This window comes from Myxine glutinosa, chromosome 12 (genome assembly GCF_964187855.1).
Source record: "Myxine glutinosa chromosome 12, kmMyxGlut1.1, whole genome shotgun sequence".
NCBI classification, from domain to species: Eukaryota; Metazoa; Chordata; class Myxini; order Myxiniformes; family Myxinidae; genus Myxine; species Myxine glutinosa.
This window is the reverse complement of record NC_136272.1, coordinates 34,576,730-34,720,908: the sequence shown is the minus strand read 5'-3', so window position 1 is coordinate 34,720,908 and position 144,179 is coordinate 34,576,730. Positions and strand designations below refer to the sequence as shown.

General features: G+C 45.8%; 2 protein-coding genes across 6 annotated transcripts; both read left to right on the top strand.

Annotated features, from left to right (window-relative positions):
- Positions 1-12,209: 12,209 nt before the first annotated feature.
- On the top strand, positions 12,210-22,360 carry RPL31 (ribosomal protein L31). The gene is made up of 5 exons (XM_078766736.1): positions 12,210-12,258; positions 12,733-12,846; positions 14,197-14,322; positions 22,083-22,195; positions 22,288-22,360. Exons 2-5 carry the CDS (start codon positions 12,734-12,736, stop codon positions 22,317-22,319), a joined length of 384 nt encoding a protein of 127 aa, XP_078622862.1. The 5' UTR covers positions 12,210-12,258; position 12,733; the 3' UTR covers positions 22,320-22,360.
- A 6,200-nt stretch (positions 22,361-28,560) lies between these two features.
- On the top strand, positions 28,561-133,705 carry LOC137437967 (TBC1 domain family member 9). Of its 5 annotated transcripts, none has more exons than XM_068132767.2 (20): positions 28,561-29,152; positions 34,126-34,233; positions 48,316-48,434; positions 57,532-57,757; positions 66,902-67,169; positions 69,842-70,049; positions 77,320-77,535; positions 84,830-84,973; positions 89,365-89,515; positions 93,661-93,875; positions 96,585-96,702; positions 96,921-97,206; positions 97,498-97,627; positions 112,934-113,032; positions 115,928-115,999; positions 118,554-118,800; positions 119,146-119,211; positions 125,662-125,783; positions 127,875-128,114; positions 132,586-133,705. In XM_068132767.2, the coding sequence occupies exons 1-20, from the start codon at positions 29,035-29,037 to the stop codon at positions 132,967-132,969; spliced, it is 3,537 nt and encodes a 1,178-aa protein (XP_067988868.2). In that variant the 5' UTR covers positions 28,561-29,034; the 3' UTR covers positions 132,970-133,705. The 5 variants fall into 5 exon arrangements, with proteins under 5 accessions (XP_067988868.2, XP_078622851.1, XP_067988869.2 ...); XM_078766725.1 differs by having other exon boundaries at positions 28,708-29,152; positions 112,937-113,032; XM_068132768.2 differs by having other exon boundaries at positions 28,708-29,152; positions 112,937-113,032; positions 132,583-133,705.
- The last annotated feature ends 10,474 nt before the right edge of the window (positions 133,706-144,179 follow it).

Here is a 144,179-nt window from a genome sequence, read left to right as displayed (position 1 = left end):
TTTGGAGGGGAAGGACAAGGGGGGAGATCAGGAGTGGAGGGGCAAGGGGGGGGATTAGGAGGGGAGGGGCAAGGGGGGAGTTTAGGAGGGGAAGGGCAAGGGGGGAGTTCAGGAGTGGAGGGGCAAGGGGGGAGTTTAAGAGTGGAGGGGCAAGGGGGGAGTTTAGGAGTGTTGGTGCAAGGGGGGGGATTTGGATGGGAGGGGCAAGAGGGGAGTTTAGAAAGTGGATGATTAATGAAAGACGAACATTGATAACAAATTGGGTTTGTTGTGATTTTCAAGTTAGCAATCCGATTCAGAACGATGGAGGAGGGATGGAATGAATGTGAATTTAGACCATGTAGTGAGGGAGACGTATAAGATATATTGCTGTTATAGAGACTTTGAAAAAGCATTTGACTCTGTGCGGCAAGATGGCTTATGGAGGGCACTTAAATGATTCGGCCTTCGTATTAAAATCACCAAGCTACTTCAGGCACTACAAAGCAAGTCAAAGAACGAAGTGGCAGTGAATGGAGATCTGACTGATTGGTTCAGTACGACAGTTGGGGTCCGTCAGGGATGTGTGATATCACCCCAGCTCTTCAACTTGCTGCTTGAACTTGTAATGCATGATATGCCGCAAGGGGTTAACATCCAAGGAAAAGTTATATCAAACCTACGATTCGCAGACGACATTGTCTTGCTACCAGAGACAGAAGAAGACCTGCAAATCCTCGTAGATTGTGTTTACAGCAGCAGTAGTGATCTGGGCATGAAGATCAACATCACAAAAACAGAGGCACAAGTCATCAATAGGCACCACCCAAATCAATTTAACATCATATAAACGGCAAAGTTTTAAAACAAGCTTGGGGATTTATTTATCTGGGGGAAGTCGGGGAGGGGAGAGGGTACAATATCACAGGATGGAACAAGCACCGAAGACATCAAGCAAGGGATTGGTAATGCACTAGGAGCATTTCAGCAGCTACAGAGTACTTGGACGGCAAAAGACATCCAACGTGACACCAAAGCTGAACTGTATAGAGTCCTGGTTCTCATAATCTTGATGTACGGGTCAGAAACTTGGAAATTAAAGCAAGAAGATGAACATCGGCTCCTTGTTTTTGAAATGGTATGCCTCAGAAAAGTAATGGGAGTAACTAGGCTGGACAAAACAAGGAATACTATAATAAGGGAAACTCTTGGAGTAAAATACACAATAACAGAGAATATATCACAAAGAAGGATTACATTCTTTAGGCACATTCAAAGAATGCCGCAGAACAGACTTACAAAAATCCTCATACAAGAAAGAGTAAATGGCACCAGACCAAGAGGAAGGCCACCAAAAAGGTGGATGGACTACATCAAAGCAGATTGCAGGGCCAGACAAATAACGTCACAGGCGGAAGGAAGCACGAACATTGGCTCAAGATCGAAGTCTGTGGCGACGGATCATCATTATGGAACAGATGGCAGAACAGGGAGCAGCAGTCGTTGCACCTGTGTCGACCCCTTAACTAACTAACTAAGATCAGTTAGATGTGGTTGATTGGGCCCAATGCTTTTTTCTCCAAGGTCTGCAGGTACAATTATGTTTCTCACATCATTCCAGTTGTATGTGCACTGACAACCCATACTGACTGCATCCAAAGATTTGAGAGAGTCTTGCTATACTTGAGATGACACTGCGTCGACAGCCGAGGCAGGCAGTGGTGGCTGGGCCCGACCTTGGGCAGTTGCAAAATCCTGCTGTGAATCATCCGCCGGAGGTTGAAGTCGCTTACACAAAAAAACTTCCGAAAGTCAATTTTAACCTTTTTTTAGAATCAGTCCTGTTCCCTCTCATGTCATGTGCAGTAGCTAACGGCCAATCAAGCTTGAAAAAGTATGCAGCCAATCATGTCACTATGCAAATACCGCCATAATCTGTTGTGACTGCAGGGTGGGAATCAGCACAGTTGGGTACTGTTTCACTTTGCTCACGTTAGGTTTCGCGGGTGCATATAATTTTATCTTTATCTTTATCTTTCTTATCTTTATCACTTTATCTTATAATATCTTTATCGCGGGTGCATATCTTCACAGTGCCTTGTGAAGGTTCCCATGCCAAAGTTACGGCATCACAGAACGACCTTGTTCAAGAGGGTTACAAACCTTTTATTTCAGAGGGGTTTGTGTCACTGGATGGAGACCTAACGAACCAGAGACCTGTTAGGGTATTGAGGGACACAGGAGCACATCAATCTTTGATGCTTGAGGGCATTTTGCCATTGTCAGAGAAGACGGCAACTGGTGTTAGTGTTCTTTTACAGGGGGTTGGTGGCTATGTTAAAGCTCCACTTCATGTCATCCATTTAAAGTCTGATTTGGTGTCAGGACCGGTCACCATAGGTTTACAAGCCACTCTTCCTGTAAAGGGAATCTCTTTTGTTATCGGGAATGATTTGGCTGGTGGTCGAGTTTCTGGTAATCCGATGTTTGTTGAAAAGCCTAGTATGGAAAATAACACCGCACAGTTAGAGCAGGAGATTCCGGGTATCTTTTCATCCTGTGCCACGACTCGTGCTATGGGTAGGAAGCGCTCTGAAGAGAAGGAGAAGGTACTGACGTCACGCTTTGCACAGGCACTTCTTGTCGAGTACCCTGAAACTAAGTGTCAGCACACACAAGTCATGAATGGAGGCAATGTTGGCAAGCTCTTTGTAGGTGGACTGAACTTTGACACAAGTGAAGATGTTCTGAACTCTATCTTTGGCAAATATGGACCACTCTTGGAAGTGCTGCTGATAAAAGACAGGGAGACGCAAAAGTCGAGAGGGTTTGGCTTTGTCACGTTTGAAAACACAAAGGACGCCAAAGATGCAGAAAAGGATTTGAATGGCAAGGATTTGGATGGTCGGACCATAACAGTAGAGAAGGCAGGCCATGGGCGCCGAGGGGGCTACAGAGGAGGAAAACGTGGAGGTAGTTTCAGGGGTGGCTATGGCTCCCGGGGTGAGAGTTGTAGTTTTGGTGGCAGCCGCAGTCGTGATTACTACGGAGGCTCCCAGCAGCAGCAGCACAGTTTTGGCAACTCTCGACGGGATGACAATTACGGTGGTAGCCGAGATGGGGACCGCTACTCACGTGACTACAGCACCCAACTCTACAACCGTGATTATGATTTTTATGATCAAGAGAAGAGTTTGAAGCACTGAGTGCTCAGGAGCAGCCGAGCCAAGATTCCTACATGGATGAACCCGTGAACTCCACGTTCCTAAATGCTTCCATGCAGTGAATACTTCCAGGCTTCCCCACCCAACCACCATGAAACCTGGCTCTCAGCTCGGCCTCCTTCAAAAAGTGCTATAGATTTGCTTTGCTTTGGATTTTTGATCACAACCCCTTAACCTTCATTCAAAAAATGAAAAATACAAATCAGAGGTTGATGAGATGGAGTTTGGCTTTGCAGGAGTTCAACTTGGAAATTGAGCATGCAAAGGGCAGGGACAATGTCATTGCCGATGCTTTATCCAGAGTGAACTAACTTTGGAAATTTCTGTAGGTTGTTTGGAAGTTTTGTTGCTTTATTTTGGGAAATATTAATTATTGTTGTTCACGTGAATTGACCATTTGGGTGTGAGTTTTACTTTTGTTTGTTAAAAGAGTTTTTGCCTGCAAAGAAAGTTTTCACTATGTTCAAACTTTCTTTCTTGAGGGGGGGAAGTGTTATGGATTCGTCACTTCCGTTGTTGTGGTTTTCATCCACTGTAAACATTTTTGATTCCATGTACTATTATTGTCGTCGTTTAAGGGAAAAAGAGCTTCCTATTTTCAAAAGGTAAAAAAAAGTTAATGTTTTAAATGAAACCGGAACCGGACAACGAAGAAGAGGAAGAAGAGGAAGAGAAGGCGGAGCGAGTGAGTCGGACAAGAAGCCTAGCTGCTTCGAGGTCTGGAGCGAACGATTGGCGAACGAGAGTCACGAGTGAACTTTGGGTTTCCCAGGAAAGGGATTCCTGCGACAGAGTTGTCATCGCTGTGACAGATAAACCTGCGTGTCAGGTTTTGCGGTTGATTCCGAGGAGAATCATCGTAGTGCCGTTATGCCTCGAGAACGGGCCGTTGGCCATTTTGACTCGTGCGCTTTGCGCTTCGCTCAGGGTTTTTCACTTCGCTTCAACCATTTTCACCACATTCAGACGTTAATCTGGTGTGCGTGTGTAACGTGGCTTTTGAGTGGGAAATCTGCGGTTCGCCGATTGAGAGCCGTCAAACGTCCATACCTGAAGGTGTGATTGCCCCGTCGCTTCTCGAGGACACCTTCGCCCATCTTTGGGCAGTGTAACTGCCAACCCAACGGGATTCTGGTCTCAATTAGACATCGTTCTGACGATCGCTGGAGCGGATCGACTTTGGCTTGATGCCGGAATAGAGACATTGGGGAATGTTCTTCTTTTCGCTCACTTGTAGCACAGTGAGTTATATTGTGCGAACCTGATGGTACCATCATAGGAAAAATATATTGGTGGTACAATTGATTACTATTGTTGTTGTACTGTTATTCTTGTGTGATCTTAATACAATACTTGTTTGTTGGTAACAATTGGTGTGGTTTCACCATTGATCTTTGACATACAGAATAACACATCTTTCTGCCGTGACTCCTCTCGGGGCTCGGAGGTACACAGTGACCGGGGTTTGGGGAGGAGCACCCAACACTATTCAAACCTTTACCATATTCAAACCTTTACCTGATTCAAACCTTTACCTGATTCAAACCTTTACCCGATTCAAAGCTTTACCCTATTCAAGCATTTACCCTATTCAAACCGTTACCCTATTCAAACCTTTACCCTATTCAAACTGTTACCCTATTCAAACCTTTACCCTATTCAAACTGTTACCCTATTCAAACCGTTACCCTATACAAACCATTACCCTATTCAAACCGTTACCCTATTCAAACCGTTACCCTATTAAAACCGTTACCCGATTCAAACCTTTACCCTATTCAAAGCGTTACCCTATTCAAACCTTTACCCTATTCAAACCGTTACCCTATTCAAACGTTTACCCGATTCAAACGTTTACCCTATTCAAACCTTTACCCTATTCAAACTGTTCCGCTATTCAAACCGTTACCCTATTCAAACCTTTACCCGATTCAAACCTTAACCCGATTCAAACGTTTACCCGATTCAAACCTTTACCCTATTCAAACCGTTACCCTAATCAAACATTTACCCGATTCAAACCTTTACCCTATTCAAACCGTTACCCTATTCAAATGTTTACCCGATTCAAACGTTTACCCGATTCAAACCATGACCTGATTCAAACCTTTAACTGATTCAAACGTTTACCCGATTCAAACCATTACCGGATTCAAACCATTACCGGATTCAAACCATTACCGGATTCAAACCATTACCGGATTCAAACCTTTCACAGATTCAAACGTTTGCCGGATTCGATTTTATTTAACCCGATTCAGTCCATTCAAACCATTGCCCTATTCACGTCTTACATTATGTTTCTCAGGCCTTTACAGGATTCGAAACATTATCGGATTACCATCGTCCACAATTTACCCGATTTATGCATTCGCATCCACCAACCCCTACCACCCCTCCCCCCCCCCCCCACGCACACACCTCACTACTCCACTGCATACACACACATACACAAACAATCTACACAACGTTCTCTGTAATGAGGACCCAGGGGTGTGTTCAGTTAGCAAGCACCTTGCGGTAGCTGCTTACAGTGAAGCCAGCCAAGCTGGTAGCCAAACAGCTGGTAGCCAAGCATCCGGGAGCCAAGCAGCTGGTAGCCAAGCATCCGGTAGCCAAGCATCCGGTAGACAAGCATCCGGTAGCCAAGCATCCGGTAGCCAAGCATCCGGGAGCCAAGAATCCGGTAGCCAAGCATCCAGTAGCCAAGCATCCGGTAGCCAAGCAGCTGGCAGCCAAGCATCCGGTAGCCAAGCAGCTGGTAGCCAAGCATCTGGTGGCCAAGCATCCGGTAGCCAAACAGCTGGTAGCCAAGCATCCGGTAGCCAAGCATCCGGTAGCCAAGCAGCTAGTAGCCAAGCATCCGGTAGCCAAGCAGCTGGCAGCCAAGCATCCGGTAGCCAAGCAGCTGGTAGCCAAGCATCTGGTGGCCAAGCATCCGGTAGCCAAGCAGCTGGTAGCCAAGCATCCGGTAGCCAAGCATCCGGTAGCCAAGCAGCTAGTAGCCAAGCATCCGGTAGCCAAGCAGCTGGTAGCCAAGCAGCTGGTAGCCAAGCGCCTGGTAGCCAAGCGCCTGGTAGCCAAGCCCGTGGTAGCCAAGCCTGTGGTAGTGAAGCAGCTGGTAGCCAAGCAGCTGGTAGCCAAGCAGCTGGTAGTCAAGCGCCTGGCAGCCAAGCGCCTGGTAGCCAAGCCTTTGGTAGCCAAGCAGCTGGTAGCCAAGCGCCTGGTAGCCAAGCCTCTGTCAGACAAGCCTCTGGTAGCCAAGCAGCTGGTAGCCGAGCGCCTGGTAGTCAAGCCTCTGGTAGACAAGCCTCTGGTGGACAAGCCTCTGGTAGCCAAGCAGCTGGTCGCCAAGCGCCTGGTAGCCAAGCCTCTGGTAGACAAGCCTCTGGTGGACAAGCCTCTGGTAGCCAATCAGCTGGTAGCCAAGCGCCTGGTAGCCAAGCAGCTGGTAGCCAAGCGCCTGGTAGCCAAGCAGCTGGTAGCCAAGCGCCTGGTAGCCAAGCAGCTGGTAGCCAAGTGCCTGGTAGCCAAGCAGCTGGTAGCCAAGCGCCTGGTAGCCAAGCAGCTGGTAGCCAAGTGCCTGGTAGCCAAGCAGCTGGTAGCCAAGTGCCTGGTAGCCAAGCAGCTGGTAGCCAAGCAGCTGGTAGCCAAGCATCCAGTAGCCAAGCGTCTGGTAGCCAATCAGCTGGTAGCCAAGCGCCTGGTAGCCAAGCAACTGCTAGCCAAGCATCTGGTGGCCAAGCATCCGGTAGCCAAGCGTCTGGTAGCCAATCAGCTGGTAGCCAAGCGCCTGGTAGCCAAGCACCTGGTAGCCAAGCGCCTGCTTGCCAAGCACCTGGTAGCCAAGCATCTGGTGGCCAAGCACCTGGTAGCCAAGCATCTGGTGGCCAAGCGCCTGGTAGCCGAGGCAGCTGGTCGCCAAGCGCCTGGTAGCCAAGCAGCTGGTAGCCAAGCACCTAGTAGCCAAGCATCTGGTGGCCAAGCGCCTGGTAGCCAAGCAGCTGGTAGCCAAGCGCCTGGTCGCCAAGGGCCTGGTAGCCAAGCGCCTGGTAGCCAAGCAGCTGGTAGCCAAGCACCTGGTAGCCAAGCAGCTCGTAGCCAAGCGCCTGGTAGCCAAGCAGCTGGTCGCCAAGCGCCTGGTAGCCAAGCAGCTGGTAGCCAAGCACCTGGTAGCCAAGCACCTGGTAGCCAAGCAGCTGGTAGCCAAGCACCTCGTAGCCAAGCACCTGGTAGCCAAGCAGCTGGTAGTCAAGCACCTCGTAGCCAAGCAGCTGGTCGCCAAGCCAGCCGTTCTTTATCGACGGTTTCAAATGTTGTGCTTGTTTGGGTGCTTCAGCTACTTGGTGAGCGCTCTTGCTCTTCAAGAACGTTGGTAACTGAACACACCCAGAATATCTAACCCAGAGATGGGGTTCAATTGGTTATGTCTGTCTACCGATATACTATACTGTGGTGCTGCGCACACACGACTCGATTGCCAGAGAGGTAGGCCACAACGCGTTGGTACAACAAAGAGTCTTTATTCAAAGCTCGCACTTCAGCACTGGGCGGGCTCGAGCTTAGAGCCCGCATATATGTCCCGAGGCCACGCCTTGCCCCCGGGCGTGGCCGATCGGCCGATAGGCGGGGCATGCATTACAGTTGCCCGCCTGGATGTTCGCGCCACCTGCTGGTGCGCTGAATTCTTGTCCCTTGTGTCTGCCACACGCGCCCCCCCCAGAATTCCCGCACACCTGAAGGGTGAGTTTGTGGGGAAGCCAGATGACCCGGCCGAAACGCCCCCTGGCGATGCATGCAGGGCTGGGGGGGTAGCGGGACGGTGGGGCTGGGGGGTGCCGGGGGTCTGACCACCGGGGGGCGGCCTCGACGCGGAGGCAGAGCTGCTTGCGGGGGGTGGTCCAGATCGAGGTGGGCCGGCTTGAGGCGGTCCACGGAGACACGATCCGGGGCACCGCCGATGTCGATGGTGAAATATTTGTCCCCGGTCTCCAGTACGCGGAAGGGCCCGTCGTACGGGGGCCGTTGCGGTGCCCGGTGGGCGTCGTGTCGGACGAAGACGTACTCCGCCGTGCGAAGCTCTGGGGCGACGTGGGAAGAAGGGCAACCGTGGTGTGCCGTCGGCACCGGGGCGAACCTCCGGGCGGTCTCCTGCAGTGTGGAGCGCTGTTGCGCCGCGGACCAAGGAGCCGTGGAGTCGGGGATAAATTTGCCCGGTACCCGCAGTGGTTGCCCGAAGACCAGCTCCGCCGAGGACGTGCGCAGGTCGTCCTTGGGCGCCGTCCTGAGGCCCAGCAGGACCCAGGGTAGCCTGTTGGCCCAGCTGCCATCACAGAGGCTGGCCCGGAGCACGGCCTTCATTGAGCGCTGAAAGCGCTCGCACAGGCCATTGGCCTGGGGGTGGTAGGCCGTGGTGCGGTGTAGTTTGACACCGAGCCCTTGCGCCACCGCGCCCCAGAGCTCCGATGTGAACTGGGGGCCGCGGTCGGACGAGATGTCCGAGGGGGCACCGAACCGGGCAACCCAAGTGGCGATGAAGGCGTGCGCCACATCAGCCGCAGACGTCGTCGCCAATGGCACGGCCTCCGGCCACCGTGTGGTGCGGTCCACCATGGTGAGGAGGTGTGTGAGCCCTCGCGTGGGGGGCAGAGGTCCCACCAAGTCGACGTGAACGTGGTCGAACCGACGCTCGGGCACCGTAAATGGGGCCAACGGGGCCTGGGTGTGGCGGTGGACCTTTGCGCGCTGGCACGCGAGGCACGTCCTGGCCCAGTCGCGGACGTCCTTCTTGAGGCCATGCCAGACGAACATCGCCGCGACAAGCTTCTGGGATGCCTTCGTGCCTGGGTGGGACAGGCCGTGGATGGCGTCGAAAACTGGGCGCCGCCAGCCAGCGGGCACGATGGGGCGAGGCCGGCCGAGGGAGACGTCGCATAGGAGGGCCGCGCCCGCGGCGTCGAACGGCACCTCGGTGACGCGGGGGCCCGTGACGGCGGTCCGCAAGGCCTGGACGCCAGGGTCGGCAGACTGGTCCTCCGCCATCTGGGTATAGTCGATCCCGAGGTGGACCGCGTGCACGATGGACCGGGAAAGGCAATCCGCCACTGGGTTGTCTTTACCCGCCACGTGACGGATGTCCGTCGTGTACTCGGACAATGCAGAGAGGTGACGCTGCTGCCGTGCCGACCATGGCTCGGCGACCTTGGCCATCGCGAACAGAAGGGGCTTGTGGTCGACGAAAGCCGTGAACGGGCGGCCCTCGAGCAGATGGCGGAAGTGTCGGACCGCCAGGTGGAGCCCTAGCAGCTCGCGGTCGAAGGTGCTATAGCGGCGTTCGTGCGGGCGAAGCTGCCGGCTAAAAAACGCCAGCGGCTGCCAAGCACCATGCACCCACTGCTCGTGCACCGCGCCCATCGCGTAGTCCGACGCATCGGTGGTGAGGGCTATCGGTGCATCGGGCGCCGGGTGCGCCAGCATGGTGGCGTTGGCCAGGGCCAGCTTTGCGCCCGCAAACGCCGCGGCCATCGGCTCCGACCAGGCGACGTCACCTTTGCCCGGCTTGCCCCGGAGGGCCTCGTGCAGGGGGCGGAGGAGCTGAGCGACGTGGGGCACGAAGCGGTGGTAAAAATTTACCATGCCCAGGAATTCCTGGAGCCCCTTGATCGTGCGGGGGCGAGGGAAATCCCTGACCGCCTCCACCTTGGCCGATAAAGGGACGGCCCCGTGCCTGGTGATGCGGTGCCCCAATAAGTCGATGATGGTGACGCCGAAACGGCACTTTGCGGGGTTGATGATTAGGCCATGCTGGCCCAGGCGTTCGAAAAGCGTGCGGAGGTGGAGCAGGTGCTCCTCCCGGGACATGCTCGCGACTAGGATGTCGTCCAGGTAGACGAAGAGGAAAGGTAAGTCGCGCAAGACGCTGTCCATAAGCCGTTGGAACGCCTGGGCCGCATTCTTCAACCCGAAAGGCATTCTCAGGAACTCGAAGAGGCCGAAAGGGGTGATGACGGCCGTCTTCGGGACATCGCCCGGTTGTATGGGGACCTGGTGGTAGCCCCGGATGAGGTCCACCTTGGAAAACACGGTCGTGTTTGTCAACCGGGCAGAAAAGTCCTGGATATGCGGGACCGGGTAGCGGTCGGGGGTGGTGGCATCATTGAGCCGGCGGTAGTCCCCGCACGGCCGCCATCCCCCGCCGGGCTTCGGCACAATGTGCAGAGGGGAAGCCCAAGCGCTGTTGGAGCGCCGTACGATCCCCAGCCACTCCAGCGTGGCGAACTCCCCTTTCGCCACCGCGAGCTTCGTGGGTTCGAGTCGGCGTGCCCGGGCGTAGACCGGCGGCCCGACTGTGGGTATATGGTGCTCCACCCCGTGTTTAACAGCCACCGCTGAGAAGGTGGGCCGCGTGAGGGCCGGGAAACTGGCTAGGAGGCGGGTAAAGTCGTCCGCTGCCGGAAGTGTGCAAACTAAACTCGCCGGGACGGACAAGGTGTCCGTGATGAACAGGAGGCTGCCGGAATGGCCGACGCTCAGGGCCGCTAATGAGCGCCGGCCCGGTCGTTTCCCGACCCGTCAAAGGAGCATGGCGGGCGACACGTTTTAGCCTTGCGGCCGAACCTGGCGTGTTAGTAGCACCAGGTTTGCGGCGGTGACGGCCTCTGCGGCCGTGGTGGTGGCGGCGGCGGTAGTGGGCGGGGCGCAGCAGCGGCCACGAGGGAAGCCGGGGGCGCTGTAGCCTCTGCCCCGGGATCCACTACGGCAGCACCGTAAACCGACCGCGTGTCGCAGGCCGTGAAAAACTTGTCGGCCTCTCCGGCCAGGTCGCGGGGTTCCTTGATTTTGGAACCGGCCAGCGCGAGGCGCACCTGTATCGGTAGCTGGCGGAGGAAAAGCGCGCGAAACAAGAAATCCGGGCGCTGGTCTCCAAGCAGCGACAGCATGTAATCCATCCGGACGGATGGTCGTGTGTCGTCGAGGGCGGGAAGGTCCAGGAGGCGGTCGGCCCGTTCGATCTCCGTGAGCCCGAACGTGGCGAGGAGGAGATGTTTAAGCGCCTCGAACTTGTTGTCGCCCGGCGGGCGCCGAAGGATGGACACGACTCGGGCGGCAGTGCCGGGCCCGAGGGTGGCGACCACGTGGTAGTACCGGGTCTCGTCCGCCGTGATGCCTCGAAGCTGAAATTGGGCTTCGGCCTCCACAAACCAAACGTCGGCCTGTGCTTCCCAAAACTCCGGGAGTTTGACAGCGACGGCGTTGGTAGCCATGGCGCGTTCGGGGGTCAGCAACGGCTGAACCAATCGGGGTCACCAGTGTGGTGGTGCGCACACACTACTCGATTGCCAGAGAGGTAGGCCACAACGCGTTGGTACAACAAAGTCTTTATTCAAAGCTCGCACTTCAGCACTGGGCGGGTTCGAGCTTCGAGCCCGCATATATGTCCCGAGGCCACGCCTTGCCCCTGGGCGTGGCCGATCGGCCGATAGGCGCCAGGCGGGGCATGCATTACAGTCTACAGACTACAGTTCTGCTTTCCATTTGTTGGCATGCGCGTCGGTGGGCACCCGGTTTTGCACCCACGGGCACACGTGGGCACGTGTTGAGTGTCTTTTGTGACACCCCCGGGGCCTGTCGCCCCCAGTAGCACTCCCCCCAGGAGTCATTTCAGGCCCTTTCCTGGGCCCCAAACACACACATTCCTTCAGTTGTATGGGTGTCGTGTCTTCTGGACGTTCGCGCCACCTGATGGTGCGCTGAATTCTTGTCCCTTGTGTCCTACCGCTTGAACCTTTAGCACCCTCGACTGTGCAAATCGGTTTTAAAATTCGTTAACAGAAACGGGTCAAACAATGTCGAGTTTGCCGATTCCTGTCGAAGTTTTTTCGTGCGTGGTGTCTATCGAGTCTTGCACCTTTGAAAACGCCTTCCAGAGGCAAACACGAAGAAGAAGAAGAATCATGTCATCGGTGAATCGGCTTTCGAGAAATCGCTGGTTTCAGTCATCCTTCCCCCAGAATGCATTGCGCCTTTCTTTCCGCCATTGATTTTACGCGTTGAGGTAATGTTTTCTGCGCCTGTGCAATCGTTCTTCATCTTGTTTGTATTTCTTGTTTATTGATGTCTTTTTTACACGACGCAACAGTGGGCTTTGTGGTGAATGGGTTGTTTATACTATTTGTATGATTGTGGTATTCATTCGGGTAAATGACGCACGATACCCCTGTAGTGGCTAGCTCTACTGAGTACTGAAGGCCTTCGTGTGTTTTCCCGATTGTTCGCGCTTGTTCCATTTTGAGCTTCATTAACGTACCGGAGGTGAACTTTGAGTAGTGTTGCAAATTCGTGTTACCGGAATCCACTTCCGTACGTCCGCAGGTGGACAGAGAACACGGTGGTGTACTCGGCCGATGGAAACGGGTCTCGTAGTGTAGGATAAAAAAAAAAAAAAAATCCACAAACACCTCGAAACGACCGATGCGAATGGACGACGTCGATGGGCGACTTTACTGTGCACACTGTACTCTTGTTGCAGAATGGCTCCGACAAAGAAGGCCAAAGTGGGTGAGAAGAGGAAGGCTCGTTCGACCATGAATGAAGTGGTCACTCGCGAGTACACCATCAACATCCATAAGCGCATCCATGGAATGTACGTATGGAATTGGGACCCGTGGGGCTCCATTGGATCTTGTAGGTCATTTCTGCGCCATCGGTTGGTCGGTATGTGGGTGGTACTGGCAGGTACTTGCTGGTGTTTTGTATTTTCACTTCTGCTTCATTTTATAAGTATAACTAGAAGAGAGTACCCGTCGCTTCACTGATGGACCAATTAGTCATCTAGTCCCTTGCTGCTGGAAAGATGTGTGGGGGCAGAATGGGAGGAGGAAAGATATGCTGCATATGCATCATTTGGAGGGGGAGGGTTTTGACAGGCCCTTCCATTTTGGGGGGTGGGGGGGGGGGAAGGCAGAATGGGAGGAGGAAAGATATGCTGCATATGCATCATTTGGAGGGAGGGGGTGACAGGCCCTTCCATTTTGGGGGGTGGGGGGGAAGGCAGAATGGGAGGAGGAAAGATATGCTGCATATGCATCATTTGGAGGAGGGGGGGTTTGACAGGCCCTTCCATTTTGGGGGGGGGGGGGCAGAATGGGAGGACGAAATATATGCTGCGTATGCATCATTTGGAGGGGCAGGGGGAGAGTTTTGACAGGCCCTTCCATTTTGGGGGGGGGGGGGGGGAAGCAGAATGGGAGGAGGAAAGATATGCTGCATATGTATCATTTGGAGGGGGAGGGTTTTGCCAGGCCCTTCCATTTTGGGGGGTGGGGGGGAAGGCAGAATGGGAGGAGGAAAGATATGCTGCATATGTATCATTTGGAGGGGGAGGGTTTTGACAGGCCCTTCCGTTTTGGGGGGGGGGGGGGGGGGGGAGAAGCAGAATGGGAGGAGGAAAGATATGCTGCATATGCATTTGTGATGTTGAGTTTTAAGAGGCACTTCTGTGTTCTTTCTGATAAAATCTCCAGTCACTTTGTTGATGTTTTCTATACGAGAAACACCCACTCCCTTCAGCAGCATTGACAGATCCATCCCCCCCCCCCCCCCCTTTGTATTTTCTTCTCTGCTCCGGGCACTACCATCACGTATGCAAAATTTGGTGGTGCGGGGGCCGCCCGTGTGTGTGTGTTTTTTTTTTTTTCTCTCTGATTTTCAGGTGTACACGCACACATACATCGAGATAGTTTCTTGTTTCAAATACTTGGATTTGTTGCTGTTATATCTTGCAGTCCTGTGTTGTTTGGCCAATTTTGTGGCTAAAAAGACTATTTGGATTTGGCAAAGCATTTTTGGACAAAATGAGCCAAGTTTCATACAATTTTCAATCAACCCCATACTTTACAACTCAAATTTTTATTTATTAATTTGCATTTTTTTCTATGAATGATGTCAAAAACATCATTCTCATACATTTATTTATTTTACTCTTCTTTTTCAGGGGGTTCAAGAAACGTGCTCCAAGAGCTATTAAGGAGATTCGAAAATTTGCAATGAGAGAAATGGGAACGCAAGACGTACGCATCGACACACGGCTGAACAAAGCTGTATGGAGAAAAGGCATTCGGTACGTCCTTGTGTGTTTTTGTTTGTTTGTCCAAATGTGGAAAGCAGGTTTTCCGCTTCCGGTCCCTCGAGCGACGGGGCTTGCTTTGATCTCTCCACGACATCAAAGTTTGAGTGTTTTCCAGTTCGTTTCTTTGTCAAATTTCCGCTGCGTATTTTGTTGTGTATGTGTTATTGTGTGTTTCTATTTGGTTTTGGTTTTGTAATTGTTGCAAATTTGTGTGTAATTAGTCGTTTCTTTGTCCGCGCCTCGTGCGGCCTGGTGTCTCGTGCGGCCTCCTCGTCTCGACTTGTGCCCCGCCCCCTATATTCTCGTTTGTTCTTTCACCTCTGCTCCTGCTTTCTCAAATCCACGTTCTCACTTAGAGACTTTTCCCAGATTGTTTTCATGGTTTTGTTTAAATATTTATTTAAATATGTTTAAACCGCAGCGGTGATCCCCTCCCCCCCCCCACAGGATTTCCATGTTTTAAACGTTTCCCAGTGTGTACCCTGGATAAGAATAGGTACGCCGTATCCCTGCGTGTCGTAGGAGGCGACTAAGAGGGTTGGCGTCAGGAAGGGCATCCGGCCATAAAAAACATTGCCTCAAAAAGAGAACCATGACAATTACAACTACATGTGGGCAGGGTACAGCCCGAAGTGGAGATCGGTTTCTGAGGTTTGGGACATGGAATGTAGGGACAATGACAGGGAGATCAGGAGAAGTGGTGGAAGTATTGGTCAGAAGAAGAGTGGACATATGTTGTGTGCAAGAGACGAGATGGAAGGGAAGTGGTGTGAGAATGGTGAAGGGTAGGCAGGGACAGAAATACAAGTTTGTGTGGCAAGGGTGCCTGGAGGGCGTGAATGGTGTTGGTGTCCTGTTTTCTGAGGAGTTTGTAGACAGTGTGGTGAGTGTGACTAGAGTGAGTGAAAGGTTGATGATGGTGAAAATGATGATTGGAAAGCTCTTGGTGAACGTCATCTCGGGATATGCTCCACAGGTTGGTCGGAGCGATGAAGAGAAGGACAAGTTCTGGTGTGCGATAGAGAAGCTGATGGAAAACGTGAAAGATGAGGAAGTTGTTGTGGTAGGAGGAGACCTAAATGGACATGTGGGAAGGAGTATGGATGGTTTTGACGGAGTTCATGGGGGTTACGGATATGGTGTGAGAAATGGAGAAGGTGAAAGGATTTTGGAGTTTGCTGATGGAGCTGATTTGTTGATTTGTAATACTCAGTTCCAGAAAGAGGATAATAAGCTTGTTACGTACACGTCAGGTGGGTCGACGACAACCGTTGATTACCTGATGGTGCGTAGGCGAGATAGGGGGCACCTCCGAGACACAAAGGTAATCCCGGGGGAGGAGGCTGTTTCACAGCACCACTTGGTTGTCTGCGACGTAAGGGTGAAAGGTGCGAGGAGAGCTCGGCGGGTGAAGTAGCAACCGAGAATGAAGGTGTGGAGGTTGAAAGAGGTGACAGTAAGGGAGGCATTAAAAGAGAGGCTGAGTAGGGTCGAGGATGATGTGGTTGAGCTTGAAAGTGGTTGGATGTCAATGAAAGCTAGTCTGTTGGGAGCCGTTGGTGAGGTATGTGGATGGACAAAAGGACCACCGAGGCACTCGGAAACATGGTGGTGGGATGATGAAGTTGGAAAGAGGATTGACGAGAAGAGGAAGAAGTTCAAGGAGTGGCAGAAGGCGAAGGGTACGGGAGCAGAAACAGCAGAGCATGAAAGTTATAAGGCAGCCAGGAAGGCTGCAAAGAAAGAGGTAGCAAAGGCGCAGGAGGCATGTAGGAAAATGTTCGGAGAACGCTTGGATTCGGAAGAGGGTCAGAGAGCGGTATTCAGGATTGCAAAGCAGATAGCGAAAGAGAGGTGTGATGTGATGGGGGTGAGCTGCTTGAAGGATGAAGTGGGACAAATCGTTGTCGACCCAGATGGAATTAAAGGAAGATGGAAAAGATATATGGAAATGCTGTTGAATACAGAGAAAGAATGGGATGGCAACATAGAGAGTAACCCAGTTTTAGGACCGGCAGAGAAGATAACTGAGAAGGAAGTTGAGGAAGCGATAAAAGCAATGAAGGGTAGAAAAGCGGGAGGGCCGACGGGAGTTGTGGGAGATATGTTGAAGGCAGCAGGAAGTTGGGGTGTGAAGAGAATGACAGAGATCTGTAATCTGGTGGTGAAAGAAGGCTGCATTCCAGTGGATTGGGAACTGAGTACCCTCGTCCCTCTATACAAGGGGAAAGGTGACCCTCTGGAGTGTGGCTCGTACCGAGCGATAAAGTTATTGGAGCATGGAATGAAGGTATTGGAAAGGGTGTTGGAGAGGAGGATAAGGAAGAAAGTGAAGATCGACGAAATGCAGTTTGCATTTATGCCAGGAAGAGGAACGACAGACGCGCTTTTCATTGTGAGGCAGTTGCAGGAGAAGTACATGGAGAAGAGGAAGAAGTTGTTTCTTGGGTTTGTTGATCTGGAGAAAGCATTCGATCGGGTTCCACGCAAAGTATTGACATGGGCATTGAGGAAGTTAGGAGTGGAGGAATGGTTGATCAGAGTAGTGATGGCAATGTACAAAAGAGCGCGCACAGCTGTAAGGACGAAGGACGGGAACAGTGGTGAGTTTGAGGTGAAGGTGGGAGTGCATCAGGGGTCGGTACTAAGTCCACTACTATTTGTAGCTGTGATGGAGGTGCTGGCTCAGAACGTAAAGGAGGGTTTACTGTGGGAGTTGTTGTATGCAGATGATCTGGTGTTGATTGCGGAAAGTATGGATGGACTGAAGGAAAAGATGAACACGTGGAAGGAATGTATGGAGACAAAAGGTCTGAAGGTGAATATCGGAAAGACGAAGGTGATGGCAAGTGGTAAAGCATGTGGTGAGGTGGAAAGAACTGGGAAGTGGCCCTGTGCTGTGTGTAGGAAGGGTGTCGGAGTGAACTCCATTCAGTGTACAATGTGCGCTGAGTGGGTTCATCAAAAATGTAGTGGTCTGAGAGGGTCATTAACCAGTGTGGCAGCTACAGTCAAATGTAAGGTGTGCACAGAGGGAGCTGCAGATGGAGGAAATGTTGAGTTGGATCTTGGAGACGGTGTGAAGCTGGAAGGTGTGAAAACATTTTGCTACCTCGGAGACATGCTGAATGGAGAAGGTGGATCAGACTCGGCAACGGTTGCTCGAGTGAGATGTGCATGGAAGAAGTTTCGGGAATTGAGTGGCGTGCTGATGATGAGGGGAGTGTCGTTGAAGCTGAAGGGAAAGGTGTATGCTGCATGTGTGAGAAGTGTTATGATTTATGGGAGCGAGACATGGGTAATGAACGTAGAGCAGCAACGAAGGTTGGAAAGGGTGGAAATGCGAATGGTTCAACGGATGTGCGGAGTATCGTTGAGAGAGAGGAAGACAAATGATGAATTGCGAAAGATGATGGGAATAGAGCCTGTGATTGATGCTGTGAAGAGGAACAGGTTGAGATGGTTTGGTCATGTGTTGAGGAAGGATGAAAGTGACTGGTTGAGAAGAGTGATGGAAATGAATGTAGAAGGAAGTAGAAGACGGGGAAGACCGAGAAAGACTTGGCTAAAGATGGTGGAAGAAGAAATGCGGGCAAGGGGGTTAACAAGGAGAGATGCAGAAAATAGGGCAAAATGGAGAAGATTGTCATGGGGACCGCAATGCTAACCCCTGCTCTAGCAGGGAAAATGGCCTTTAAAATGCATGTGTGTGTGTGTGTGTGTGTGTCCAAATGTGGTGGAATTAGTCAGCAACTCCCACTCTTCACCCCCAGCTCCTCCTTGATCTGCAAAAAGCATGCATTGGAACTTTGTCTCCACAACTTAATATACCACACTCAAACATCCTCCAGCATTATTATTACTAAACTGGATTAATCAGCACCTGAAATTGTATTACAAGCCAAACCCTCAACCCCTCCCCAAAAACCCAAAACTTTGGCATGCCATATTTGTTAAAGTGCAACCACCGGATTAGTAGGAGTCTCTGAAAGCCACAGAACGTCCCTCTACTAAATGCAATGTCAATCAACCAGTACAGGCTTTCGAAGCATTTTGTTTGTAAATGGCAGATTAATTTTCAATCATTCATTTTTGGGCCGTCAATCCGTGTGTGTGTTATAGGTTTTCGTTACCACGATAACTTAAGAATGACTGAAGGGATCTAAATCAAACTTTGTACCGGTATGTGTAAAGATGAACCGATTAGATTATGGGGTCACGATGTCAAAGGTTATATGTTATGTACCGTGAGGCAAAATTATGTTACAGAGCTAACTTGTGAACCAGCGATGGGATTTTGACCAAACTACTTAATTGGTATAACCTTAACTTAATTAACTAACTTAATTGGCCTTAACTTAATTGGTTAATTGGTATTAAACTTTGATTTGCATAAGATTATGTTATGATGCAAAAATGAACTGATAACATTTCAGCGTCAAAGGTCAGAGGTCATGCTCGGTAAAAATGTGATCTATCTATAATTCCAGTAATCTCTGTGTGTGTGTGTGTGTGTCTGTGTGTCTGTGTGTTTGTTTGTTTGTCTGTGACCGCTGTTTCTCGACAACCACGGGTCCGATATACTTGAAACTTGCCAGGTATATTGCTGGGGACCTGAGGATGTGCCTTTTCAAGGTTTCATATTAATCGGACAAGTAGTTACCGAGCTATGGCGATTTAACCGTTCGCCGTTCGCTTTGGCTTTGCGAATGGACCAAACCATTTCATGTAAATAGAGGGGGGGGTTCTACCGTACTCGCAAGCCGTTCGCTTTGGCTTTGCGAATGGACCAAACCATTTCATGTAAATAGAGGGGGGGGATTGTCACCGTACTCGCAAGCCGTTCGCTTTGGCTTTGCGAATGGACCAAACCATTTCATGTAAATAGAGGGGGGGGATATAATTTTAGATATATATATAGTACGGGCATGCCCTAGTACTTAAGAACAGCTGAAGGGATTTAAATCAAACTTGGTGCAAGTATGTATAATGATGTATTAATTCTGCATGTGCGCGATATAATGATGTAATAATGTGGGCAGAGGCGTATCGGTTGATGTCGCAACGTCGAAGAGTATTTGTAGTTATTTTTTTCAAAGGATAAATGTCTAAATGAAGGAAACGCCGCTGGATAAATTCTGCTCCCCCTATCTCATCCCCCTTACATGTTAGTCACTTTGGGGTCTACCTTTTCTGGAGCTTTATGCAGTTCAAATACCATAATCTTCCTATTGTCACAAAACCTTGCTGGCATCCCGAGTAACAAGTGGGGTCGACCTAGCAAACACTCTGCCATGTGCAACTCATCTCAATGTTCCAAGCATTATTTAGCAATACTGGAGAAAGGAATGGTTACTGGTGTTTGACAATTTTTTTTTTTTTTTTGTATACAAGATCGAGGCTCGTGAAAGAGCTAACATTAATCACACAAAAAGTCAAACCGACACATAAAACATATAATAAGGGGAGCGGTAGACAAGATGGGGGGAGAGGGGGAAGGACACAAACACAAAATTTGAGAGCAGGGACATCGAGAAACCTGTGGGAGAGAGGGGGCTTGGGGGGGGGGGAGAGATATAAAACATATGGACACTGCAAGGACTCCCAGGAAAGAAGCTCGAATTTCAAAAAAGTGTATCTGGGGTGAATTAGTGGCGGTAGAAAAGATCAAGGTTTTGGATGGGGGAAGATAAGAGATGGTGGTGAACAGCTGTTTTAAAGACCTGGAGGGAGGAGTGGGATTGAAGGAGGATTTACTGGGATCGAACCTATTGTGTGAGAATGCACGCAAATACATGTGCCTTTTTATGCCTCCACCCCCAAAGGTGGCCGGAGGCATGTTTTCGGGTTGTCCGTCAGTACGGGCTAAACCTCATTTTTCTCAGCAACCACATGTCCGATTGAGGCAAAACTTTCAGGGTAGGAGTGACACCCATGCAGAATGTTTTTTATCATAATTGTGACGTTATAGGTCACGTAGTATGGCAGCCACCTTGGATTAAAACAACAACAGGCATTTTAAGGCCATTTTCCCTGCTAGAGCGGGGGTTAGCTTTGTGGTCCCCATGACAATCTTCTCCATTTTGCCCTATTTTCTGCATCTCTCCTTGTTAACCCCCTTGCCCGCATTTCTTCTTCCACCATCTTTAGCCAAGTCTTTCTCGGTCTTCCCCGTCCTCTACTTCCTTCTACGTTCATTTCCATCACTCTTCTCAACCAGTCACTTTCATCCTTCCTCAACACATGACCAAACCATCTCAACCTGTTTCTCTTCACAGCATCAATCACAGGCAATATTCCCATCATCTTTCACAATTCATCATTTGTCTTCCTCTCTCTCAACGATACTCCGCACATCCACCGAACCATTCGCATTTCCACCCTTTCCACCCTTTCCAGCCTTCGTTGCTGCTCTATGTTCATTACCCATGTCTCGCTCCCATAAATCATAACGCTTCTCACACATGCAGCATACACCTTTCCCTTCAGCTTCAACAACACTCCCCTCCTCGTCAGCATGCCACTCAGTTCCCGAAACTTCTTCCATGCACATCTCACTCGAGCAACCGTTGCCGAATCTGATCCACCTTCTCCATTCAGCATGTCTCTGAGGTAGCAAAATGTTTTCACACCTTCCAGCTTCACGCCGTCTCAAAGATCCAACTCAACATTTCCTTCATCTGCAGCTCCCTCTGTGTACACATTACGCTTGAATGTAGCTGCCCCACTGGTTAATGACCCTCTCAGACCACTACATTTTTGATGAACCCACTCAGCGCACACATTGTACATTGAATGGAGTGCGCTCCGACACTTCCTGCACACAGCACATGGCCACCTTGGATTAAACCATATAATTAAAACATTATTTCTCAGAAACCGCTGAATGGAAAATTTGAAACTTGGCACATTGTCAAGTACTCCCAATGGGGAATAAAAGCATGGCAATGATGACATCATCGGTGAAGTGGTATACCAGCCAAAAATGTTTTAATCAAATTCCTTATCCTAAAAATCTGAAATTATCTGAACCTGATCTATGACACATTTGTATTGAAGTATTAAATTTATGACATCATAGGTCACATGGTTTGGCAGCCATATTGGATTTAACCTAGAACTGTAAAAAAAATCTTCTCCCAAACCACCAAATCAATTGACTCGAAACTTGACGTGTGTCATTGACTAGGCATGGTGATTAAAACATGACCACAAACACGTCATTGGTCACATGGTTTGGCAGCCATATCAGATAGAAAATAAACCTCATCGATCAACACGAAATTTCACAAACGTGATCCCCTACCCATACATATGCAAAATGCACATCTTTGAAGGTCATGTGGTATGGCAGCCATATTAGCTTGAAAGCCGATATTTCAAAAAATCCCTTCTCTGAAACTGCTTCACTGACAGATGTGAAACCTGTCATGGCTGGTGAAAATGTGATACTTGAAAACAGCTGCAGGGATTTAAATCAAACGTGTTTATTTTTAGGGCAGTGAACGAGGGCATCTGCCCGTTGTGTGACTATGCGGAGGCATATTGGCGACAGTCACATTGCTCTAGTTGTATTTGGTCATGATTACAATTACTTCTAAAAATCGGTGTGTTTGATAGCTTTTATCACTCGTTCGTCGTGTTGAATTGTCAGGATAATTATTTTGGCAATCGCATACTTTGGCATCTTTCATTATTTTTGCATTTGTCATGCTTTTGTAATTTTATGAGCATTGTTTCATGTTCTTCAGAAATGTCCCGTATCGTATGCGTGTGCGACTTTCGAGGAAGAGGAATGAGGACGAAGACTCTCCAAACAAGCTCTACACCCTCGTTACTCATGTGCAGATCGACACGTTCAAAGGTGATTCCCTGAAACAGATGTTTGTTTTTTCTTCCGCTCTTTAAAGAGAACGTTTTAATTGGGTTACCTTTTGTTTTTTGTTTCATTCACAGGTTTGCAGACTGTCAACGTCGATGAAAACTGAGCAAGCATCATTAGATTGTCAATAAACACATTTGAAATGTCCCCTTTGTATTGGCTGTTGTCGGGTCTTCATTCATGATTTTTTTTTGTAAAGCAAAGTAGGCTTTTTTCCTGCATCTATATCATCTCACTGTTCCACATGTTCATCTCGCTATGAAAGTCCAATGGAAACATTGCATGCTGGTGATGCTACACATGGGATGACGGATGAGGTTCAGACAACTCGCTTTTGAGCGGTGTGGTTTTGGTTCGATTCCTGACACTGTTTCAGCAGCACCAAAGTTATTGAGTGAAGAGTATATTCCAATGATGTGTAGTCAGGGCCCTTAGGGATATTTTGGGGCCGTTTGGTTCAAATTCTTCCAAAAGCACCAAATTTGGCCCAGATGTTGCCCATGCCATACTCTTTCGATTTTTGATGGGTGCCAAGACGGGCGTCCTCCCCCCCCCCCCGGGGGCCCCATATTGGCGAAATATTAAATGGCCACCACCCGGATTAGAGGAAAATCAGTTAAATAACCAAAAGGGTTGGAATCATGTATGATACCACTTTTCAGGGGTTTTCGAGGTCGAGGAATCCAATTATGATATTTTGATGATTCGAGGTCTAGGTCAACCCTCAAGGTCATCTTAAAGGTCATTTTTGAGTCAAACATGTCGGTTTTTGAGTTTTTTGTCAAGATTTATGCGAGGTTCACCATTTTATGTTTCTGGGTTGGGTAATCGAACTCTGACCTTATTTTTGACAATTAGAGGAAATATTTACATGTCTATTTCCTAATTTTCAGGCATATGCAGTTCATCAGTCTAATTACAAAGGTACGGATTTTGATGTTTTATGAACTGTATGCCATATCCTTGTGTTTAATTTTTGTGCGATCATGATCCGGGTTCATGTATACATGATTGTATGCATGTCATAAATATGACGTCATAGGTCATGTGACCTGGCGGCCATATTGGATTTTATGAAAACCTTAAAAATGGATCCCTGCCTTCATTTTTCGATCGATTCATTTTGAACTTTGACCACTTATAGTACGCCATGTGATTGGATGCATATCCTAATTATGACGTCATAGGTCAGGTGACATGGCGGGATGGACCGGTATGGTCCCCGGATCTTGGCGCCCATCAAAAATCGAAAGAGTATGGCATGGGCAACATCTGCGCCAAATTTGATGCTTTTGGAAGAATCTGAACCAAAATATCCCTAAGGGCCCTGACTAGGGTGTGTGTGTGTATGTACAAAGTCCTAGGCTTGTGTAAGGGCAACATATAAAACACAAAGATATAAACAGAAAACACATAAAACATGTAATAAAGAGAGGGAAGCACAACAGTGGAAAACAGGGACAGTGGTAGATCTGTGGAATGGAGAGGGGGGGGGGGGGGGAGGGGGCTGGTGGGGTACACGGTACAAAACAAATGGACCCTACGAGAACTTTCAGGGTAAAAAACATGGAATTTGAAAAAGGTGGATTTGGGGTGTAGTTAACGGGCACAGAAAAGATCAAGGTTTTGGATGGGGGAAGATAAGAGATGGTGGTGAACAGCTGTTTTAAAGACCTGGAGGGAGGAGGTTTGTTCCAGAGGCGGGAGGAAAGAGGAATGAAAGAGTGAAGGTGAGCAGAGTCTTGATTTTGGCTGTTTCACCAGAAGAGGGTTGCTGGCAGATCTTGTGTGATGCAGGAATATTTGGGGGACCACAGAGAGCTGGGGGAGCAAGCCGGAGAGGAGTCGGTAGAAGCCATTTCTTTGTCAGTAGAAGATTTTGTATTCAGGATTAACTAGCTGAGCAATCTGGGGCAGATTGTGTCATTTTGAAAGTGCTGTCATGAGATAGATCAACTGGTGCAAGACCATGCACTAAAGGTCGAGTTCATCAAGGTTCTGGCAGAACCCTAAAACTGAAGGTGTCCGCTAGAATCTTGGAGAGTCAAAAACGGCAGCTTCACTCATAATTAATAAATTAACAGATGGTTTGGGGATAAAACGAGAGAAAAAAACATTTTCGAGTACAATTATCTTCGGATGGATGCACGAACATCATTGTGTGAATTTATAGGAAGGTGGGGATTCCAATGCAAAACGTGGAAATTAAAAGAAAGGAAGACAGGGAAGTTGAAGAACTATCTTGTCACGTGATATCCGGCTCATGACAACTGGATCTCATCGATACGTAATGACGTCATTGCGCAACATCTGTCCAACAATAATTGAAGACCATATAATTATAACCAGGCTAAGTCACATTTTATTTTTTTCCCCCGTTTTTCACGTTTTTCAAAATATTTTTCACGTTTTTCTCGAAATGACTAAAATGTGACAGCCTGGTTATAATTCTATGGTCTTCTTACACCTTTACTTCGGTGATGGCACGGGTTCTATACATACCTCCGTGGGTGATGGGCGATCTCGGTATTGTAGATTGCATATTACCTCAACTGTTCGAATATTCACAAAACAATTCGATAATATAAGAGATCTACACAACCAGCAGCCCCATAATTACTAACACCGAGGTGATTAATAATTACAAAAATGTTACACCGGATGGAAAGAGTAATTGACACGTAGCACGGAGTTTAAAATGTAAATCGTGGTTCTGAGCGTCACATCCCGTACTCTCACGAGTAGTCCGGTGTATTATAATTTATACACTGTACAGTACTGTACAACCGACTGTTTATCACGGAGGTATATAATATGGAGAGCCAATTGGCCACCTCGCAGCATTAGCCGCCGTGAAGCCACCGGAAATAGTCTGGCGGCCATATTGGGAAGCCGATCGTAAGCCTGTCAAAGCAAAGGCGTGGCGCACTGATGATGCAGCTGGAGCGAATTTTAGGACCGCCGACTATTTAATTAATATAGAATACTAATATTTGAACTGATATTCGGGCTCAGAATCCCGTTCTTTAAGGAAATGGTGTTCATTAAGTTTGAAGTTGGTTCTAGACGCATTTTTCCTGGGGAATCCAATGGTTTAGAGCTTGTTTGAAAAAAAAGTGCCCAAAATTACCGCTCGGTGTTCTTTATCGTTCTTCTCATGACCCAATCACCCACTAGTAGGAATAAGAATCCTGACATGTTACACCCCTGTTTAACTCCTGTCTTCACCTTGAACCATTCTGTTGTTTCACCTTGGTCGACGACCGCACATTGAAAGTCTTGGTAAAGGGCTTTTACAAGGTTCACTAATTTTCCAGGTATGCTGTATTTCTTCATTATGACCCAGACTTTCTCTGGGCAAGGAGTCGAAAGCTTTCTAGAAATCTATAAAATTGAGGTACATCGTCGTTTGCCATTCTTTGGCTTGTTCTATAATATTCCTCAATATAAAGATCTGATTTGTTGTCATGTTATATGATGTTACTTAATTCAGTCATTATATTGTAACTAAGATGTGTATGTTTCTATTACCGAGATGTTAGAAACCACGCAGATATAATGATAACCAGAGTTTATTCTACACTGACATGGGTCAGCAACACATCAACAGTGAGTCAGTCACATAAATGACATGAAACGCTGTCATGTAGTTAACCCACACAATTCACAGTTAACCCACAAAACACACCCACACCATGTAGAGATGAGGTCGCTCTTATATTTCAGCTTGCTCTGGTGTTGCCTCACTGGTGAGCAAACAGGACCAGTTTGCAATATTTTTTCCTGATGCGCTCTTCCTTCATGTCATCATCGAGTGTTCTCACAACATGATGGAAACGTATCTTGCTGTATGATTGTGATACAGAATGTATTAAAGCAAACACATGGTTGCTGTCTGCCTCACAGTCAAACATGTGCCGATCCAAGGAAGCAAATGTAGACCGACCGACCTCAGAAAGGACAGAAGTGGAAATTGCCACTCTTATCCCACTTTCACGAGGCATTTTGCCATTGCTTACAGCCAGGAGCCTCTTGACACAGCGTTCAGTCGCCTCACAGACACGAACAACACTGTGCGAGGGAACTATGAGGCCACCCCTGTTCTTGGTAACAATCACAATCAGGCTGTACATTGGTGTGGTTTGCCATTCTTCGTTGTTACTGGTCAATGCAGAAAGACATTGGCTACACTTCAGAGTCTTCCTCACCATCCTCACCACATAGCCGGCAATATAGCCAACACATGACTCTGTAAAGATGGAAAGTTGCTCAAAATTTGGAATATCCGCATAGTCGTGGTCCTCTTTTGCCGGCGATCTCAACTCCAGGTCGTATCGTCTGGCCACCAACATGTCGTGACTCTCGTCAGGCACAGCCTGCTTTGCAACGCACTTGAAGGAAGCCGCATTCAGGATTCTGGTTGAGTCCTGTGCAGAACAGTTCCCACTTGCAGACTTGATGTCATGTCGCATCAAGAGGCGCTTATATGCGGCAACAAACTGCCGGGCCGTTGGGTTATTCCCACTTCCACATGCAATGCGGACCGCTCCAAAGAAAAGTTCAATGTGGTCTTGGCTCATTTTGTACGTGAGCAGGTATCGCAGGGGAGATGAGGCAGGTTTGACATATGTGAAATACAAAATTTTGACACTCTCTATGCAGATCATGAAACCAATGAAGGGGGTTTTCAAACGCGTATTGGTCATAACTTGACCATTCATGTTTTTGATGTTGGACAAGTAACTGTAGGCAGTATCCAGGAATGGCAGGAAAAGTCCTTCTCGTGATGTCATGAGTGGTGCCTTGTAGTTTCGTGCCAATGGATTGCGAGAATTTAGAATGTCAAACAGTTTGTCCAATGTTTCAATGTATTGGCAGGTAGCCTCACTGCCCTGAAATTCTGATAGTTGCAAAGTGTCCCTGCAAAACCGAATTGCATCTGCCACACTAGTGCTCAATGTCTGAGCAGCTGTGTCCACCTTCATGACATTGCTCTTCCACTCGATGTGTTTCCGGGAGAGCTTATTTCCCAGACGCAAGCCTTCCCTCTTCTGCAGATCAAAGAGTGCCTGGATGTATTTCCACGCGATGACTTTTTTGTTGCCATCCTCCATCATTTTCATGGATCCAAGACAGTTTCTTGCAAGTTTAAGCATGTGACATGCATCGAGTACAACACAAATTTTCTTTTCGGGATTTGCTGGGTGGGGAAATGTTGGTTTCACATTCTGCGGCGTGATGTCGGCACCTAGCTCACGTAACATTGTCAAATGAGCGGACGGTCCATCGCAAGTTAAGGAAACCACCTCTGCACCGATATCATGCAATTTTAGTAGACATTGTGTCACCAAATTCGCCTGTTCCTTCCCCGACAATCCATTTATCATAAAGTATGCTACAGGCACTTTCCAACTGTCATTCAGCTTCCATTCCCCGATTCCGATTCCCCGATCGACGTGGGAGCCCCAGCTCCTTCACTAGCAGACAAGACAGCTGGCTTAACGTTCGCCAGGATGATCAGTCGCCCTGCCCGTGAAATACCAGGATCGGGATTCGTACCAGGACCCTGAACAACTTCCTGCCCTACCTACTGCTACTGCGAAGTGGGAAGGCAATGGCAAACCACCTAGTGCTGTAATTTATACAACCCTCATTTGCAGTTATTGGCATCAGATAGCTAAGGAAAAATAACAACTATTGAACAATAAACTTCCAATTTAGTTGCATGTTCGAGTCCGGTGTATTGTATTACTTGCCCTGATGGATGTGGACGAATGTTACAATCGGCTTCCCAATATGGCCGCCAAGCAACTTCCGCTAGCTTCAGCTGACAGCCGTCATTGGCTCTCCAGTTTATTATATACCTCCGTGCTGTTTATATAGGGGGGGGGGGCGGCAGGTGGGAGATGGCATTTGGTGCTCCATTCACATTCACGCTCGTGGCATCACAACGTCTCTGATTATGCGGTGTATATGTAGCGCAGGTTGTAAGTGCCGAATGACATCCTGCATCCAAATTTAACCATGGCGTTCTAATTAGTCACATAAATCCAAACCTAATAAAAATTTAATTGTCAACAAAAATCTTAACGATATCAAGACACTAAAAGCACAAAAATCTGTGTGAAACCACGTGAGCACTTTGACCAATCAAAAGCTTCGCTCATCTCAGACCGCAGTTAGACAAAAGGTCATTCAGTAGTATTTACTATTTTTTTATTACCAGTCTCAATCAAAGCTACTTACTATATTCTGTTTTATAAATCGTTCTTAAACATAGTGACAGTTTTATAAATGCATTCCAGTTTGGTTTGGTTCAACTTTTTTTATTTTGTGCCTCGAATTCCATTGGTGTAGTTAGCAGAGGCGTTACAGGTCTCGGAAAAAAAAGGAAAAGCTTTTTTTTCGAAAAATGAAACGTTTTTAATGTTAGCGAGGTTATTTAACGTAGTTTTTCGTTTACCAACCCAGAGAGATAAGAGCGATCATAATTTGTTTTCAAGCCATCAAGGAACCCGAAGGGAAGGAAAAAAATCTCTGTGGACCAGAAGTCTCCTGGTTGCGTCGTTCCAGTCGGCGCGTTTTGTTTTCACGGCGTTGATCGTTATTTTTTCTTCAAAGTTCAAGCAGGCGCGAGATTTGGAATAAATGGAGGTTTAAGATTGTACGGTGAGGATATGGAGAGGTGAAATTCAGGATTTAACTGTGGAGTGTTGTTTGTCTATTTATTATTTTCTGTTTGAGTTGCCTCACGCGGAAAAAGAAGAAATCCACGACGTACCGGCATCTTCTGCGTGACTGTGAATGACTTACCAATTATCATGTGGATCAAGCCAGAAGAGGTTGCTCCTGGGACTGCCTTGTGGGTAACAGAGGACAACAACGAGTTCTTTCGATTACAACGACGGAGAGGCCACGGTGAAGGCAAAGGGCTGGCAGGCGAGTCTTTTATTAAATGAAATTGTGAATGGACACCATCCATATGGAGATGATGGCCGTTGGATTGATGGTGAATACGTGTTGTAGTTTATTCCATAGCGTCAGGCTGTAGGGGAGAGCGGGGCACCTTGAACAGAGGGGCACCTCGAGCCAGAGTCCTTAATTCCTTTAGTATAGCTCCCTTCACATAGATGTCTCTAGTCCTAGTGTATGATCATCTCGTGGCAAAACTTTTTGGTTTTGCAATATTACACTTTTTTTTTTTCTTCGATTTAAGACGGCAGAAGTAAATTTAATAGGGTAAGTTCTTCTTAATGTAGTACGACAGATGCAGCAGAAAACTTGGGTCTGTCAATTCAAACTGACAGTGTAAGAAGTCAGTCTAATTATAAAGTAATCGATTCTTTATCGTCTATGGACATCTAAAATGAGAATGCAATTTTGTGTAATTGTGTTGCATGGGGCACCTTGAACCTGCAAAGTTGGGGCAGGTCGAACCATGATTAAAGGTCCCTCACCATATGTATAATTCTTAACATAAACATGAAGACTCGAATGAGGGCTACTGAGAGGAGTTCGGAGATGATCCCTTAGAATTAGCAAATCTAGCGGCAAAGAACCAGAAACAAGTACAGATGCATTCAAAGTACACCCCCCCCCCCCCCCCCCCCCCATGCCAAATAATTAAATATCCCACAGCGCGGCATTGCCACCGTGCAGCACATGGAGACTGTATTTGGAAGGAGAGGTGTACAATAATTGCTTGATTAATTGTGTAATTAAAATCAATAAATAACAATCGTAAAATAATTTCTTAAATAATTTCTTAAATAATTTCTTAATTTTAAATAATTCTTAATAGCATACCTGAACCACCAGTGTTTCATCCGAAGCTGTAACTTTTTGAAAATTAGTCATTAATCCCCCCAATTTTTTGGGGATTAATCAATAAATAATAAATCGATAATTTGATTAATCAGTAAATTAAAAACATCCTTTATCGCCGCATCACTTGGTCACTGTCATGTCCGAATCTTTCAGCTTCCTAGCTACAAAGATGGCTGAGATATCGTCCGGACAAACAAACAAGAAAGAAACCGGAGTGAAAACTGAGTACTCCCTTTCAGCGCACGTCATTGCCGAGCCCCCTTCGGTGCCCGGCGATGACGTCATGCAGCGTCTGGAGATGGAATAGGAAAGGAACGGTGTACAATTGGGGACTTTGTGCTTGTGAAACCGACGCCTATTAATTCAAACAAGGGGGTCCATTATGTTGGTCAAATTACTGAGATGTCATCAGACGAGTGAGAAACTTCATACAATGTAGACTTCTACAGACAGTCAAGAAAGTGACTAGACGTGTTACGAAACCAACTATTGAAGACAACTCCAAGATTGTGAGAGGGGACATTGTCATGTGCCTTCCACAACCCCTCACTACAGATGATACTCAGAGGGTGGCATCCATGATGCAATTCGGTGAAGATCTTCGGAGTATAACGGTCAATAACCATATAATCGATCTTGGGACGTGTGTATGAAAGAAGGTTTGGATGTTCCCGTCACATGTGACCATCCTCACCCCTCTTGCTAGGCCAACTTGATGCATGACAGGACATTAATCAGTTTGGAGTAAAAAATATGTAACATTTAAATACGTTGCACTGTTTATCATTCATTAAAACTTTGTAATTACCTTAAATTATTGTCTTTTTAACTCAACTGGACTACCGTCCAGTTGAGTTCATCACAAACTGAACCCTCTGGCGTCCGTCATCTGTCGTCCGTTAACTTTTCGACGTTAACACTCCAGCGTCCACAAATATCAACCGATTCTGATCAAACTTGACATGCAGCATCCTTACCCCAAGGAACAGGTTGGTATTACATTTCAGCCCGATCCATTGCAAAATGGCGGACTTAGGCGACCATTTTGTTTTTGGTCATGAAAATGACGTTAACACTCTAGCGTCCACAAATATTAACAGATTTTGATCAAACTTAGAATGTTTAACCCTTACCACACAAGGTAGGTTGCTATTGCATTCCAACCCGATCCGTCACAAAATGGCCACCATAGGCCGCCATATTGTTTTCAGCTCCGAAACGACGTTAAGACTTTAACGTCCACAAATGATTATGGATTTTGATCAAATGTGATGTGTGAGACTCTTACCACACAAGGTAGGTTGCTATCGCATGTCAACCCGATCTGTCACAAAATGGCCACCATACAAGGACCTTAAAATTATTACACAAGGTTGTTGGCTTTTCATTTAAGTCAAATCTAGTACAGACAACTGACCTACTTTAAAGTTGTCCAGTCAGTTCAGTTGAGTTCTGCTTCCCTGGAAGCTCTAGTTTTATACTTCATTGGTGATCCCAGGGCATGGTTCAACCTACTCCCTTGCAAGGTTCAAGGTACCCCACGCACGGGGCACGTAGAATCATTTCGAATATTATTTTTAAACATTAAAATTGGCTGTGATGGAAAAATGCTGATTACTGTTGCCTCTGGCAGAATATACCTTGAAGTCAAACCTTATTTTTGGCCCATAATGGAAGTTTCACTTCTTTGGCATTAAATGTTGTGCAGTGCAGAACAAAAGGTTGAAAAAACCTGTGCAAGGTGCCCTGCTCCCCCTGACTTGAAGCAGTTGAATATTCCATTGGTCCCGTCACCAAGTACGTGATCTGTTCCAGCAAAAGATTCGAGAATTTTTTTTTTTTAACATCAAAGAAAGCTCATACTGAAAAGCGCGCGCACACTGACACACACACACACACACACACACACACACACACACACACACACACACACACGCACACTGACGCACACGCACACGCACACGCACACACACACGCACACGCACACACTGACACGCACACACACACACTGACACGCACACACACACACTGACACGCACACACACGCACACACTGACACGCACGCACACACACACGCACACACACTGACACGCACACACACTGACATGCACACACACACTGACACGCACACACACACTGACACGCACACACACACTGACACGCACACACACACTGACACGCGCACACACACACACACACACACACACACTGACATGCACACACACATTTGACACGCACACACACACTTGACACGCACACACACACACTTGACATGCACACACACACTTGACACGCACACACACTGACATGCACACACACACTGACACACTGACACACACACACACTGACACGCACACACACTGACACGCACACACACTGACACGCACGCACACACAGACACGCACACACACACACACACGCACACGACTTAGACAAGACAAACACGGCCACTGAGCTCTGTGGAAGTACCGTCACTTCCCGGGGCACCCTGAGTCTCAGTGACGTCACAACAATGGCGCCGCGTTTCTCATTGTACTCAGCGGGGCATTTCTTCGAGGAATTTCCTCCTCCCCATCAAATGCCAACTTGTGGTTGTTTGTCCATGCTCTTAACTGTTTGAATGCTGAACATCAAGCAAGAAAGCAGCATGTACTCTTTTTGAAGTCTTTGGTGTGGCTCTGCCTGATTTCCAACTGCTGACCTCCCAGATTCAGAGTGGACCAAAGATCAAAAATTCTAATCAAAGTGCTAGCTAATGAAGGCTACTCCATGTGGCAGATTGCAGCCTCACTTCATGTTTTGGTAGGGGCTGTTTTCAAGCTTCAAGGAGGAAACATGAAACCGGTATTGGTGGGAATAGAAGTGGTCGAGGAGGTAAGCCCAAACCCTCCAATTGAAGAGGGGGAGGTGTTGACAGGTTTATGTCTTCCTTTGGATAGTTCGGGTCTGATCTGCAGGCTGACGTTTCCCCACGCATTTTGATGGGCCTTAGTTGATTCGCTAAAACGTGCTCACCGGAAGCGCAACAAAGGAAGTTTGGAATCTGGCCAGTGTCGCTCCGTCTCCAACGTTTCTCTAGAAGTACTATTCCCGCACCAATTTCAGGGGGCTAGAGCGCAGCTGTCCTCCGAGCACATCCAGCAACTGTCCTTATGTGGCAAGACTCCTGAGTTAGATCGTCTGTGCCAACATCTGAGCTGTCATGTCACAGGTTGTCTGTCTGCAAGTTGGGCTGCTTCAAGCCACATGACGTCATACTCATCAGCCACACGTGACGTCATAATCCATGTAACGTATGGGGAGTGAAGATGAGTAGGGGAAACCGCTTTTTACACGAGCGACCCTGACAATCACTGTTTAGAAATATGGAGCCATCTAACTAAAATGCATGTATTTAATAAAATCACAAACTATAATTAATTAGTCCCCCCTTCCCCCTCGAGTCGTGTACATTGCAATGTTTTCTTGTATAGCGCTTTTGCGAAGGATCGACTCAAAGCGTTTTTGCAATTAGCAAAATGGGCATAACACCAGTTTTTCTGGCTGAACCATCTGAAACTCTGCAGGCATAAGCGTAGCAAGGAGCGAGGCACCTTCCTCGGGTGCAGTTTGGGTGGGTCTGTGGAATTATCTGTTGTGAAAGTAATTTTAATTCTCAAAATGATCATAAACCTCAGTGGAAAAAGACAATCCTGCTCTCCTGGGAAACCAAAAGGATGATTGGGAAGCTTTTCACTGTAGGGTGGAAGTTTTTGTCCAAAGTTTGAATTGCCGAACTTTACCAAACTTGATAAGTGGTGTCAGGTGTGGGTCCCATTTCATCGGTCCATACCTTGGTGAAAGTGTTTTGTCTTTTGGACATAAAGCACTTTATTGAGGGCTTGTGGGTTTTGTCTTGCTCAATGTGCGTTGTGTTATAAAAAGTATTTTTGCAAAACACACACAAGGATTCTCAGCCTCACACTAGCTGTCAATCCCATATATTTTCACAGTGACGCAGGAGGCAAGGCACAATCAATACGTGCGAGTTGTACATCTGGAAAATGGTTTAATAATGTGAGTATTTAAAAAAATGCTTTTAACAGGTCTTCTCGTGGGAACTTTGGATGCCATGTTGGACTCTGGAGCAAAGGCAAGCCCCTACAGGATAGTGCACGAGGCAGGGATGCAGAGCTACTGGGCCATTGCCACAGGTTTGCACAGTTGATTGAAGATGTCTTTTGTTTTCATATTTTTTTGTTCTTTTGCAATGGGTCAATGGAAAAGCTACTGTGTATGCCTCTCACAGGCAGGGCAACATCTAAATGTGTGCAAAAGGTTGAAAATTGGTGTTGCGGTCGACACTTCCTTCTGTGGGTTCATAGGTTTCATAGCGACTTCCTCCTTTGTCATTGACTATTCTTGATTTTCTCTGACTTGATAGTTAGACTCTCTCACACTCACATGTGTGTGTGTGAGAAAGAGTGAATGAAAGAGTGAAAGAAAGAAAGAGTGAAAGAAAGAAAGGGGAAGAAAGAAAGAGGGGGAGGAGCAGGAGGAGGAGACTTGATGGATTATTTGCAATGTTTCCACAATGTGGATGAATTAACTCAAATGACAGTTGTGGATGTACAAGATAAGGGGAAAGAGTGCTTGGCAAATTTCCAAAGAACTGTCTCGAAAAAGGTTAAGTGCAGATACTTCCAACAGGAAAGGCTAATGTTTTTGCCAATTATGAATACAATGGACCAGGCCAGAGAAAAAGGAAAATGCACAAAACCTGTAACGAGGACATTGATGAACCGCTTTTAGCAATGCAATGGCCGTGTCGATTAATGTATCTGGGCCGTTATCGAAAGATGAGCCGTTGAAGTAGTTAGCCAATGATTTGGGCAAAGCTGACTTCGGTGTTTAATCAATGGCTTGTTGGACTTCTTAAGTCAATGTTGTGTTTGGCACTGTATCGGGTGAGGTGGGTGACAGACAGCAAAGTTGTTTTTAAGTGGGAAAAACCGATTTCCTACACTAAAAGGAGTACGAGCCACAAAATGTGTTCCACATTGATGCGGGCATGTTTTTCTGCACACCTATAGAGTACTGTATATAGATAAGACTTTTCCATGTCAAGGGTGAAATTTGTTGCGGTGGGAGAAAGTCGGAGAGACTAACTTGGTTTGTGTGAAAATATGCTTGGTGAGCAGACCCAATTTGATTGTGATTCAAGAAATTCAAAAACGCAATATGATTGAAGAACGTTAAAACATTTCTGCCTGTGATTTGTAACGCAAGTAATAAGGCTTCAATGACAGGTGCTCCTTTTTATTACTGACTCAAACAGTTGTGCAAAAAGATTGTCTGACAGAAGCACAGGATGTTCTGTTCTTTGGAAATGCTCCACCACACCCGCAGCTATTACTGAAGAACTTCATGCTTCTTCATCAGTTCTTCCCACCCAACAGATCTGGCAGATTGCAGCCAATTGATTGGGAGATTACCTAGTTCCTGAAGCTGAAGTAGGGCACATGGCATCTGCGACGCATTATTGATGCAGTGAAAAATATGACTGACTTCTGCTGTGCCAGTCTGCAGGACAGGCACAGCAGTTTGACACAGTGATTGTCGGGTGTCTTAAAGACAGGCAGAGTATTCAAACTTTTGTTTCAAGGTTGTAATGACAATTACTAGGAACTAAATGCTAGTAACACCAAGGATTTTTTTTTTTTTTAGAATTAAAAACAGCAACCGATTATCCCTGTTACCTTTGCGAATCAAGACATTAGCATTGTGCAATCATACAAGTATTTTGCTACCGTCATAGATAACAGAATTGCATGGGCAGATCACTGTGAGGCACTTGTGTCAAAGGGTCAACAACGAATGTATTTTTTGATGAAGCTTGGATTATTTAATGTTGATCTGGACCTTATGATTTTGTTTTATACCTCCTCCATTGAAAGTGTCATCCTCAATGGATGTATTGTGTGGTTTAAATCTCAGGAAAGAAGGCATGCATAAACAGCAAAGGGTAGCTGACCAAGCAGGTAAAATTCTGGGAGAAAAACTCGACTTGACAGATATATCTGTTGTATTGTAACTTAGGTTAATGACATGATACAGGTTGAGCACTATCCACTGAACAATCGCTATCAATGGCTGAGGAAGAACTGTCTCGGCAAAAGGGAAAAGACCAAGATGTGAGGTAAGGGAAAAGATGTGAGGTGAGATGGGAACTGAGGTCAAGGAAAAGACTGAGATGCCTCCGATGCAGAACAACTCGTTATTTTAATTATTTTGCTCCAATTTCTGTGAGCTTTTAATGAATCGTGATGATGAAGGGTTTTGCATGTCTTCGGTATGGGGGAGAGTTGGTTGGCTGATATTATGTGGTCGAGGTTCTGTGTTTTTATTTCTCTGTTGACGAAGTCCCCGGAGGCATTATGTTTTCGGGTTGTCCGTCCATCCCTCCGTCCATGATAGTTTTTCGTTACCGTGATAACTTGAGAACGGCTGAAGAGATGGAGGTCAAACTTGGTACAAGTATGTGTGATGATGTAAAGATAAACTGATTAAATGATGGGGTCAAGAGGTCAAGAGGTCAATGGTTCCGTTTAGTAAAATTTTGTTGCTGCCTAACTTGTGAACCAGTGATGGGATTTTGACCAAATTTGGTACAAGCATCTATTATGATGCAAACATGAACTGATTAGATTAACTGATACATGATGTTGCCTGGAGTGCTCATCTTTGCGCACAGCCAAAGCGCACTCAAACGGATCGCCAATTTCGACGCTGCAAGTGCTTTTGGCACCTTGAGTGGTTGGTTGTTTGTTTTGATGTTTAATGCTTAATGATATACCATTTAAATTACATCTCGGAGAATATACATTCCATATTATAACACCTGCTTTATTTTATTGAGCTGCATTTAATACAGGCATATCTTTTGAGAGAAACTAAACACACTAAAAGCAGCCAATACACTGTCCATGTCCTGGTTCAAGTTACTATTCACCTCCTGTGCATGCACAGCATCATGAACATTAATTATCATGAACGGTTGTCGTGATAATTAATTCCCATTGTTAATGCATCACAAAATCTAAGGCACGATTATAGTCTCATTGCGATTATTGCCCAGCACTAGTAGCATCCATAAATATCACAGAACGACGTTGGAATTCTTTGAATACGAGTGCTCTCAAATAATAGTATAATTTGACAAAAAAGAACAGCAGACATATGTTATGGATTCGTCACTTCCGTTGTGGTGGTTTTCATCCACTGTAAACATTTTTGATTCCATTACTATTATTGTTTTCAAAAGGTTTATTGTTTATGAACTGTTTTGAAAAGGTGAAAAAGTTAGAGTTAAAAGAAACCGGAAACCGGATCGGGAACTGGACGACGACGACGATGAAGAGGAAGAGGAGAAAAAGAAGGCGGAGCGAGTGAGTCGGAGAAGAAGCATAGTTGCTTTGCGGTCTGGAGCGAACGTTGGCGAGCAAGAGTCACGAGTGAACTTTGGGTTTCCCGGGAAAGGGATTCCTGTGACAGAGTTGTTATCGCTGTGACAGATCAACCTGCGTGTCAGGTTTTGCGGTCGATTCCAAAGAGAATCGTTGGACTGCCGTCATGCCTCAAGAACGGGCCGTCGGCCATTTTGACTCGCGCGCTTTGCGCATCGCGCAAGGTCTTTGCTTCGCTTCAACTGTTTTCACCGCATTCAGACGTTAATCTGGTGTGTGTGTGTGTGTGTGTGTGTGTGTGTGTGTGTGTGTGTGTGTGTGTGTGTGTGTGTGTGTGTGTGCGTGCGTGCGTGCGTGCGTGCGTGCGCGCGCGCGCAATGTGGCTTTTAGAGGTTAATTTGCGGTTCGTCGACTGTGAGCCGTGAAACGTCCATACCCGAGGGTGAGATTTCCCAGTCGCCTGGAGGGCGCCTTTTCGCAGCTTTGGCAGCAGGACTGTAACTGCCAACCCAACGGCATTCTGGTCTCGATTAGACATTGATCTGTCGATCGCTGGAGCGGATCGACTTTGGCTTGAAGCCGGAATCTACTTTGGCTTGAAGCCGGGATTAGAGACATTGGGAATGTTCTTCTTTTCGCTCACTTGGAGCACAGTGAGTTATATTGTACGAACCTGATGGTACCATCATAGGATATATATGGATTGTACTTTTGATTACTATTATTGTTGTACTGTTATTCTTGTGTGATATTAATACAATATTTGTTTGTTGGTAACAATTGGTGTGGCTTCACCATTGGTCTTTGACATACAGAATAACACATTTTTCTGCCGTGACTCCTCTCGGGGCTCGGAGGTACACCGTAACCAGGGGGTTGGGGAGGAGCACGTAACACATATAAAAATCAAGATTCATGGTTTAAAAGTCGGACCACTCTCGGACCAAAGCTATTCCTGAAACGGTTGGGGAAATGGTTTAATACTGCGGTACCGACAGCCAGAACGTAGTGGTTCGAACATGCTAAACGCAGGATGACTGGAATCTTTAACAATATTTGAGACTTTGGCAAAACATCTGGACATGTAGAATGTAGATAACCTCAAATGCAGGTAGTTCAACACCAATGATCCTCTGAGCTGCACGAACAACTCTTTCCAACAACTTGAGGTCGTGTGCAGTGATCTTGCCGAACCAAACAATAATCGACCCCATTAAAATACTTCCAATAACACTGCGGTAAAAGTCCACTAAAACGTCACTATGCATACCAATTGTTTTCAGCAGTCTATAGAAGTACAGGCGCTGCTAGGCCTTTTTAATGATACTTCCAGTATTCAGATTCCAGGACATATCAGATGAAATCTAGATGCTCAGGAATGTGAAAGAACTCGGTCTCGACATCTAGACCATCGATGCTGATAGGAGAATGTGTAACACGAGACTTCCTAAAATACATGATAACTTGCTTCGTTTTACGAACATTCAGTTCGAGATATGAACTGAACACCATTCTGTCAAGTTCTGAACTGCATCTCTGTACGCCGTTTCATCGTCATTCCTGATCAAGCCAAGTAAGGTCGTGTCATCCGCAAATTTTGCCAGGAAGTTGTTTTCCCGACGAGCAACATAAGTAAAAAGTGAATACAGCAAAAGACTTAAAACACAACCTCGAGGAGCCCCCGTGTTCAAAACAAATGATGAGGACATACGGCTGCCAATTTTCACTACGTGTGACCTGTCACTTCAAAAGTCCAAAATCCAGTTACATATAAAATGGCATGGTTCAATACCGCGAAGTTTCACAAATAATTTAGAGGGAATAATGGTATTAAAAGCAGAACTGCAGTCAACAACAAGCATCCAAATATAGGTATTGCACTTACCCAGGTTATGCTCCCTTCTTCCCTTCCTCATCCCTCCTCGTCCCCCTCCTCCTCCTCCTTGCCATTCTCCTGCTCCATTCTCCTCCTCTTACCTTTATAAGGGTTGAGGTCCACCAAGCTTCTACCCTGCCTTGACCACGATATTCTTCCACTCCCCTCTTTCCTCAGACGACTCTTTCCACTCTACAACCACCCCCACCTTACTGATATCCCTCCTCACACAAGCCTCTCATCTCAACCACGATCTACCTCTTTTCCTCCTACCTTGCTCCCTCAACCTATCCGCTCTCTTCGCCATACTCTCTTCCCCCATACACACCAAGTGTCCAGCCCATCTCAGCCGGCATTTAACTAATCTTCCCCTCAAAGCTGATCTGCACACCAATCTCCTCCCTCAGTTCATCCATTCTTATTCTAATGACCCTCTTCATTCCCACAATCCTCCTGACCCAGTTGTTCTTGCAAACCTGCAGCCTCTGTTGTTGTATCTCTGTCTGTGCCACCATTTCTAGACAGTAAAGGTAGGCCGGCATTGCACACATCAGAACCTTCCCTTTCATTTTTTGTTGATATTGTTACGTCTGTGGGGGGCTAAACAATGAAATACTGTAGCCAAGATAGAATCGTATAAATTAGCATGCTCCGAGTGTTGCGAAGAAGAAGAAGAAGAACCCACCTCAATGTATATAAGTAGTGTCGAATGTCCGGGTAAGATCATATATGTCTCCATACGAGGGGTGGAGCTATGCTAATTAAGTAGGGCTTGAGGATAAACGGCACCACCTCCACTTGCCGACTTCCGCTTCCGGTTCCTCCGGCGAGCGTCCATCGAGCTCCACTTCGTCAAAGTTAAGTATTTTACCATTCGTGTCTTTGTCAAATTCCACTCGTTATTTTATTGTGTATGTGTTACAGTGTGTTTCTAGTGAGGTTTTGTTTGTAATTCGTGCAAACTTAGGTGTAATTAATCGTTTTCTGTTCGTACCGCGTGCGCGGCCTAGTTCCTTGAGGCTTCCCTGCCCCCATTGGTATTTTGTAAATTGAAGTTCTTTCCTTTTCTGTATTGCTTTTCTCTTTGATTATCTTTTCTTCACTACCTCGCCCAAACATCTTACCCTTTGTCTAATCTCTAATGTTTTACCTCCCCTCCAAAAATGTCTTGCCTCCCCTCCAATCTCCTCCTCACCCCTCCCTTTCAATTCTCCTCCCTTACCCCTCTCCTCCTAAACTCCACCCTTGCCCCTCCCCTCCTAAACTCTACCCTCGCCCCTCCCCTCCTTAACTCCAACCTCGCTCCACCCCTCATAAACTCCACCCTCGCCCCTTCTCTCCAAATCTCTCTCCTTATAATCTTCCCCCTCCCCTTCAAATCTCCCCCTCACTACTCCCCTTTAAACTCCCCCCACCCTCTCTTTTAAAACTCCCCCTCACCCCTCCCCTTTAAATCCTCCCCTCTACCATCTTTCTCCAATTCTCCCCCTCCCCCTCCTCCTCAAAGCTGCCTCCTCCCCACTTCCTCTGCCCTCCATCTCATACCTCCACCTCCTTCAACCTTATACTTTGCTCTGTCTCCCCCCTCAAACAACGCCTCACTGTGCCTCATCCTATCACCATCAAACCTTTTGTCCTCCTCATCCTTCCCTTTCTCCTAGCACTTCTGCAATCTCTGACACACTATCAACAGCTCTCCCTACCTCCCCGTCTCACTCCTCATCTTACCCTATCCCTCCCCTCCCCTGTTCTGTACCCGATGTTCCTCCTTGCTCTTCCTTAATGGTATGGACCTCAAACATCCAGGGCCTTCGCTCAAACCTGATTGATCTCTCCATACAGGTTGCTTCTGACAAACCAGACGTAATCTGCTTAACATAAACTTTCCTCCTTCAAGATGTCTCTGATTCCTTAATATCTCTTCCTGATTAGACCCTCCTCCAGTATGATAGACCTGAGCCTCGTTCTGGTGGTGGGGTTGCTATCTTTATCAAACATTATTTTCCTCACACTCCTTGCACTGCCCTCTCTCCACCTCACCCCCAGGAGTACCTCTGGCTACGGCTTCCCCTCCGCTCCCACCTTTTTGTCCCCCGTCGCACCATGGAGCGAAAGGGGGACTATGGTTTTCCCCTGTGTCCATGCGTGCGTGCGTGCAAATGTGCGTGCGTGCGTAAGCGAAGGACCGAATTCTAATTTGGTGTGTGGGTGCAACCCACGTCAAAATCCAAGATGGCCGCCGCCATGTATGTCTGACACCATGTATGTCTGAACCTTGTGAGCGGAATATCTTGAAAAATAAGAGAAATACCAACTTCTAATCTGGTGTGTGGGTGTGTCTAGGCATAAGGAAGAACGCTATTGAAAATTGGGTCGCCACGGCAAAATCCAAGATGGCCGCCACCATATATATGTCAACCTTGTGAGCGAAATATGTTGAAAAATAAAGGAACTACTAACTTCTAATCTGGTTTGTGCGTGTATCTATGCATAAGGAAGAACGCTATTGAAAATTGGGTTGTCACGTCAAAATCAAAGATGGCCGCCTTGCGTCTTCCACGTTGTCAACTCGCATCACTTCAACGACGGGGGACCTAGGCGTAACGCTTGTGTTCTGTACCGTCCTCCAAACAGTGATGACTCCATTTACATCTCGCTGTCTGACAACATGGACCAACTTCTATCCACTCATCCCAACTCTCTCTTCCTCATGTTTGGCGACTTCAACTGTCATCATGCCAGCTGGCTGGGTGTGGGTACCTCTTGCACCAGCCATGGCACCTCAGCAAAGGACTTCTGCGACTTACTGGGACTGACACAATCTGCAATTCCCCGACCAGAATTTCCCAACAGAGCATCTTCTCTTCTGGACTTTGTTTTGACTAACTTCCCTGCAAATGTCTGCTGCTCTTCTTCTGCTCCAATCGGTTCTTCTGATAATTTGCTTGTTAAAGTGGACATCTCTCTGGCCATTCTCGGAGAGACCTCCTCAGCGTCGACGAGTCTGGCATTTCATTCAGGCCGACTGTCATGGTCTTCAAGGAGCCATCAATCATCTGGACTGGTCTGCCATCTCTATTGCTTCTGACATCGACACTTCCTGGGAATCTTCCAAAGTAAACTGCTTTCTCTCATGCACAGATTTATTCCATTTCGTCTTCAGATTCGCTCATGAACATGTCTTTTAATCCTGAAAAATCTCACACTCCCACTTTGTCTCTCTGAAAAGACTGTCTAGACAACCCTCCCATCTACTTTCTGAACAATCCTCTTGAAGAAGTTCTGTCACTGAAGCTTTTGGGTCTCGTTATCTGCCATGATCTTTCCTGGGAAAACCACATTTCCAAGCTGGCCTCCAAAGCCAGTAGCCGACTGGGCATCCTCCGTCGTGCGAAGTCCTTTCTGGACACTTCTGAGCTCCTCACCACATACAAAGCTTTCACCCGCAGCTCAATGGAATACTGTTTTCCCCTCTGGGTTAGTGCTCCTGCCTCACACCGAGCTCGGCTTCACGCGGTTGAAACCAAAGCGTTCCAAATCATTGAAATCTCCTGCGATGAAGCCGAATCTGAGGGCCTTTCTATCTCTCACCGCAGGCAGGTTGGTGGTCTTTCTGTCTTCTGCCGACTCCTCTCCGGCCTTGCTCCCCCTGCTCTGTCTGTGCTCTGTCCCCCAAATATTCGTGCAGGATGCACAAGATCTGACAGCAACCCTCTTCTGGTGAAACAGCCAAAATATAGTCTTTCTGTTCACCTTCACTCTTTCATTCCTCTTTTTTTCCTGCCACTGGAACAAACTCCCACACTTTCTTCAATCCCTCTCCTCCCTCCGGGTCTTTGAAACAGCTTTTCACCCTCATCTCTTATCTTCCCACATCTAAAACCTTGATCTTTTCTACCCTTGTTAAAACACCCCAAATCCACCCTTTTCAATCTCCAACTTCTTTCCTGAAATTCCTTTAAGTGTTTATTTGCTTTATACCGTGTACCCCTCCCTCCTCCCCCAGCCCTCCCCCTTCCACAGGTCTACCGACGTCCGTTCTATACTGTTGTTGTTCCTGTGTGCTTCCCTCTCTCTCTCCCCCTCTTGTCTCCCGCTCTCTTCATTGTGTGTTTTATGTGTCTGTGCATGTTTTCATGTTCAATGTGTCAGCTCTTACACGAGCCTCGATTCTGTATCCAAAAACAAACAAGCAAATAAACCCCCAGTGTGTAATTGCCCTGTGATTTTTCCCTTCACTGTTATTGCATCAAAAAGAGCCGCCATTACAACAACAATCGCACTGTAAATGGACTCATGCGCTCACAACGCTACCAGGGCTATCCAACACCCAGCACATTTTCCGATTGGCACGCAAGCCCCGCCTCATTTCCTTTGACGTCATCCGAACATTCTCGAACGACGACTGGACTCTGCCCCGCCCTTCCCCCCATGGAGGCCACTCATGACGAGGAGGCCACTTCCTGGCCTTTATGATTGAGTAGCGCTCAGTGATTGGACAGAGAGTTGACATCATCGTGGAAGATTCGGGAGAGCAGGAAAAAATAATTTGGTCTCGCCGTTTTGTCTCTCTCTCTCTCTCTCTCTCTCTCTCTGTCCTGGTGCTGGTTGGAGGTAGTCGCATTTCCTCCTTGTTCTGGCTTGGTCGCGGGCGTGTGGTCTTTGATTCGTGTGCGCTTTTGGGAAAGGGCTGCTGAGAAACAGCGGTTCGGAACAGTCGTAACTACAAGGCACAGGATCTACGTCTGCGATGGACTGAATCTGCGTCGTGTTTCCTCTCGACGCCGAAGAGCGACTCAGTGCCATTTTGTGCGTTTCCCGCGTGGTGGTTTGGAGGCGACGAGCGACCGGTGAGGCTTACCAGCCATTTGGGGACAAAAAGCTGAGTGCCGGCTGATTACCACAGCATCATTTATTTTTCTTTTACTTTCGTTTTCCCCGTGTTTGTATACGAGTCTGAGTGGAGACGTCTCATTTTGGAATTTTAGTTTTTACCTCGCCTTTCATTGTTGTTTGCATTTATTTTCCTGAAATCATTATTTGTCGAATTTTACTTTCCTTGTATTGTGGATTTTGATGTCTTGTCTTTGTGTTTGTGGGTTCGGGTTAACCCCTGCGTGTGTTCTGATCAGATGAGGCCTCAAACCTTCCCCCAGTTGGGTATACGCCTCGGAGTTAAAGCTCATTTTGTCCATTCGTCCTCTTGGGGTCTTAACCCCGGGGACACGACAATATCTTTGTCTGCTATTAATCCGTACACACCTTTCCTCCTTGTTGAATGCCTCAACTCACATATCATTCCTTGCCTTATCCAAAGCTCTCTTTGCTGCTTTCTTTTCTCCCCATACAGGTGCAGCAACCCTGCATCTGACTGCCTTGCTCTATCCTTGATATTCTCTGTCCTCTTGCAACCTTCATTCTTTACATCAACTGCCTTGGCTACTTCCTCTGTCCAACATAACTGGTTTCTATCCCCCGATGATGCACCCTTTCATTATGTAACAAAACTTCTGCAATTTCCCTAAACGCTTCTCCGTACTTCTTCCACACCTCCAAACCTTCCCGTTCTTCGCTAAGTTGCTTATACCTGGCCCTCACCCTCTCTTTGTACTCTACAGTGACGTCGCCCCTACACGTCCCCTACATAATAACCTTCTTACCCTTGCTGTGGGGGTGGGGAGGGGTGCTGTCTATGGCTGGTGCTGATTGGTTATCTTTAGGTTGGATCTCAGAAACGGTTATGCAACATTGGTTGCGCTCGGCTGACTGACTCAGGTCTGTTGCGTGATCTACGGCATGGTACTCACACATTTCTTGTCTTTCGTATGATAACACGACATTGGGCCTGGAAACCAGCCAGAAGTTCTGGGGCGACTGAGGATTGTGGTCTTTTAAGATGCGCCATCCTCTTGGAGTTATCCGGAGGTGATGTCCTTCACAATACTTTCAACAGTGTTAAATATTACAGCAAGTTGCAAATCTACTCTGAGTCTGATTGCGTCATCTTCGTACAAATATTCTTATTTTCCCGGCACTCTGTTTGCACCATCTCACGGCACCTTGGTGATGACTTATCCGATCTGGATTTGCTGCGCAGCCCGTTCAATAGCTCAATCGGGAGATTTTTCAATTCCAAATTATCTGCACAACTCACCCGAAACTCGATCAGGGTGAGGGTAGCACCGTATCACTCCGGGTTTACCCCGCCACCCCCCCCCCCTTTGCCTTCCTATCCCATACATTATTCAAGCGTCTCTAGAATCTTTTATTTTTAACTGTCACAAAAATAGTTTGCAAATCTGGCCAGATAAAGTGAGCAGGAGGTAAGAAGAAGAACATAAAGGTAAACCTAATGGAGGAAATTATAATGAGGAGCTGGAGATCGATTGGGCATGTACTGCGTATGGAAAACACCATCACAACAGTGATTCGCTTGAAGGTTGAAGGAGAGTTGGACGACATATCGACACCCTGGCAGTGTACAGTGGAAAAAGGGCGGAGGGAGCCAGAAACCACCTGGGCACCGGTCAATGGGTGCAAGACAGACAAAAGTGTCATGTGTTCCTGATGAGGCGCTATACGTCACCAAGCATGGCGGGATCTTAAGGAAGGAAGGAAGCATCTTCTCTTCTTATCTCCTCTTATCATCTTATCTCCTCTTATCATCTTATCTCCTCTTATCATCTTATCTCCTCTTCCTGTTCAGGCTGGAGTTCCCCAAGGCAGTGTTCTGGGCCCTGTGCTTTTTCTGGTCTTCATCAATGATCTCTCTGACTCTCTTGAAAATCCTCTCCATCTCTTTGCTGATGACTCTACTCTCTGTCGCTCCATTCTTCATCCCTCAGATCAGCAGTCTGCAGCCTCCTCACTCTTTGCAGACCTGGACAAAATCACAGACTGTGCAAACAAGTGGAACATGTCTTTCAATCCTGACAAATCTCACACTCTTACGATGTCTCTCCGAAAAGACCGACTGGACAACCCTCCCATCCACTTTCTGAATAATCCTCTCCAAGAAGTTCTGTCACTCAAGCTTTTGGGTCTCACTATCTGCCATGATCTTTCCTGGGAAAACCACATTTCAAATCTGGCCTCCAAAGCCAGTCGCCGACTGGGCATCCTCCGTCGTGCGAAGTCCTTCCTTGGCACACCTGAGCTCCTCACCACATACAAGGCTTTCATCCGCAGCTCAATGGAATACTGCTCTCCCCTCTGGGCTGGTGCACCTGCCTCACACCTAGCTCGTCTTCACGCTGTTGAAACCAAAGCGTTCAGAATCATTGGAATCCCCCGCGATGAAGCTAACTCCGAGGGCCTTTCACACACTCACCGCAGGCAGGTTGGTGATCTTTCCGTCTTCTACCGACTCCTCTCCGGCCTTGCCCCCCCAGCTCTCTCTGGGCTCTGTCCCCCAATTATTCCTACAGGACGCACAAGATCTGCCTGCAACCCTCTTATGGTTAAACTGCCAAAATCAAGACTCTCTGCTCACCTTCACTCCTTCATTCCTCTTTTCTCCTGCCTCTGGAACAAACTCCCTCACTCTCTTCAATCCCACTCCTCCCTCCAGGTCTTTAAAACAGCTGTTCACCACCATCTCTTATCTTCCCCCATCCAAAACCTTGGTCTTTTCTACCCCTGCTAATTTCACCCCAAATCCACTTTTATGAAATACCAACTTCTTTCCTGGAAGTCCTTGGTGTCCTTGTGTTTTATACTTCTCCCACCCCCCACCCCCTTCCCACGCCTCCTCCCCCCAAGTCCTCTCCCTCCCACACATCTCCCGATGTCCCTGCTCTCAAATGTTGTGTTTGTGTGCTTCCCTTCTCTCCACATCTTGTCTACCGCTCCCTCTTTTTATATATTTTGCTTGTCTGTTTGATTTGTTTGTGTGATAAATGTTAGCTCTTTCACGAGCCTCGATTCTGTATACAAGAAAAAAAGAAAAAAAAAGAAGCAAGTGAAAGATGTTCTGTTTATTACCCTCGCCAGAGGAGAGGGTATTTCATTTGAGTCTTTCTTTGTCTGTTTGTCTGCCCCTGTTTGCTTGTCGGCACAGAATAAGTATGATTTTCTCTGCAACCGTTGGTCCGATTGAGAGGTATTTTTCACCATATGTGCACCTCTACCCATAGAATTTGTCAATGATAATTATGACGTCATAGCTCACGTGGTGCGGGCACCATCTTGGAAAAACCGAAAAAATTTGCACCTCTATATCTCAAAGCCCTGAATATAAAAAATTGAGACTGGCTCATTGTAAATAACTCTCCATGTGGAATAACATATGTTAATGATGATGATGATGGTTTTTATTTATTTATTTATTTTTATTTTTTTAATGATGATGTCATAGGTGCCTCCATTATGACATCATAATTCAACAAGTACAAAACTTCATCCGATCAAGATGAAATTTCTTGAGCATCATCTCGGGATGGAGAAAAAAAAGAAAAAAAAGATGTCATCGTTCCTGTGGTTCGGCCTCCATCGTTGTTTCAACACAAAAGCCATAAAAACCACTGAAAACACGTTCTGGCGAGGGTCTGCAATCTCTGATTACTCTTTCTAGTTTGTGATTGTAAATCAGTCTTGAAGACTGCCTTGCTTTTTTTCTCATTGTGAGCAAATGGATATTGGATGGATGCTCTGGTCTCTTTCCCAGCATATGTGAACCTGTACAGTAAGAGCACTCGTGTATGAAGACATTATGAAGATCCTTTGAGTGGTCTTTAAAGAGACTCTGGACTGTATTTGGAATTTTTATGTGGTCTGAGTGCTCAGTTGACAAATATATTTAGGGATAAGCTTTTTGATGCAGAGGTTCTCATACTTGGGGGGCATTTTTTGAATTTCCCTTTGCTTGGAAAGAATCTGGTTGTTCCAAAATCTATGCTTTTTTTTTGACCCACAGTATGGAAATGCTGCATGTTAACGCCACCTTACTCCCTCAGGTGGGACCAGGGAGGAAATTGTGGTTCACTGGACATGGCTTGAGCAGAATCTTCTCCATACACTCAGCATCTTTGAGAGCAGTGATGATCTTACTGAATTTATCACTGGAAAAATAAAGGTACCCCTTGACATTCCAATAAAGTTGGCCTTTTTATTTTCATTTTACTTTTTCTTGTCACAGGTCTACAAGAGCTATGCATGGTTGTGGTTCTTTTTGTTTGTTGCTTTGCCTCAGTTGTTGCTTTGCTTGTTTGTTGCTTTGCTTGTTTGTTGGTTGGTATGCTTGTTTGTTGGTTGGTATGCTTGTTTGTTGGTTGGTTTGCTTGATTGTTTGTTGGTTTGCTTGCTTGTTTGTTGGTTTGCTTGTTTGTTGGTTTGCTTGCTTGTTGCTTTGCTTGTTTGTTGGTTTGCTTGCTTGTTTGTTGGTTTGCTTGCTTGTTTGTTGGTTTGCTTGCTTGTTTGTTGGTTTGCTTGATTGTTTGTTGGTTTGCTTGCTTGTTTGTTGGTTTGCTTGTTTGTTGGTTTGCTTGCTTGTTGCTTTGCTTGTTTGTTGGTTTGCTTGCTTGTTTGTTGGTTTGCTTGCTTGTTTGTTGGTTTGCTTGATTGTTTGTTGGTTTGCTTGATTGTTTGTTGGTTTGCTTGCTTGTTTGTTGGTTTGCTTGTTTGATGGTTTGCTTGTTTGTTGGTTTGCTTGTTTTGTTGGTTTGCTTGTTTTGTTGGTTTGCTTGTTTTGTTGGTTTGCTTGTTTTGTTGGTTTGCTTGTTTTGTTGGTTTGCTTGTTTTGTTGGTTTGCTTGTTTTGTTGGTTTGCTTGTTTTGTTGGTTTGCTTGGTTGGTTGGTTTGCTTGTTTGGTTGGTTTGCTTGTTTGTTGGTTTGCTTGTTTGTTGGTTTGCTTGTTTGTTGGTTTGCTTGTTTTGTTGGTTTGCTTGTTTTGTTGGTTTGCTTGTTTTGTTGGTTTGCTTGTTTTGTTGGTTTGCTTGTTTTGTTGGTTTGCTTGTTTTGTTGGTTTGCTTGTTTTGTTGGTTTGTTTGTTTTGTTGGTTTGTTTGTTTTGTTGGTTTGCTTGTTTTGTTGGTTTGCTTGTTTTGTTGGTTTGCTTGTTTTGTTGGTTTGCTTGTTTTGTTGGTTTGCTTGTTTTGTTGGTTTGCTTGTTTTGTTGGTTTGCTTGTTTTGTTGGTTTGCTTGTTTTGTTGGTTTGCTTGTTTTGTTGGTTTGCTTGTTTTGTTGGTTTGCTTGTTTTGTTGGTTTGCTTGCTTTGTTGGTTTGCTTGCTTTGTTGGTTTGCTTGTTTTGTTGGTTTGCTTGTTTTGTTGGTTTGCTTGTTTTGTTGGTTTGCTTGTTTTGTTGGTTTGCTTGTTTTGTTGGTTTGCTTGTTTTGTTGGTTTGCTTGCTTTGTTGGTTTGCTTGCTTTGTTGGTTTGCTTGTTTTGTTGGTTTGCTTGTTTTGTTGGTTTGCTTGTTTTGTTGGTTTGCTTGTTTTGTTGGTTTGCTTGTTTTGTTGGTTTGCTTGTTTTGTTGGTTTGCTTGCTTTGTTGGTTTGCTTGCTTTGTTGGTTTGCTTGTTTTGTTGGTTTGCTTGTTTGTTGGTTTGCTTGTTTTGTTGGTTTGCTTGTTTTGTTGGTTTGCTTGTTTTGTTGGTTTGCTTGTTTTGTTGGTTTGCTTGTTTTGTTGGTTTGCTTGTTTTGTTGGTTTGTTTGTTTTGTTGGTTTGTTTGTTTTGTTGGTTTGCTTGTTTTGTTGGTTTGCTTGTTTTGTTGGTTTGCTTGTTTTGTTGGTTTGCTTGTTTTGTTGGTTTGCTTGCTTTGTTGGTTTGCTTGCTTTGTTGGTTTGCTTGTTTTGTTGGTTTGCTTGTTTTGTTGGTTTGCTTGTTTTGTTGGTTTGTTTGTTTTGTTGGTTTGCTTGTTTTGTTGGTTTGCTTGTTTTGTTGGTTTGCTTGTTTTGTTGGTTTGCTTGTTTTGTTGGTTTACTTGTTTTGTTGGTTTGCTTGTTTTGTTGGTTTGCTTGTTTGTTGGTTTGCTTGCAAGCGTCATTTGTTTGGTTGTGTGTGTCTTTGTTACCCCAGACATGTGAAGCGAAAAGTGGGGTTAAGTAATTGCTTCGTGCCAGTCCGTTTGTCTGTCTACAAACGTCGGAGGAACAACTTATTGAAATTGAATGTTTTATTTTGAACACTAATCGGAACATGAATTGGGAAAAACGAAGCTGCAGATTAACCCTACTTTGTTTCTGAATGCGTCCTGATTGCGCATGCGCACAGAGGTTTGAGATTTTTTTTTACTCTGCCTGCCTGGCAGTCATACAAAATTGAAAATCATTCCAAACAGGAAACTTACTGTGAAGGATGTCATAAAGGACACAAATGGGCACAAATAGCTAATAATATAATGTGCTAGCATGTGGTGTAATTGACTACCAAGTCAATGGCGGTAAAATGACAGTCAATTCCGGAATTAATTATTTATACGATCGTTACAATCTTTATTTTATTTTATTTAAATTGAATTATACTCGTGAACACGGTAGATCACAAATTGCTGTCTTTGCACTTTTAAAACCCTTCACTTTTGCAGTCGTTGGGCATGTTAGATAGTGTGGTGTATAAGACTGTTTCAGTGGCTCTAGACCTCTGGAATTTTTTAAACAATCTTTAAAATCATAATTTAATTTAAATTGAAGTACACACTTGAACACTGTGTGGGGTAACGTGTTCTATGAACTCTCTAGTATGTTTGTTTGCTTGCATGCGTGGAACTGTAAAATTTATCTATGGATCAAGTGATTTTATGAGCCACAACCTGTAAAAATCGTGTCTTTGGGACCTGCACACCTTGCGCCCAAATTTGTGTGTAGGTTAATCATCGCTGGAATGTTGGATTGAGTCTTCCCAAATTATAAATGATTCTGTTCTGGTAATGATTCAGAAAATCATTATTGCGATATGTTTAAAAAAAACAAAAAACGTTTTGTACTGAGTTCTATAAGTAAAGATATTGTTACCTTGGTATATAATACAAACAAGCATCTGGTGCCAATTGTCAAACCAGGTTATCTGAAGTAATTAGCATTCATTTAACTGGTTTACAATTTCCATTGTGTTTGGTAAAACTAATTGCAATCGATGCTTGCTTGCCAATGCGCTTGGTAAACAAGTTTTCGTTGTGACAAATCGTCTCAGTACGAGGTCTGAAACTACCATTGTTTTAATAAATTAGATGTAAATATTTGTAAGGTGTGTCCCCTCCCACTTTTGCCTACGTGACTTATGGAGGTAGGCAATTCAAGTGTACCTTTCTCTCTCTTCCTGAGTTGCGATCGCCTTACAAGTTAATCTAATAAATAGTTTTTTAAAAATGGCATATGGAATTGTCAACGTTCTCATTAAATCTTTCAAAAGAACGATAATTAAACACTGAATCAAATAAAGCTTATAGCTTATTAGGGTTTGATAAAAGTTAGTCTAAAGTGTAAAAATCCTATAAGCTTATTCCAAATATCTGCCACGTGCATGCAGTCCGGAAGGCTAGCTATCTCCGACTCTGATCCAATATTTTCTCAGTAAAAATCTTTTGTAATGGTATGTACAGTATATAGGTTTATACCTTTTACACTGCACAATATATATATATATAGGTTTTGTAATGTAATGTTATAATGATATTTGACTTAATAATGTTAAAGATAAGTTTTGCGGTTCGCAAAGATGAATTTGATGTGCTTGTTTCTAAGATAATATTTAAAGTTTAATTAGTAAATATATATAAAGTTTTTTGTGGCAAGCACAAAACCTTTTTGTGGCAAAAGTTTTTGTTGAGATCTCGCGAGATCTTTGTCGGCGAGGTCACGTCTTTTCGAAGCTGTCCATGCGCTCACGCTTTCGAAGTTAAGTAATTTTTCACAATTGTGTTTTTGTCAAAACTCTATCTATCTTTCAGTGTGTGTACCTATAGTGTGTCCTTAGTAAGATTCTCAGTGTTAATTTTTCATACCTGTATACAAAATCGTCGGGTAATTCGTGTCGCGTATTTTGAGGCCGAGAAGGCTACGGTGTCCTACCTTGAGGCTTTGTTTTTCTCTCAGCGGTCCGTCGATTGTGCTGCAATTACTTTCGTTCTCTGTTTTTGTCTCAGTCTTTCACCCCATACTTCCTTGTCTAAAATCTCAACTCAAAAAAAAAAAAAAATTGTTTTTTATTTTTTCGTTCTCTGTTCTGATTCGTTGTTCTGATTCGTTTATTCGTTGTTCTTATTTGTTCGTTCGTTCTTCGATCACGTGTTTCACCCCCATTTCCATTTTCCATTTCCCCAGATAGTTTTCACTGCTCAATTTAAAAATGTTTAAACCTTCCCCTGAAGAACTGTATTCTGTCATATATTATAACACCTTTTTCTTCTTCTTCTATAAAAGGATGCTTTCGACTTGCTCACCAAATCTATTCATTCCAAAAAAAAAATTGCATCTCTTACAGTTCCTCTTTTATACATTCCCGAAACTCTCCTGCACTCAACCCCTCCTCCAGCGTCCTCAAACGTATTTTTGACTCAAAGGTCACAAGAAACTCATTTTGCAATAAATGTTCATTTCCCATTAATCGTACACTTTCTAAAATCCAATCTCACCCCTCTCCTCCAAATCTTCCCCATCACCCATCGCCTCCAAAACTTCCCCATCACCCCTCCCCTCCAAATCTTCCCCATCACCCATCCCTTTCAAATCTCCCCCCTTGCCCCTTCCCTCCTAAACTCCCCTCTCACCCCTCCTCCTAAAAGCGTCCTCCCCGCTTCTTCCCCCTTCCAACTTTCACCTTCATCTCCCCCAACCTTCTGCCTCGCTCTTCCCCCTCCTCAAATAACACCTCACTGTGCCTCACCCAATCACCATCAAACCTTTTGTCTGCCCCATCCTTCCCTTTCTCCAAGCTATTCTGAAATCTCTGACACACCTTCAACAGCTCTCCCTACCACTTCCTCCTCTTCCACATCTTACCCTACCCCTCCCCCCCCCCCCTGTTCTGTATCCGATGCTCCCCCTTCTCCTTCCTCTTCATTAACGGTATGGACCTCAAACATCCGAGACCTTCGCTCAAACTTGACTGATCTCTCCATACAGGTTGCTTCAGACAAACCAGACGTGATCTGCTTTACAGAAACTTTCCTCCTTCATGATGTCTCTGATTCCTTGGTATCTCTCCCAGGTTACTCCCTCCTCTGGTATGATAGACCTGAGCCTCGTCCTGGAGGTGGGGTTGCCATCTTTATAAAAAACACTTCCTCACTCACCTTGCACTGCCCTCTCCCCACCTCACCCCCAGGAATACCTCTGGCTGCGGCTTCCCCTTCGCTCCCACCTTTTGTTCATATGTGTATTGTACCGTCCACCAAACAGTGATGACTCCATCTACATCTCACTGTCTGATAATATGGACCAACTTCTATCTACCCATCCCAACTCTCTCCCTCATATGTGGTGATTTCAATTGTCACCATGCCAGTTGGCTGGGTGTGGGTACCTCTCTCACCAGCTATGGCTCCTCGGCAAAGGACTTCTGCGACTCACTGGGACTGACACAATCTGTCAATTTCCCGACCCAGATCTCAGTCAACGGAGCATCTTCTCTTCTGGACTTGGTTATGACTAACTTCCCTGAAAATGTCTGCTGCTCTTCTTCTGCTCCAATCGGCTCATCTGATCATGTGCTTGTTAAAGTGGACATCTCTCTGACCATTCTCAGAGAGCCTCCTCAGCGTCGACGAGTCTGGCATTTCACTCAGGCCAACTGGCACGGTCTTCAAGCAGCCATCAATCATCTGGACTGGTCTCCCATCTCTACCGCCTCTGACATCAACTCATCCTGGGAATTCTTCCAAAGTAAATTGCTCTCTCTCTCATGCACAGATTTATCCCATCTCGTCTTCAGTTGTCATACCCTTCCTCCCTTCCATGGTACACGGAATCTTGTGGTGAGGCTGTTGCCCAGAAACAACTTGGCTTAGTCTCCTGGAAAGCAAATCCAACGGAAGGAAATCTCATTTCCTTTTACAAAGCCCGAAACAAGTGTGTGTCCACCCTCAGGAGAGCCAGGAAACAATATCTCTCCGTTCTCAAGACCGAACTCTCTTATCTTTCTCCCTCTTCCAAATCCTGGTGGCGTCTGGTCAAATCTGTTTCTGGTGTTTTTTCCCCCTCCACCCCCTCCACCCCCTCCCCCCTCACCTCAAACGGCTACACGGCTACACGGCTGACTCAAGCTGAATGCCTCAACGATGTGTTTGCCTCTAAATCTTGTGTCCCAAACCCATCCCTCTCTGTGCCCACCGTACCCAGTCGTACCCAGCTGCTCCTGCACTCTGTGTCCTTTCCTCCTGACAAGGTGGAAAAGTTTCTGTCAACCCTCGACTCTGATTCTGCAACTGGACCTGACGGCATCAGCCCACGGGTCCTAAAATCCTGTTCTTCCGCTCTTTCACTCCCTCTCTCTGTTCTCTTCACCCTCTCTTTTGCTCAAGGTCATCTGCCATCTACTTGGAAATCAGACAACATTACCGCTTTGCACAAAAAATGTGCAAAAACAGATCCTAGCAACTACAGACCAATCAGCCTTCTCCCAATTATCAGCAAAGTCATGGAATCCATCATTGCTTCAGATATGAAATCTTTCCTCTTCTCCAATGGCTTGATCTCTGATCATCAATTTGGTTTCAGACCTGGTCACTCTACTCTGGACATGCTGCTTCTGCTTTCTCAACAATGGATGGAGGTCCTCAATGCCAAACAGGAAATTAGAGCTGTCTCCCTTGACATATATCGTGCCTTCGATATGGTCTGGCACCCCGCTCGGCTCACCAAACTCTCCTCCTTTGGTATCCATGGAAAGCTCCACGCATGGCTGGCGGACTTCCTCTCTAGTCGTAGTCAATGTGTGGCCCTGAATGGGTTTCTCTCAACTCCTCTTCCTGTTCAGGCTGGAGTTTCCCAAGGCAGTGTTCTGGGCCCTGTGCTTTTTCTGGTCTTCATCAATGATCTCTCTGACTCTCTTGAAAATCCTCTTTATCTCTTTGCTGATGACTCGACTCACTTTCGCTCCATTCCTCATCCCTCAGATTGGCAATCTGCAGCCTCCTCACTCTGCAGACCTGGACAAAATCACAGACTCAGCAAACAAGTGGAACATGTCTTTCAATCCTGACAAATCTCACACTCTTATGATGTCTCTCCGAAAAGACCGACTGGACAACCCTCCCATCCACTCTCTGAATAATCCTCTCCAAGAAGTTCTGTCACTCAAGCTTTTGGGTCTCACTATCTGCCATGATCTTTCCTGGGAAAACCACATTTCAAATCTGGCCTCCAAAGCCAGTCGCCGACTGGGCATCTTCCGTCGTGCGAAGTCCTTCCTTGGCACACCTGAGCTCCTCACCACATACAAGGCTTTCATCCGCAGCTCAATGGAATACTGCTCTCCGCTCTGGGCTGGTGCTCCTGCCTCACACCTAGCTCGTCTTCACGCTGTTGAAACCAAAGCGTTCAGAATCATTTGAATCTCCCGCGATGAAGCTAACTCCGAGGGCCTTTCACTCACTCACTGCAGGCAGGTTGGTGGTCTTTTCGTCTTCTACCGACTCCTCTCCGCCCTTGCCCCCCCCACCCCCCCCAGCTCTCTCTGGGCTCTGTCCCCCAAATATTCCTACAGGTCGCACAAGATCTGCCTGCAACCCTCTTATGGTTAAACTGCCAAAATCAAGACTCTCTGCTCACCTTCACTCTTTCATTCCTCTTTTCTCTCGCCTCTGGAACAAACTCCCTCACTCTCTTCAATCCCACTTCTCCCTCCAGGTCTTTAAAACAGCTTTTCACCACCATCTCTTATCTTCCCCCATCCAAAACGTTGATCTTTTCTACCCCCGCTAATTTCACCCCAAATCCACTTTTTTGAACTACCAACTTCTTTCCTGGAAGTCCTTGGTGCCCTTGTGTTTTATACTTCTCCCACCCCCCCCCCCCCCCCACCCTTCCCACGCCTCCTCCCCCCAAGCCCTCTCCCTCCCACACATCTCCCGATGTCCCTGCTCTCAAATGTTGTGTTTGTGTGCTTCCCCTTCTCTCCCCTTCTTGTCAACCGCTCCCTCTTTTTATATATTTTGTTTGTCTGTATGATTTGTTTGTGTGATAAATGTTAGCTCTTTCACGAGCCTCGATTCTGTATACAAAAAAAAGAAAAAAAAGAAAGAAGCAGAATTGGGAGAATCCTGGCGCCGTGGAGCCTGGTGCGAGCAAAGGAAGGACATATCTTCCTCATTAAGTATATTTTAATATGCATTTCTCAATCTCTCCTCACTCAGTGGGATATCCCTCACTCGAACATTTCACTCGACCATTTCACTCGACCGATCACATTTTATCCCTCGATCTTTGCTCACTCCCACCCCAATATTTCATTCGACCAATCCCCACCTCCCTCATCCCTCCCACCTTTACTTTGCTCAACCAATCCTACTGCTCTCCTCCCCTTCTCTTCATGCAACCAATCCCATCTATGCTCCTCCCTCTCCACTTTCTCCTCCCACTTCTAGCAAGTATAAAAGTAGTGACTAAACTTCAACGGTTAGGATTTTCACTTTTTCTGTATGTTGATATTGTACTTAGGATTCACTTGGTTTGTTGACTCTGTCCGTTGATTTTCACCCTAGGATAAAGTGGGTTTGTCTATACTGTATGTTGACTGTATTCTATGCATGCTGCTATTTGGTATGGCATTTCTTTTGTCCATCTCTACTGTACCAGGATTTTCACTTAGGACTTTGATCTCGGATTTTGTTGTGAATCTTGCAGTGTGCTGTCGTGCTTTGTAGTATGTTCTTCTTGGTTTGATGAGGGTTTAATGTTTCTTGCTGTGTATTTCCTTGTAAACAAAAGTGATATCCTCCTTGGGAATTACAAGTTTTTGACAAAAGTTTTTGGACATTGAATTCTTGATTCATCTATTACATACCGTTAAAATATCTTCAACACACGTCTTTGGCTGTTTTTTTTTCTGTTTTTTTTCATTTAATTTTTTTTCCCTGTAGTTTACTTTATGTGCTTGTGCTCCCCTGAAGCAACTACATGAGTCACATGGCCAATTTTCATGGCAGAAAGAGTATCTGTATAATGCATGATGGTTTTTCTTCCTCTTTTTTTTTTTTCTCTTCGGTATTGTTGAAGCTGTGCTTTGTTTTTGTGTTAGGGAATAATTGCAGAAGAGCAGCATGGGATGAAGGGAGAGGGAAATTCGGGAGAACGGTTCCGGGAAGCGACCATGCGATTCTGCCACCTATTCGCCATGCCTGAGGCAGAGCGCCTTGTTACATTTGTTTCTTGCTCTTACTGGAAGGGTCGCGTACCACGTCATGGGTGGCTTTACCTCAGCCTTAACCATGCCTGCTTCTACTCCTTCCTGCTTGGGAAAGAAGGTGTCTGTACTTCCCTTTATCATTATAATGCTTTATTTTTTGCCATTTTGATCAGCAATTCTTTTTTCATGATGAAATGTAATTCCGATGAAAGACGTTTGACATTAATCAACTGTTTGGTAAAGTCATAACAATTTATATAATTATACTTCATGATGACAGAAAAATTATCACAATACAGGTGATGGCAAAAAAAAGTGATGAAATAAACCAATTGCTTGAAATGACTAAAGTTTCACATTGCCTTTTCTCAATCCTCTTCCTCCTTTTCCCTTTGCCCATATCTTCATCCAACCCCTTTTCCCATATATCCCAATTCTTTCCACAATCTTGTGTCCTCTTTAATTTTTTATTTCTCTATCTTACCCTCTTCTTGCTTTGATCAGTTTTGATTCAGATATATTCAGTAGTTTGAAATTACCAATTTGACACTTACTTGAATAAATACTAAAAAATAAATTTGCCCAAAGCCGAGCAAAGCAAGGTCGACGCCATTTATTCCGGATACAAGAAACACCCTGAAACCCATGCCGACAGAAAACTGACATTTTGGAATGCCGGCCACATTTTCCATCGAATTATCATGTAACTATGGAAATAGTCTCTATGGGTAGGTGCTCCTATGTTGAAAGTTTCGTGAGCATCGCTCAAGCGGTTGCGGAGAAAACAAATTTAAAAGCGAATAAAGATGAAAAAGTGAGGGCCTCGGCCGATGCTCCACGACATGGTCAAAAATGGTTGTGGACCCCTGTTACTAGTTAAGATTTTACAAAATGATAAAATAAGTGGAGGCATTGTAAAAATTTCAAAATGTTATGATTCAAACATACATTATACCTTTCCAACCCCCCACCAACTGCGACTTATGACCAACTGTCCCTTCAATCCATACAACTGTTCATATATGGCCCGAATACCCAGCTTTGGTCCCCAAACTCTGCATCGTTGGCACGAAAGCAGTCATGGGCTGCAGTGAAATAGCTCCAGCACATACAGCACACATGAACAAGATGATATATCAGGCATTCCTCTATTTACGCTCGATCTATTTGCACTTTTTTAACTTGATGCCAATGCCAAAGCACCGAACACTTTTCTATTTTTGCTCCGTTAGTTTCTTATTTACGTTTTTTTCATGCGGTGTAATTTCGCCAAGCCACACCAAACATCTTTGCTGCTCTCCTACATTGTGCACTCCACCCAATATGATCATGGCCCATGTGTTGTTCCATATACACTGGGAAGCATCAGGCCAAGGACGCTCCAATCGACCTCACTTGCACCTTGTCTGTAGTATCATGTGGTATTGCTTGATGTTTGTTGCGTGCTTTTTCATGAAATCGTTCCCAAAACCCTTCATCATGAGTAGAAAACGACCAACCAATACTCCAGCAGGTATTCCTGCTGAGAGGGCCTGTAAAGCCTTTCGTATTATGTCTTTAGTATTTAATTTGGGTTATCTTGGGTCAGTTGGTGACCGAAAATTACCACCCAGAAATGCATTCTAAATTTACAACATTATTCCTATGGGAAAACTTCTTTCAAGTTGCACTATTTCGAATTACGCGAGCGTTTTTGGAGCATAAATAGGAGGCCCAGTGTATTCGACTTGGATTCAATGAGTTATCGAAGAAAATAGCAAATTCAGCCCTGTCATACTGCTTGCAAAGAAAGATGGGAGCAAATTCGGCCCTGTCATACTGCTTGCAAAGAAAGATGGGAAATGACGAGTAACGGTTTTGATGGATGTCTCATTTGCTGTCTGAGAGGATTCGCTCTGTAATCAAATTTGTAATTATACGAGGACGGCATAGTCACAAAGGCCAGAGTGAGGGTGCTTGTGAGTTTGGTCCGAGCAGAGACAAGTGGAGAGCTTGTCTATATACACTATACAGTACATATTTCAAAGTGTTTGTGCGTTTGTACATTACTCTTTCATGGCTGTACCGTAGCACCGAGAGGTCCCAAATTTTGGGTATAGGTACTCAGTCTGGGCAATGTTTTATGCTATCACACGTTGACCTTGACGTCCGTTTTGAGGAACCAAAGGATCTATAAAGTGTATATTGGGATATGGGGTCTGGCAGTGCTGCTGCAGGCAAAAGGTAGCCACCAAAAGACCAATAACCCCTTAGCTTTTCAATGTCCAACACGTCCTGAAAGCACTGGGGGGAAAAGCTCACCCTGCCGGGCAGCACCGAGTAGCCCTCGCCCCCAGTTCCTGGGTAGCGCCTGGTAGTTTCACAAAGCAATTTAGCTATTCTCCAAATTATCTGTTTAACTATTTTAATGTTTGCTTGTGTGATGGCAGTTGGTTCCAAGTGAGAATGATTAGGATTGCTTGCCAATTCATGGTTTTTAACTTTCTGCACTACTTAAAAACATGGATGTAAAGGACATGCATCACTAAATTGTGTGGACAGTTTCCTGGACATTTCAGCTCGCCGCAGCTACTGTTCTGTACTTGGCATGGGAGTGTATGCGATGTGAAACTTTATGTGAAATGCGATCGATTTTTAAAAATCAGAATTTGAGCAAATCTGTTTCATTCGTCTGTTAATATGCCTCCCCGATTGACAAATCTGCAATTTGAATTTCATTTGAGGTTGAAATGATTGCGGGAGATCGCGTTATAGTGATGACGTCTTGGATGGACATCCTCTTCTTCAGTCGCTCATAACTTTGAGTGAAATACGATCGAGTTAAAAATAGTCAGAATTTGAGCAAATCTGTTTCATTCGTTTGTTAATGGTGTTCTTTCTCTTCACAAGGAACTTAATTTTATTCCTGCCTTTCCATGATTCATCCATACGTGCTTTTGGTCAATAGATTATGCAGATATATTGGGCAATAATCACTGACTAGTAGTGATGCCAATGTTAGGCTTGAGCAATTTCAGCAGTATGTCAATAAAATCAATACAAACAACACCAAACAAATTATGATTAGATGCCGTCTCATGACAAACCATGTCTGCTCAAATATTGTCTGGTCAAATCTGTTTCTGGTGTTTGTTCCCCCTCCACCCCCTCCCTGACCTCAAACGGCTACACAGCCGACACCGCAAGTGAAAAAGCTTAATGCCTCAACTCTGTGTTTGCCTCAAAATCTTGCATCCCACACCCATTGCTCTCTGTACCCACCTTACACACTGTGTCCTTCTCTCCTGACAATGTGGAGAAGTTTCTGTCAAACCTCGACTCTGATTCTGCAACTGGACTAGACTGCATCAGCCCACGGGTCCTAAAATCCTGCTCTGCGGCTCTTTCACACCCTCTCTCAATTCTCTTCACCCTCTCTTTTGCTCAAGGTCATCTGCCATCTGCTTGGAAATCAGCCAACGTTGCCGCTTTACATAAGAAAGGTGCAAAAACAGATCCTTGGAACTACAGACCAATCAGCCTGCTCCCAATAATCAGCAAGGTCATCGAATCGATCATCACTTCTGACATCAAATCCTTCCTCTTCCCCAATGGCTTGACCTCGGATCATCAATTTGGATTCAGACCAGGGCATTCTACTCTGGACCTGCTGCTTCTTCTTCTTCTTCTTCCGTGTATCATCAGATGGCCAGGTCAGTGTCGTGCAGCCATGCCCTCATCTCTGGTCCTACGTCGAAGAGGCCGGCTTCTGAAGGTGGTCTGTATAGGGGGCAGGTGGTAATTATGTGTTCGGCAGTCTGCTCATGCTCGCCGCACTCGCACGCGGCGCTGTCTGCCAGGCCCCACATCTTCAGCGATGATTTGAAGCGGCTGACCCCCGTACGTAGATGGTTCAGCAAGGTCCATTGCAGGCATGGTAGGTCTTCTCCTACGACGCCACCTCCTGGGTCCCAGATGTAGCGGTGGATGCGGGTGGGCCCGGCCGTTTCCCACACCTGCTTCCAAGATACCGCCAGCCATGCGCTTCTAGACAGGTCCTCAGGGATAGAACTGAGCATCTCTTGTGCCGCCTTGTTGTAGGGATGGCGGGACTTGAGTCTGCTTGGAGGCGCCACTATCGTTGTGGTGTTGTGCAGGATGTGCCAGTCGTGTTTCTGGGCATTCCTTGCCAGGGCGAGGGTAGCAGCCTCCCGTCGGAGGCCGGCCGGGGCGATTCCCGCTAGGACTGGCAGGTGGAATGCCGGGGTGGGCTTCAAGCAACCAGCTACAATGCGGAGGGCGTTGTTAATGGCAACATCAACCTTTCTCACATGTGGGCTTCTGCTCCAGGCTGGGGCGCAGTATTCGGCTGCAGAGAAGACCACGGCTTGCGTGGATATTTGTAGGGTCTTGGCGGAGGCTCCCCAGGTCGTACCAGCAAGACATCGGATAAGCGAGACCCTTGATGTTACCTTGGCCTTAACTTCTTCTAGGTGTTGCTTGAAGGACAGTATCCGATCTAGGCGTACACCGAGGTACTTTGGGGCTTGCTGGAACTCCAGGCGTTTGTTGTCAACGAACACGTCCAGTTCCCTTTTTGCTTCTCTGTTGTTAAGATGGTATGCCGCTGACACTGTCTTACCAATGCTGAGCTGCAAACGCCACCTCCGGAGATAGGCTACCAAGGTGCCCATGTCTTGGTTGATACCGTTTTCCATCGCCTTCCATGTTGGTCGTCGCAGCATGATGGCCAGGTCGTCCGCGTAACCGTACTTTCTGGATGTTTTATCCGGCAGGTCGTAGATGTAGATGTTAAACAGCATCGGCGAGAGAACAGAACCCTGCGGGACACCATTCCTCAGTCTTCTGAGCCTGCTGCGCTGGCCGTCGCTGATCTGTAGGACGAAGCTGCGGTTTGACAGCATCTCCATGATGAAGTTCACCATATGCCGGTCCGGGATTGTCCTCAGCAACTTCAGGTGGAGTCCACGGTGCCAAACGGTGTCGTATGCAGCTGTCAGGTCCAGGAACACTACGCCAGCTTTCTCATTGTCCTGGAAGCTGTCTTCGATATCTTGTGTGAGTAATGTTACCTGGTCCACTGTTGACCTGCCACGACAGAAACCGGCATGTTCCCGCGGGAGCTGTGGGTCCACCACTGGGTCGATGCAGCTGTGGATCATCCTCTCCAGAATCTTAAATGGGACGCAGAGCAACGAGATCGGTCTGTAGGACTTGGGATCTTCCGCAGGTTTGTTCGGCTTTGGCAGGGCTATGACGGAAGCATGGCGCCAGGTCTTTGGGAGCTTGGACCTCCGGAGGCACGACGAGAAGAACAAACACAGCCAACCAGATGTTGTTGTGCTCTGGTGGATGACGAACTCCGGATGGATGTTGTCACGGCCTGGTGACTTACCCGGCTTGAGTTTGCTCATGGCCGCACTGAGTTCGGCTGCTGTGAAGTCTCCAGAGAGATTGGCATCGGTGCTGGCCGCCCTGGAGAGAGGACACCTCACGCAACGTCAGGTGGGCAAAGTTTTTGTCTGCATCCGGGAAGCGACCGTTCTTCAGGAGCTGGGACGCAATGGCGTCTGCTGTCACCGGGCACCTGAATGGCATTGTGTTTCTGCCTGTCAGCTGGTTGATGGTCTGCCACGCCTTGCGACTAGAGTGGGTAAAGTCGATCGACTCAACTATTTCAGTCCATCTGGTCCTACGGGTGGCATCCAGCTTTTGGAGTAGTGCTGTTGCAGTCGCGTCCACTTCTTCCCTGGAGCTAGCCTGCTGATGGTCGCGCAGGAGCTGGCTGCACTCCTCGTCCCAACCCGGGATGTTGTTCTTGTTAAAGCCACACGGGATGTTTTTCTTGGCTGCACCTAGGAGAACCTTACAGTAGGCTGCGTATGCGGCGTCCACATCAGCAGCTTCTGGGTTCGGGAGACAGGCTGTTCTTCTTTCCGTCTCTGCAGCAAACGACTGCCAGTTAGACTTCTGGAAGTTCCATCTCTTGACAGGTCTGTCCGCTACCGGCTGCACCAGTGATGGCACTTTGATGATGGACGGTCGGTGGTGTGAGCGGGGGAACCTGTCAATGACGCGTCTCTCAGGCTTCGGGTCGTTGGTGCGGCACACGGCTGCTGCTTCTGCTGTCTCAACAATGGATAGAGGTCCTCAATGCCAAACAGGAAATCAGAGCTGTCTCCCTTGACATATCTCGTGCCTTCGATACGGTCTGGCACCCCGCCCTGCTCACCAAACTCTCCTATGGTATCCATGGAAACCTCCATGCATGGCTTGCAGACTTCCTTTTTGGTCGCAGTCAACATGTGGCCCTGAAAGGAATTCTCTCTTCTCCCCTCCCTGTTCAGGCTGGAGTTCCTCAAGGCAGTGTTCTGGGCCCTGTGCTTTTTCTGGTCTTCATTAATGATCTCTCTGACTGGAAAATCCTCTCTATCTCTGCTGATGACTCCACTCTCTGCTGCTCCATATCTCAACCCTCAGGTCGGCAGGCAGCAGCCTCTTCACTCTCTGCAGACCTGGACAATATCACAAATTGGTCAAACAAGTGGAACATGTGTTTCAATCCTGACAAATCTCACACTCTCCCTTTGTCTCTCCGAAAAGACCGTCTGGACAACCCTCCTATTTAATTTCTGAACAATCCTCTGGAAGTTCTGTTACTCAAGCTTTTTGGTCTCACTGTCTGCCATGATCTGTTCTGGGAAAACCACATTTTCAAGCTAGCCTTGAAAGCCATTCGCCGACTGGGCATCCTCCATCATGCGAAGTCCTTTCTGGGCACTTCTGAGCTCCTCACCACATACAAAGCTTTCATCCGCAGCTCATTGGAATATTGCTCTCCCTTCTGGGCTGGTGCTTCTGCCCCACACGTAGCTCAGCTTCACGTGGTTGAAACCAAAGCATTCAGAATCATTGGAATCTCCCACGATGAAGCTGATTCTGAGGGCCTTTCTCTCTCTCACCGCAGGCAGGTAGGTGGTCTTTGTCTTCTATCGACTCCTCTCCGGCCTTGCTCCCCCTGTTCTGTCTGTGCTCTGTCCCCCAAATATTCCCGCACCGGTTGGGTGTCTGACATGGACGATTAGATTCGATTTTGGTGAAGATCTGAATATGGATTCGGATATGAGAATAATTAAATATTTAAGTGATTCTTCACCATTGAGAGATCGGGCCAAAAACGATACATGGTGGGATATCTCAAAAATTATGGACGGATTTGGACAAAACTTGGTGGACAGGTGTGTGTGTGTGTGTGTGTGTGTGTGTGTGTGTGTGTGTGTGTGTGTGTGTGTGTGTGTGTGTGTGTGTGTGTGTGTGTGTGTGTGTGTGTGTGTGTGTGTGTGTGTGTGTGTGTGTGTGTGTGTGTGTGTGTGTGTGTGTGTGTGTGGTTGTGTGTGTGTGTGGTTGTGTGTGGGTGTGTGGTTGTGTGTGTGTGAAGGAATAATCGATTCAATTTTGGTGAAGATCCAGATGTGGACAGTAGATTTTTTTTTTAAAGTGATTCTTCACTCAATGGCCAACTAGCTGGAGGTTTGCTCCCTACTGAGTGCCGTTCTAGTTTTTGTAAGGCATTTGACAATACGAAGCACACTGTGGTTGAAAAGATCATTCAACTTGGAACGGACCGTGCAATTTTGCCCACATTTTGTAGCTTCCTATCACAGCAATGTCCCACTGTTCCGTATAATGGAACTACTTCCGACTCGCTTTAACTCTCCTGTGGAGTACTGCAGGACACTAAACTTGTGCCGTGTCATCTTCCGTGTGATGGTCAATGACGCCGCTACTGCATGCATACACCGATGCAAATGTGTCTGACCTCAGTATTGTTGAAATATTGAAAATAACTGAAGTCTTGCATGCAGTCACATTTAGACTTGCTTTGTGAATGGCATAGTGACAATTACATGATGCCTTCCCCCGAGAAATGTAGGGTAATGTGTATATCATTTCTTCACAATCCACTACCTCCTCTTCAATTAGTGATCAATGGCGTTTCCCTGGAAACCATTTCATTTGTGAAGCTTTTTGATGTCATAATTCAGGACGATCTGAAATGGAATAAACAGGTTGAGCACATGGTTAGCAATGCCTCTTGACGTTTCTATATCTTGTACAAGCTCAAGAAGAATGGTGTTAAATTTGGAGACTTTGTAATAATTATCTGCAAGATGTACATTCACCCCATCATATAGCTTGGAGTTCACGTCTCACCATATCCCAAGTTACAGATATCAAATGGGAGCAAAAGAGCTTTGTGAATGACCTTAAAAACAGACAGGTGAATGTGATTTGAAAATAGATATCTCAAAAAGTTATGGACGGATTCAGACAAACCTGGGTGTACAGGTTGGATGTGTGACGAGGATAAATTGATTCAATCTGTTGAATTGCTGAAATTGCTGAAATTCCGGATCCGGATCCGATAAAAATGTTTTTTTGTTTTTTTTAAACGATTCTTCATAAGTGAGAGAGTTGACAAAAAACGATACTTGGTACAATATTTCCAAACGATTATGTAGCACCAGCCGATTATTTGGTTCAGGTCCGGATGCAGATCTGGCCTACCAGTGGGATACAACATGTAAACTGTTCGGCCTGGCAGAGGTATACACTCTACCGAGTGCCATTGCAGTGCTAAGTCTGCACTAGTTTCCAGTCATCATCGCCATCTTATTCAAACTACAGTTGGTATGCAGTTGTAGCTTAAGGAACTCTGAAGAAATTGATATGCCGTGAACCCGAACACGACGATGCAAACAGTCCCCCATTCCATTCCTTGTCCATTTGTTGAACATTAATATCTCAACTATTTTAAATTTATCTTTGTGTTTTCCTCGCTTTTGTCATTGTCTATTTTTGTATCTTGTATATTATTGTCTGTTATGCTTTTTAAACTTTTAATTTTTAGCTCTCAACCTTCTTCCAATTCATCAATTTCGTGTTGGTGCCAACTTTGGTTATTTTTGGAAATTTTTCATAATTTTTTTAATTAGCTTTTAAATTAGCTATGTTAAACCTTTTGACTAGCAGCTTTTCATAGTTTTTATTTGTTGCTGTTGATTTATATCTTTGCATTTTTTATACGTTATCCCTTGTTAACTAAATATCCTTGGTCTTCAGACTTTTTGTTTTCTGTTTGTCAATAAAACTGAAGTTATTATTGTTATTATTATTATAATTATTACAATGCCTCAACCCAGCTCCTTATGACTGTCTTTATAATCTCATTTTTCCATTGTCTCCTCCTGGCCCTGCTCAGTAAAGCTGATTCTGCCATGGGTAGAAGTGAGGTGTCTGGAGAAAAAGGCGACTGTACTTTTCCCTGAAGGAGTCGAAGTGAGCACCCGTGATTCTGTCTACCACTTCTCCATGTTTCTTAATGTGGGAGATTCATATGGACTGATGGAGCTGCTCGCAGACCGTGCTGCTCGCCAGCTTCTCGACACGGACAGTATTATGGAACTCAAGAAATTCTGTGAAGATTCAACATCCTCTTCAGCTTCACACGATGGCTTTGGACTCAAAGGGTTAGTCATAGAAGTTGCAGAGTAATATTGCGATGGTTTCTGTAATAATTTGTTGGATTGTGTGCTTCAGTCTTCGGCCAAAGTTCATGTCCTTTGCTTTGTTATGTTTATTTAATATGTACACTTGGTCCTTGATTAACCTAATGGTTACATTTTTGCAAACTACGACGTTAAGTGAAACGACATTAAATGGATCAATTTATCTCATAAGAAATAAAAGAAATGGATATGTCATGTCCTTTGCCCCCCCCCCCCCTCCATTAACTGCATCACGTTGAAGTAAATTCACACACTTTTCATTGTTTGTTTATTCTGTATTGTACATTGTAAATACTCCTGTAAATAAATGTAAAACAAATGACAAATCACTCGTAATAAAATAAAACTATCTACCTGTGCATGGCAGAGAATAGGATGGTGGCTAGTCACTGAGACACTAAGGGTAAAGTGAAGTATGCACAGGAATATATGAGAACACATTGCACAGATAACACTCGAACATCCACTCGTAACAGAGATGTAAGAACAACTGGTACCAGAAGTAGTGCAACGCTCGATGGAAGAGAGTAATGCACGGAGGTAAGTGATCCGCTCTGACTGACGATGTAATAGCGAGTTATGGTTCAATGAATGTCACCAAAAGTTGGCCACTGGTTATAATATTTATGGTTATAATAACCTTTACTTCCGGTAGGTTAGTGGACCAGCGACTCTTGGCCTATACACTATCCATGTGCAATTACATCCAATATTCTCCAAATTTCCCTCGGGCAAGTATCGTATCACACGATGCTTGCGGCCATTCGTATTGGGTTGTAGCGTCAAATAAAGGTCACAATTGAGCAATAAGGATGTCGGGGGTAGTACCGCAAGCCACACTTCCTTCCATCCTTGCAAGTGCTGCTTTATCAGGATGAAGATTATCAATGATGCCATGGCTGGGAGAAATCACATATGAGGCCTAAATATGCAAGTTGTAAACAATCTATGTACAGTCCACATGTAATCTGATAGCTAGAAAAATCAGATGGGCAATGGGATACATAATTCATGCGTAAAGACTCATTTAGGCACCTTTATTAGCTAAAGATCATAGCGGCCTACCTAGAGGACAAGCAAGGTGAGATAGCTCGTATCCGTTAGTCTATGGTCGATGCAATACCAATAGAATGCCTCAAGGACGTTGGGGTTCCTCCAAATTTATTTCAGCTTGGTGTTAAACATCCATCAGGTAGGCAGGCAGCAACCTCTTCCTGCTACTCAGACCTTGACAAAATCAAAGCTGTACAAATGCTTGGAATATGTATTTCAATCCTGACAAATGTCACACACTCTCTATCTCTCTATCTCTCTATCTCTCTCCCTCGCCACCTTTCCAAAAGGACCGCTTCCCATCGATTTTCTTAACAACCCTCTTGAGGAAGTCGTCGTTCAAAAATGCTGGGTCTCACTACCAGCCATGACCTTTCTTGGGCAAACCACATTTCAAATTTTATCTCCAAAGCCAGTCGCCAAATGGGCATCCTTCTCCGTAAAAAAAGTCCTTGGTACAACTGAACTATTCATCTACAAGACCTTCATCCACAGCTTGGTGGAGTATTGCTCTTCACTCTGGGCTTGTGCAACTGCCTCTCACTTTGCTTAGCTTGACCAGCTTAAATCCGTCATAACCAAGATCATTGGAATCTTCCATAATGATGCTGAACGATGGGCCTAGCACTTTCCTTTTTCTGCGGAGTACACACGGTCCTCCATCAACCCCCTTCTGATGAAACTCCCAAAATTTAGAATCACTGCTTACCTCCACACATTCGTTCCTCTTTTTTCTCACTGGTAGAACCAACTTCCCCATTCTCTTCAATGTCATTCTTCCCTCCATGTCCACCAGACAGCTGTTCACCACCATCTCATATTGCTCATCCAAAGCCATGATCTTTTCTACCCCCGTTGATCCTACCACATCCCACCCTCCCCCTTCCATCTCCCCACACCCCCACCCTACTCACAAGCCCACCTCCTACCAAATATCCAGTTTTTACTTCTGAGAGCTTCCTTCTGTATCTATCTTGTTCACCCCATGTGAGCTCCCTTATTACCCATCATTCCTCCCCACACCCATTATTTGTCCAAGTCTCCCCATATTTTGTCCTTCATCCCTGCCGTTGATGTTTCCCCCCTCTTTTTATTCTTGCTTTCATTCTGTTGCATCCAGATGTGCTCATTGTACTAGCTCTTCTATGAGCCTTGACCTTGCATACAGAGAAAACAACAGTAGCGACTGTTTAAAAAGGTAATCATACGTTGGACAGAATTGACTGAATAGTTTGTGGTTATAATAACTTTTACTTCCTGTAGGTGTGCTGTGTGAAACACCGCAATAAGCTATTTATACACCGTAACATAGAGTTCATCCAAGGTGGCAAATCCCTTTGGGGAGGAGGGAAACTTGGTCAATAGAACCTCTGTTGTGTGATCCTTAGTCGCTCTGGCAAGTTTGGTTGAGATTGGATAAGCAATGACCGAATGTACTGCGGAGAGACAGACAGACAGACAGACACACACCAAATTGCATATTTTAGGATTATTACCTTTTTTTTGTGTTTGTGAATATGAATATGAACATTTTCAATTGATCCTTGTGACAGTACTCATTGTGTTCTTCTTCCCATTAGAGACCTTGAGGCCATGGAACGTAATTACCGCTACCAGTTACGGTTCAGCCTACCCCGCTGTGAAAACATGCAAATGGAAGCCGAGTGCTCGCTTTGGCTTGCCGTTGAAAAAAACCATGTACAGGGGCAACTTTACACCTCACAGAGCTACCTGTGTTTTGCTGCCAGTGAGGATTCTCTGCCGAGCCTCGTTATCCCTCTTAGGGAGGTGAGTTATTTCTTTGTTGTGTGCATGACAACTAATTTTAGCGCAAATTCCTTTGGAAGATGCAAAAAGGGCCGTTATGTAATGTTCATATATGGGTTTACAAAAACATTTTGTGGTCAGGTACGTATTTTTTATGCAAAATGGTTCGATTTGTTTGCCGCTCATCGATATTCCCCAAACATTTTCTTCCCCTTTTCTTTGTGTTTACCCCAGAAACTGCTTTCTTTTCTCTCCCCACTCCAATTTTTCATTTTGGCCCCAACTTTATAGATATGTAGCTGGTCCTTTTCCCCCAATTATCCTTCTCAAATAAGTGTACTGTAGCAGGTTAATGAGAAATGAGGCTTTCCTTGTTTTCAAAGTATTGCTGTGAGTGCACATTTCATTAGCATTTGAATTCTCCCAAATGTAATGGTTACATGCTTCCTGAAAGTAATGAATTATTATTCGTAGCAAGGACCTGCAGACCAAAGATTTCTGGAAAATCCTCCCTTTATTTTGGTGATGTTAATGAACGTTAGTACAGTATTATTGCGGCGTTGCATTATTATTATGAAGCGTGGGCTAATTAGTTATGGCTGGACCTGCGGAACTTCAACGGAAAAGGGCCTCGTTGACCGAAGTTTTCAGAAGTGTGTTCTGAACCAATACACCACTTCTCGTTGAGTCATGAATAATACACCGCTTTAATCCAGTAACTTTGCAGTCACGACAAAGGGAATACAATGTCGCTACATTAATTGTCACGCAACAATTAAGAAATGAATACAAATTCGTTAACGTAAACGGACAGGTCCTTGGACTTCATGGTAAAGTTTCTGCTCTGACGTGCATTGCCAACTGTGGGACCTTGTACAGAAAGGTGTGTTTCTTTTTCTTTCTAAATAATGTGCAATCAATTGAATTGGCCACAGGTGGGCTCCAATCAAGTTGTAGACATCAAGGATGATCAAAGTAAATTGGATGCACCTGAGTTCAATTTGGAGGGTCATAGGAAAGGGGTTGAATACTTATTGACTCAAGACGTTCCAGCTTTTCATTTTTAATTATTTTGTAAAAATTTAATGTGAAATTCCCACTTTGACATTATTGGGTATCATATTGAGATCAGTGACACAAATCCCTATTTAATCTATTTGAAATTCAGGCTGCAACCCAACAAAATGTGAAGGTCAAGGGGTGTGAATACTTTCTGAAGGCACTGTTCAATGATCATTCCACTGAGAGAATGCTGATTGTTTCTGGTTGTCGGTTCCAGAGATGAGAGTATATAGTCATTATATAGAGGAATGAAGGAATGAAGGTGAGTATTCACCTTCGAACTTAGAAGAGCAACCAGGTGTGGGATTCTGGAAAAAATGCATGCAGACCACTGGAGTGGATAGTTTATTGATCTGCACCTGAAGTTGATTAGCTTTGAAAAGCAGCTCTTCCACTTCAGATACAATAATTTGACTGGGAATGGGAGGGCAAGAATGTCAATAATATTGCAGTTACTGTAGATTGTTAAAATATAGATTGCTTTCTTAAATATTTGAGAATTTGGTAAAATTATACACTGTATGCGTATGTTTTTGTTTTTTTTTGTCCAGAGAATTGTACTTTCCCAAAAATGTTTTGATCCCTGGTGTTGGCTTAGCGGTTAGGGTGCCGGCTTGGGATCCTAGGATCCTGGGTTCGAATCCCAGTCGATCGCTGAATTAACGCCAGGGGGGTTGACTCAGCCTGTCATCCCTCCGAGGTCGGCAAATTGAGTACCAGCTTGCTGGGATGAATGATCAGGGTGTGTACCCCGATTTAGAATAGGTACACCATATCCCTGCGCATCGTAAGAGGTGACCAAGGGTTGGCGTCAGGAAGGGCATCCGGCCATAAAAACATTGCCTCAAACAGGGAACCATGATTGTCATGGGGCCCGCAAGGCTAACCCCCACTCTAGTGGGGAAAATGGCTTTAAAACGATCATTCATTCATCCACTGAAACTCATATCAATTCTGTGATAAATGGGCATAAATTTGAGTGAGGTGCTGTTGTGTATCTACCTTGTCCCTCTGAGGATTCAAGATGGCCATGCACCATCATCACTTGTTCATTGCAAACAAAATTGTTCAGTTATAGCCTCTATATCAACGTAAATAGAGTAATACCCTGATGTACGTCTCCCCTTTTTACGTCTCTTCGCAAATATGTCACCACGCAAATATGTCAAATTGATACCACAACCCGAATTGCGTCCCCTCAACTCACACTTGCATCGTTCAAAAGGCCGTACCTTTTATTACTCCCGCCAGGGAGTAGTGTGTGTGTGTGTGTGTGTGTGTGTGTGTGTGTGTGTGTGTGTGTGTGTGTGTGTGTGTGTGTGTGTGTGTGTGTGTGTGTGTGTGTGTGTGTGTGTGTGTGTGTTCGTGTGTGTTAGTGTGTGTGTGTTCGTGTGTGTTAGTGTGTGTTAGTGTGTGTGTGTTCGTGTGTGTGTGTGTTCGTGTGTGTGTGTGTTCGTGTGTTTGTGAACAGGATATCTGGAAAAGTACTGAACGGATTTGGATGAAAGTTGGTGGGATGATTGCCCTTGGGATAAGGACGAATTGATTAGTTTTTGGTGAAGCTCAGGATATTATTCCGGATCCATGAATTTTTTGAAGGATTTTATACCATTGGAAGATAGGGCTCATTTTTTTTTCAACATTATCTTCTATATATTCTATATTTAACATTGTGATATGAAAATAGTTTTCATATTTGTTGTAAATGTAGTTTAAACTCGTGGTTATGCGTTAGAGCGGTGTATTTTTTTTTTAGCAGTGTCGTCTTCAATGTTCATTTTTTTATTTATAATAAAGACATTCTGTCATTTTAAAACCACCAGCGTGTATTAGGTTTCCCGTTTCATAAAATGTATCGTTGGATACGTATGATGTTTTAAAACTGTTTTTTTTTTTTTTTTAACCTCAGAAGAGATATCAACATTTACCTCAGCGAATGTCCATCGCGGTGTCAGTATTTGATGAACTTCTAAAGACTTAGGTGACTTATAAGTGTGACAAGCATGTGCACGGGATTCTTCCCAGAAGAATGAGTGGTCGCATTAGCTTGTACGACTTAAAATGAGCGAGTTTTGTTTTCACGTTTGGCCCAGTTTTACATGTTGTATCCCTAAGGAATGAAACGAACGTTTTTCCTGGCTTACAATTTTATTTGAAGTCACACATGCCTCAAAATACACTCAGTTATATAGACTTGAACGCTGAATCCGAAAATGTAAGTGAAAATGCTTTGTTTTTTTTTAAACATTATCTTCTATATATTCTAAATATATATCTGTGCAGTGTCTGTCTTGTCTTGTGTTGTCTTGTCTTGTCACTGAACTACTCCCTCAAACTTTTGTGAAATCGTACTATTCCAACTTGACCCACGGCGGGAGTATGCGCTCCACTGAGTGGCGTTCTACTTCTCGAGTTTTCAGAACTTACACGACTGATAGACGCCAGAATACATCGCTAAAGTATCAAATCTGGAGATTGCAAAATCGTTTAAAGAGCTGCTTTACTCGGCTGTGCACATCAAGAAATGTACTGTACTGTAGATTGGCTACACATCAAGAAATGTACTGCACTGCAGATTGGCTGCACATCAAGAAATGTACTGCACTGCAGATTGGCTGCACATCAAGAAACGTACTGTACTATAAATCGGCTAAGGGCCATTGTAAAAGTGTTGCCTTGTAAGTGAAATTAGATGTTATTCGTTGAATGGATGCTCGTGAACGTGCTGTTGATGTTGCCGGGTTAAACTTATCTCCAACTACGGTGCAGGTCATTATAAAAATGCTCGCGTTGAATTTAAGTAATAGTCAGGTTCACTATGTTTTTTCGTTCAAAATCATGGTAGATTAGCAAACCTATACATTTTTGGAAACCTTATTACATGGAAAATCTGAAAATCAATGTTTACATTTGCCAATTCCGACCAATTCGATTCGACCAATTCGACCAATCGACCAATTCCATTCGACCAATTCGACCATTCGACCATTCGACCAATCGCTTCGATCGACCATTCGACCAATTCGATTTGCCAATCAATTTGACCGACCTTTGCTTGTGTGGAACGGACTGTGAAAACGATGCGGACTATATTGTCGGATACGACACACAGGACAGTGATGACGAACTCTAAATGGCATATTCTGTAATCGTGTGTGTTTGATGCCATTGACTGCCTGTGTATATTTTGTCATTGACTGCCTGTGTAGATGTGAAGTTATACTGACTGCATGTGTATATATGATTTTGCTGACTGCCTGTGTATGTTTGGTGATATGAATTATTGTGACACATTTTGATGTTATTAACTACCTGTACAAAATGATAACATGTATTTGATTATGCAACTTATCGCGAATATAAAGACAGTATTTTGCAATTCAAAACCTTTGATTCGTGTCTTACCATTCCCCATAGCACTAATTTGATACTTTCATTGGATTCCTTGTCCCTGAAAATATAGGTTTAGTATATTTTAAAAAGTTTTTAGGGTAATTAGAGGCAGAAATAGAACAAAATATGTATTTTACAGTGGCCATTTTGAAAATACAAAATGGCCGCCATACAGGTATCTCTCCAAATGTAAACATTGATTTTTAGTTTCCTTATGCTATAACCTTTCCAAAAATGTATAGGTTTGCTAATCTACCATGATTTTGAACGAAATATAATTTATTGACATAGTGAACCTGACTATAAGAGAAAGAAGCAGAAGTACCGCCAAGTTCAACTGCTTCCAGAGGTTTTATTTTTATTTAAATGTCTGGTAATTGTTTTTTAAATTACGTGTGCGTATTTGAATATAACTGTCATTAACTAAAAGGTAATGCAACAGATTAAGTGGCAATGATGGGAAAGCATGTTAGGATGTTATTCCATTATTTCTTATGAGAAAACGTGCTTTGATTTACGTCGTTTCGATATTCGTCGCACTTTTCAGAAATGCATCCTCGACGTAAGCCGGGTCTGACTGCATTTCTTTCTTTTATAAAAAAAAAAGGTGTAATTGGCTAATATATTATTTACGGGTTCGGGGGAGCGCGGGGCTAACGAGTGGGTGGCTCAACCCCACATCGCAACATCTGAACCTGAAGCTGACGAGCCACGGATAACTCCACGACCTGATGGGTTGCGAAGCAACCATGGACGCCATCTCAGGTGTCTAAATCTGGTACGGTCCCCACACCAATTCAAAGCATGCATTACCTTTTCAGTGATCTAGCCCCTTCCAGGTGGTGAATCCTGCTCTCGACTTCCCACGTTTATCTACTTATTATGTATGGCCAGACAAGACCGAAGGTAGGATGTCGGCTGTTCTAGTGCAGCGATTCAATGGGCTACAACCTCCCGTCTATTACATGCTATGTCTAACCAATGGTGGAAACGGCTATTCGAGCAGGTTGAAAACAGTTTGTAAAGGAGGTAAAGGCATACATTTACAAGAATAGGTATTTATAAAGGAGGTAAAGGCATATTTACCGGTTTTGTCCAATCGAGATCGACCCGATGATGATGATGATGTATTTACTGAAAGCAGTGTCACAAAGAACAGAACTTACCCCGAGCACATGAAGAACCACTTACCCATTCCTACCTTGACTCTACACATAAGACAGGCTCACCTCAGTCACTCCAGGGAAATTAGAGAGGTGGAGGCAGAGGGTTTGAGGCGTGTAGGGTCGACCTCTTGCTCACCCGACATGAACCTGTGGGCTCACGTTGATCTGAAGGTTATGGGGAGGGAGGAATAGAAGGAATGGGAGGGTGGTGTGGTGCGACTGTTAGGAGAGGTGCGGCATATGCAATGTAAGTAAGGTCTAGACTTAGAACCCCTGGCAAGTAAAAATTGGTTGATGATGGGAGAGATTGGAAGGGATTCATGATTCGGGTTTTTTAGGAAGGTGTGGGGAAGGAGAGGTTTGAGAGAGATTGGAAGGGATTGATTGAGAGGATACACACATACATACATACATACACACATACATACATACACACATGCATACATACATACATACATACATACATACATACATACAGTGCATTCAGAAAGTATTCAGACCCCTTCACTTTTTTCACATTTTGTTATGATGCAGCCTTATGCTGAAATCGTTTAAATTCATTTTTTCCCTCATCAATCTACACTCAATACCCCAAAATGACAAAGAGAAAACAGGATTTTAGAAAGTTTTGCAAATTTATTAAAAAGAAAAAACTGAAATATCACATTGACATAAGTATTCAGACCCTTTGCTATGACATTTGAAATTTAGCTCAGGTGCCTCCCATTTCTCTTGATCATCTTTGTGATGTTTATACACCTTGATTGGAGTCCACTTGTGGTAAATTCAATTGATTGGACATGATTTGGAAAGGCACATACCTGTCCATATAAGGTTCTTCAGCTGACAATGCATATCAGAGCAAAAACCAAGCCATGAGGTCGAAGGGACTGCCTGCAGAGCTCAGAGACAGGATTGTGTCGAGGCACAGATCTGGGGAAGCCAACAAAAACATTTCTGCTGCGTTGAAGGTTCCCAAGAGCCCAGTGGCCTCCATAATTCTTAAATGGAAGAAGTTTGGAACAACCAGGACTCTTTCTAGAGCTGGCCGCCCGGCCAAACTGAGCAATCGGGGGAGAAGGGCCTTGGTAAGAGAGGTGACCAAGAACCCGATGGTCACTCTGGCTGAGCGCCAGAGATCATGTGTGGAGATGGGAGAAACTTCCAGAAGGACAACCATCACTGCAACACTCCACCGATCTGGGCTTTATGGCAGAGTGGCCAGACGGAAGCCAAACAGTTCAATCTTGGTTTCATCAGACCACAGAATCTTGTTTCTCACAGTCTGAGAGGCCTTTAGGTGCTTTTTTGGAAACTCCAAGCGGGCTTTCATGTGTTACGAGGGGATGACAGGACGGTGTGTGTGTGTAGCAGGATTAATGTGGTAAACATGGTGTGTGTGTGTAGCAGTGTCCACCATTTTTCCTGTTACGAGGGGAAAGGTAACCTAACCAAACTCTTACTACGGAGATATCTAAACTAAGGATCCCTTATGTGTTGAGTGTGACACCCTGGGGTCTTCGTTGCTTATTCTTCAACATGTTGATTTGAGATTATTCATCATTGAATTTGCTCAATTGCATGGTGTGCATCTTGTATGCGTGTTGTGATTCTCACTCAATTTATTGTTGAAGGAACCAATTTTTTTTTTTTCATTTTTTGTTATGCAGGTGGTGATGATTGAAGCGGCGACAAACTCAAATGTGCTGCCAAATGCGTTGGCAGTGATCACGCGTGGCCATCTTGCCTTTTTCTTTGCCTTCCTAAGAGATCGCGATAGACTGCAGCAGCATCTCATCCAGGCACACATGACTGCCTTTGTTGAAGCCAATGCTGTGAAGTCTCCATTACAACTACCTCAGGGTCCTGGAAGTGCCACACGTGATGTAAGAATCTCAGATAACCATTTGCCCGTCTATTTTTCCCCCTTATCTTAAAATGCATGACTAGAGTACAGTAGATCAAAGCTAATCTTTCAATGTATGTTTGCTTGCATTTTGGAAGTTTGAAAGATATCAAGGATTGATAGTGTTTGTCAATTGAGAAGAACAATGCTGCCTTTGGCTTGGTGTTACTAAGTCTGAAACAGCCAGAAAACATCAGTACAGTGTAATTGCTCACAAAGTAAGTGATACAGCGTATGCAGTCCACCCTTGTAGCCAATAGAAAAATGCTCGCATTCCTAATTTGAAGTTTGTTTGTTTTTCTCAGGGCACAAAGACATTTTGAGGGGGTATAGAAGAGAAAATAAAATTAAGGACCACAAAGTAAATTTTTTGAAAGTTAATAAAAACCACCTTTAGAGGCCATTTTTCCCCGTAAGCGGGGGTTGGCCTTTTTCGGGGACCGTGGTTGTTGTTGTTTTTTGGTCCCCTTTTTGAAGCAATGTTTTACGGCCGGATGCCCTTCCTGCCGCCAACCCTTTTTGTCGCCTTTTTACGACAAACAGGGAATTACCAGTGAACTGGTACTCAATTTGCCGACCTCGAAAGGATGACAGGCTGAGTCAACCCCCCTGGCGTTAATTCAGCGATCGACCGGGATTCGAACCCAGGATCCTAGGATCCTAAGCTGGCACCCTAGCCGCTAGCCCAACACCAGGCTTTGGCAACACCAGGCTTTTTGAAAGTTAATGTAAGTGGAAATTGTGGAATACTGGTTTGCCATTCTCTAATCTGATATTCCTGCAGCCATTCACCTCGTCGGTTAAATACCATTCACAAAACATGTTTTGTTATAACACCCCTAAATAACATGTTTTTGCTCAAAATATTTCAAATCTAATATAAGCTATGAGATCCTGTGCACCAGGATCCATGAGCCACACTGATGAGTACTGTTAGAATTCTGACCAATAGCATGTGCCTGCTACACACACACACCGTCCTGTCGTCAATCAGACCTGGAGAAACAGCCAGGATCATTACGTTAAAAAGTAGCATTACGTATTGTTACGGGTTGGCATCGCGGGTTTCACGAGCGAGTGACTCGGTCCTGCTTCCGAACATCCGACTCTGAAGCCGACGAGCCACGGACAACTCTGCGACCGACGGGTTGCCAAGCAACCGCAGACACCGTCTGAGGTGACTAAATATGGGAGTGTCTCCGCACCCAACTCTCTTGTTATATTTCCGGTGATTTAGCCCCTCCCAGTTAGGGAGCCGTGCTCTCTACTTCCAAACTTTATCTATTTATTACATACAGCCAAGCGAATTCCACCATTATTTACACATCGTCTCCCACAACTTCCAAATGAAAAACAAATTCTACAAATGTCAGTAAATTATTTAAAAATACAAAACTATAATAAGTGCCCCCTCACCCCCCCCCCCCCCCTTCCCTCCCCTCGAGCTAATACTTGTTGGAGGCATCTTTGACAGCAATTGCAGCTGTGAGTCTGTTGGGATTGTCTCTACCAACTTTGCACACCTTGATTGGGCAATATTTGCCCATTCTTCTGTGCAAAACTGTTCAATCTCAGTCAAGTTGTGTGGGGAGCGTTGATGGACAGCAACCTTCAAGTCATGCCACAGATTTTCCATTGTATTTAGGTTTGGGGCTCTGACTGGGCAACTCAAGGACATTTATATATTTTGTTCCTTAGCCACTCCAGCATAGCTTTGGCTGTGTGCTAGTAACTAGGTGTACTTACTTTAAGCGAAGTGTATGTATGCTCCTTCCTTTGCCATATTTATACATGAAAATATAAACATTACAAATATAAACGTGTATTCTATTGTCTTGGTTAAGCTGACAAAAGTTTAAAATGTAGGATAAGACGAGCAACATTAAATGTAAAAGTAATTACCGCCTCTGGGAGTTCCAGTTCCGTAGCGGACACTCACAGTGCCAGCCTCAGTACGAGAAGCCCATGTTATAATTGGTTCACGAGTTATCAAGTGACCACTATATTCGTCGTGTGTCTGTCTGTCTGTCTGTCCGCAGCATAACTACCCAATGATATCCGATCTTGATGAAACTTGGGTGGGAGGTTGATATTATGATCTAGTTGTGTCCTGCCTAGAGTGGGCGTATTGTGCCCATTGTGGGCGGAGCCATGCCCGAAAAAGATGTCTTTTTAGGGGCTAATCGATTTCAAGCTACATCTTCTCCGAGGGGTTTGGTGGAATCTGACGGGGGTTTCGATATTTGGTTAGGCCAGTGCCATGTGTCTAGCCCCATGGAGCTCGATGTTTCATTTTTCATTTTTTTTTTTTTTTTTTTTTTTCATTTCATTTCATTTTTCACCGAATTTTCGGTATTGTGTAGCTAACTAACCTCATAACTGATTATACATTATTTTCTATCTCATTTCAAGTAACCTTTCAAGTAACGTTTCAAGTAACGTTGGGTGCGGTGTCATGGCGGCTTCCCGCTTCGTGACACAGAAACATTGCGGAGCCACATCCTAGATCTGCCAAACCCTTGGAGAAAATCATCAAGACGACAGGATTAATAGATGTCTGGCGTATTCAGCACCCTATGCAACGTCAGTTTATTTGGTCTAGATCTACGAAATTGCTGGTGGTGCTGCCAGCCGTGGTGTGGTGCTGACCGGGCCGACGTGGTGTGATGCTGGCCGGGCCGACGTGGTGTGATGCTGGCCGGGCCGACGTGGTTTGGTGCTGGCCGGGCCGACGTGGTGCTGGCCGGGCCGACGTGGTGTGGTGCTGGCCGGGCCAACGTGGTGTGGTGCTGGCCGGGCCGCCATATGGCGTGGTGCTGACAGGGCCCCCGCAGCCGTGATGCCCCCCCCCCCCCCCCAGAGTTTCCATGTTTTGAACGTTTCCCGGTGTGTGCCCTGGATTAGAATAGGTACACCATATCCCTGCGTGTCGTAAGAAGGTTGGCATCAGGAAGGGCATCCGGCCATAAAAACATTGCCTCAAAGAGAGAACCATGACAATTACAACTACATATGGGCAGGGTACAGCCCGAAGTGGAGATCGGTTTCTGAGGTTTGGGACATGGAATGTAGGGACAATGACAGGGAGATCAGGAGAAGTGGTGGAAGTATTGGTCAGAAGAAGAGTGGACATATGTTGTGTGCAAGAGACGAGATGGAAGGGAAGTGGTGTGAGAATGGTGAAGGGTAGGCAGGGACAGAAATACAAGTTTGTGTGGTAAGGGTGCCTGGAGGGCGTGAATGGTGTTGGTGTCCTGTTTTCTGAGGAGTTTGTAGACAGTGTGGTGAGTGTGACTAGAGTGAGTGATAGGTTGATGATGGTGAAAATGATGATTGGAAAGCGCTTGGTGAACATCATCTCGGGATATGCTACGCAGGTTGGTCGGAGCGATGAAGAGAAGGACAATTTCTGGTGTGCGATAGAGAAGCTGATGGAAAACGTGAAAGATGAGGAAGTTGTTGTGGTAGGAGGAGACCTAAATGGACATGTGGGAAGGAGTATGAATGGTTTTGAGGGAGTTCATGGGGGTTACGGATATGGTGTGAGAAATGGAGAAGGTGAAAGGAATTTGGAGTTTGCTGATGGAGCTGATTTGTTGATTTGTAATACTCAGTTCCCGAAAGAGGATAATAAGCTTGTTACATACACGTCAGGTGGGTCGACGACAACCGTTGACTACCTGATGGTGCGTCGGCGAGATAGGGGGCACCTCCGGGACACAAAGGTGATCCCGGGGGAGGAGGCTGTTTCACAGCACCACTTGGTTGTCTGCGACATAAGGGTGAAAGGTGCGAGGAGAGCTCGGCGGGTGAAGTACCAACCGAGAATGAAGGTGTGGAGGTTGAAAGAGGTGACAGTAAGGGAGGCATTAAAAGAGAGGCTGAGTAGGGTCGAGGATGATGTGGTTGAGCTTGAAAGTGGTTGGATGTCAATGAAAGCTAGTCTGTTGGGAGCCGTTGGCGAGGGATGTGGATGGACAAAAGGACCACCCAGGCACTCGGAAACATGGTGGTGGGATGATGTGGTTGGAAAGAGGATTGACGAGAAGAGGAAGAAGTTCAAGGAGTGGCAGAAGGCGAAGGGTACGGGAGCAGAAACAGCAGAGATTAAAGTTATAAGGCTGCAAAGAAAGAGGTAGCAAAGGCGCAGGAGGCATGTACGAAAATGTTCGGAGAACGCTTGGATTCGGAAGAGGGTCAGAGAGCAGTATTCAGGATTGCAAAGCAGATAGCGAAAGAGGTGTGATGTGATGGGGGTGAGTTGCTTGAAGGATGAAGTGGGACAAATCGTTGTGGACCCAGATGGAATTAAAGGAAGATGGAAAAGATATATGGAAATGCTGTTGAATACAGAGAATGAATGGGATGCCAACATAGAGAGTAACCCAGTTTTAGGACCGGCAGAGAAGATAACTGAGAAGGAAGTTGAGGAAGCGATAAAAGCAATGAAGAGTAGAAAAGCGGGAGGGCCGACCGGAGTTGTGGGAGATATGTTGAAGGCAGCAGGAATTTGGGGTGTGAAGAGAATGACAGAGATCTGTGATCTGGTGGTGAAAGAAGGCCGCATTCCAGTGGATTGGGAACTGAGTACCCTCGTCCCTCTATACAAGGGGAAAGGTGACCATCTGGAGTGTGGCTCGTACCGAGCGATAAAGTTATTGGAGCATGGAATGAAGGTATTGGAAAGGGTGTTGGAGAGGAGGATAAGGAAGAAAGTGAAGATCGACGAAATGCAGTTTGGATTTATGCCAGGAAGAGGAACGACAGACGTGCTTTTTATTGTGAGGCAGTTGCAGGAGAAGTACATGGAGAAGAGGAAGAAGTTGTTTCTTGTGTTTGTTGATCTGGAGAAAACATTCGATAGGGTTCCACGCAAAGTATTGACATGGGCAATGAGGAAGTTAGGAGTGGAGGAATGGTTGATCAGAGTAGTGATGGTAATGTACAAAAGAGCACGCACAGCTGTAAGGACCAAGGACGGGAACAGTGGTGAGTTTGAGGTGAAGTTGGGAGTGCATCAGGGGTCGGTACCAAGTCCACTACTATTTGTAGCTGTGATGGAGGTGCTGGCTCAGAGCGTAAAGGAGGGTTTACCATGGGAGTTTTTGTCTGCAGATGATCTGGTGTTGATTGCGGAAAGTATGGATGGACTGAAGGAAAAGATGAATAAGTGGAAGGAATGTATGGAGACAAAAGGTCTGAAGGTGAATATCGGAAAGACGAAGGTGATGGCAAGTGGTAAAGCATGTGGTGAGGTGGAAAGAACTGGGAAGTGGCTGTGTGCTGTGTGCAGGAAGGGTGTCGGAGTGAACTCCATTCAATGTACAATGTGCGCTGAGTGGGTTCATCAAAAATGTAGTGGTCTGAGAGGGTCATTAACCAGTGTGGCAGCTACATTCAAATGTAAGGTGTGCACAGAGGGAGCTGCAGATGGAGGAAATGTTGAGTTGGATCTTGGAGACGGCGTGAAGCTGGAAGGTGTGAAAACATTTTGCTACCTCGGAGACATGCTGAATGGAGAAGGTGGATCAGACTCGGCAACGGTTGCTCGAGTGAGATGTGCATGGAAGACGTTTCGGGAACTGAGTGGCGTGCTGATGAGGAGGGGAGTGTCGTCGAAGCTGAAGGGAAAGGTGTGTGCTGTATGTGTGAGAAGTGTTATGATTTATGGGAGCGAGACATGGGTAATGAACGTAGAGCAGCAACGAAGGTTGGAAAGGGTGGAAATGCGAATGGTTCGATGGATGTGCGGAGTATCGTTGAGAGAGAGGAAGACAAATGATGAATTACGAAAGATGATGGGAATGGAGCCTGTGATTGATGCTGTGAAGAGGAACAGGTTGAGATGGTTTGGTCATGTGTTGAGGAAGGATGAAAGTGACTGGTTGAGAAGAGTGATGGAAATGAATGTAGAAGGAAGTAGAGGACGGGGAAGACCGAGAAAGACGGCTAAAGATGGTGGAAGAAGAAATGCGGGCAAGGGGGTTAACAAGGAGAGATGCAGAAAATAGGGCAAGATGGAGAAGATTGTAATGGGGACCGCAAGGCTAACCCCCGCTCTTGCAGAGAAAATGGCCTTAAAATCCATGTTGTTGTTGTTGTTTGTATTTCAAGTAACCTTCGTTTTGACATTTCCGGGCCTGGCCTGTCCGGGCCTGTTTCAGTTATTTCGGTTATAGTCCGTCCTTTGTCATTGAATACCGCTCGCTCGTGAACCATCGTAGTCTCCTGACTTGTCTCTTTTAAAATGGTTGAACCCCTGCTGTGTGAACCTGCTTGAACATGTTGTTGGCACGTACCCCATTTCGTTCAATCCTGTGCTGAAACTGGCAGTCCAGTTTTACATCCATCTGCAGGACGGCAAACACATTGACGAATCGGCCTGCCTATGAAACTGTATCAGGTTTAGCCCCCCTCCCCCTCAAGTCCCCTTCTTTCTTGAGCCTCTGTGGGCCTCTGAGGTATAAAGGGGTGAACTAATCCTTCTCCTCAAATCCCCCTCTCACTTATATACCTCTACGAGGTATAGGGAGTGAAGCTAAACTCGAGATAAATGTAAACCTTCAGTCTAGGTAATCCCTTTTTCCTCCCCCTGCTTCCCCTTATCCCCCTTCCCCTCACGTCCCCTGACCAGATGCAAATTGAGAACAACCCCACCCCACTCCTTTCCTCTCAAGTCACCCTACCAAGCTCAAGTTGAGAACCTTTTCACTTCATATCCACGTCCGAAACGCAAATCAAGAACATTCCCTGCCCCTCCCCACTTCCCTCCTTCCCCTCCCTCCTCACTCCCTCGACTCTTGCTATTCACTTTAGCAAAGCAATATCTATATATCCTGTACATATGTACTCAGCTGTGCCCTTGATTTGGATTAATTTATCCGAAAAAAAATCTTCTCTTCAGAAACATTTTGTTTGCCAATCTGCATTTGGAAATGCAAAGCATGAGTACATGACTGAAATGTGCACATTGCAATTGCTTGGTTTCAATGCTGGGGCAAGCAAGGTTAGCCAAAGTACAGGTAATGATGTTTAGAGTGGAACAGCTGGTAGTGAATGAGTACGCATTCTTCGCCCTGGGCATGATGGAAACGTTCCTTTAATTGTTACAAGCTTTAGTTGCTGCAAGCTTTAGTTGTTGGAAAATAAATTGAAAATATTTTGGAAACTTTTTTTCATTCTTTAAAAAAAAAAGAAAAAAAAAAAAGAAGAAGGAAATGACATTTGATGTTCTTCAGAGCCTAATAACAAATTGCTTGTCATTGGTTGTTTAGGTCATTAAGTCTGTGGACGGCTGTGACTTGGATACCACAAAGATGTCTGATTTGGCTGTCACTGATGGTCCGGTCTACAAGTCAACCCCGGCTCTGCTGAATATTTTTTGCCGACAAGGCTTTGAAGAACCCAATTCCAAGCTGGTGAGTGTTACTTTAATTGTGCTTGGGATAGAGAGAAAGGGGGGGGGGGGGGAGAGAAAGGGGGGGGGGGATTTTTGCATGTTCCTTGTGGGCTTGCGAGGCCGTTTCTTAATTGTACTCAACTTTATTATGTGCTTTGACAGCAGTTTTTTGTGCACTGTTAAAACGTAATTGGTGAGTGTTTTGTTGAAGGGAACTTGGTTGCCAACTTTGTATTTTTTATACTTGCACGAACGAGGTTCTTTATGGAGGCGATGAAATGCCAGTGGGGGCAGCGGGGCGACAATTGGATGCAATAAGCATAAGAATGGACGAACAGTGGAAGAGGAGATTGGGTTATGAAGGGTTAATGGGAATTTGGGGATGGAGGAGGGTTAAAAAAAAGAAAAGAAGATTGTTGTTAAAGATGGGGTGATGTGATGAGATGGGATGGATGTGCACCACTTCTTTAAGCCAGAGACGGTGGAGGGATTGAACAGTTTCTGAAAGGTGTTTCCACAGACAGGAGAAACGACCCATGCTATGTACCCATTGGAGAAAACAGAAGTTAAAAAACAAAACAAAAAATTCACGAATAAGAATGGGTAATGGAGGTGATGTTTAGGGATGGCTATGTTCTGAAAGGGCAGAGCAGATGTACTTGTAACACTAGTGGCATTGATCTGGCATGTTAATCGGAGAGACAATGCAACATTACAGTATCCAATATGGAATATGTAGTGGGAATGTTCCTTTCAGCTCATCTGGAACGTAGTTCCGGGGAGCTTATGCGATGGCGCGTCGTTGGTTCGCGAGTCTGTAAAAACTTTCAACTTCTCCGCAACTATTGATGGAATTGTGGCCCAACTTGGCACAAATGATACTTGGTATGTTGTGACTAAAATTTGTTCATGGCATTAGAAAAAATCGGGGCAAAGTGGATCCAGTTTTGACCCCCCCAAAATAGGCATTTGCTTTTTCCTCTGAAACTACACACACAATTTCGATGAAACTTGACCACAACCATCAACACCCATGATGTACCAAAGTTTGTTCACTGCATTAAAAAACAGGCCCGAAGGGAGTGTTTTTTGGGGGGCAGGCCCAAAGTAAGTTGTTTTTTTTTAAAGTCATGATTATGTTAGTATGATTGGACATGCTGCCCTGTCTTCCAGCAACCATTGGAAATAGGTTTAAAATACCTTTAGTCAATGTAGTACGTATACTGTTTTCTTCCACCATGTGGGCGCCAGCGGTATTTGCCCTTGTTTTTGTGGGGACTTTTTTATTTTAATTTTTTAATATACAAGATCAAGGCTCATGTAAGAGCTAATAGTTAATCTAAAAAACAAAAAAAACAAATGGACACACAAAACGAACAATAAAGGGAGCGGGAGACAATATGGGGAGAGAGAGGGAAGCACACAAGTACGACGGCAGAGAACAGGGACATCGGGAGATCTGTGGGAGGAAGAGCGCTTGGGGGGGAGGAGGGAAGGAGGCATGGGAAGGGGGGAGGGTGGAGGGTGGGAGAGGTACAAAACACATGGACACTGCTAGGACATCCAGGAAAGAAATTGCTATTTCAAAAAAGTGGATCTGCGGTGAATTAATGGGTGTAGAAAAGATCAAGGTTTTCGATGGGGGAAGATAAGAGATGGTGGTGAACAGCTGTTTTAATGACCTGGAGGGAGGAGTAGGATTGAAAAGATTGAGGGAGTTTGTTCCAGAGGCGGGAGTAAAGAGGAATGAAAGAGTAAAGGTCAGCAGAGAGTCTTGATTTTGGCAATTTCACCAGAAGAGGGTTGCTGGCAGATCTTGTGCGACCTGGAGGAATATTTGGGGGACAGAGCACAGATAGAGCTAGGGGAGCTAGGCCGGATAGGAGTCGGTAGAAAGAAAGACCACCACCACCTGCCCGCGGTGAGTGAGTGAAAAGCCCTCACAATCGGCTTCATCGCGGGAGATTCCTATGATTCTGAAAGCTTTGGTTTCAACAGCGTGAAGCCAAGTTTGATGTGAGGCAGGAGCACCAGCCCAGAGGGGAGAGCAGTATTGCATTGAGCTGCGAATGAAAGCCTTGTATGTAGGGAGGAGCTCAGGTGTGCCAAGGATGGACTTCGCACGACGGAGGATGCCCAGTCGGCGACTGGCTTTGGAGACCAGCTTGGAAATGTGGTTTTCCCAGGAAAGATCATGGCAGATAGTGAGCCCCAAAAGCTTGTGACAGAACTTCTTGTCGGTCTGTCGGTTGTCCAGTCGGTCTTTTCGGAGAGACATAGTAAGAGTGTGAGATTTGTCAGGATTGAAAGACATGTTACACTTGTTTGACCAGTCTGTGATTTTGTCCAGGTCTGCAGAGAGTGAGGAGGCTGCAGACTGCCGATCTGAGGGATGAGGAATGGAGCGGCAGAGAGTGGGGTCATCAGCAAAGAGATAAAGAGGGTTTTCCAGAGAGTCGGAGAGATCATTGATGAAGACCAGAAGAAGCACAGGGCCCAGAACACTGCCTTGGGGAACTCCAGCCTGAACAGGAAGGGGAGATGAGAGAAATCCATTCAGGGCCACACGTTGACTACGACCAGAGAGGAAGTCCGCAAGCCATGCATGGAGATTTCCATGGATACCATAGGAGGAGAGTTTGGTGAGCAGAGCGGGGTACCAGACCGCATCGAAGGCACGTGATATGTCAAGGGAGACAGCTCTGATTGCCTGCTTGGCAATGAGGATCTCCATCCATTGTTGAGACAGCAGGAGCAGCATGTCCAGAGCAGAGTGACTTGGTCTGAATCCAAATTGATGATCAGAGATCAAGCCATTGGAGAAGAGGAAGGATTTGATATCCGAAGCAATGATGGATTCCATGACTTTGATGATAATTGGGAGCAGGCTGATTGGTCTGTCGTTGCAAGGATCTGTTTTTGCACCTTTTTTGTGTAAAGTGGTAATGTTGGCTGATTTCCAAACTGATGGCAGATGACCTTGAGCAAAAGAGGGTGAAGAGAACAGAGAGAGTGTGTGAAAGAGCGGCAGAGCAGGATTTTAAGACCTGTGGGCTGATGCCGGCTGGTCCAGTTACAGAATCAGAGTCGAGGTTTGACAAAAACTTCTCCAACTTGTCAGGAGGGAAGGACACAGAGTCCAGGAGCAACTGGGTATGACTGGGTACAGTGGGTACAGAGAGAGATGGGTTTGGGACACAAGGTTTTGAGGCAAACACAGAGTTGAGGCATTCGGCTTTGTCACGTACGGTGTCAACTGTGTAGCCATTTGAGGTAAGGGAGGGGATTGAAGGGGAACAAGCACCAGAAACAGATTTGACCAGACGCCACCAGGATTTGGAAGAGGGAGACAGCTTTGAGAGTTCAGTCTTGAGAGTGGAGATATAGTGCTTCCTTGCTCTCCTGAGGGTAGACCCATACTTGTCCCGAGCTTGGTGGAAGGAACTGAGATTGCCTTCAGTTGGATTAGCCTTCCAAGAGGCAAAGGCAAGTTGTTTAAGGTGACCTTGTCAGAATAGTCCTCCCAGGTATCGGTGTGTGTGTGTGCGTGTGTGTGCATGTGCTTAGTTCAAACTTTCGAATAATTGACTATGTTCTGTGGGTGTCTACTTTTACAGTAATAATCATTTGCCACTCAATTTGCTACTGCAAGGAAAATAAAACATATGTGCATCATTATTTGCATGTGGTGGGTTAAAGTTCTGAACTACTTACTCGGAACTCATTTTAATGTCCCCCATCTCTGACCTTGTCAGAGGCCGGGTGGGGGACAAAAACGGTAAAAAACTGGGTTTAAAATGCAAATATCACATGATAGAATCTCATCTGGTGTGTAAAAAATGAAATATTCCATGGTCAAGTCATGTAATGATGTAGTATACACTGATAGGTTGTCATGCAAACAATCAAAGTGCCACAACTGCAGAAGGACTAAAAAATATCGGTGGTGATGTCATTGTAATGTGGTGAATACTCTAGCCACAGTGGCACTATTTATAGGATGCATTGCAGAAATTTGCTAAGACTAATTTGGAAGCATCCTCCAAACACCTGACCTCCACCATCTCTAAGGAAAAGGCAGAAGTTGCATGGCAACACCACCTCCTCCATCCTCCCCTCAAAGTCCCACAGTATCTGGACCTGGACATGTATCACTTCATCATTGAAATATGAGAACGCTTGATCCCAACAGCACTGTGGGGTGGGGTGGGGTGTGGTGGAAGGGGAGAGCATCACCAACATGAACTATGGCAGTTCAAGAAAGTAGGCCACCACCACCTGAGGTGCAATTAGCAGTGGGCAATAATTTCTGATCTTTTCAGCAATGCTCATATCCCAAAAATGAATGCAACATAAATAAATGAATATATATCCAGTGATGATGTTATATAAATCACCTTTGTTCCCCAGGCAAAAGAAGTTGCAAAGGAAGAGATGTGGAAGATACATTTTGTCAAATATGGACGTGGGCCATGTGTTTATCGTATAGATTCCATGCGCAAACTTGTCCAACTCGGAATCCCTGTGAGGTTGCGTGGAGAGCTTTGGCTTCTCTTTTCTGGTAAGTTACAAACGTTTCTGGTGTGACTGAAAAAGCTTGTGGTGGTTATATATGGCGTATGTATTTTTTTTTTTTTTTTTTTTTCGGTGTTTATCAATTTGAAACATTGATTTGTATGTTTTGACAAGATGAGGATAACCTGCAGCAGGGGATAGCATTGTTTTCCTTGTCATTGCATTGTAATTCTGTCAAGCACATGATATTAAGCACGTTATCAGGATAGCTCTATTATCTCGTGCTTTCTAGTGAACCGTCTAGTTGTTGGTTTATTCCCAGCTGGATGAAATACAACCTCAAGCAGCTCTTCTTTGCGATGCTGGAAGTGATTATCGTGTTACATTGTAGAGCATCACATTTTTGAATGACATGATCGGCAGGTTGTTATACCTCCATTTTCATCTACATATTGAAGATGTGACATGGTAAGTGGAAAAACAAAATGGATGCAGATATGTTCACACTGAATATTACCATAATTTGGATAAATGTCAAGGGAATTAATGAACAGGAAAAGAGGAGGGGAGGAAAAACTGAATGTAGCCAGTACGAGAACGGCACTCGGTGGAGCACATACCTCCTTGTCATCTGACCAACTCATCCACAAACTTTTGTCATAATCCATCCACAATCTTTAGCCGCGTCGCAGACGCTGGTCATAGAGTGCCCTCTGCTGTTGTTGTTGTTCTTCTTGTTCTTCTTGTTCTTGCAGAGAAGACAAAACCTCAAAGCTCCACCCATTCTGGGAGAGGCTTCATATAAACAAATATCCACCATTTTATTAACTCGCATAGCTTTGAGGCCTGTTTTGTAGGGACGTGGTGTCTTCCTCTCTCACACAGTTTTATTTCAAATCAAATTCGATATATCATTTCATTTTTCACAGTCGCTAACATAGTTTTAGACTCGGTTGAAAAAAAACGGGAAGAAAATCCGATGAAAGTTGCCCTTTATAGAACTAAATGAATTCTCAAAGGCCTGTAACTTCAAGTCCATTGAGATTTTTTTTTTTTTATCGCGGCATGGTCAGTCATACACCGCCCGAAATAACAGACGGGAAAATGCCGAGATATATTAAAAATTCGTCCATTTGATGACAATCGTCACGATGAAATATTTAATTTATATGTCGTCACAATAATGTGGAGAGAGGAGCATAGCTTCGTTCACGTGTCGCCACACACGGGAAATTGCCGAGATATATATTTTTTAAATCGCGGCATGGTCAGTCATACACCGCCTGAAATAACAGATGGGAAAATGCCGAGATATATTAAAAATTCGTCGCCACACACGGGAAATTGCCGAGATATATTTTCACTTTGCACAAAAATAACATCAAGTAATCGAATCAATAGGAATGTCCTGTGCCTATAACATCGACGTTATAGGCACAGCTACATCTAGGCATTGTGTAACATCGACGTGGCTTTTGTTTTAATTAAAACTTTTTGTACTTGTTTGAAATATAATGCTATATATCATTTTTGGCCCCATCTCTCAATGCAGAGGAATCACTTTAAAAAAAAAAAAAAAAATTATCCGATCTGGATTTGGATCTTCACCAAAATCTAATCAATTCATCCTTGTCACACACGCAACCTGTTCACCAGGTTTCGTCGGAATCTGTATGACATTTTGAGATACTGTGCAATGAGTATATATCGTTTTTGCCCCATCACTCAATAGTGAAGAATCATTTAAGAAATTATATTATCCAGATCTGGATATATACCAAAATCTAATTGATTTGTCCTGTCGCACACCCAACCTATCGACCAAATTTCGTCCGAATCTGTCCACAATTTTTCGAGATATCCTGGGCACAGACAAACAAACAAACAAACAAACAGATGGGGGTGAAAACATAACCTCCATAACCTTTGAGGTATAGATTTTTCGAGGCAGAGGTAAAAATGATTGAGTTAGTCAAGGTTAATGGCGGTAATAGTAATAAAGATCATGGATCAGAAATATAGATGAGAAAACATTTGTGTTGCACTGCTTGCTTTGAAGTTCTGGAGGGAAGAGTAAGACCCGACTCCAAGGCGGTTTCATAAACGGGAGAAGCGAAAAATAAAAGTTGGTGTGCAGTCGTCCCGGGAAGTTTAACCATGAGGGGATTAACCAACCAGGATTTTGGAAGTTTGTAGGGAGGTTGTTCTCTGGGGGATGACAAACTGTGGAGCTTGTTTCACAGGTGAGAGAAAATAGCAACAAATGAGTGGAGGTGATCAGAGCAATGAGTCTGGATTTTGGGAGTTTCACCTACTGCAGGTTAAGGGCAGACTGCTTGCACCCTGCAGAATCCTGCGGTAGAGGGGTAGGGATGGGGAGACTGTGGCATTGCTTAGGGCAGAGGGTGGAAGACCAGGAAATGGGGGTAGAAGACAGATAGGCCACAGACTTGTCTGTGATGTGAGAATAACAGGTGCAGGACACAGCTTCATTGCAGAAAATTCAGGGCATCAGTCCAAATGAGGTACTTCATGGAGTTGTGGATCTGGTCAGAAACTGAACTTGATGGTCTGAGATCAGGCAGTTGGAGAAAAAGAAGGATTTGATATGAACTGCGTAACCCCCCTCTTCCCACACACTTGTTCTTCCAGTCGGTGTAGGCAGGTTATCCCCACGTCTCATCTCACAATGTTTTTGGATCAGGATGTAACAGGACAAAAGGAACAGCAAGTGAGAGGGAGTGTGTGTGTGTGTGTGTGTGTGTGTGTGTGTGTGTGTGTGTGTGTGTGTGTGTGTGTGTGTGTGTGTGTGTGTGTGTGTGTGTGTGTGTGCGTGCGTGCGTACGTACGTACCAACAGCAGAGGTGAAGGTCAAGATAGAGGGAGACTTGGACAAACAATGGGTGAGGAGGAATGGGGGATAGGAAAAGACGCATGGGGTGGATAAGATGGATGCAGATGTGAACTCCCAGAGGGGAAAACTGGAAATTTGTAAGGAGGGATTGGTGTGTGTCGGGGAGGAGGGGTTGGGTTAACGAGGGTATAAAATTTCATTGTTTTGGATGGGGGATGATCTGAGATATTGGTGACCAGCTGTCTTGAAGACTTGGAGGGAAGAATGAGATTGAAGAGAATATGGAAGTTGGTTTGACAGGTGGGGAAAAAAGAGGAACAAGTGAAGGTGAGCAGTGGCTCTGGTTTTTGGGAGTTTCCCGAGAAGTGGGTTGGTGGTGGACCATGTGTGATTTGCATAAATCTTGGAGGGGGCTGGGGTGGGCGTGGTGGGGTGAGGGGGGGAGGTGGGAGATGGAGACAAAGCATGGAAAGAGCAGTGTTTCAAAAGAAGGTGGTAGAGAGCCCACCAAAATGTCTCCGATGGGAAAGTGATAGGCCCATAGATTCGACTTCATCATGGAAGACGCCAATAATCTTGAAGGCCGAGTTTCCACGGCATCAAGATGATCAAGGTGTGAGGCAGGGGTGCCTGCTCAGAGGGGAAAGCAGTACTCCATTAAGCTGCGAATAAAGGCCTTGTAGGTGGATAGGAGTTCAGGAAGGACTTTTCATAGTTCATAGTTCCACTTGTATTAGTGTGGAAAAAACACTTTTCGCACTTGTGTTAGTGTTGAAAAACCACTTTTCGCACTTGTGTTAGTGTTGAAAAACCACTTTTCGCACTTGTGTTGGTGCAGGAAACCACTTTTGCACTTGTATTAGTGTGGAAAAACCACTTAGGATGTGTGTAAAAGCCGACTAAAGCTGTGTAATCTCTAAAGGTGGTTTTTTATACCAAGGAAGGACTTTGTACGACGCAGGATGCCCATTCTGCAGCTGGCTTTGGAACCCAACTTTGAAATATGGTTTGCCCAAGAAAGGTCGTGGCTGATAGTGAGGCCCATGAGTTTGAATGATAGAACTTCCTCAAGAGGTTTGCCCAACGGCAGACAGACTTGTCGGCAGTTTGAATGGCAGGCTTAACGTACAAGATTGATACACTGTTCCTTCACTGGAATAATAATATTTTGGCCGCTGTTCATTGCATAAAGAAGTCTGGATGTTTTACAACTTGTAAAAAGGAAAAGAAAAGTTGGGTACAGTACTTTTATAGTTTTATTTATTTTTACATCTCCAGCCAACTCAATGTTTTGGCAAATCTTCTTCTTTTTTTGTCTTTAACTTCATGTCATACAGGTGCAACCCATGACCTGGCCAACCATCCACATCACTATGAGGAGCTGCTGGAACACTCTCAGGGCCTTGCTTCCCTCGTGATGGAGGAAATTGAGCGGGATCTGCACCGCTCACTACCCGAACATCCAGCTTTTCAGTCAGAGCTGGGAATTGCTGCCTTGCGCCGGGTCCTGACAGCTTATGCCTTTCACAATCCTCGCATTGGTTACTGCCAGGTCCTGTCTTTGAACAGTTTGCTAAAGCCTTCCTGTTGCATGAAAATAATTACGATTTTGCAGCTATCAGACTTATCTCTCATTCAGCCTCTACCCTTTAATTCGCTCTCAGATACTCTGCAATTGGCCTCACAACTACAATACATGTTCACAAGGTGTTTTAACGATGGTTGTGTGACATCGGCTTACATAAACTGCTTTGTTTGTATAATGCACTGGGTTTCTTTTATTGATCTTTTTTGGTGGTTATGAACAAGATATCTGATTATGCTGAGAATGGTTATTTGAACAATTAAATCACATGATTTTATTTATTTATCTAGAACTAGAACAATGCGACTGTCGCCAATACGCCTCCGCATAGTCCCACAATGGGTATATGCCATCACTCTGCAATCTGCATATGTATGGGTAGGGGATCACGTTTGTGAAGTTTCGTGTTGATTGGATCAGGTTCGTTTTTCTGTCCAAGATGGCTGCCAAGGGTTGGTGTCAGGAAGGGCATCCGGCCATAAAACATTGCCTCAAACAGGGAACCATGATTGTCATGGGGCCCGCAAGGCTAACCCCCGATCTAGCGGGGAAAATGGCCTTAAAACGATCATTCATATTCTGCAATCTGCATATGTATGGGTAGGGGATCACGTTTGTGAAGTTTCGTGTTGATCGGATCAGGTTCGTTTTTCTGTCCAAGATGGCTGCCAAACCACGTGACCTATGACATCATCATTTTCAAACCATATGCAACAGTGCTGTTAGATGATGATTATAAAATTTCGCATCGATAGGATGAGCGGTTTCAGAGATATAATTATTTAATATTTTCCTCCAATCCAATATGGCTGCCAAACCATGTGAACTATGATGTCATAAATTTAATATTTCAATACAAATGGGTCATAGATCATGTGCATGCAATTTCAGATTTTTCGGATAAGGAAATTGTTTAAAACATTTTTGGCTGGTATACCACTTCTCCTATGATGTCATCATTATCATGCTTTTGTTCCTCATTGGGAGTACTTGACAATGTGCCAAGTTTCAAATTTTTCTATTCAGCGGTTTCCGAGAAATTATTTTTGAATTATTTGCTTTTAATCCAAGATGGCAACATTACCACGTGACCTATGATGTCACTTATCCTAAAAACATTCTGCTTGGGTGTCACTCCTACCCTGAAAGTTTTGTCTCAATCAGACATGTTGCTGAGAAAAACGAGGTTTAGCCCGTACGGACGGACGGACGGACGGACGGACGGACGGACAGACAGACAACCCAAAAACATAATGCTTCCGCTGACAAAGTCGCCAGAGGCATACAAATCGTCAACGCGATAATAACTTTTTAATACTGTCGATGTATCGGCACACATTTGATAATGGAAAAAGTGGTGTGCAGTATCGTAAACTGGAGATTTTGAGACGTATTTTCATTTATTTTAGTTGTAAAGCGTGAAGCTGGAAGGTGTGAAAACATTTTGCTACCTCGGAGACATGCTGAATAGAGAAGGTGGATCAGACTCAGCAATGGTTGCTCGAGTGAGATGTGCATGGAAGAAGTTTCGGGAACTGAGTGGCGTGCTGATGAGGAGGGGAGTGTCGTTGAAGCTGAAGGGAAAGGTGTATGCTGCATGTGTGAGAAGTGTTATGATTTATGGGAGCGAGACATGGGTAATGAACGTAGAGCAGCAACGAAGGTTGGAAAGGGTGGAAATGCGAATGGTTCGACGGATGTGCGGAGTATCGTTGAGAGAAAGGAAGACAAATGATGAATTGCGAAATATGATGGGAATAGAGCCTGTGATTGATGCTGTGAAGAGGAACAGGTTGAGATGGTTTGGTCATGTGTTGAGGGATGAAAGTGACTGGTTGAGAAGAGTGATGGAAATGAATGTAGAAGGAAGTAGAGGACGGGGAAGACCGAGAAAGACTTGGCTAAAGATGGTGGAAGAAGAAATGCGGGCAAGGGGGTTAACAAGGAGAGATGCAGAAAATAGGGCAAAATGGAGAAGATTGTCATGGGGACCGCAAGGCTAACCCCCGCTCTAGCAGGGAAAATGGCCGTAAAATGCATGTTGTTGTGTGTATTCGTCACCATTGGGTTTGTCACGATCACACTTTCTCTATATCATTATCTAATGCTCCTCTCCATGCCCCAGCGTTAGTTTTCATGGTCATCAAGTCAAGGTCACATGAGGTCATAGGTCAAGGTCAAGGCCATCAAAAAAATTCCCTCCACTAAAAATGTGGCATGTACGTCTCCATTTGTAACATGAGACTTTGCCTAAAGTATATTCAAAGTAGCAAATGTGCATGTATGAATATGTATTGAGCTAATGATGAAAAAAGTCTTCAGTGTATGATGACTAAACTCTACAGACATGTTCACCTCTTGCGGATATCCTCCCCTCAACCCACAACCCCCCTTTGTACCACCCCATCTGGGACCTCACCTGGTTTACAGAGACAACAAAACTAATGACGCTTTCCTACCTTATGTTTGTCAAATCTACCACCCCCACAGCATACATAAGCACAGGACAACTACTTCCTGTGGGTCCGTATTACAGTTTTTTTCTAAGCTACTCGAACACACAGTCCATGCTCATTATCATCTATCTAATACGACCCCCTCCAATACAACAATATGTATGTATGTTTGTTATGGCTAAACTAATTTTGAGGGTGTTGTTTGCACTTCCGACCCCAGGCTATGAACATAGTGACCTCTGCCCTGCTTATTTTTGCTGATGAAGAAGGAGCTTTTTGGCTGCTGGTCTCATTATGCGAGAGACTCTTGCCTGACTATTATAGCAACAGGGTTGTTGGTGAGTGTTTGTCAAAGCAGGAAGTGTTTGCTCATGTTCTTCTGATAACAATACATGCAGTGCACTCGAAGATGGAATTTCTTGCGTCAAACATGTATGTTGGTATGCATTAAGTTTTAAGATCATTATGACAGCCTGTTGTTTTTGCTTCCCTTTATTTTATTTTATTTTTTTTTCTTACAATGATCGTTGTATATATTTTAAAAATTTCCATGCAGGTGCCCTCATTGATCAGGGAGTTTTTGAGGAGCTCCTCCGGGAACATCTACCCACTCTACATTGTCGGCTGATGGACCTGGGCTTCATCGCTACCACTTCGCTCTCCTGGTTCTTGACGCTCTTCCTCAGTGTGCTTCCCTTCGAAAGTGCCACTGCTGTCTTGGATTGCTTCTTCTTTGACGGCGTGGCAGCTATTTTCCGTTTGGCGCTCGCGGTGCTGCATGCCAATGCTTCCCATTTGCTCATGTGTCACGATGATGGAGAGGCAATGCAATTGCTGAGCCGGTGAGCCGTCGTTAAGGTGCAGACCTGCAGGCCCAAACACTGCATTGCTTTTGTCATTTTGTCTTTCTTCTCGTTTACCTGATTCCAGCTGTGCAAGGTGGCCTGAAAGTCGCTTGCAAAGAAAGGCCATCCTGTACAATTCATTCTTCAGACAAAAGACATTTCATATAATTTTTATTTATTTATTTTGGTATGTTGTTTAGCACTTATTCTTTTGATTACCATGTGTGTCTGAACTATCATCTTAGTAATGTGGATCCTTATCACATTAAAAAACATCTGTTTTGACAGATACCTGGACAACGTAATAAACAAAGACAGCATTCTCCCATCTGTGCCTCACCTGCATGCTATCCTGAGTGCTGATGGGAAAAATCAGCCAACGGTGGATGTTTATGAATTGATTCGAGCTGCAGAGCAAGTATGGCTGCATCATCATCCCTTTTTAACTCAAATGGTCTATGTCCAGCTGGGTTTTTGTCGACACCCAGTGTCCGTCGTCGTCCGTCTGTCTGTCTGTCGTCTATAAACAATTCGACGTCTACACTCTAAAAGTCACAAATATTGATTAATTTTGATGAAACTTGTTATGCAGCATCTTTAAGACATAAACTAGTTTGGGATTGCATTTGGGCGTTGCACCCCCAAAAATGGGCGCGGCCATATTGAAAAACCAATTTTTGTCATTTATTTTTTAGCACATATAAACTATATAGTTTGTGGTTCTATTATGCATATTCTAACCATATTGATAGACCAGTTGAGTTCAGGTTCCCTGGAACCTCTAGTGTTATTTTTGCCATGCCCTGGTTCCTCCCTTTGGAAGAGTAAAGTTACGTTTGGAAGATTTAAGCTTCTTTAGGTGTCACACGACATTAAATTTGTTACCAGGTATGAAGGTGGACTCTTCCAGGATTTAAATATTTTAATTGAAAGGAAAGTGGTTTATATTTTTGCACTTGCACTTTTTCACTTTATTATTTTGTAGTTGAATAGAACGTATTTTGTATAATCATTGTTCAAATAATTACTTCCACCACAATCTATTTTTGTCTGTTTGTCTGTGAGCAGGATATTGTTTGTCTTTGAGCAAAAGCGATGTATAGCACGATATCTCAAAATGTTATGGATGGATTCGGACGAAACTTTGTGGACAGTTTGGGGGTGTGACAAGAAGGAATCGATTCGATTCGATTTTGGTGGAGATCTGGATCCGGATACGATGATTTGTTTTTAATTGATTCTTCAGCAATGAGAGATGAATGATGTTAAGCGTTGTGGATGAGTTGATATATCATGATATCTCAAAAAAGTTCTGGATGAGTTGGTTAGGTGACAGACAAGAACAAGCCGATTACATCTTGGTTCAGGTCCGGATCCAGATCCGGCCTATCGGTGGATACAAAACGTACTCTGTTCAGCCTGGTAGCCTGGTGGAGGTATGTGCTCCACCAAGTGCCGTTCTAGTTTCTCAAAGTAATCACCCTTCATCTCAATTAACAGCCTATTTTTTCTTCAAATGACCAATGCCATGATAACATAAAATCTTCTGTTTGCTCTTTTAACCTTTCATCAATGGTGGACTCCAAGGAATCATTGTCTTGAAACCATTTGTCACAAAACTCAGACTTCAGATATCAGAACAATTAGTAGTCACTTGTGGCCAAGTTTGGGCTGTCGGTTGGATAATTAAACTGTTTGAATCAACACTGGCGAATGACAGCCTGTCAGCCCTGGCCTTGTGAAATGGTGCGTTGTTGTGCAGCAGCGGGACAGAACGCCTCACACGTCCCCTGGCATTTTTTACGATTGCTTCATACGCCATTTTTGAATACCTGAAAATGTTAGCCGTAATCTTGCCGGCTGAGGACTCGGTGCGCAATTTCTTTGTGGGTCGAGCTGCCCGATGCTTCCACTGCATTGATTTGGTGTTTGTCTCAAAGTCCCAGTGGTGAATCCCTGTCTCATCACCAATAACCAGATGTGCCAAAAACTCCACTTGATCGACTCCCGCAAACCTTTTCCGAGGAGAGGCGAAGTCGGCAAACGTTTTCGTTTTCGGACAGCTGCACGTCAATTGGGACCAGTTTGCACACCTGAGCACCCGTATTTTCAGCAAGGCCATTCACAAGATCTCTACTGGATCATCATCTGTAGCGTCGAGAACATACCTTAAGATACTTAACATCACTTTTGGAGAGCATGGGATTTCTTCCTTGACTGTTCATAGTACCAGTTTGGTGAAGTCTACTCGGAGTCTTGCATGCAAGTCCTGCTGAAACATGAAATGAGGCTCACTCTGCTCTTTGTTAGTTGTTTCAAATTGATGCAGCATAATTTAGTAATAATTTTTGGTTTGCTATGATTTTTCTACTGAACAAATTATCTATTGTCTCGTGAGATGGGCCCTTAACACGGACCGACTGAGCCAGCAGTACAAGACCCATGCGGATGCTGAAACAGTGTTAAAATTACTTGTCACTGCGTTCAATTAATATTGCGATTTTCCCAAAGATCACCCAAATGAACCCAAAACTGGTGGGAAATGCACGTGAAAGGAAAAGGGTGAGAAAATGCTTTTTAACTCAACTGGACTACCGTCCAGTTGAGTTCATAGCATACTGAACCTTCCAGCGTCTGTCGTCCGTCGTCCGTCGTTGTCGTCTATCGTCTGTCGTCCGTTAACTTTTCGACATTAACACTCCAGTGTCCACAAATATGAACCGATTCTGATCAAACTTGACATGCAGCATCCTTACCCCAAGGACCAGGTTGGTATTACATTTCAGCCCGATCCGTTGAAAAATGGTGGACGTAGGCGACCATTTTGTTTTTGGTCATGAAAACGACGTTAACACTCTAGCGTCCACAAATATTAACAGATTTTGATCAAACTTAGAATGTTTAACCCTTACCACACAAGGTAGGTTGCTATTGCATTCCAACCCGATCCGGCACAAAATGGCCACCATAGGCCGCCATATTGTTTTCAGCTCCGAAACGACGTTAAGACTTTAACGTCCACAAATATTTATGGATTTTGATCAAACTTGGTGTGTGAGACTCTGACCACACAAGGTAGGTTGCTGTCGCATGTCAACCCGATCTGTCACAAAATGGCCGCCATAGGCCGGCATATTTTTTCAGCTCTGAAACGACGTTAATAATCTAGCGTCCACATATATTGACGAATTTTCATCAAACTTGGCATGTGAGACCCGACCTACTTTAAAGTTGTCCAGTCAGTTCAGTTGAGTTCTGCTTCCCTGGAAGCTCTAGTTATAATTAAAATGGTTTATTTTAAAGTCAATATGGGCGATGAGGACATACAAAACGCTATAAATAGGATTGAATGAACCAAGCAGTCGACAGAAACAAATAGGGATGGTAGGACACACAAATTTATGCACAAAATAACTAAATATAACCCCGCTAATGGCACTAAAATAACAGATTCTCACAATGAAAAACAGAGGGCAAGCGAGGACGTCATCAAGGCATGAACTGGTTTTGACAGCAGGACGACTATGGTTGTGGCTGCAGTACAGCTTGGGGAGCAAAGGCAAATGGGCACGATGGCGATGCAGGGCGGTGTCCCCCTGACTTTCATCACAGCCCTTTCATGGTGAGTGATGGAAGCAGAGAGTGCACATTCACTTGCAAGAGTTTTTTGTTTTTGTTTTCCCCTGGGACAGCACAAGGCTGGTTCCCATTGACTGCTCCCCAGGACAGGGCTGGTACTGCCCACAGCTGGTCTCCATTGGCCACTCCACTGGGTGGGGCGGCTCTTTCCCACAGCGTCCGTCCTGCCCCTCCCCCACCCTCCACCCCAAATCCAAGACCACCTCCTCCACCTCCCCCCCCCCCCCCCTCCTTCCCCACCTCATGCAGCACACGAGGCCACTTATCTTGTGTTATTTTGCAAGGCAACAGCTGAATTGCCATTCCTGCTCTGTGGTGCTTTCTAAACGTCCATTAGCATCCTGTAAGCGCATTTATGCCTTTCTGTGGCCACCATTTCTCCATCTGGACTCACCTGCTTACAGGAGTTTTTACACAACACAACCTTACTCTATGCTACCTTAAGGCTTACACACGCCGCCGCCTCAGCATGCGTTTTACGATATGACTTGCTTCTAGATGAATAGCTAATACATGGTGTAAACCTGTCCTGTTCCTGTTCCTCTTCTCTACCCTGTTCCTGTAAAAAAAAAAAAAGTCCCTGTTCTCTACTGTTGTGCTTGTGTGCTTCCTCTCTCTCCCCATCTTGTCTCCCCCTCCCGTTATTGTTTAATGTGTCCGTTTATGTTTTTTGTGTTTTATGTGCTAATATCGGAATACGGAATCGAAAGGCCCGCTCCCGTTGTTTGTGGCCGTGGCCTTGTTTGCCGGTGGCCTTGTGGTCTTGGTGGCCTTGTGGCCTTGTTTGCCGCTGTGGTCTTGATTAGCGGCTGCAGTCGTTTGCCGCTGCGTTTGCCGCTGCGTTTGCCGCTGCGTTTGCCGCTGCGTTTGCCGCTGCGTTTGCCGCTTTGCCTCCTCGACCTTGGCCTCGTACTCGTCCCTTCGCTCCTGCCTGGCATGGCTCTGAAGTACTCCGCCGCAAGGCTTCTTCTGCTCAATACCCGCTCCACCCCATCATGCATCTCTGCCATCAAATCAAATGGACTCCTCCGACGACCCAGGTACATTCACCGTGGCTCCGGTCGCAAGTTTGTTTATTTGCAATCAGGTCACTCCATCCCCGTCCTCTGGTCGGCTCAGCGCACTCTCACTCTTCGTCCCAGCGCACCTGGTCACAGCAACCCACACGATCGCACCTCTTGCCTACGAACCCTGGCTAAATCACCTGAATTCATCCCTGCTGTTCAAAACAACATCAAGCTCACCCTGTTCAACACCCGGTCCCTCAACAATAAATGCCTCATCCTGAACGAATACATCCTGGATAACAAACTGGACTTTCTCTGTCTCACCGAAACCTGGCAACAACCTCTGGACTACTACACACTCAACCTCACCACACCCAATGGATATTCCTACGTCAATAAACCACGCTCGGAGGGCCGAGGTGGTGGAATTGCCGTTATCCACCGTCAAGACATCAAGACCAACCTCATCTCCATCTCATCTGCTCCATCATTTGAACACCTGGCTTTAAAACTCTCTGGTCACACGCAGTCAGTCATGGCTGTCGTCTACCGCCCTCCCAAACCACACCCATCATTCCTGTCTGACTTCTCCTACTTTCTGACCCAGCTATGTTCCCTCTCCCCCTCAATCCTCCTCCTTGGTGATTTCAATATCCACATGGACTCCACTGACTCCACAATAACCACTGACTTCACTGATTTACTCACCTGCTTTAACCTCACTCAACATGTCGACTTTCCTACCCATATCCGTGGTCACATTTTGGACCTTGTCTGCTCCACTGGATTAAATTTGCACCATCTCTATGGCTCCGACCTCACCCTCTCTGACCACTTAGCCATCACTCTGACCATCAACATCCCCGCCCCAACACCAAGGCATTATCGCACAATCAACTTCCGTAAGCTAAACGCTCTTTCACCTACCTCATTCTCATCCACCCTCTCTGAAAAAATGTCCACTTCTCCCTTCATTGACCTCCACACCCCTTCCGACCTCACTGACTACTACAACCACACTCTCTCCTCCTGCCTTGACCAGCTTGCGCCTGTAAAAACCAAAACAGTTTCTTTCACCCATTCTGCTCCCTGGTTTACCCCTGAACTCCACCTGATGAAAACTCGTGCTCGCCAACTTGAAAGACTCCGCAATAAAACGGGTCTCACAGTTCACTCCCAAGCCTACAAGGACCACATACAACACTACAAAGATGCCCTCTCCCGCGCCCGCTCTGCCTACTACTCTCAAATTATCCACTCTGGCTCCGGAAACCCAAAAGCACTCTTCTCGACAATAAACAAACTCCTCCGCCCCCTGAACACCACCACCCAGTCATTCACAGTAGACAACTGCATCTCCTTCCTCTCTTTCTTCCAACGCAAAATTGACAACATCTACAACAGCTTGACCACCGCCGCACCCGCTCCCCCTCCAACCACCTGCCCCCCCTTGTCCTGCCATCCCCTGTCTCGGTTCTCCCCAATCTCTCCTACTGACCTCTCTGAACTCCTCATAGGAATGAAAACTGCCACCTGCACTCTTGACCCCATCCCCTCCAGCTTTGTCAAAGCCTCCCTCCCTGCTCTCTCTCCACTTATCATTGCAACAATAAACTCCTCCCTGTCTACAGGCATCGTCCCACCTTCCCTCAAAATTGCTGCTGTTACCCCCATTCTATAAAAACCTGGTCTAAACCCTGACACCCTAAACAACTTCAGACCCATCTCCAACCTACCCTTTCTGTCAAAAGTTTTGGAACGCGCTGTAGCCACTCAACTCAAACATCATCTCTCTGCCAATAACTTGTATGAAACATTCCAATCCGGATTCCGCTCCAACCACAGTACTGAAACTGCTCTCCTCAAAATCACCAACGACCTTCTCCTCTCCTCTGACGCTGGCAACCTCAACATTCTCGTCCTCCTCGACCTCAGCGCTGCCTTTGACACCATCGATCACACTATCCTCCTCACCCGACTTGAATCCACCTTTAACGTCACCGGCACTGCCCTCTCTTGGATTAAATCATACCTCTCTGACAGATGCCAGTTCATCTCCATCAATAACTGCAAATCCCCCACTGCTCCCCTCCCCCAAGGTGTCCCCCAAGGTTCAGTTCTTGGCCCCCTCCTCTTCATCCTTTACCTGTCCCCGCTCGGTCACTTAATCCGCCGTCATGGTCTCCAATTCCACTGCTTCGCCGATGACATCCAGCTTTTCATCTCCACCAAGTCCGTCTCCACCGACACCCACTCTATCCTGACAAACTGCATCACTGAAATAAAATCCTGGCTTCAAATCAACTTCCTCAAGCTTAACTGTGATAAATCTGAAATAATCATTATTGGCCCAAAAACGCTCACAAAATCCACCCATAACTTTGCCCTCAACATCGACGGTATCCCAGTATCCACCTCCCCTCACATCCGGAATCTTGGCGTCATCTTTGACCAAACCCTTTCCTTCGACAAATACACTAAACAGATCACAAAGTCAGCCTTCTTTCACCTGAAAAACATTGCCCGTCTCCGCTCATCCCTCTCCTCCACGGCTGCAGAAACTCTCATCCACGCCTTCATCACCTCCCGTCTGGACTACTGCAATAGCCTCCTCTATGGTTCACCCTCAAAAATCACCAATAAACTCCAATACATTCAGAACTCCGCTGCCCGTCTACTCACTCATTCCCGGACCCGTGACCACATCACCCCCGTCCTTTACAAGCTTCACTGGCTCCCCATCCCCCAGAGAATCCAGTACAAAATCCTCCTCTTGACATACAAAGCCCTCCATAACCTGGCCCCATCCTACCTGGCTGACCTCCTCTCCAGACACACTCCCACCCGCAACCTCCGCTCTGCTGGTACCAACCTCCTGACCCCCTCCATCCGGACCAAATTCAGATCCTGGGGGGACAGGGCCTTCTCCATCGCTGCTCCCACCCTCTGGAACTCACTACCTCACACCATCAGAGACTCCTCCTCACTCACCACATTCAAAACATCACTAAAGACCCACCTGTTCAACGCTGCATTCAACATTCAACCCACAGCATTTAACCCCTGACTATCTCTTCTCCTTCTCCCTCCTTTTGCTTTAAATATTTCCCTATTGATTCTTGTCTTGTCTTTTTGATTCTTGTCTTATATATATGCCGTATATCGCTGCTGTTTGTTTTCTTGATTCTTGTCTTTTTGCAATTGTTGTTTTCATGTATTGTTATGCATTATGTTTTCCACTCTGTCAAAGCGCCTTTGGGCTTCTGGAAAAGCGCTATACAAAATAAATGAATTATTATTATTATTATAATATGTGTTTAATGTGTCAGCTCTTAAACGAGCCTCGATCTTGCATCCAAAAAAACAACAAAAAAAACAACCTAAACTGCTCGATCACACAGTCCATACAGTATTAACACAATCTAGCTAGGGATCTCCCCTGCCCCCTTCCACGTAGCAGTTTGTATGTATGTATGTGTGCTGAAAAATTGTTTGGGGTGACCTTTGTATGTATATTGTTGCGAATATGGAATTTGGCCTCCATATCCGCTTGTAAATATTCCCCTATTTTCTCCGATACTCCCCAACTCTCCCTTACCCCATTCCCTAGTCCCATTGTCTGTAAACAACACCCATTAGAGCCGATCTTCCCCTTCATCCCCCCATTAAATGTCGTGCCCAGGTCCCCCGCACCACACGTAGACAATTATAGGACATCTTGCTAGTTATTCTTAATCTATGTCAGTTAAGGACTTGTTTCCATTAATTATGACTCTTCGTTGCACCAGAATGTGATGATATGGCACCAGTAGGAGTTTAGGACCTTCCCATACCTCCCCGCATCTCTTCCCATCATCTCAAGCTCCAACAACAACCACAACAACAGCGGCTTTGCGTCCTCACTCCGGCTCGGTTGGCCGCCATTGAACATGTGCTCGACGGGGTTACCCAGAAGGGGGCTCCCTGTCGGCCCCTCGTCAAGGGCGGAGCCGGTAACCCCCGCACCCAATGAGAAGCCATGGGCCGATGCCATATGGGGCGGAGCTAACGAGCGAGGGCGTGACTCCCCGCCGGATATACGCGGCCCCGCGCCGGACGTGACGTTAGAGATGCGCCCCGAGCTTGGAAGGACAAGACGCCACCCTCACGAGCGCTGAGCGACCTCCCCGGCATCTCCACCAAAGTCGCGACCCACGAGCGCTGAGCGACCTCCCCGCATCTGCTGGACACCACCGTACGTGATTCTGTCCCTGAGCCAGGTGCACCTGAGCCATCGACTGCCGCTTTCCTGGCCATCAAACCCCGTGTGAGTGAGCCTTGTCCCGTTTATCTGTGGTCTGTCTAGGGTTAATATAAGAGTGTGTTTAAGTGCCCACCTTCCTATGTTTCCCTCTTGTCCCTGTAATCTAACCTTTTTCCGTACGAATATACTTGAGAACTGAACCCCTGGTGTCGTATTGTGTCATTATAACCCAGCCGGGTGTCTTCTCTTTCCAATTGAGCCAGCATAGCGCGGCTTCGTCGACGTTCGAGTACAATCGGGTAACTTGTACGGATACGGCGGCCATCCCGCTCGGCCCACCATACCATCAAAGTCGTATCTGTAACAATTGGTTGTCAGGAGGTGGGATTCGAACCTGGGACTAAATTTGTTAGGCCCAAATTTTGGAACACCAATTGTACTATTAGAGTAACAATTGGTGTCGGGAGTGAGATTCGAGGCCCGACCAAATTTTGAAGAAAAAAAAAAAAACGAATAGAGGAAAAAAAAAATTTGGTCAAAATTTGGAGCGGCCGAAATTTGTTTTGTTTTACGAAACTCGAATTTTGCAAGTCGCGCTATGGCGGATCAAGACGGCTGGGGTCCGGTAGGGGAGAGTGAGGTAGGGTCGATCCAGGACCAAAATGAGGGACAGGAGGAGAGCGAAGCAGTGAGGGCGGCAGGTTCGCAAAATAGCGCCGTCACGCACGAAGAAGCGGGCGCGCAAAATGGCGCCTCGCTGATCACCGCGCCAGCGACCGTGGCAGCGCCCCCGATGGATTGGGGCCTTTTTTTCATACAAATGAAGGCCCTTATGGCCCAGAATAGCGAGAAAATGAGGGAGGAAACGAGGGCTGATAATGAGCGGTTGGGAAACCGGATGGATGCTCAGGGTGAGCGATTGGAAAACCAAATGGGGGTAATGAGGGACGAAGCGAGGGCTCGGAGTGAGCAATTGGGGGTAATGAGGGACGAAGCGAGGGGTACCAGTGAGAAGTTAGACAATAATTTTGAGGAGTTAGACAAGAAAATTGAGAAGTTAGACAATAATTTTGAGGAGTTAGACAACGGGATAAAAGAAGTAAAGAATGGGTTAACGGGGGTAGAAAACAGAATGGCCGCTCAAGAGAATCAAATGGAAGGGATGCAAAAAGGGTTAGAGGGGTTAGAAAACAGTATGGAAGGCAAATTGAGGGACATGAGGGACCAAGCGGAAAGGGAAGTTAAACAAATGGAGCAGCAGATAGAGGGGGTCAGAATGGGGGTAGAAACCAAACTGGATGCTCACAGGGAGGAAATGGAGCAGATGAGGGTGGCATCTGGGCAGGAGATGCAAGTGATGGGAGAGGAGATCAGAAGAGGAGTGAGTGAGGAGGTCGGAGGAGTGCGCGAGGAGGTGAGGCACTGTAAGGAGCACATGGAGAAAGAGGTGAGAAAGGGGACTGTAAAGTTACAAGGGGGCATAGAGGACCTGACGCAGGAGGTGGAGCAGCTGACGGTGGGACAGACGGAGTTAGTGGAGCAGGTTCAAAGGAACACTGCGGTATTAGGAGGGTTGAAAGCGACACAAAACGACATAAAAAACGACTTGATAGCGACAAAGAGGGAATGTCAGATGGTACGTGAGGGACTGACAACGAGGTTGGACGAGGTGATAGAGGTAATGGAGACGAAGGACCGGCAGGTGAGGACGCACCTGGAAACGGTCAAGGTAGCCTTAGAGGATGAGCTTGAGGAGACGTACCGGGGAATAAAAGAGGTGAAGCACAAATTAGAAGAAGTGGAAGAAGGGATGAGCGAAATTAAGAAGCGACGGAGAGGGGATAAGAAAGAGATCAAAGAGGAGATAAAAGAATTGGTCCAAAGTCTGTGTTTGGATCGTGATGATGTGCTCATTAACCGGATGAGGGATTCGCAGGTGATGGAGGAGAAGCGAAGAGGAAGAGGACCCGGTGTAAGTGGTGACCAATATGGTCGTGCGTATGATGCGCCAGGGGATTTAATAAGCTTGGGGGTCGAGATGGACCCGGGTGTTCGTGAGAGGCCACTGGTGAAGTGTGCGAAAGGTCTGGTGTGCGAAAAAGGAGGTGTGCGAGAATGTCCGACCATGGGGTGTGTGAGGAAAAAGTGCACGCCGAGGAGTGAGTGTGCCGTCAGGAGTGAGCCGGTCGAAGCGCGTGTGCGAGGGGGTACATGGAAGCGCGGTGTGGTGAGTGTTACGGAGGAAGTAACGAGAGAGTGTACACCTGTGGTGAGTGTTACAGAGGGTGTAACGGGAGAGTGTGCGCAAGAAAGGTGTGTGACGGACAGGTGCATGAGGAAAGAGTGTGCTGTCAAGAGTAAGGGTGAGTGCGCTGTCAGGAATGGAGGGGAGAGTAGTGAGAGTGACATGGAGCGTGAGTTAGTTGTGACAGGTGAGCGAGGATGTACACCTGGGATGGAAGGATGCACACCTGGAATGGTAGAGCGTGAGTGGGAATGCACGCTGGAGTTGGTGGTGAGGCACGTGGTTGGGTGTGCGAATGAGAGCACACCTGTGATTGTCACAGAGGAGGTGACCGAGGAGGGGGCGCGAAGAGGTGTATTGGTGAGGTGTGCTACCAACGAGTGTGTGCCAAAGTGTTCGGTGGTCAGGTGTGTGACCAAGGCTGTGAGTGGAATGAGGGTACCTGGGTGTGTAAGGAAAGGTACGAGGAGCATGGGCACGGCTGGAGGTGTGAGCAAGGAACGGGCTGCGGGGTGTAAGCGTCCAGGTGAAGCATCGACGTTAGACGGGGTAGAGTGTAGAACGACTTATAGCCGAATCGGGCCCTCGGTGCGTGCTGGGCCTCGCTTTGAACGGCCGCGTCCGTGCTCCACTAGGCGGAGCTGGCAGCCCGATAGAAAGGGTCGTCATGGCGACCACTTTTTGGTGAGACGTGCCGGCAGGTCGAGATCGGGACATTGGATGGCTCCACGCCGAGGTGATGCGTGGGATCTCGGCACGGGTAAGCCCCCGTCCCTGCACCGAGTGCCGGACGCATCCAGCCGCTGGCACAAAACAACCAGCATCCATTGCTTGGCTTTACGAAGCCGGGCTTTGGACAGGGATTGGCGCACCGAGAGGTATTAGTGAGTCGACTGGGTGATGAGGTTAGTGTTTTGGACCCAAAAATTAGAGAAAAACAAAATTTGATGATTGGCAAGGGATTGGCAGTAGTGATTGGCAGATGATGGGCAGTGATTGGCAAATTTTTAATTTGTTGAAATTTGACGTGCAAAATTGGTAGTGAGAGACCCCCGATGTGGTGGGATGGCAAATCCACCATCCTTCCCATGGTGGGGGCAAAGGAGCAATAGTTTATGGGGTGTATGGCAGTGAAAACTAGCCCGGGTGGGTTAGGTTATATTGATAGGGATCTAGCGAAGATTGACATTAGGTAACGTTAAGTTTAGTTAGTGACTGATACCTGTAGTGGGGACGCAGGTAGATTAGTATGGATGATAATGACGAGGGAGCGCAATAGTTTAAAGGGACGACTGGGAAGCGCAAGTTTCAGAAGGGAGTAGTTAGCTGAGATGATGCCGTGTTTGTGAGAATTGAACAGGTGTGATTGCACAGGTGTGCAACTGGACAGGTGTGTGGAGCAGTGTATGAGTAGTGAGTGTGTGGATCAGCGCGAATGCGCTTGGGGAGAGAAGGGTGCAGGTGGCACCAGGTGTGAGAGCACAGGTGTGCAGGTACAGGTGTGTGGAGAGAGTTGGAGTGAGTGGTACGGAGTGGTGTGCATGGTGCGAAGGTGTGGATGGGGGAAGAGTGGACCCCTTTCACGAGCACCCGGGGCGGGTAGTGTAAGTGTTAGGTAGAGGGTGCAGGTAAATTGTGGTTGGATATTGGCATTTGTGGTGCGGTTGCAGAATGGTGTTGTGAATGGGTGCATTAGTGTTGTGGAAATGGCTGGGCGTGTAGCCTGTTAGTGTGTGTAGTTGGTTGGGCACTCCACCACTGTGAGGATGTCGGCCAGGTGAGGCCGCAGGTGGGCTCTGGGAGCCGGTAGTTGTGAGTGGGTGCCTGAGGATCCCGGGTGTGGATCGGGCAGCCCAGTGCCAGAGAGGGCACGGAGTGGGGAGAGAGCCAGAGGGCCTTCCCCTGGTAGTTAGGTTAGGGTAAGGAGCAGGTAAGCTCGGAGGCAACTGCAGCGGTGGAGGTGTGCAGGTGGGTAGACCCACTGGGAGAGGTACACGTCGCAGCCCAGAAATTGTACGAGGGCACCGGGAGATGAATCGGGGGAGTGAGACCCCAAATTGAAGAGCACCACAGTTTGGCCAATGGGAATTGGTTTTTAGAACCCATAGTGTAAGAGGGCCAATGGTTTGGCCGGAGAGAGACCCCGGGTAGTGTAAAGTTGTTAAAGTCATTTAGGAGATAGTTAGGATTGATGAACCTGTCGCACCATACGCAGCCACTTACCTGTGGTGATGATGATGACTCCACACCTGTGTTTTCTTTGTTTGTGTTGCAGAAATGAGAATTGCTGTTGGATTTGTGAGACGCATCACGACGTGGATGAGACATTGGGGTGATTCCATCTCTCCCTCCCTAGGAGGGACTGATGATGAATTGGTGATGGCAAATTTTGATGTTGAGTTGAAAATGGCAAATTTGATTGGTTAGGAGGGAGAGAAGACGAATTTGGTATATGGGAGGAACGGGGAAGACAGTAGGGATGTTTGTTGATTTGTAAAGTAGATGTTTATGGGTAGTATTGTGTTTTGTGGATGCAGTAAGGGGTAAGGGAGGGGCCATGTAGGTTACCTGGTGGGGGGGGGGCGTACGATAGGAACGTACCTGTCTCACCTGGTTCCCATGTGCCCCCAGTGTGCATCACCTTACATTGCGTGCACTTTTGCGCCCTTACCACCTTACTCACTTGTTTCTTCTTTTGTCTCCCACCTCCGAGGATCTGGCTTTGGGGTAGAGAGAGAGGAGAGAGAGGTGCTGGCTGCGCAGTTGTGGGCCTGCACTTTCGCTGTTCGCTGCCTGGATCGGTACACCATATGGACCGCAATGTTTGTGGCCACCCACAATGGACCGCAGTTCGTTTGCGGCCAAGCACCACCCGGGGATGGACCTATGGGTCAACGTGGCACCTATGCCATACAGGTGAACCACTTTTAGTTACCACCAAGTGCACCACAAGAAGAGCAAGAGACACCTGCAGGGTTAGGGGTTGTTGAAGTTATTTTTATTCCAATGAACAATGGTGACTGCACCGATTGGTGGTGGGGTGGTGCTGTTGATGCTCGGGAAAGGGTGCTCTGCACGTTATTAAAGGCCGTCGGCCACAGAGCACTCGTGGGTTGGTGTATCGATGTTGGCAAGCGCGCTCTCTCTATGCATAACATCTGCATGTGTTCCTCCAAAGACAGGTCCTGGATCGTAGTGTAAATATCAGCGTAGTCTTGTAAATAATGCTCCCTACCGGCTGTATGTTTAGTTTGAGAATTCTTTCCGGATTCGGTTATCCTGTGGGTGTGTTTCTGAGAGGAGAAGGGTGCAACGTCGCAGGGGGACATATTTACTCATTTGTGAATATCTATAAAACTGTCGCACTCAGGGTAGAGTTAATAGTAGAGGGAACTACATTGCGTGCCACACTAAAGTAGGTAAAAATTTATCGGGTCGGGACGCCCCGAGGGTAGAGAAGGGTGCAATGTTGCGAATATGGAATTTGGCCTCCATATCCGCTTGTAAATATTCCCCTATTTTCTCCGATACTCCCCAACTCTCCCTTACCCCATTCCCTAGTCCCATTGTCTGTAAACAACACCCATTAGAGCCGATCTTCCCCTTCATCCCCCCATTAAATGTCGTGCCCAGGTCCCCCGCACCACACGTAGACAATTATAGGACATCTTGCTAGTTATTCTTAATCTATGTCAGTTAAGGACTTGTTTCCATTAATTATGACTCTTCGTTGCACCAGAATGTGATGATATGGCACCAGTAGGAGTTTAGGACCTTCCCATACCTCCCCGCATCTCTTCCCATCATCTCAAGCTCCAACAACAACCACAACAACAGCGGCTTTGCGTCCTCACTCCGGCTCGGTTGGCCGCCATTGAACATGTGCTCGACGGGGTTACCCAGAAGGGGGCTCCCTGTCGGCCCCTCGTCAAGGGCGGAGCCGGTAACCCCCGCACCCAATGAGAAGCCATGGGCCGATGCCATATGGGGCGGAGCTAACGAGCGAGGGCGTGACTCCCCGCCGGATATACGCGGCCCCGCGCCGGACGTGACGTTAGAGATGCGCCCCGAGCTTGGAAGGACAAGACGCCACCCTCACGAGCGCTGAGCGACCTCCCCGGCATCTCCACCAAAGTCGCGACCCACGAGCGCTGAGCGACCTCCCCGCATCTGCTGGACACCACCGTACGTGATTCTGTCCCTGAGCCAGGTGCACCTGAGCCATCGACTGCCGCTTTCCTGGCCATCAAACCCCGTGTGAGTGAGCCTTGTCCCGTTTATCTGTGGTCTGTCTAGGGTTAATATAAGAGTGTGTTTAAGTGCCCACCTTCCTATGTTTCCCTCTTGTCCCTGTAATCTAACCTTTTTCCGTACGAATATACTTGAGAACTGAACCCCTGGTGTCGTATTGTGTCATTATAACCCAGCCGGGTGTCTTCTCTTTCCAATTGAGCCAGCATAGCGCGGCTTCGTCGACGTTCGAGTACAATCGGGTAACTTGTACGGATACGGCGGCCATCCCGCTCGGCCCACCATACCATCAAAGTCGTATCTGTAACAATATATATAACGTGTTTTCTCCTCTTCCAGAAGTTCAGCAGTGTGACATTTGCAATAATTGAGCGGATGCGACGAAAAAAGCGCTTGGAAGTTGTGCAGTCTCTCGAAGACGCGACAAAACGCAATGTGGTAAGTTTCATTTCTCGACGCTCATTACTTCCACTTGTTTAACCTTTTAATTGGTCATTTTTCAGCAAGTATCACATGTTGCACAAATTTTAATTTGCACATTAAGATGTCAAAGTACGGTAAGTTTGCATTCGATGTTTGTTGTTTTCCTATTTACTTGTGTTTCTAGTCCTGCCATTTGCCAATTACTGGCTGGAATTCTCTTGGCACTTTGTGAAGATGCAAAAATGATATACTCTGGCATTTGCCCTGACTGCAAAATCTTGCTTTGGTAGTTTTGTTTAGCACTCTGGAACTGTTTTGTGGGCATTTATACATTTATTAATGTCAAAATGTGTCTGGTTCCTTGTGATGTGTTTGTTTACCACCTGCTTGCTTGTGATGTGAGAGCAGCCAGACTTTGTGCTTCGGCTTCATCGCAGGAGATTCCATAGAATATTAGAGATGGCTGTGGTGCTGGTGCCTGCTTTTATGGGAGAATAAAACTCCATTGAGCTATTGACAAAAGCCATATAAACAGTGCAGTTGTGAATTTTCAAGAAATCAATTAGGAAGGAATGAGGATGACCAGTCTGCAACTGGCTTTGGATTCCAGCTTTGCTATATCGGTGTCCCAGGGAGAGGTCATGGCTGATGGTGAGATCTCGAAGTTCAGGAGATTGAACTTCTTTCAGCGGCTTACCATATAAATTTACGATGTTAAACCTACCATTTCCAGGTCAGCATAGAGTGATGATGATGCTGCTGTCTGCCTAGAAATGTGATGCGGGCATGGTATAACAGTGTGGAATCGTCTGCAAAAAGGCAGAAAGGGATTTTCAGAGCATTGGAGAGGTATGCAGGTGAGGGACATGCAGGTGAGGGACAAGATTTGGTCCAGCACATTGCCTTGGGCACTTCAGCATCAATGAGGAGAGGAGTGGGTTTCATTGATAGGAATGCATTGACAGCTTACTTGGAGGAATCAGAAATCCAGGAATCAAGGTGGTCTTGTATGCCACAGGCAGAGAGCTTCGATATGATTGTGAAAGTAAGATGCCAAACTGTGTTGAATGCCTGTGATGTTTCCAGGGGAAAAGACCTTCAACCATTGATGAAAGAGGAGCAACAGCATGGCCAGTGTTGATTGACCAAGACAGAATCCAAACTGATGGTCAAATTGAGGTTGTTTGAAAACAGGAAAGACTTGACATCAGTAGCAAACATGGATTTCATGACTTTGCTTTTAATTGGAAGGAAGGTTATTGGTCTGTAATTGAGAAAAAAAAAATCCGTTTTTTCACCCCTTTTATGGAGGGAAGTGATGTTTGCTGACCTCCTGGCAGACCGGAGCTGGCGAAAGGCCAGGCAGAGTAGAGCAGACAGGAGAATGGCCTACAGCTGGACTGTCAAAGCAAGGCAGAACGTTTTTTTGACCTTCTCGGGTAAGTGCATAATATCCAGTAGACAGTGGGTAGGAAGGAGTAAGATGGGGACAGGACAGGGCAGGAGAAGTTGGGTGCACACCATATTTGGAGGCAAATAGAGTTGAGACATTCTGCCTTCTCTTGGGCACAAGTCTGCAGAGGTGCTGTTTCAGTTGAGGGAGGGGATGGAGGACGAATATATGCCAGAGACCGACTTGACACCATGTCAAGTCATGCACCATGACTTTGCAGAAGGAGAATGGTTGGAGTTAATCCTCGAGATTTCCAACATTATGTTTTCCAGCTTGCCTCAGAATGGACATACTTGTTGTGAGCCTTATGGAATGAACGAAAGCTTTCCTCAGTCAGGAAAGCTTTCTATATGGAGAAAGGAAGCTGTTTGACTGCCACCGCCTTCCCACGACGGGATTCAGTCTACCATGGCCTAGAGGTAGAGGATGGGTAGGAAAGCCACGTGCAGGTTGGAATAAACCGTTGAATGAGAAAAAGTAGACTTTTGTGAAAGTATTCCATTGCGGAATCGGAATCCGTTGCTGTGGGGAGATTATAGCTAATCCTTTTGTGAGAGTACAGGTTGTGGATGAGATGAGCGGATAGAGTATGCAGTGGGGTCTGTGGTGCACACAAACGATAAAGAACAAGTCCAGGACGAAATGAGAAGAAAAATGAGGAAAAAACAAATCTCGAAAATTTAAAATAGATTTTTTTTTGTTTTGTTTATTTTTGAGAAGATTTGAGATGTAACAGAAAGGAGTGAGTAGAGGACACCCATGCGAGGAGAGAGAATACTTGTCAGGATTAAGGCACCGAGCACCTAGTCTTGTTTGGGCCTGGATAGACAAATCTCAAATTTGACGCGACATAACCAAGTAAGTACGGGTAAGACACGGAAACGTGTTTCTAAAACACAGGTAACAGATAGACAGTACAGATGAATGAATGAATGACCGTTTTAAGGCCATTTTTCCCCGCTAGAGTGGGGGTTAGCCTTGTGGGCCCCATGACAATCATGGTTCCCTGTTTGAGGCAATGTTTTTATGGCCGGATGCCCTTCCTGACGCCAACCCTTAGTCGCCTCTTACGATGCGCAGGGATACGGTGTACCTATTCTAAACCGGGGTACACATAGACAGTACAGATCTGCTCCGGAATTCTTAGTTTTTGAAGTGATCTTCACGAGGCAGGAAATTTTGATGCAAGATCAACGAGCCTTGTGTTTTGACCTCATTACAGGAGATTATAAATAATGCTGTGCTCAGATCCAAGATTTTTAAATAATCCGTTTTTTTTGGCTACACCGACTGTCAGTTGTGTTTTGCCAATGTTCCCCATAAATTCCAGTGTCATAGTGATGAAAAATGAAAGATTTGCGTTACTTCTTTTAATGTTCATCTGGAGTGCTCGGTAGTAGTTATGTATCCTCATGTACCACTACAATAACCATGTTTGAATACCTTCTGTTTTGCAGGTTAGAACCATAAGTGCAGATCACACACACTTTAGCACAAGTGAGCTTGAAGACCTTTTTCATCTATTCAAGGTATTTTTGTTTCCTTTGCATTTTAATATTTTCAGTATGTTTTCTCATGATGCCCAACAATGCTCTATCTATACAAGATTACATTTGTTTCCTTATACTTTGCTTCTTTTCAAAAAATAAACTTTTAAACTTGTATCTTGACTAAATGTAAAATACTGCATTTTTTGCTGCACAAGTCAATACTTTTTTTTCTCCTTTAGTCCATGCCTTGACATGACTTGTCTGTGGCTTCAGACATTGAATTGCATAAATAAATAAAAAATTTAAAGTGTGATATTTTCTGAAATAAATTGTATAATTGTTAATTTGAAACACACAACAGAAATCATTTCCTGGAATGTTTGCCACTTGGGTGAGCAATTAAATGTTAATCCACTCACTGACATATGCAAAATTATCCAATCGATAACGAGCACGCACTCACCAATTATGTTTCATCCATCCCTTTCAACCCCAATCATGTATATCTATCTTTACTACGTCATCTCAAAATGCCTCACGTTAAGTCATGCAAGTTGTCCTTCTAATTTGGAAGTTAAGTTCGCTGAGGAAAATGGTGGGAATATGGCTGCACACAGGAAATATGGTGTCAGTGAGGAATGTGGTTGGAACTGGCAAGATGTAATATGCAATGAGCCAGTGCTGATAATGATTCTATAGCTTGTTTTAAATACTGTACCTCTATAATCTATATGATAACAAATACCTGGTTTTGGCTTAGCGGTTAGGGTGCCGGCTTGGGATCCTAGGATCCTGGGTTCGAATCCCGGTCGATCGCTGAATTAACGCCAGGGGGGTTGAATCAGCCTGCCATCCTTCCGAGGTCGGCAAATTGAATACCAGTTCACTGGTAATTCCCTGTGTGTCGCAAGAGGCGACCAACAAGGTTGGTGGCAGGAAGGGCATCCAGCCATAAAACATTGCTTCAAAAATGGGACCATGGTGCCCGAAAAAGGCCAACCCCTACTCTGTGGGGAAAAATGGCCTCTAAAAGGTGGTTTTTTCTTTATATGATAATTGATAACAAATGTGTTAAAAATAAACATTTACATTCCAATTTTATTGGAAATATTGTCCCGCAAAGTAGTTCAAATATTATGTACAAAACAGCTCATCAATATTCATGATCCTGGAAGTACCATTGGCAAAGATGAATGTATTGTGAGTGTCAGGGAGGAATGAACACCTCTATTGTTCTGAATGACAGTTTTGCTAAAGACAGTTGTTGATCTAGCTTTGTCTTGTACTCTAAATAAGATCTAATCTACGAATGATCAAAATCGACCTATCTATAAATGGAGTCAAGAACTAGAACAGCACTCAGTGGAGCGCATACATCCTCCAGGCTGCACATTTTATGTTTTGTATCCACTGATAGGCCGGATATGCATCTGGACCTGAACCAAAATCGAATTGGCTTGTTCTCGTCACCTGCCTAAATCATCCACCAAGTTTTGTCATAATCTGTCCACAACTTTTTGAGATATATATTGTGCTACATATCGTTTTTGGCCCAATCACTTGATGGTGAAGAATCAATTAAAATTATAGGATCTGGATCTTCACCAAAATCGAATCAATTCGTCCTTGTCACACACGCACACACCCTGTCTGACACCAAATTTCGCCCGAATCCATCCACAACTTTTTGCGATATCCTGCTCAGACAGACTGACAAACATACAGGGGTGAAAACATAACCTCCATCCACCTTGGGTGGTGGAGGTAAAAATGGTGAATATTATCTAGTTCGACTTGTACTTTGCATCGACATATACACTGAAAGATACGGTACACAGAAATGCACAATACAGCTTCAAAGGAATAATTAAGATACAGATGACTCAAAAAACACATTTTATGACGAGAATGAAGATAAATTAATTCCTATTAATAAATGATTTTCTTTCTCTTTTCTTGGATTGCCTATATTGATTGGTGGCCTGTAATACCATAGCGTTCAGACCGGATATGGTAGACAAGACCAATTCTTGCAGCGAAATGCCCTGTTGCGTGATGACAAAATGCAGTAAGGGTTGTGGGCTAATTCCGGTCACAATTTCCGATAGTTTTCAGTCCTTGGATATTCAACCTTTCTTCAGAACACTGAATAATGAGGTTATGCGAATGGGAGGGATAGAAGACAACAAATGAGGTTATGCTAATGTTGAAGATAAAACGGGCTGGAATAACTTTTGTAATCCAGAATGATTATACTTTATCCAAGTGTTATACAAAGTATTAAAGACAGGGTCAAAGCTGTGTATCTTGCCAAAGGTGTAACAACCTCGTATTCATCGAATCAACCATTGTGATTTAGTAACCTGCATTTTTCCTGACTGTCTCATTATTTTTGGTAATGCTGTGGGGTGTAGGCCATGGTCTGAAATAAAACCCAAAGTCAAGAGGGATACTTTTGACTCGGTTTTGTTTCATCATCAAATAGCCTAATTGGGATATGACAACCAGTGAAAACTGCATTTAATGATGTTCAGTTTTTAATAATAATTTATTATGTTTTTGATACAAATTTCATGTCACCAACACCCACCAGGTGGAATATTTGCACAACACGTATTGGAGCAGCGAACAGGAAAAGAACAGCCTTTGTAGCCACAACCCAAACCTGTCCTACACGATGCAGTACCGCCTCGGGCGCACGCATTTTCAACGCCTCTTCCAACGCCTCTCACCCTGGCCTGATGGTCCACACGCTGCCTGCCTCACCGACAGGACCTTCCAGATTGCAAATCGGGATGGCTCTGGCTTGGTCAGCTTTCGTGATCTTATTGACGTGCTCGGTGAGGCCCGGAGATGTTGGAGCCATAAAGTCACGTTGCTTGTCCACATCTCAACATTGTCCATAACGTTTATTTTTTGGCTTTTCCTTCTTGTACTTTGTTGTTGTTGTTTAGATTAAAAGACATGATGGGAAATTTTTACATTTTGTTTAATTTTTTTTTTACTTGGAATAATATATTTTTTGTTTTTCATTTGAATCCCTTGAGAAATATTACAACTAACGCATTCGCTAACGGCATCCTACAAATGCTAACGAGCAAACAGTGCTGTTGGTGAATGATTGGCTCTCACTGAGATGACCTTTTTCATTTGTTAATTTATACTCGGTTTTGTTTTTTTTCAAGGGATATTGTACCGTGGGGATTTGACTGAACGTCTCAGAATGATTTACAAACTACACCTGGTACCCAGTAAGTGTTATACTCTCCACATTGTACTGGCAATGCAAGATAAACTGCTTGTCCTTTTCTAGCACTTGGTGTACAATGTTAAACCTTTTCATTCAGTAACCTCTTTTTGTAATCCTAGTGTTCTCAAACAGCCAGCAAACTTGTAAATAATATTGTTACGGATTCTCCTCGGGGTGAATGACAAGGGGACCTCTTGCAATCGACTTCCCTGATGGCGATCCTGAAGCCGCCGCCCCGCAGTTAACTCCGCAGTGCAGCGGATTGTTAAACAACCACAGACATTGTCTTAGACGCTTAATTTAGGTAGGGTCAAGCATCCAAATCCCGCTTTCCTTACCGGCAAATTAAACACCCAAGATAAGGAACTGTGCTTCCCAACGCGAAGCCACTTCCAGAATATGGCTGAGCTTTGCTGTAGGTTTACGCGTTGGTTTCTGACTACTTGTAACAAATCGGCTAGGGTGAACTCTGATTGCAGCACACTACATTTAACCAATGGAAATGGACAACTGGGCAGTTTGGAAGGGATTATTATTCACAAGGCATGCATTTACATGTCAAAGAAAACTCACACATGTAAAAGCCTTATCTAAGCACAGAAGCCCTTTTGGTAATCACTTAACATGAATAACTCAGGTGCCACTTCCATTTCTGGAAAATAAGATGGGCTATGATTACAAGATGCTATGAACACAAAACATATTCATCCCCCCCCCCCCCCCCCCCCCCCCCCCCCCCCCCCCCCCCATATAGAACATTCGATTCCTAGGTTTACCTGAACAAAACAATACGACATAACTATTCGATTGTTATATGTAATTTGCCATGTGACACCCCCACGGCTTCCAAAATCCATCACAATATATAGCTCATGATACAATGACAGCATCTCAACCTGGTTGTCTGTCTCCTCTCGGCTGTTCTTTTACAGATGAACCAGCAGATAGGCATAATGCTTGGGATATGCTACACTTAGTAGCTTAAATCGATCTATTTTTGAGGACCCTTTACAGGGAAGACCCATTTAAAATGCCGTATCACCATGCTTGCCAATTCGAGCTGTTGTTTTTTTGTTTTGTATGTAGTACACTGGTGTGACATTGGCACTTCACATTCCATATCTGGCACTTCATTGGCAGCAGTGCTCGATCGGCGGGGATGCCTCCACAGGCCACCCGTTCGGCATTGGTGCCTCCGTTTGTTCAGATAAATCTTAGCCTCAGGCTTCTTAGATAGTGTCCAGTTCTTCACGTCATGTTTTGGAGTAGGTTGATTGCTTTTCCTGCTTTTTTGTAAGGAAAAGTATTCATAACATAAATTAAGTCATTTACAATGCTTCTTCTTTCAATAGGTTATCATCCTCTCGACATGACACGATGACATTACCAAATCTTTTTAACATAAAATTTTGATCAATTGAGTTTCACTGAACATTTGTTGTTTTTTTTTTTGTTTGTTTTGTTTTGTATACAAGATCGAGGCTCGTGAAAGAGCGAACATTAATCACACAGAAAGACAAACCGACACATAAAACATATAACATCGGGAGCGGTAGACAAGATGGGGAGAGAGGAGGAAGGACACAAACACAACATTATTTTGAGAGCAGGGACCGAGAGACATGGAGACATCGAGAGATCTGTGAGAGGGAGAGGGAGAGGGCATTGGGGGAAGGGGGCATGGGAAGGGGGGGGGGGGGTGGGAGAGGTATAAAACATATGGACACTGCCAGGACTTCCAGGAAAGAAGTTGGAATTTCAAACAAGGTGGATCTGGGGTGAATTAGCGGGGGTAGAAAAGATCAAGGTTTTGGATGGGGAAGATAAGAGATGGTGTGTGAACAGCTGTTTAAAGACCTGGAGGGTCGAGTGGGATTGAAGGGAGTGAGGGAGTTTGTTCCAGAGGCGGGAGAAAAGAGGAATGGAAAGATGTTGAAGGTGAGCAGAGAGCCGAGATTTTGGCAGTTTAACCATCAGAGGGTTGCTGGCAGATCTTGTGCGACCCTGCAGGAATATTGAGGGACAGAGCACAGAGAGAGCTGGGGGTGCAAGGGCCGGAGAGGAGTCGGGTAGAAGACAGAAAGACCACCTACCTGCCTGCGGTGAGTGAGTGAAAGGCCCTCAGAGATTAGCTTCATCGCGGGAGATTCAAATAATTCTGAAAGCTTTGGTTTCGACAGCGTGAAGCCGAGCTAGGTGTGAGGCAGGAGCACCGGCCCATAGGAGAGAACAGTTTTCCATTGAGCTGCGGATGAAAGCCTTGTATGTGGTGAGGAGCTCAGGTGTGCCGAGGAAGGACTTCGCACGACGGAGGATGCCCAGTCGGCGACTGGCTTTGGAGGCCAGCTTGGAAATGTGGTTTTCCCAAGAAAGATCATGGCAGATAGTGAGACCCAAAAGCTTGAGCGACAGAACTTCTTGGAGAGGATTGTTGAGAAAGTAGATGGGAGGGTTGTCCAGTCGATCTTTTCGGAGAGACATAGTAAGAGTGTGAGATTTGTCAGGATTGAAAGACATGTTCCACTTGTTTGACCAGTCTGTGATTTTGTCCAAGTCTTCAGAGAGTGAGGAGGCTGCAGACTGCCGATCTGAGGGCAGAGGAATGGAGCGGCAGAGAGTGGAGTCATCAGCAAAGAGATAGAGAGGATTTTCCAGAGAGTCGGAGAGATCATTGATAAAGACCAGAAAAAGCACAGGGCCCAGAACACTGCCTTGAGGAACTCCAGCCTGAACAGGAAGGGGAGTTGAGAGAAATCCATTCAGGGCCACACGTTGACTACGACCAGAGAGGACGTCCGCAAGCCATGCATGGAGATTTCCATGGATACCATAGGAGGAGAGTTTGGTGAGCAGAGCTGGGTGCCAGACCGTATCGAAGGCACGTGATATGTCGAGGGAGACAGCTCTGATTTCCTGTTTGGCATTGAGGACCTCCATCCATTGTTGAGACAGCAGAAGCAGCATGTCCAGAGTAGAGTGACCTGGTCTGAAACCAAATTGATGATCAGAGATCAAGCCGTTGGAGAAGAGGAAAGATTTCATATCCGAAGCAATGATGGATTCCATTACTTTGCTGATAATTGGGAGCAGGCTGATTGGTCTGTAGTTGCAAGGATCTGTTTTTGCACCTTTTTTGTGCAAAGCGGTAATGTTTGCTGATTTCCAGGATGCTGGCAGATGACCTTGAGCAAAAGAGAGGGTGAAAAGGACAGAGAGAGGGTGAGATAGAGCAGCAGAGCAGGATTTTAGGACCCGTGGGCTGATGCCGTCTGGTCCAGTTGCAGAATCAGAGTCGAGGTTAGACAAAAACTCCTCCACCTTGTCAGGAGAGAAGGACACAGAGTCCAGGAGCAGTTGGGTTCGACTGGGAAGGGTGGGAACAGAGAGAGATGGGTTTGGGACACAAGATTTTGAGGCAAACACAGAGTTGAGGCATTCGGCTTTGTCATGTGCGATGTCAACTGTGTGGCCATTTGAGGTAAGGGAGGGGATGGAGGGGGAACAAACACCAGAAACGGATTTGACCAGACGCCACCAGGATTTGGAGGAAGGAGACAGGTTTGAGAGTTCATTCTTGAGTGTGGAGAGATGGTGCTTCCTGGCACTCCTGAGGGTAGACACACACTTGTTCCGAGCTTGGTGGAAGGAACTGAGATTGCCTTCATTTGGATTTGCCTTCCAGGAGGCAAAGGCAAGTTGTTTCAGGGCAACTGCCTCACCACAAGATTCAGTGTACCATGGACGGGAGGAAGGGTAAGACAACTGAAGACGAGATGGGATAAATCTGTGCATGAGAGAGAGCAGTTTGCTTTGGAAGAATTCCCAGGAAGAATTGATGTCAGAGGCAGTGGAGATGGGAGACCAATCCAGACGATTGATGGCTGCTTGAAGACCGTCCCAGTCGGCCTGAGTGAAATGCCAGACTCGTCGACACTGAGGAGGCTCTCTGAGAATGGCCAGAGAGATGTCCACTTTGACAAGCACATGATCAGAAGAACCGATTGGAGCAGAAGAAGAGCAGCAGACATTAGCAGGGAAGTTTGTCATAACCAAGTCTAGAAGAGAAGATACTCCATTGGCTGAGATCCGGGTCGGGAAATTGACAGATTGTGTCAATCCCAGTGAGTCACAGAAGTCCTTTGCTGAGGTGCCATGACTGGTGAGAGAGGAACCCACACCCAACCAGCTGGCATGATGACAGTTGAAGTCACCACATATGAGGAAGAGAGAGTTGGGATGAGTGGATAGAAGTTGGTCCATGTTGTCAGACAGTGAAATGTAAATGGAGTCATCACTGTTTGGAGGACGGTACAGAACACATATGAACAAAAGGTGGGAGCGGAGAGGAAGCCGTAGCCAGAGGTACTCCTGGGGGTGAGGAGGAGAGAGGGCAGTGCAAGGAGAGTGAGGAAGAGAGTTTTTGATAAAGATAGACACCCCACCACCAGGACGAGGCTCAGGTCTATCATACCGGAGGAGGGAGTAACCAGGAAGAGATATTAAGGAATCAGAGACATCTTGAAGGAGGAAAGTCTCCGTTAAGCAGATCAAGTCTGGATTGTCAGAAGCAACCTGTATGGAGAGATCAGTCAGGTTTGAGCGAAGGCCCCGGATGTTTGAGGTCCATACCGTTAATGAAGAGAAAGGGGGAGCATCGGGTACAGGACAGGGGAGGGGAGGAGTAGGGTAAGATGAAGGATGAGAGGGGGAGGTAGGGAGAGCAGTTGATAGTGTGTCAGAGATTACAGAAGAGTTCCAAGAAAGGGAAGGATGAGGAGGATGAAAGGTTTGATGGTGAAGGGATGAGGCACAGTGAGGGGTTGTTTGAGGGGGGGCAGAGGAAAGTAGAAGGTTGGAGGGGGGTGGAGGTATGAGATAGAAGGGAGACGAAGTGGGGAGGAGGCAGCTTTGAGGAGGAGGGAGAATTGGAGAGGAATGGTATGGGGGGAGATTTGAATGGGAGGGGTTGGGGGGGAGTTTTGAAGGGGAGGAGTGAGGGGGGAGTTTAGGAGGGGAGGGGCAAGGGGGGAGTTTAGGAGTGGAGGGGCAAGGGGGGAGTTTAGGAGTGTAGGGGCAAGGGGGGGATTTGGAGGGGAGGGTCAAGGGGGGAGTTTATGAGGGGAAGGGCAAGGAGGGAGTTCAGGAGTGGAGGGGCAAGGGGGGAGTTTAGGAGTGGAGGGGCAAGGGGGGAGCTTAGGAGTGTAGGTGCAGGGGGGGGGGATTTGGAGGGGAGGGGCAAGGGGGGAGTTTCGAAAGTGGATGATTAATGAAAGACGAACATTGATAGCAAATTTGGTTTGTTGTGATTTTCAAGTTAGCAATCCGATTCAGAACGATGGAGGAGGGGTGGAATGAATGTGAATTTAGACCATGTAGTGAGGGAGACGTATAAGAGATTGAATTTCTTTTTTTTGACATGGAATGAGATGGAGAGGAATTTGAAAAAAGCCTTTTAAATAGGAAGAAAAACAGCGTGTTGTAATATACCACTGAATAAAACACTGAAGGGGAAAGTTTATACATATTTAAATAATGTTAAAACAGAACCGTAAACAATCTTATATGCACAAAGTACCAACGGGGGGAGAGCCGAGAGGGACCACCACGAGTCACGTGGACAGGGCAAAAGGTGGATGGCAAGGAGATAATGGGGGCGGGGCGAACAGCACACCTGGACAGAAAGTACAGGATGAGACAAACAGCACACGTGGAGAAAGGAAAAATAAATGTTTTTGGTTTGTTTTTTTTTTCGTTTTTTTTTGGTGGGGGGGGGGGGGGGGGTGGGGATTTAAAACGTTAGACAAAGAGTATTATGTTCGGGGTAGAAGGGAAAAAACTAAGAGCCAAGCAAAACACGATGTAGGGGAGTTAAGTAAACAAACACCGATGGGGGTACAAGGCCGCACACGCGGAGCAGAACACGATTAATTAATTACGAGTTACAGGAAATTCAAACCAAAACTAACTATAAACAAACAATATTACGCATGGACGATAAAATAACGAGTTGAAATTTGACAAACACACGAATGAAAAAATAACCGCTTTGGATGCCCGGAGAGAACCAAGCCTCAAGGTCGGAAGCTTCAACAAATAGGCCACGTGGCGCGAAATACTCGACTATTTTTTACAGGTATGAAAGATTAACACCGATAATAATCTTCCCAGGGACACGCAAAAGGTACACACACGTAAGATAAATACAGTTTCGACAAAAATACAAATGTGACAATTACTTAACTTCGAGCGTGCGTGAGGATCGTGGAACAGCTTCGAAAAACCGTGACCGCCTCGACCAATTGATCTATTTAACACCTCCCCCACCTCCATAGTTGCCATTGAAGACAAAAGATTAATCAAGAACTACACATGAGATGTAAGTGCAAGGTTAAAATTGTATGGTAATTTTTCAGACAAGAAAGACGAACAGCTTGACCGCTCTGTATTGCAGTGAACATAAAGGCAAAGGTGGAGACAGAGACATGTCTTGATTACCGAGCTATACTGAAGAAGTGGGAGCAAGAGAAGTTGGACAAAGAAAGGGAGTTGAAAGACTTGCCAAAAATGAACCAGGTAAATGTTGAGTTGACAACATATCAAAAACTCATGCTTGGGATGTTGCACCAAGTCACATGTTGCGACATTCTTCATTTTATTCTGAAAGCGGCACTGACTGCACTGCTTCGTCATTGTTGCTGCTCTACGATTTTCGCTTGGTTCTATCACCTTTGCCCAGCTCCACCCACCCTATGCATCCAATGTGTCCCACCTGTTACCTCCGCCAGCGAAGGTGGACGGAGGTTATGTCTCACCAGTGTCTGTTTGTTTGCCTGTATGCAGGATATCTAAAAGTTGTGGATGGATTCGTACGATACTTGGTGGATGGATTGGGTGTGTGACCAGGACAAATCGATTAGATTTGGGTGATGATCCAGACACTGTAATTTTTAAAGTAATTCTTCCATTGGGCGATCGGGCCAAAAACGACATGTAGCACGATATCTCAAAAAGTTGTAGACGAATTCCTATGAAACTTGGTGGACAGGTTGGGTGACAATGACAAATTGATTGGATTTTGTTGAAGATCCGGATCCGATAAATTTTTTAAATTATTCAAGTGATTCTTCACCATTGAGAGATTGGGCCAAAACGATATGTACTGTGATGTTTCGATTAAGTTGTGGACGGATTATGACAAAACTTGGTGGATGATTTGGGTGAGTGACAAGAACAAGCCGACTTTATTTTGGTTCAGGTCCAGATGCAGATGCAACCGATCAGTGGATGCAAAACATAAACTGTTCAGCCTAGTCGAGCCGTTCTAGTTTTGTGCCGTTCTAGTCTTGTTTTGTATATATATATATATATATATTTTTTTTTTTTTTTACCAATTAGAAGATACACATGCACAGTCGATAAATATTTGATAAAGCGATCTTGCACAAGGGTCAAGAGACAGCTTGAAAAACAAAGTGGGGATATTTATTGGGTAATCTTTGAAACATTGTTGGAATCATAAATTTCAATAGGTTTTTACCCAGATAAGTCTATACAATGTCTACTAGTAATTACATCCGCCACCAAAGGTGGATGGAGGTTATGTTTTCACCCCTGTCTGTCTGCTTGGCTGTCTGTTTGTTTGTCTGACTGTTTGTGAACAAGATATCTCAACAAGTTGTGGATGGATTCAGACGAAATTTGGCAGAGATGTGACAAGGACGAAATGATTCGATTTTGGTGAAGATCTGGATTCGGACCCGCCTACTATAATTTTTTAAGTGATTCTTCACCATTGGGAGATAGGGCCAAAAACGATGCATATCAGGATATCTCAAAAAGTTGTGGATGGATTTGGATGAACCTTGGTGGACCGGTTGGGTGTGTGACAAGAACGATTCAATTCGATTTTGGTGAAGATGTGAATATGGATTCGGATATGAGAATTATTTAATTCATGTGATTCTTCACCATTGGGAGATAGGGCCAAAAACGATACATAGCAGGATATCTCAAACTTATGGATGGATTTGGACGAAACTTGTTGGACAGGTTGTGAGTGTGTGACGAGGAAAATCGATTCAATTTTGGTGAAGATCTAGATCCGGATCCAGCTAGTATAATTTTTAAAGTGATTCTTCATCATTGAGTGATATGTCCAAAAACGAGGGATAGATCAAGGTATGAAAGACTGAACCTATGGTGATTCCTGTGATTGATTTTGATTAAATGTGATTGTTGTATTGTGATTTTCTGGTCTACTCTAAGATACAAAATGTAAACTGTTCACCAGGCGGAGGTATGCTCTCTACTGAGTGCCGTTCTAGTTATTATGGAGGAGTATTGTACCGAAATTTGAAATGAAATATATATATTTGTGCAAGTTGGTCTTATTGGATGTGTGGCCTTCACTCGCTCACATTTTGATTTATATATGCTTGTCACGTGCTTTTATTCCCATGAGCTGTAGTATGCACCACACTGCAATGTGAACGTCTATAATTTTTATGTGGCTATAGCACTTTCTGATTGCTTTCATGACAGCCAATCACAGTGCAGGATGTCAATGTTACTCTTTTTCTCTTTCTCTTTCTTATTCTTTCTTGTTACTCTTTCTTTGGGATTGATTGTACTTTCTGTACTTTTTTTTTTTATATCCACATTCAGGCACAGTTTATCCAGTTGTGCAAGACTCTTTACAACCTCTTTGGACAAGAGCAGAATGAGCAGGAACTATATCGTGCCATAGCCGTTGTTGCCAACCTCCTGCTTCGCATTGGCGAGGCAGGCCAAAGATCCTTACGGGGCAACCCAAGCTTTCTTTGGACTCCTCGCGAAGGTGCAAGCTTGGATGTCGCTCATAGTTTTTCAAATGAATCAAATTCAACAGAAGGATCCTGCTTTCAGGTAAACAGGCATTAACACAATAAACAGAAACTATCCAAATCCAGTTTTTAAACCTCTGTTAAATTTACAGATCTAACTTTTACAAATTCACATAATTCACTGGAAAAATATAATTGTATGAAAACTTGTTGGAGCTGAATTCTCATTCAAGGTTTGTAAGTTATTCCATTTTAATTTGGTGTTAACATCGATTTTGGATGCAGAAATGTGTAGTATTATGATGCTGTGTTCCAGCTGGAGGGTTTGACCATTCCTCGAATTATCAGACAGCAACCAACTTGGCGCAATTAACTGCTTTGCATAAAATGTCAGAGAAGATGGGTCCTTATTTACTCTATGACTATGAATTGGATTTCTCTGGCCATTCTTGTATCGGTTTTGAAGCTCATTTAAGAGAGCAACAACAGGTGACAAAGGGTCAATACATTCAATGGCATAAAGGGGAAGCAGGAAGACAAGAACAGATGGATGCATCACAGTAAGTGAAATCAGGACAGTGTCGACAACGGGATAGTAAAGCACAAGTGAGCAGTACACGGCAGAGTGATTCCTTGTAGGGAAGAGCACCTGACAACTCGGGAAGGTACTTCCACAGGTGAGAACAAGAAAGAGCAATCGGAGATTGCAGACCCTCGCCAGGATGTTTTCATTGGTTTTTAAGTCTTTTGTGTTAAAAACATATATGGCGGCCGAACCACGTGAACGATGACGTCCGAACCACATGACCGATGACGTCGTCATTATTATTATTTTTTCTCCACCAGTTTATGCCGACATGGCGCTCAAGAAATTTCATCTTGATTGGATGAAGTTTTGTACTTGTCGAATTATGACGTCATAATGGAGGCACCTATGCCATAATCATTAACACATTTTATTCCCCATGGAGAGTTCTTTACAATGAGCCATGTCTCAATTTCTTTCTATTCAGTGCTTTCTGAGATATAGAGGTGCAAAGTTTTTCGATTTTTCCAAGATGGCGGCCGAACCACTTAACCTATGACGTCATAATTATCAGTAAAGAATTCTACATGTGGAGTTGCACCTATGCTGAAAATTTCCTGTCAATCGGACCAACGGTTGCAGAGAAAATCGTATTTATTCTGTGCCCACAAACAGTCAAACAAACGGACTCAAATGCAATACCCTCTCCCCTGGCGAGGGTAACAAGAAAAAGAGCAATCAGAGATTGCAAACCCTCGCCAGGATGTATTTTCAGTGGTTTTTAAGGCTGTTGTGTTCAACAAATATGGCGGCCGAACCATGTGACCGATTACATCATCATAATTTTTTTTTCTCCACCCATTTATGCTTGCGTGACCCTCAACAAATTTCATCTTAATCGGATGAAGTTTTGTACTTGTCGAATTATGACATCATAATGGAGGCACCTATGACATCATCATTAACATATTTTATTCCCTGTAGAGAGTTCTTTACAATGAGCCATGTCTCAATTTTTTATATTCAGTGCTTTCGGAGATATAGAGGTGAAATATTGTTTTGGTTTTTCCAAGATGGCGGTCGAACCACGTGAACGATGATGTCATAATTGTTATTTTTTTTCTCCACCAGTTTATGCCGACATGGCGCTCAATAAATTTCATCTTGATTGGATGAAGTTTTGTACTTGTCGAATTATGACGTCATAATGGAGGCACCTTTGACATCATCATTAACATATTTTATTCCCCATGGAGAGTTCTTTACAATGAGCCATTTCTCAATTTTTTCTATTTAGTGCTTTCCGAGATATAGAGGTGCAAAGTTTTTCGATTTTCCCAAGATGGCGGCAGAACCACGTGACCTATGACGTCATAATTATTTTAAAAAAATTCTGCATGTGGAGTTGAACCTATGGCAAAAATTTCCTGTCAATCGAACCAACGGTTGCAGAGAAAATCATATTTATTTTGTGCGGACAAACAGACAAACAAACGGACTCGAATGCAATACCCTCTCCTCTGGCGAGGGAAATAACAAATGCAATACCTCCTGCGAGGGTAATAGGAGGGTGGGTGAGTCGGATGAAAAAAGAAAGTGAGCATTATGCATAGAGTGGGAGAGTGGAACAAGAGAAATATTTCTGCAAGAACATGTGATTTGGGGAGAGGCGTTTGTGTGGAGAGGCAAAAGCAGCATAAAAGTTTTTCCAAAATTTTTTTGCCCATCAATTAATCTATTTTCCTTCAGTTGTAACATTTGATTTGTCACAAAATATCAGTGCTTTACAAAAATGGTGAGAGTATGCTCTCAGATCTCTGACTCAGCACATGAAAAAGCTGAATGCCTCAAATCTGTGTTTGCCTCAAAATCTTGCATCCCACACCCATTGCTCTCTGCCCCCCCCCACCCCCCCACCTCCCCCTCACACACTCTGTGCCCTCTCCTGACAAGGTGAAGTTTCTGTCAAACCTCAATTCTGCAACTGGACCAGACGGCATCGGGCCACGGGTCCTAAAATCCTGCCCTGCTGCTCTTTCACACCCTCTCTCAATTCTCTTCACCCTCTCTTTTGCTCAATGTCATCTGCCATCTACTTGGAAATCAGCCAACATCACCGCTTTACACAAAAAATGTGCAAAAACAGATCCTTGCAACGACAGACCAATCAGCTTGCTCCCAATCATCAGCAAGGTCATGGAATTCATCATTGTTTCTGACATCAAATCCTTCCTCTTCTCCAATGGCTTGATCTCTGATCATCAATTTGGTTTCAGACCAGGTCATTCTACTCTGGACATGCTGCTTCTGCTGTCTCAACAATGGATGGAGGTCCTCAATGCCAAACAGGAAATCAGAGCTGTCTCCCTTGACATATCTCATGCCTTCGATACGGTCTGGCACCCAGCTCTGCTCATCAAACTCTCCACCTATGGTATCCATGGAAATCTCCACGCATTGGTTGCAGACTTCCTCTACGGTCGTCGTCAACGTGTGGCTCTGAATGGGTTTCTCTCATCTCCCCTTCCTGTTCAGGCTGGAGTTCCCCAAGGCAGTGTTCTGGGCCCTGTGCTTTTTCCGGTCTTCATCAATGATCTGTCCGACTCTCTGGAAAATCCTCTCTATCTATTTGATGATGACTCCACCCTCTACTGATCCATATCCCAACCCTCAGATCGACAGGCAGCAGTCTCTTCAGACCTGGATAAAATCACAAACTGGTCAAACAAGTGGAACATGTCGTTCAATCCTGACAAATCTCACACTCTCTCTATGTCTCTCCGAAAAGACCATTTGGAAAACCCTCCCATCTACTTTCTCAACAATCCTCTCCAAGAAGTTCTGTCGCTCAAGCTTTCGGGTCTCACTATCACCCATGATCTTTCCTGGGAAAACCACATTTCCAAGCTGGCCTCCAAAGCCAGACGCCAACTGGGCATCCTCCATCGTGTGAAGTCCTTCCTTTGCACACCTGTGCTCCTCACCACATACAAGGCTTTCATCCACAGCTCAATGGAAAACTGCTCTCCCCTCTGGGCTGGTGCTCCTGCCTCACACCCAGCTCGGCTTCACGCTGTTGAAACCAAAGCTTTTAGAATCATTGGAATCTCCCGTGATGAAGCTGATTCTGAGGGCCTTTAACTCTCTCACCACAGGCAGGTAGGTGGTCTTTCTGTCTTCTACCGACTCCTCTCTGGCATAGCTCCCCCAGCTCTGGCTGTGCTCTTTCCTCCAAATATTCCTGCAGGGTGCCCAAGATCTGTCAGCAAACCTCTTCTGGTGAAACTGCCAAATTCAAGACTGCTCACCTTCACTCTTTCATTCCTCTTTTTCTCCTACCTCTGGAACAAACTCCCACAATGTCTTCAATCCCACTTCTCCCTCAAGGTCTTCAAAACAGATGTTCACCACCATCTCTTATTTCCCTATCTGAAACCTTGATCTTTTCTACCCCTGGTAATACTCCCTAAATCTACCTTTTTCAAATCCCGTTTTGTTCCCTGAAATTACTATTAGTGTCAATTTGTTGTATACCTTGTACCCTTCCCCCACCCCCTCCCCCTCCACCCCCACGCCCTCCAATGCCCCAGCCCTCTCCCTTCTGCAGATTTACCAATGTCCTTGTTCTCTACTGTCGTGCTTCCCTCTCTCTCTCTCCCCTCTTGTCTTCTGCTTCCTTTATTATATGAGCCTCGACTTTGTATTCAAACCCCCCCCCCCCCCAAAAAAAAAATAATAAAATTAAGCAAAAACAAAAATGATTTTTCCCTTGTTCACTACTTTGAGATTTATTTGTATTTGAAAAGTGCTTTGTAAATAAAATTTATTGTTTATTATTTTAATGCCCCTATTTTTTTATAATTGCTGTGAGGAACAGATATATGAAATAGTGTGTGCCTGCATGCATGCTCTACCAAACTATGCAGAAACCTGGAAAAGGTGGCATTTGATTTGCAATGCAACTGCAGTGGATGAAATTGCAATTAATGAAGCTCTTGTGCTAATTGTATGTTGTGCTGCATAGCAGGCCAAGGCATGTGGAGCCGAATCTGGCCAGGCCAGTAGCAACAATGCTTCGACCACATTCTTGCTGTTCAGCTCGTCGGCTGCGCAGCCACCAGACTGTGGGATTTTGTCTGATGGAGCAGCTGAAGTTGAAGCTGCCAACGTGGACAAGTCTCGTTCTCCATCAGAAAGTGGATCGGCGCAACAGATGACAATACGGACCCTAAACCAAGATGGCTGGACCATCACTTGTGAACAGTTTCTTGCTTCGCTGCTCACCGAGCCCACCCTGGTGACATTTTTTGAACAGCCAATAGATGTGGCAGCTAAGATTTGCAACGCGCAGGCCTCTGTGCTAACTCACCGTTTGGGACCTGTGGATTTTTGTAATTTAATAAACCATTAAGTGTTTCACATCATGTTGAATGCTCTGACGACCTGTATTCCTCACAAAAATTTGCACTGTGTGCACTACCTTGTTTTCCACAGAAAAGGGCAAATTGTCACAGCCGCTATACCATTCTGCCTTTTTTTTTTTTTTTACCAGGCCATTGTTTATGCCTGAGAAGTATTACAGGGCTATGTATTTCCTGGTATTTTTCCCCTCCATGTGGACATACATAGTTCCTGCAAAACAAGTGTAGAATACCTTGTTTCAATTTTGTTGTTGTTTGAAGGACCAAGTTTGATCTTGTTTTGTATTTAGTTACAATTGAGTGTGTTCTGTTCATGGTCCTGTTTTACTTGCCATCAGACTTGAACACTGGTGCAACTCAAGTTAACAATAATCCACTGAGGTCTCGGGGTAACTGCGGACATGTATTCTGTTGCTGATTCTCCACAGCAGCTCCAGAGATTCACCACCTGCAGTTGAGCTACGTATATCTTCGAAATGCTGAGTCCCTTTCCAATATGTTCAGGACAGCCTGGAAAAGAAAGGTGTAATGTGTTAATTGTTCTGCATATGACAACGACCTATGCATGGATGTTCCTTTTCCACGTTTCGTTCCTCCTCTGAGTGATTTTAGCAGCATTCCAGGAGATGCATCCAATCGACCTTTGATAATTGTACATGCAAAATGATAACATTGTTATTACAGTATTTCTTTTCGTTCAAATAATTTAGTTTTCCTTTCTTCTCACACACTTGTGCTGTCCTACCTGTTGGTGGGTGTGCATGTCAGGTTTAGCCTAAATGAAAGGAAATACATTATGTCTGCACCCTGTATACTCCTAACAAGTTATCCATCCATGTCGCTCAATGAGGCTGAGACCCAATGGCCAAAGTATACAGTCCAACTCGCGCACACATGGACTTCAGGTTGAAGCAAATGGTCAACCAATTATGCATCTTAACCTTAAGAGACACAATAGATGGTCGTACCATGACGGGTCCTCTGGCCTTCATCGGTCTTATGGGAAATGCCTTTATATACTACAAAAAATGTCAACAATCCAATAATTTTAACAGCTTGGGATGGGCACCTTGGCCCCATGGTCAAAGCCCCAGACTGGCCTTCAGCAGGAGTGAATTCATTTATTCCTTAATTCCTTCCCTTCCTTTCTTCCCTCACAGAAAGCAAATCGACATGTGGTCCTGTGATGGAGTGTGTGCCATTGGCACCTCTTAACTCTAATGGTGACCATGCACCTGGCTCTAAGCTGTCTAGCCTGGTGTCAATGTGTGTGCTGTTCCTGGATGGACGTTAAACTGGGCTTCCTATCTGCCAGTAGGCGTTGATGGACGTTAAAGAGACCTCGGTGTCCTTCGCGAAGAGAAGGCGAGGTTTTGATGACACCTTGACCAAATTCATGCTCTTAACTAAAGGGGGCACTGCATTATCAGTACATCTGTGCCCCCAAAATATGCCAATATCTGCACATCCATGTGCTGCTCATGAAAGAAGAATAAGAATGATTTGGAGAAAGATTTAGATTAATATTGCAGTAACCGTTTAGTCACAAACACATCACAAGTGTGTTTAAAGTACAGAAGTGGAGGGCAGCAATTAATATAAAGGTGTTAATAGGTACAAGAGTGGCACGGGGTCGAGTACATACCTCCACCAGCCTGATCTGTTTACGTTTTGTATCCCACTGACCCTTTGTCGAGATATTTGAAATCAATTGATATGGCGGAGTACATGACCATCAATTGGCGGGGTAGGCAGTTTGGATCTGTTTTGTGTACGTCTTCTATTGTCCATGTCGACATTTGGAAATATACAGACTTGGCATTTAATATGGATTTTTTTTTTTCCTTGACTTGGGTTTACTTTCTTAACTCAGTATATCAATCTAGTGAGTTTCTTTTACACTTTGGTGATTTATTTGTTAAAAGAACCATGTCACTGATTGTCTGTCGCAGCAAGAAGTCAACAACAGGATTATATCACAGGTGGCATGGCAAAATGTATGGACAGGTGCATTTGATCATTGGCTTCACAGTCGGGTATACAAGGGTTGTTGCGTTCTGTATTGGTGGAAAACAACTGCTGCACGTCTCCAAAAGTTATTGCCGCTTCCTCTGGAGATGGTCCGTCAACTCGACAATGCTGTTTGTCATGGAGTGGTGGCTTTACGAAATTACGGCATGAAACAGCGTGCTATTGCTCGGCAGTATGGCATCACTCAAGGTCAGGTGTCAAAGATCCTGAAACGAAATGCTGAGAGGGGTGTCCCTACTCCAATACCGAGGCCAGGACGTCCCCGCAGAACCACAAGGAGGGATGATCGCCAGCTGCACCGGTTAGTCCGCAATGGCCGTACCAAGTCAGCTAATCGGCTTAGGGCTGAGTGGCAGCAACTGACAAATGTGCCTGTATCCAGAAGGCTAGTCAACCAACGACTGGTTCAAGCAGGCTATCGTGCCAGGCGTCCCCTGAGAAAGCCACGCCTGACCAGACAACACCGCCAGCGCCGATTGCAGTGGGCCAGAGAGCACCGTCAATGGCAGCCAGGACACTGGAATCATGTGATCTTCAGTGACGAGTCTAGATTTCTGGTCTATCGTCAAGATGGCCGCGTCCGAGTGCGCAGACAAGTGCATGAAGCCTACACAAAGATTGTATAGTGCCAAGAGTCCAAGCTGGGGGTGGTGGGGTGACCGTTTGGGCTGCTTTTCATGCAGGGGGCAAAACTGACCTGGTTGTTCTGAATGGAAACCTGAACCAGTTCAAGTACAGGGCCATTCTGGAAGAAACATTGCTTCCATTTGCTCGTGCAGCCTTTCGAGGAAACTTTGTCTTCCAAGATGACAATGCACGGCCTCATCGTGCTCGCATGATCCAACACTTTCTTGCTGACCGTGGTGTAGAGCATATGGAGTGGCCTGCTATGTCCCCGGATATGAATCCGATAGAGAACTTGTGGGCAGAATTAACGCGTCAAATCGACCACTTGGACCAGCAGCCGACCTCTGTGCGTGAATTGCAGCAGGCTATTGTCACTGCATGGCAAGCGATTCCTGTCCAAACCTTGGCAAATCTCTTGAACAGCATGCCTCAACGTGTACGTGCTCTCCTGAATGCTCGTGGGGGTTACACGAAGTACTGAACTGTAATTTTACTGTCCGTAATCCCAGTCGTGATTTACCTTTTGTTTTTGTTAAAAAAAAATTTGGCTAATGTGCAAAATAAAGAGATACTTCTGGAAAACGTACAGAAGGTTAACACTATTGTCCATGAATTGAGTTCGATATCAGTTTACATCACTTTCAAGGATCAATTTATTTGTTTCAAAATGTCAAATGTGGTTTTTGTTTCTTTTAAAGGTCACATTAACAAAATCTAGAATAATTTCAACATAATTCCAATTAACTTTTGGTTCTAAGACATCTTGAAAAGTGAGTTCACCCCCACAAAAAAATATTCCATATTAAATGCCAAGTCTGTATATTTTAAATTGTTATATTTTTCATTCATATATCTTGTATATAAAAAAACATAATGAAGCTGTGTGTGTATGAAGCCTTCAAACTCATTGGCTGGAGAGCTACTTTGACTCCACCCACAATTGCCAGGGAAAAGAATCGATGCCTCCACTACGTTGGCTTTTCTGGTAAACCTAAGATGTCTTCAAAAATATCATATTCACAATTTTAATTGTCTTAACGATATCGCCACGATATGCACATAAGCAGTAGGTGCGTATTTGCTTCATGCATGTAAGCCGGGTTTTTTTTTTTTTTTTGGGAGCGATGAAAGTAGTGGTCTGACCAATACACCGCCCAAATAAAGTGTTGAGCAATTTTGCATAAGAAATGATTTTTGTACGTAATTAGCCCGAGTTGTCAGGATTGAATATTGATGTGTAGTGTTATTCGTCGTGGTAGTGGCTATTTCAAGTCATAATGTAATAAATACTGTATGTCAATTAATAGCCGGCGAAGCCGGTGTTGTGAATGAACGCGTACGTATTATGTTGAAAAGCCAGATTTTGCTGGATCCTTTGAGAATTTCTACGCTTTAACGCACCAAATCGCTCCATGGAGGCCGCCATCTTGCGGATGCGGAAGTATGCATAAAATTTTTTTTAAAGTTCAATATGAGTTTGTTTCACCCGTCTTTGTGTGATTCACAATCTTATGCACCTCTAATTTATAATTAAAATACTTTACGACCAACCTCATTCCCTGGGCCTGCACGGGCCCTGGTTATCTTCAACGAAAATCGTCACCAAACACCGGAACCAATGAGATTCGAGCATTTGAAAAAATATTTCAAAAAAGTTTTACCGCGTTTACGTTTACGTTACCGCGTTTCAGAGGCTGAAAACGGCGTCAAATATACTAAAATTGATGAAGAATTATTTTTTAGAAATCTCACGGCCGTAGGGGATAGTTTTTCACGGCCGGAAATATCCGAAGTTGAGACGGAATTCACCGAATTAATCAAGAAGGAAATTTTATAAATTTTAATCTCATCCAGAATGCAAATGGTGTCATTTTGAACTAGGTACCTACTACACCTACCTACTACCAACTACCTAACCTACTGATGCCATAGTGATGGGTAAAATAGTGGCAAGATGCTTTGGCTTCGCCGGCTCATTGCGGCTTTGCAGTGGGGCACGAGTATTATCACATACATCATGAAGTACAAGTTTTCCAACAAATTTCAGAATCTTTGACCTTTGAAGGTCACAAAGGTCAAATTTTCAAAGTTGTCGGAATCGAACCGAATTTTCGGTATTGTGTAGCTAACTAACCTCATAACTGATTATACATTATTTTCTATCTCATGTCAAGGTCAGTAACCTTCGTTTTGACATTTCCAGGCCAGCACCACACACAATTACGTACAGCCGGCTCTTAAAGGCCTGCGCACGCAGCGCATTGGGGCCCTTTGTAAATAGGCATGTACAACGCATGTCGGGGGCCGACACCTGTCACGTGGGCCCCCGTCCCCCCCAGTCTGGGCCTGTTTTGGTTATAGTCCGTCCTTTGTCATTGAATACCGCTCGCTCGTGAACCATCGTCCTCTCCTGACTTGTCTTACCTTAAATTGACAATTTCGGGCTGAATGCCGATGTTCAGCTTTGAACAGAAGTCATTTGTATCGGTGATATACACAGTTATAATGCAGTGAGTTAAGCTTGAACTTCGGAAGCTAATACAGTGTATTCCATGCAACAATCCAGGGTAACACGATAACAATCATTCTAAAATGGAAACAAAATCAGTTCAATTGTCTAATGAAGTATGGAATCCAACAAAGTGCAGCATAATGATCCCTCAATTGTGAACCTGAGTTAGTGTGAAAAGTCCGTCGTGAGATTGCCGTCATGTTGTAACTTTAGTGTAGCCTGAGGGATTCAGTGACATGAGTGTCGGCCTATTCAATTCACATGATTCAGTGTCATGAGTGTCGGCCTATTCAATTCACATGATTCAGTGTCATGAGTGTAGGCCTATTCAATTCACATGATTCAGTGTCATGAGTGTCGGCCTATTCAATTCACATGATTCAGTGTCATGAGTGTCGGCCTATTGAATTCACATGATTCAGTGTCATGAGTGTCGGCCTATTCAATTCACATGATTTAGTGTCATGAGTGTCGGCCTATTCAATTCACATGATTCAGTGTCATGAGTGTAGGCCTATTCAATTCACATGATTCAGTGTCATGAGTGCAGGCCTATTCAATTCACATGATTCAGTGTCATGAGTGTAGGCCGATTCAATTCACATGATTCAGTGTCATGAGTGTAGGGCTGTAGGCCTATTCAATTCACATGATTCAGTGTCATGAGTGTCGGCCTATTCAATTCACATGATTCAGTGTCATGAGTGTATGCCTATTCAATTCACATGATTTAGTGTCATGAGTGTCGGCCTATTCAATTCACATGATTCAGTGTCATGAGTGTCGGCCTATTCAATTCACATGATTTAGTGTCATGAGTGTCGGCCTATTCAATTCACATGATTTAGTGTCATGAGTGTCGGCCTATTCAATTCACATGATTCAGTGTCATGAGTGTAGGCCTATTCAATTCACATGATTCAATGTCATGAGTGTAGGCCTATTCAATTCACATGATTCAGTGTCATAAGTGTCGGCCTATTCAATTCACATGGTTCAGTGTCATGAGTGTCGGCCTATTCAATTCACATGATTCAAGTTCATGCATATTTCCAAATGTTCCTCAGTTCCATTTATTGTAGCAACACATCCGTCATAGGCAATCGGCATCTCGTAAAATCCACAGCCACATTCTGCTGATACACACAATGTTCAGGAACTTCAACATGTACCGGTACCCAGGAGAGCATCACAACAGTGATATCATTTATTGTCCGAAAAACAAAATAGTTTTTGTCAGTTGGTGTCTCCTCGATGGCTTCTTTTCATTAACAAAACGTTCTGTGTACAGTCTGCCATGATGATGAAGAATAGTCCTAATGAATAAGGAGCTGATTTTCTTTATAAAATGAGCGACATGATCTTCTTCTTCCATCAAGTATTGGTCAAGGCAGTGTTCATTCAGATGAGAAGACAGAACCATGCACGGTATTCAGGACTTCGACCATGCACGGTATTCAGGACCTCGAACTGAACTGACTTCAACAGATTGGAGGATGTCCTCATGGGTCCACCTTCAGTACTACACAATGTTTTCCTAAAATTGAAAGATAAATAAACTTTAAAAAAAATTGTAAACCGAAAAGGCAGCACGGACGTACTGCACAGCACATCAGCAACACGAGAAAACCTATGCCCTTTGACCTCGACCTCACATTCACTGTGCATTGGTTCACTTCCAAGATCGGTACCCTGTCTGACGTCATTGCATGTTTTAGGTTATGCAGCTATAATGTGTGCGCACTGTCCATGGAATTGCATCATAATATTTACGCGTGCAAACAAAAGCGGTCAACAAGAAACGTGTAGCGCACAGGTAGAGACGCTTTGTAGGTGAACCAAAGCATAACATGTATGCAATGTTGCTATACATTACACATGTACAGGTCACCATTGACATAAAAGACATTAGATTTTATTAGACATTATATTAGACATTATTAGATATTAGACAAGTGTGAGAGTGTAAGGGCTTAATCATGTAATAATAGCCTTATATTTGTTCTCGGGCTAGGCCTATAATATTTTGTAATCTCTACCAATCTACCTCCAGGCATGCTATGATAGATAACTTCGATTTCTTGCATGCATGGACTGAAGGTGGGGACATAAAAGTAAGTTTAGTTAAAGTCCTAGCGAAACTAACATGAATTCAGTTGTGTCATGACATGCATTCATTCATGCATTCATTCATTCAGGCATTCATTCCTGCATTCATTCCCGCATTCATTCAGGCATTCATTCAGGCATTCATTCATGCATTCATTCATTCATGCATTCATTCATTCATGCATTCATTCATTCCTGCATTCATTCATTCCTGCATTCATTCATTCCTGCATTCAGGCATTCATTCCCGCAGTCATTCATTCATTCACGCATTCATTCATTCAGGCATTCAATCATATTCATAATAATCATTGCCGTTCTTCATGTTCTTGCTAACTATAAATTTATCATTTTAAGCTTGCTCAGAGTAAAGTCTGTCACTTTTCGAGGCAATAACTTTGACAAAAAGATTGTGAAAGGTTTATTTATGTTGTGGCGGACACAAAAGCCCACTGGCGTGGTGACATCATTCCGCGCACCAAGTGGGCGGTGGCCACGCCCGAGGGGTAGGCGTGGCCTCATGATATACACCGGGCGCGCAGCCCGGAGCGCGCCAGTGTTACAGTGAGCTCCTGAAATAAAGACGCTTATAAGTTACCGCTTGTCCGCTTCCTCCTTGCTCGCAAGCAGCGCGCGTAACGCCGCGCTTTACTGGTGACCCCCTCGACGTTGGATCTGCCGGAGCGATCCTTCCACAAGTGACGCCATTGCCATGGCCAACTTCATCAAACTTCCCGAATTTTGGGAGGCTCAGGCCGAAGTCTGGTTCGTCCAGGCCGAAGCCCAATTTCAGCTTCGGCGCCTCACCGGCGATGACACGCGCTATTGCCACGTCGTCGCCTCCCTCGGGCCCGGCACGGCCGCTCGAGTTGTGTCCGTCCTTCGCCACCCACCGGACGGCCACAAGTACGAGGCACTCAAGCGGCTACTCCTAGCCACGTTCGGCCTCACGGACGACGCACGGGCCGACCGCCTCCTGGATCTCCCCGAGCTCGGTGACACGCGCCCGTCGGTCCGAATGGACCATATGCTGTCACTGTTGGGCGACGAAGCCCCCGGTTCTCTATTCCGGGCGCTTTTCCGTCGCCAACTTCCAGCGCAGGTTCGCCTCGCGTTGGCCGGGACCGGGCTAACGGAACCCCGAGCATTGGCAGCCGAGGCGGACAAGTACTTCGCCGCTTCGGACACGCGGGCGAGAGTCGGCGTGGCCGTCACGGCCCTCGTGGCTGATGCTGCTGATGTTGCTGCTGATGCTGCTGATCCACAGCATCAGCTTATACAGCATACGCAGCATGCTGATACGCACCTCGTGACCGCCGCCACGCCCCGCCCACCGCCGCGGCGAAAACCGCCACCGCGGGGAAACCCGCCAACTCCACCGGCCTGGCGGAGCCAGCCGCGCTCCTCCAGCTCCACCACCTGGTGCTGGTTCCACGCCAAGTTCGGCCACGAAGCTCGGCAGTGTCATCCGCCATGCTCCTTCAACAGGTCGGGAAACGCCTGGGCCGGCGCTCAATAGTGGCGAAGAGCGCCGGCCGTTCGAGCAGCCTGCTGTTCATAACGGACACCTTCTCCGGGCGCCGTTACCTATGCGACACGGGAGCGCAGGTGAGTGTCGTTCCTGCCGGCACGTCAGACAAGCACGCTGCGGGTGGGGGCCCCGCGCTGCTTGCCGCAAACGGGACGTCCATCCGTACGTACGGAAAACGCTGCCTCTCTCTGCGGTTCGGAGGGCAGGTTTTCCGATGGACGTTCGTCACCGCCGACGTGCCCATGGCACTGCTTGGCGCGGACTTCCTGTGCGCTAATGGGCTCCTGGTCGACGTCAAGCGCAGACGTCTTGTCCAGGCCGAGACGTTCAGCTCGCTCGCTTGTGCGTTGCCCAGCTCAACGAGCGGCTTGCCAAGCGGCTTGCCGAATGGTTCGGTTCCGGCCACGTTGGTCTGTACGCTTCCGGCAGCGGACGCATTCACCCGCCTCCTCGCCGGCTTCCCGGCCCTCACGCGGCCCACCTTCTCGGCGGGGGCCGTCAAGCACGGGGTGGCCCATCACATCCCCACCGTCAGGCCACCGGTCTACGCCCGGGCACGCCGCCTCGAGCCGACGAAGCTGGCGGTGGCAAAAGCGGCGTTCGCTACCCTGGAGCGACTCGGCATCGTTCGGCGCTCAGAGAGCGCTTGGGCGTCGCCGCTGCACATCTTGCCGAAGCCCGGTGGGGGATGGTGACCGTGCGGGGACTATCGCCGTCTCAATGACGCCACGACTCCCGACCGCTACCCCGTCCCCCACATTCAGGACTTTTCCGCCCGTTTGGCGGGCATGTCCTTCTTCTCGAAGGTGGACCTCATATGCGGCTACCATCAGGTCCCCGTCAGGCCGGAGGACGTCCCGAAGACGGCGGTCATCACGCCATTCGGACTCTTCGAGTTCCTGCGCATGCCCTTCGGTCTGAAGAATGCGGCTCAGGCGTTCCAGCGACTGATGGACAGCGTCCTGCGTGACTTGGATTTTGTCTACGTCTACCTGGACGATATCCTCGTCGCCAGCGCGTCCCGCGAAGAGCACCTATGCCACCTCCGCACGCTCGTCGAACGCCTGGGCCAGCATGGCCTGATTGTGAACCCCGCAAAGTGCCGGTTCGGCGCCACCATAATCGATTTTCTGGGGCACCGTGTCACCAGGCACGGAGCTGTCCCCCTGCCGGCCAAGGTGGAGGTGGTGAAGGGGTTTCCGCGCCCCCGCACGATCAGAGGGCTGCAGGAGTTCCTGGGCATGGTGAACTTTTACCATCGGTTCCTGCCCCGTATCGCCCAGCTCCTGCGCCCCCTGCACGAAGCTCTCCGAGGTAAGCCGGGCAAAGGCGACGTTACCTGGACCGAGCAGATGGACACGGCGTTCACGGGCGCGAAGCTCGCCTTGGCTAACGCCACCATGCTCGCGCACCTGGCGCCCGATGCACCGATCGCCCTCACCACCGATGCCTCGGACTACGCGGTGGGCGCGGTGCACGAGCAATGGGTGCGTGGAGCTTGGCAACCGCTGGCGTTCTTTAGCCGGCAGCTTCGCCCGCCCGAACGCCGTTACAGTACCTTCGACCGCGAGTTGCTCGGGCTTCACTTGGCGGTCAGGCACTTCCGCCATCTGCTCGAGGGCCGTGCGTTCACTGCCTTCGTCGACCACAAGCCGCTGATCTTCGCGATGGGCAAGGTCACCGAGCCGTGGTCGGCCCGGCAGCAGCGTCACCTCTCGGCCGTGTCTGAGTACACAACTGACATCCAGCACGTCGCGGGGAAGGACAACCCGGTGGCGGATTGCCTTTCCCGGGCCGTCGCCCACGCAGTCCACCTCGGCATCGACTATGCCCGGATGGCAGCGGACCAGGCCGCTGACCCCGACATCCAGGCCTTGCGGACCGCCGTCACGGGCCTCCGCATCACCGAGGTGGCCTTCGACGGCGCGGGCGCGGCCCTCTTGTGCGACGTCTCCCTCGGGCGTCCTCGCCCCATCGTGCCCGCGGGCTGGCAGCGCCAGGTGTTTGACGCCATCCACGGCCTGTCCCACCCGGGCGCGAGGGCCTCCCAAAGGCTGATCGCCGACAAGTTCGTCTGGCATGGCCTCCGGAAGGCCGTCCGCGGCTGGGCCAGGACGTGCCTCGCGTGCCAGCGCGCCAAGGTGCACCGGCACACCCAGGCCCCGTTGGCCCCGTTCACGGTGCCGGAACGCCGGTTTGACCACGTCCACGTGGACCTGGTGGGACCTCTGCCCCCCTCGCGGGGTTTCACCTACGTCCTCACCATGGTGGACCGCACCACCCGGTGGCCGGAGGCCGTGCCCTTGGCGTCGACAATGGCAGCCGATGTCGCGCAGGCTTTCATCGCCACCTGGGTCGCCCGGTTCGGCGCCCCCTCAGACATCTCGTCC

Excerpts from the sequence above, each read along its gene's own strand:
- RPL31 (XM_078766736.1), top strand. The coding sequence starts at position 12,734 with ATGGCTCCGACAAAGAAGGCCAAAGTGGGTGAGAAGAGGAAGGCTCGT. Across the intron at positions 12,847-14,196 it reads CATAAGCGCATCCATGGAAT|GGGGTTCAAGAAACGTGCTC; the intron begins GTACGTATGGAA and ends CTTCTTTTTCAG. Across the intron at positions 22,196-22,287 it reads GCAGATCGACACGTTCAAAG|GTTTGCAGACTGTCAACGTC; the intron begins GTGATTCCCTGA and ends TTTCATTCACAG.
- LOC137437967 (XM_068132766.2), top strand. The coding sequence starts at position 29,035 with ATGTGGATCAAGCCAGAAGAGGTTGCTCCTGGGACTGCCTTGTGGGTA. Across the intron at positions 57,758-66,901 it reads CTTCCTGCTTGGGAAAGAAG|TAAAGCTGATTCTGCCATGG; the intron begins GTGTCTGTACTT and ends GGCCCTGCTCAG. Across the intron at positions 70,050-77,319 it reads TCGTTATCCCTCTTAGGGAG|GTGGTGATGATTGAAGCGGC; the intron begins GTGAGTTATTTC and ends TTTGTTATGCAG.